Raw genomic sequence first — 144179 nt, forward strand, 5'->3', positions numbered from 1 at the left:
GGTAGGATTATAATTTCCACCCCATAGCAACAGAACTAGCTGGTAACCAAGGGTGGAGCAACAGCTGCCACAGAATAGTTTAAAACCAGGCAGTTATTTGTATTGCAGAACACATGTAGGAAAACTGGTAGTTCCCCACATGAAATACAAATTTGTATTTCACCATTGTGAAGTAGCAAGAAAAAGAATATAAGGGTTATTGGAGTCTTTCAAAGTTTCTCTGGTTTTTTGTGAAATTTAACATTAAGAAACATTACTCCCTTGGGTTCCTTTCTTGCACAATAGAGTTCTCGGAAATGCTTTGATAAGATGGCTGAACCAAGGCAGCGTGCTTTATCTACATCCGGAGAAGCACTCTATGAACTTCTGGGTCTTGAGAAGGGGTCGTCCCATGATGAAATCAAGAAATGCTACAGGTATTTGTGAAACTTCTAGTCTAACACATTTTCTAAGCATATCACTACCACATTCTGTCATTCACACATGCCATTGTATTCAGTCGCCATCCATAATTTTACATATATATCTTTTTAAAAATCTCTTTCACTAACAGACACTTCCAAAGTTTCCAAACTATGCCATTCTGTGGTTCTTCAGATGTTTCTGGATGTCAGCTCCCATAATTTATCAAGATTCATTTTGCAGGGGTCTTTTCTCACTACACGACTATATGAAAACCAAGGTGACTTTGGACAAGTCATACACTCCCAATTTCAGAAAACTCTTCAATAGGTCCTATAAGTCAGGAAAGTCTTGAAAGCACACAACAGCAGCAACAGCAACAATAAGGTTTACCTTAAGGTTGCTATAAGTCAGAAATGACTTGAAGGCACCCAACAACAAAATAATATAAATAATTATTATCACAGTATTAATGCTGATTTAGTAACATTTAGAAAATCAGTAACATTAGAAATCGTATTGCTTATGTTTTAGGAAGAAAATAATATAAATAATGATAATCATAGCAACAATGCTAATTATATCTTCCCATATCCTTCTACATAATTTATTTCTATTTGTTTCCCAGCAAGGAGATTTACAAGAAGGAAACAGAATGCACTTGTGGGTGCACATGCACACCATGTGTGTTGTAATCTGTTCAACCCATAAAAACCCTTGTACCAATTTACGCCAATTATATGCTGTAAAGCATCCCATAACTTGCTGAAAACTGGTCTCTTACAGCATATTTGGAAGTTACCCCCTCATGTTTTTTACCTTATAGATTAGTACAGCTGTCTTGTTGACGGAAAAAGCTTTCTAAAAATGGGGCATGTGTGTTGTGTGTCTTCAAGTCATTTCTGATTTATGGTGACCCTAAGGCAAATCTGTCGTGGGTTTTCTTAGCAGGACATGTTCAGTGGAGGTTTGCCATTGTTTCCTCCTGAAGCTAAGAGAGTATGACTTGCCCAGTGGGTTTTCATGGCCAAGCTGGGAATCGAACCTTGATCTCCAAAGTTGTAGTCCAATGCTCAAACCACTATGGCACACTGGTACTGCCAGTTAAATTTATAGTTGACATTGGTGACCATGGTTATATTATCTTTCTATTGTTTTTCACACTGGGTGGGAGGAAAAAACACACTAAAATTTCTCCAGTCTCTGGAGCGGAGAGTCATTATGAAAGAACGAAAAGTGAGCTGAGTTTTATTTTGCATTGTACATGAATAGTGATGAGTTATATAGCAGTCTATGGTAAAACTGACAGTGGTGTTTTATCCATCTTTATTAGCAATTACAGATTAAAAACAGAGGCTGCTTCTAAATAAAGTGGAAATATCAGAGGGATTTACACTTAATAGAATAGTTGTAAATACTTGCAAGACAAAATGATGAGTCAGACCCTTGAATTTCATTTAATTGATCCTGTAACTTATGCTAATTTGCTTGTGGCTGAACTAACCAGTTGGCAATGTGCTATAATAATCCTTCAGTACCTGACTTCAAATTTCCTATTGTTATTAGTTAGCACGATACTTGCCAAAACACCAGCACCTATGTTATTTAAATGTCATAAACACAGCACTGCTACAGGTTTCCAATTAAACACCAATTTATTAGTGAAAAAAAGAATTAGCATCAGAGCTTAGAAAAGTTACTTTTTGAACCACACTTTGGGGAATCCAAAAATGTAACGCTCCAAGTTTGTAATAGTATTATTTCAATTAACAATGTTGTTACCCTTGGGTTACATTAGATCACTAGGGCACATTCATGTATGTGGGTACACGTCTGTTTATTTACATATCCCATTGACACAATTAGGGTTTGGTAAGGAGAAATGGTTGTTGAATTGCCAAATATTGAGCTGAAATCTCTGCCACAATTAAACACATCTGATAGCTGCTGTGAAAGCTATAGGGATGCTGTTTCACTCCCTGATTTTGCCTGTTAAAGTGAGTAACATAACTGCTACATTCCCAGTTCTAGCTTCCTGCGAATGAGCAGTGTGTTGTTATACAGACTGTTCTTCCCACACTTGCCTTCTCCTCTTGATAATGTGAGCCACTAAACTAATGAGGAATCAAATGCTCACCATGTTGTCTGATACGGATCATGGCTTATTGGTCCCATAGAAAATAGGATTTGGAAACTGGGAACAAACTTTGTTTTGAGGTGACTGATAGAAACAGATATAAACCAAGTTACTCAATACAGAAGATATTGTAAACCAAGACAATGTAAACCAAGAGTGGGAAATCTGCTGCCATCCATTATCTTTTGCACTAAAACTCCCATCTTAGTAGCAATATCAAGTACATTTATATACAGTCTGTCAGTGCACTTAAGTATTCCCTAAACAGTTTACAGTGTGTAAGCTAATTGCCCCCAGCAAGCTGGGTACTAACCTATAGAAGGATGCAAGACTGAGTTGACCCTGGAGTCCTGGGATCGAACTCACAACCATGTGGCTGTGTATGGCTGCAATATTGGCATTTAACCACTGCACCACCAGGGCTCCCTATCCAACATGGCCTGAGACGTAATGAAAGCTTCAGTCCAACAGCATTGGGCAGACACATATTCCATATCCTTGATGTTAGTTCTAGTTTAGTGGTTCACATTAGCTGAAGGAGTTAAGTGGCAGGAAGCAGGCTGATATTAGTCAAAGGCACTTCCAAATATTTCTATTTGGGATTGCGGGCTAAACCCCCTTTTGCCCCCTTCTTCATGATAGAGCTGCACCATACACATCACCTGAAACATGGGACTACATATTTATTAAAACATGTTGTCTGTAGAGGTGAAGAAAATGTCCTGTTCTGTTGATACAGGCTGTATCTGCACTGCAGAAATAATGCAGTTTGACACCACTTTAATTGCCAAGGCTCAATGCTACAGAATTCTGGGATTTGTAGTTTGTTGTGGCACCAGAGCTCTCTGACAGAGAAGGATAAATAGCTTGCAAAACTACAAATCCCAGAATTCTGTAACATTGGGCCATGGCAGTTAAAACAGTATCAAACTGCAGGTACAGCCACTGTTTCTCTGATATCCATATTGCAAAGATGATGGCTATCCACCCATTTTAAAGTTCTGGTTATTCTAACAATCCCACTAAATATTGTTTGTGGTGCAAAGTAAACAGAGAATAGAGTTGTGGGAACCTCTTTCCATCTCCTTTGGGACTAAATGTTTGTAAGGGTCAGGTGAGACAAGCAATCTTTTGATTCCTTAAAACATGAAAAGAGAAGAATGGCAAGTTTGGTTGGTGCCAGGTAATCACAGCTCACTGAATTGTGTGAAGGGGGGGGGTGCATGGAAGAGGAAGAATACAAAACAGACGTTTGTCTCTAATAGAAGGCAGATAGGAGAAAGATGGTATATAGAGATAAGACAGAAGTGAGATGGAGAAAGATTAGAGATAAAGAAATGCTGTAATAGTGATAGGACAGTCAGCCAGAGATAAGAATAGAGTAGGGTTTGGGGGAGCTGCTCATGATTAAATAGTTCAGGGGTTTACAAGTGATCTAAATGTTTTTAATAAACTTCTACTTGTTTATTCTTTTTTATAACTGTGCCTGGCTGTTCCTATTAATTTTTGATTGCCTGCTTGTACTTACCACAGTGAACCCACAGAACAACACATTCACTGGTGCACATAGCCTAAATAACAAATCCAGGAAGGGGCAAGGGGGCAAGGTGAGTGACAGGAGCCCAAAGAAGTTACTCATGGGCCTGTCTGGAGAGGGGATCCATCACAGGAATCCAGTGCAGTACTAATAGTTTGGTTTAATATTAATATCTAGATAACAGATGAATCCATTGCTTAATTAAGCAGTCTAAATTTTCCCATAGGTTTCAGTGAGTATTGCTAGGTAATTTGCCCAGCTTGTCTATGGGCGTATTGGCATAGTATTTATTAAAATTATTATTCTAAAATGTTCTTCTAGAATGGGAGTGGGGAAGTGCAGCCCTAATGTCACTGGATTGCATCTCCTATCAGGCCTAGTCAACACTGTCAGTGATGAAGAAAGCTGGAAGTTGCAGTTGCAGCAATATCTGGAAGGCTACACTTTGCCCACCCCATTAGGACAAGAGCCTGTTTCATAAAAACAGTCTTGAGAGTACAGTACTCTGTCAAGCATTGGTATTGCCACTGGAGGGCATTGTTCAATTATCTTTTAGAAGTTACATGGTCAAATGTAGAATAGCCTTCTAAATTACTTTCTTTAAGTAACAATAGTACAACAAATGTTATCACTTAAGCCTTTTTAAAAAACAGTCCTTTGTTTTCCTTGTGGGTTCCAATTATCTGTAAATATATGTACCCTTTGCATACAGGTTAGACAACCATATTTCTTTATTTGATTAGGGAAAGGTCCAAAGAAGCATGACCTTGGGACTGTCAGCTTCATGCATGCATTCCAACAATAGCAGTACTTTTCTTCTTTTACAATACATTTTCTGACCAATTCCTTATACCAGATTTTTACTGTCGTTTCTCCCCAAGTATCTTCTATCTTTCAACTCCCTTTACTCACAATCCACCCAAATCTGTTCATATATTTAGAGTTGTAACACTTTTTGGGGAGGAAAAAGTGCTATTAGAACACAATGGCTGGAATCCTTTTGGTGACATGCACAAGTCTCTGTATGTCTTTTTAACTTTGTTGCATGGTATCCTATACTATGAAGGAGGTACAGGATACCCTTACACATGTGCAGACTATCTCTCAGTTGCTAGAGTATGTTCCCATGTCCATTTATTGCCTTTGGTCTCACCTCTGAGAAAGAGAGAAACAGCCAGGCACAGCTCCATCCATGCCTTGTTCCCAGTGACTGGCAAGAGCCCTACTTTTTCCATGTTCGCACTTCCTTTGCTGTAGCCTCAGAGGAATAGAAGAGCAGAAAGCACCTGTTAGGTTTAATCTCCTCCCCTGATGCCATTCCATTTTCCTTGTGTGTTCTGTCTTATTTAGATTGCAAGGCGAAGAGCAGAGGGCTGTCATATTAACATCTGTAAATAATTCTAAGAGCTTTTTTGTGGGCTTTTTGGGCTACGTTGCCATGTTCTAGAAGAGTTTATTCCTAACGTTTCACCAGCATCTGTGATTTCTGGGAACTTTTTTTGGCTAAGGATGGTTAATAAATGCACGAAATAAATAAGTAAATGGGGGGGGGGGGGTCCCAACAGGCACAGTAAAGACATCATCCTCCCTGACCTCTCAAGGAAACCCTTCCCTCCCCATTTGCTAAAGGGATGTGTAGGTGAGCTCCAGGAGATGACAAGTAGGCTGAATGTGGGAGGTGGGAAAGAGATTGGCTCTGTCAAGCTGATGTATGATCTTGTTTCAGCCTATTGGGTTTCATTTTATTCTAACATTTATCTATTCCAAGAAAGGGCAGCTAAACCAGAGGAAGTTGTATCTGGTCAGATTCAGGAAGTCTTCCATATGAATGTTTACATGGGCCTTCAGAATGAATATGTTACACAGAACAGCAAAACCAAAAAGCAAAATAAACTCATGGTGTCTCATCCCTTTTCCAGTGTTAACTACTAATATTTTGTTAAAAGATGGCAAGAAGTCTGATTTTTGTCAAAAGCAGGCAGATGGTTTTTTGTTCCAGTTTAAACCCCCCCCCCCACACACACACATTTCTTTCTGCAAGACAATGAGATTTTATTTTGTCTATCTCTGAGAGATTGTGGTGCATTTTGAGAGGGTTTTGCACATTTTAATGCAAATTTTTCAAAAATGAAAAATGTGATAACTTCTCTTGTTGTATGGACAATGTGCAGCTTTGACTTTTGCAGACTTGATTATTTGCAGATTTGATTAATATGCTCTGTCTCTAGGAATCTCTAGGTCCCTCAGAGAAATTCTGCTGGAAGTTGACCATAGAGTTGAGAAAACAATTCTCAAGGCATTTGTAGGTCCTGCAACATGATTCTTTGGTCTTGTGCTCCTAACCCCAGCGAATGTGAAAGAAGTGTAGTATCATTGGATGGGTTTTGGGGGTTTCTGAGTGTGTGCGCACAGCTTTCAAAATTATATCTTACATAAAATGTAAGAAATGTAATGAAAGCCCTGGTTGATCTCTTGGTCTCAAGCTAGAGATGAGATGTCTTATGGGAGTTGGTAAATGTTTGACAATTTTTTGTTTTGTTTTCTATGATGACAATGATATAGTCTCTGCCAACTCAAATCGAAGCAAAAACAAACTTTTAAATAATCCCTAATTGTGTATTTTTTATGCTGGTAAAAACTAAGGTGGTTCTTTCTTTACTACTACAAGTAACAATGTAACATTTAACACATTCCTTTGGTAAGGTAAGGAAAGCATAGTAATGTTACTTATGCAAATAATCATAATGATCAGTATCATTTTGGGATTTTCCATTGCCTTTACCCATTATTTTATCTCATTACTTTGGAGAAGCTATGTCCTCTGCCATGTATTTATATGTTTATTTTATACCCGTCTTTTAATCAAAGGAAAGGAGAACAATTTCTGGCTGATTCAGAAGCTACAAAAGCTAGGTTTTCATAGTTTTAAAAAAGTATGTTGTCAGTATACATGGTTGGAGAAAATGTAAAACAAATCAATATAAAGTATTCTCTTTAAAAAGGAACATATACTGCTAGCATCACGTGAACATGGTCAGAAATCAAAATCTGTGATAGACTTTGTAATTAAACACTGAGCTTTTCTTTTTAAACAAGCAAGTACTGAAAATAATTTCAGGTTTTAACCAAACAAAATTGCCTTCTACTGCCTCACACAATATCTGTCTTGCCAAGCAGAATTTTGCATTAAAAGAAATGGTGTGAGATTTGGTGAGAACTTAAAATACACATGCCAGTAAAGCATCAAAGTAGCACCATTTATTGTTTGATCATGGAATCATAACTAAACAGACCTTTATACGCATAGTCTTCAAACATAATGTAATTATTCATGCAAAATCTACATCAGCTCGACTTCTTTTTTGTTTTTGTTTTCTCCATTAGTCCAAAACTAAGTTATGCAGTCTTCACACACTGCTCAGGAAATAAATAGCTCTATTGTTATCTAATCACTGTGTTCCTTATCTTTTGTTGCCCGTTTAAGAAAGTTGGCTTTGAAATATCATCCTGACAAGAACCCCGATAACCCAGAGGCTGCAGAAAAATTTAAAGAAATCAATAATGCTCATGCAATACTAACTGATGTTTCCAAAAGAAACATTTATGACCAGTATGGATCACTAGGATTGTATATCGCTGAACAATTTGGTGAAGAAAACGTCAATACATACTTTATGCTTTCTAGCTGGTGGGCAAAGGTAAGTACTTAAATAAGTGGACTATCCTCTTTCACTTTTTGACTGAGAGAAACAGCCATTGGTTTGCAATCTTGTTCTGTCTTGCTATTGCATCTTTCACAGAACCTGCAGAGTTCTAGGTAACTCAGTGTTGAACCGGTTTCAGTATCTAGAAGAGCTTTGCTCAACTCGCCAACTTATCTCAACTGCTTCAACAAATACAGCACAATAATAATGATGCACGCCTTCAGGAAAGTGCTTATTAACGGATGTTTCTTTGTCCCTTTCATTTACTAATTAAGTATGCTGTATGCCACTTTTATCGCCTCAAGTCATTAATTATATCTGAAGCTAGAGCTCCAGGTTAATTTTGACTTTCTTTTCAGTAATGACTAAATGAAAATGACTCATTGCTCAAAGTGAAACGTCCTCTTGGTGTGACAACCAGCTAATCAGTTATTGCAGTACAAACTTAGCCCTCTTCTGGGCTATATATGGCATAGCGTATGCGTAAGCAATAGTAATGCATAACACCATGTACCTTTATGGCACACCTTGGGTGCCTTGTGAAGGAGCTGGGAAGAGAAAATGGAAGATAGTAGGAGGAGGACACTGAAGGAGGAGCAGAATAGTTCAGGCTGAACTGGGAGAATGGTTCTTGCAATTCTGATGGCATTAGATGTCTTACTCATTTGTTTTGTTATGTAATCATAAAGGTTTGGCATTTGTCAGTGCACATATCACAAATGTTAACATTTCAATCAGCGTGACCAAATGTATTAGGCCTCAGGCATAAAAAAAAAATGTGCCAGATCTCACACCTAATGTGCTATTCTCACTGCTATTTCTAGTTACTAAATCTTTGGACCAGAATAAATTGTTAGTTTAAATAGAACACAAACACACAAGACTTGCCATTTTTACACAGGAATTATATTTTGAGATGAAAATTGTGTAGTAATGTGTTTATATTATTATTATTATTATTATTATTATTATTATTAACCTTTATTTATAAAGTGCTGTCAATCCCATGAGTTATTCTCACAGTTTGGCTTTACCAGATGAATCTCAAGGTATCATTAGGAATTGTCTCTTTGTTTTTCATGATGGATATATGTATCTCTTTGTTTTTAATATCTAACAAATTCATATTTCTCCAACATAGAGATGAAGTGATGAGAAAGCTGTATTTGTTGAATTCTGCCTCCCATTTAGCTATTAAAGGGATAAAGCCTTTAGAAAAGAAACAGCTGTAAATATAATCATTTGTCATTGGAAACAGTTTTCTGTTTTTTACTGATTCCAGTAAAAATGCCATTGTAGTTGTTTTCTCCACAGTTCCATCATTTATTTTAGTATCAGAAGAGTACTTGTTTTCCATAGTGACCAACCACATGTTCCAGAAAGCAGGACACAGAAGCAGTAATTCTCCCCCTTCATCCAGGCAGGGACTCTGGAACTATTTTTAAGATGAGAGAGAACCTCAACATTAGCATGGAAGTTGGTATTAGTTTTGCTTACTTGCAGGGGAAGAGCAGATTACTTTCCCTATCCATTATCACTGAGACATCCTTAAATATGAACACTCTTACAAACACAATGGTTAATTAGAAGTGTCCTCTATGTGTTCAATGTATGGTAGCTTACTCTTAAGCAAGTCTTCATAGGATAGATTGCAGAATGCCTTTATTATTCCTGATCATTTAGTGTATGTCTCATTGATAAATCCCAAGGAGGTTTGAGTAGATAGGAGTCTGGGTGACCCAATTTTGCCAGATCATTTCAAGAAGGCTCAGCTACCCTTGCCTAGTCTCAATAGGTAACAATTCCTCACTGTCCTCCCTGTTCCAGGGTCCATGTCCTTGGTAATGGATATTAAAAGTGAATTATGCAATGAGTGAAGAAGTGCTAATCTACTACAGTGGACCCTTGTTATACGCTGGGGTTTGGCTCCAAGATCCCCCGTGTATAACAAAATCCGTGTATGCTCAAGTCCCATTAAATATAATGACATAGCAAAATTGTGTCCCTTATAAAAAATGGGAAATCAAGGTAAATTTATACTTTTTTGGAACATTTTCAAACCGTGTATGCTTGAATCTGTGTATAAAAAATCTGTGTATAAGAAGGGCCGACTGTACTAATCAGTTTTATTGGTTTAGATTCTCAATAATCAGTAATTTTAAGCCAAGATTCCTTATTAGTTATACAACTTTGGGCACAGTTCAAATTTAGCAAAGAACTTACAAGTGTTTTTTCCTTAAAATTATTTGCTTGACCATGTTGTCTACTACCATTTGCACAAGACTGGTTGTATAAAGTAACGTCTGGGTGCTAGGCTCCAGTGCACTGGCTTGTTCAACCAGACTTATTTTTGGGTAATTGCCTCTTACCAAAAGGCCTCTTATTTCTTGGTAATTCTCAAAACTTGCAAATGATTGCTTAAATATTTTGTTAACTAATTCTAGGAAGATTAACTGCAACTAACTTCTCAATATAGACACAATTTACTTTAGCCACCCTTTCCTCAATGAGCAAATTGGGTATGGAAATGAAGTAACAAGTCCAGTTTTAATGATGGATGGTCATTTGTGGACAAAGACATAGCTATTGGATATGGAAATGAGGTGGCAAGATCAGTTTGGCCTTGGAAACTAGCCTGTAGGTAGGAAGAATAAATGAGTGTAGGACACCCCCATGAAGATGGCGTCAGTGTTGAAATGTGTGTAGTAAGGCAGGAAGCCATTGTCCCTATTAGTCCATTGCTGAGGGACTGTAGTTCATGGATTCTAATTCTGCTGTTTCTCTTTCCAATCTACCTTTGTAGTTCTTTTCGTCAAGCCACTGTTCTGAGGTCTGAGACAGAATGCCCAGGGAGATTGAAATGTTCTGCCACCAGTTTTTGTGTACTCCCATTCCTAATGTCTGATTTATGTCCCTTTTCCCTCTGGCACAAGGACTGGACTATTTGCCCTATGTAGAGTTCTGATGGGCATTGATGACATAGTAAGGCATAAATCGCATTGGAGAATGAGCCCATGGGTGATGCCATTAGGTCTTGTGATGACGTATCCTGGATAAATGTGTGGGCAGTCCCACAGAAGTGGATTCCCAGATGTAGATCCACAGATGTGGATTCTAAGAGTTGCGATCTAAAAAGAGTAACATTTCCACACACTGATTGTCTTAGTCCCAGTCAGAATTCATTAATTCAGTAAGTCAGATTCATCTTTCTTTAAAAAACCAAGTAAGTTTGATTTTACCATGTGAAAGGGGGCTGTGGGCACTGGCTATCCTTTAACGTGACTCTGAATATTTCCTTGCTTCTTTTCTCCTTCCTTCTAGGCCCTGTTTGTTCTTTGTGGCCTTTTGACTGGCTGCTACTTTTGCTGCTGCCTGTGTTGCTGTTTCAACTGTTGCTGTGGAAAATGCAAGCCTAAAACACCAGAAGAAGAGCAAGAATTCTGCATGTCTCCTGAAGATCTGGAAGAGCAAATTAAGAGTGACATGGAAAGAGGTGTTTATTATTGTAGGGTAGCAGATGTACGGTTTAAGAAGGAGGGGGAAAAACTTGAAAAAGACTATTATTTTCTTAAATACATACCCTGGGGGTTCTACTCCAGCTCTTCAGCTCTGGTGTTGTTAATTTGAGAAAGGATACTAAATTGAAATAAGTGTTAATTGAATCCGTACCTGCTGCACAGGTTACTTAAGAGCTCAGCAGGTGGATGCTTGTTAATGTCACTATTAATCTGTGTGCCTTACCCTTTGCCCTATTTTCAAACTTAATTTTTAAGCAGAACTTGGAAAGTTACTTTTAAGACAAATGAATATAAAGACATGTTGAAGCCATCCTTAACCCAGCAGGTTTAGAGTAGCACCCCACCATATCTCACAGTTATGAATGGTTTCAGCACATCATATTATCTATTCATCTTAAAAATAATTATCCAAAGGCTGGCATTATGATGAGTTAATTCCAACAGGCCACTAGTTTTGTGAGTTTGACAATTTCACTACAGCCTGTAGTTCTCCTTTTTGTCTCTAGATAGGATCTCTGTGGAGTTTATCACATGGAAGGAATTTCTCTTAATTTCGAATGAAAAGAAAGTGGGGCCAGAATGCATTCATATGAAGTTGCTAGTTTAGCGAAATTACATGAATGCTCATTGCATTCAAACTGGCTCCCCATTGCCCAAAAATAGCATGCCATTGCCCGAATTTGCGTGTGGCAGTCTATCATGCAATAACGTGAAACCGCACGATTGCGCTCAGACTGACTTCCCATTACCCGAATGTGTGTGTAGTGGGTTATCACACAATAACGTTAAACCCCATGATTGCGTTCAGATTGCCATTGGATTATACTTCCAATTCCCCTTGTCTGATAAACTCCTATAATAGAAACTAGCAGATATTCAGCAACAGATGCTGCAACTCCTATCACTACTTTTTTTGTGCTTGAAAAGCTACACACCTGAGCCAATCAGCTTATCTGGCTGCTTCAGGTGAAGGACAAGATAATGCCTCCTCCCCTGCCCATATACAAAAGCTATCTGCAGTGGGATCTGAATTTCAATTGAACACTGGCAGTGGGATAGTGGCTACTACACCCTTGAGGCAGCAAGGAAATACAGAAGCCATGGGAAGTCTTGTGGCATGCACATGGCCATTTTCCAAAATGGAGAAAGCAACTGGAAAATTCAGGTTGTGTAGCCAGTAAGTTGCCCCGCTCCTGTATCCTGGCATCTGCTCATATTGCAGGCTGATGTTAGGAAGACCAAGGCCATCTCTTTATTTACCATCAAACATTGTTTTTATTCTGAGTTTCCTTGCCTACATACAAATCTGGATATTTCTTTCTGTCTGTGCACAAAGGCTATTCCATTTCTTATGGCAGGGATTGTTTGGAAGTAAAATAGAAGCCTTGGTAAAATATTTGCTTTTATTACTGAAATTCTCCTCATTTGTGCCTTTAACAAATGGATATCACAAAAATTTATCTGGGGCAGTGTATTGCAACTGCAGAAGTTCTGTGCTGGGGAAAAGCTATACCTGTGGAACTGGTGTATGTTCAGTGGCAGTCAAAGGTACATAGCCTTTATTCAGATAGAAACATTTAATAGGTAGCAGGACTAGGTCGCCATCAGATTTTCAGTAGCAATGATTCTGACATAGTAAATTTGGATCAGGGGACCCCATGCAGCTCTATTCAAATTCCAGGCTATTTGTACAAACATGATGGAAATTAGATTGTTTCATATTCTAGAAAATCAGATGTGTCAACCTCTTCTGCATCTGAACATGTAATAGCAAATGACCGCTCTGAGAAGGGAGGTGTCATTATAACTAAAACAGCAGTTGAAAGAAAATGAATTTTAACCACGACAAGCTGATGGTGGCTGAAACAATATACTTGATTGAAAGTTGTGAACCCTTTGCAACATGGAAAGAGAGCTGTCTCTTTACCATAGGATTGTTTCCTGGGAGTAGGGACTGGCCATCGCCTATTTGCATCCATGTTTAATGCATTTATGCAGAATTTAAATTGCCCAAAGATGAGACCAAACAAAAGCAGTCCAGGTGTCAATTTTATTTTCTAAGAAATTCAAACTTGAATGTCCTAGCAGACATTCAAGTTCATAACTTTCTGCAATCCCAGGAAGCACTTTCTCAGAATATGTTGGTATGTTCTCTGCTATGTGATGCTTCAACCTTCTTGTTCTGGATAGTTAAGGGAGTCAGAGCAGGAGTGACCAAAATGGCAGAGAGATCCCCAAAAAAGGGATCTGTGTTGTTTGATCTGAAAACAGCAGTTCTTAATCTTCTGCCAAAAAGCCCTCTCTAGCTATCACTATGAGCCAGTGTGGTATAGTGGTTTGAACTCATACTATGGACCTTATCGCACGGGAAAAACGTGCAATGTACCTCTGTCGGGATACAGTTGCTTACAGGATGCAGTCGGGAATTATTGCATTAAAAATGCTACCCATGCTGCTGGGCAACTGCATCCTGGGTCCCAACCATGTTCACCCAGCCAATTTGCAAACACATTGGCATCGGCAGCATTTTTAATGTGATAATTCCTGACTGCATCCCATAAGAGACTGTATCCTAGCAGGGGTAAGTCATGCCTTATTTGCCATGCAATAATCTCCTATGATTCTAGAGACCAAGTCCAAATTCCTGCTCAGTCATGGAAACCTACTGGATGACCTTGGAAAAGTCACTCAGTCTCAGAGGAAGGCAAAGACAAACCCCTCTGAGTCTGAACCAATCTTGTCAAGAAAGATTGGTTAACCTTAGGTTCACTAAAAGTCAGAAATGACTTGAAGGCACACAGCAACAACTACAAGAGGCATCACTATATAGGATGTCAAGATCCACTATTCCATTTTAAGGTGCTTGTCCATGTAGTAGTGACTCAACTATACTTCGTGGACCAGATTGATTAGCTCGACCCATTTCAACATGATTTCTTTCCTGTTTGTGGGATGGAAATGTCTTTGGCCACTCTGGAAAATGGTCTGTGTCAGGTAGTCTGCCTGCTGGACCCTGTTGGTTCTTAGTAGTTTTTCCCTAGCATCTACCACAGTATCTTTCTAGATCAGTGGTTCCATACTTGAAACTCCATATATCATTTAATTTAAATTCCCAAAAGCCACAGCCAGAATAACCAATGGTCAGGAATTTGAGAAGTTATAACCTGACAACATCTAGGTGGCTGTGTCTGGGAACTACTGTTCAAGATCATCTCACTATCATGGTATTTTGGAGCAGCATGTTATAGTAACTGTAGTACTTACTGAATGATAGATTACAGTCAATAAATACCTGCTTGGTCTTACAATGTTCAACAGGGATTTATCATATATATTGAACTGGTGTGGAAGGTCATTTAGAGCTTGGAAGCAGGCTGTAACCATGTGGTGAAGTATACGCAACTTTAAAACTCCTTGCCATTTTGTTTCAGGAAAGCGGTGGAGGTTCTGAACAGTTGCCTGAAGTCAGTAGTAGATTAAATGCAGTCTGGATGAAACAGAAGTACTCAATAGGATATCAGCCCATTATAGATGGTATTGTGTGTGCCTTGACAGATCAGGTCCAAAATTATAACCAAGAGAAGCTGATGGTAGCTGAAATGATATAGTACTTGACTGAAAATTGTGAACCCTTTGCAGGAGAGCTGTTTCTTTACTGTAGGATCATTTCCTGGAAGTAAGGACTGACCATTGCTAATTTGCTTCTCAAGTTTTATCTGGACAGATTCTAGAGCCCACACAGTGGCTAAGTGCACACATTTGCGCTCTGTACAGCATTTTTGGTAAGATCTTAGCACTGAACACTTGAATTGCTGATGGTATATACTGGCCTTCCTTAGCATTAAAAAAACGAGATAAGTGAGTTAAAACTCCATTGCACATTTGCTATAGCATAAGACACCAGGAACTAGTAGAATGGAAAATTGCTCCCAAATATTTATAAAATTTGACCTGTTCAATTGGCTGTCCATTGATTTGCCAGCAATGTTTACATTATTTAAGAGTGAAAACTAAAATTATTTAATTGCCAGCTGTTCAGTATTGCAACAGACATCCCGGGCTCTTAATGGACATCTCAAACCTACACAGAACAATGACAGAAGTACGTCATCATCTGCATAAAGTAGAATATATATATATATATATATATATATATATATATATATATCCTGTTCTTTTCTTTGTTTTAGATGGAGAAGCTCCCATTCTGCTTCAGCCAACAAATGCATCTGAGAAGACCCAGCTTATTGGAGATAGTCGTCGCAGCTATCACACAGATTCATAAACCAGTTATCGACAGATTCTTACAGAATGTCACCAAAAGAGTTTGGCGTTGTAAAGCACGATTAAAACATTTTCACACATGACACTAGGAAGAATCCTGTACTATATACATGCATGGGATTAAGTCCTATTGATCTCAGCTGACAGTGGGCCTACTTCTGAGAAAGCATGCATAGCATCACATTGTAAGAGCACATTTGAGATCTTCAGTCTATCTCTTTACTTGTATGTATGAATGTTGCTGAATATGAAGTGGGAAAGAGCCTTTTCAAAGAGACGGTGCTTTCTACCCAATATTGGTTTGATATTCATGTCAGAAATATCAAACATGGAAAAAACTTTTCTTGTGTCATCTGTGAAAATGTCTCTAGTTTTAATCCATAATTGCACTTCATTTACAGTTTAGGCAGTGATTATTTAGATGTAGTTCTTTCTTTAATACTAGGAATGTTATATATTAATAGACTCACTGACTTCATTTTCCATCACAGTATTGCAATCATATGGATCATAGTGTACATTTTCTTCCCCAGTTTATACTTTTACAGCAACCTCCTGAGATTCTTTTCATAATTATGAAAAATGACTCTTAGTCTTCCATTTGAGGAATATATATGTAAACCAAAATACAAGGATAAAGGGATATTTTGCCCAAAGAAAATATTTGCAAGATTCTGTCAGCTCCTTGGAAAAAGGACTAGACAGTTAATCAACAAATAAACAGATTTGCTTTCATGTCTGTTGGTACTATGATCAAAGCAGTGATTGATTATTCTTTGTAAGCTGAGATAGTTCCCAAAGAACAGTAAATGAAAGATAATTGTATCTGTCTTTATCAGTTGAAATTCCTGCTTCTGTACCCTAGTTTGGTGCATTTGTGTTATATTAATGCAGCAACACATTAATCTTTGGTGTACACAATGTTTCTTCACTACAAAATCAAGTGAAATTAGCAATTACAGATGAATAATAAGCCATTCCAGACACTTGAGGGATACATGGCAAACGGAAAGTGATAAAATTTGTACTTCCACACCTACACACATCTGTGCTCACAACAGCAGCTGTTTAGGTTGTTTACTTAAATATTTATAAGTTGAGTTATATGTACAAATAATATATCAGTATCTATTAATTTATGGATGACAACAATCCTATTACAATGGATAATGATAATGCTTCTCATTGGTTAGGAATTTCTTCCTTGACTCTGATAGCTATGGAAAGTGCATAGAAACAGCTTGTTGCAACCTGAATTTGTACAAAGATTATGAGAAACTCAGTACAGAGGTCTTCCCTGGAACATTCTTTTGTTCCAGAAAGCGAATTGAGCCATGTTCCTTCTTTATACAACATACATGAAGTATCTACACATCTGTATAACTGAGGACTGCTAGCTAATAATTATTTTACAGTAATAGATTATGCACATCCAAGGACAGTTTGCTGATGTGTCTTTGGAGTTGAACTGTGCATGCACAAAACAAAAAGCAGAGAAGGAAATTACCTCAGTTTATTAAGACAGGTGGAATCATGGCTATAGTCCTGTACACATATATCTAGGAATAAAGCCCAGTGAAGTTTGTGGGACTGACATCCAAATAAGCATGCACAACAATAAGCTGGAAATGTAATCATTTTGAGTACAAAAAATATAGTAATTTGTTTTTTCACAATATCACATTGAGAATAAATCTAGTAATAATGATGATAGAAGCACTCAGTTTTAATGAAAGTACTCATGTGTAAGACCTCAAGAACAGGGCACATTTTAAATATCCTAAATTCAATATTTAAATTGCAAGCCATTTGACAACATGTCAGTTATTTTTCATGTAGCTTGTGTGGAGCTGTTCATTGTGTGTGCAGAGTTATAAGACATATCAGGCAATTAGCAACAAACAAACTCTGCATCATTACAAATTTTAAATATGTTCACTACTTGGGAAAATTACTTTTTCAATTACAGCGTCCAAAATGCCCCCAGCCAGGATAACCATGCTATTTAGAAGATTCTAGGAACTGTACTCCATAAAGTTACCTTTCCCAAGTTATCTGTATTACATTGAATGCTTCTCATTTTACATATCACATTATATCCATAAGCTGTCTGTATTGCATTTGCAAGTATTTAGCATTTCTCTTCTGAATTTATTGCCCTACTAATTTCATAATGTACCATGTACACTGAATTTTTTTGCTGTCCAGCATATTACTTGAATAATAAAGATTCTCTATATTGTAAGAAATCGTTACGTTTTCTCTGCTGTGATATATATGTTTACATGTATCTCTAATTTTTATTCCCTTGTTCAGATAATTATCATTTTGCTTAACTTTCTGCTTTCTGTGGCTTCTTGACTTTTCAAGCATTTCAAGGTCTTCCTTCCTTCCATGGAAGGAATTAAGTTTGTGCTCTCATTCTCCTTTTCCACTTATTATCTCATAAACTGTTAATTCCATTGCATGTTTTGTGTTTGCACTTTCTCATATTTCAGTGTACTGGTATGCTTCTATTTCATGTCCTATGTACCTCTTCTCCCCAGCCTTCTTTGTTTCTGTTCTCATGCTGTTCCTAGCCCCCAAGTTTCTCTTTTCATTGAGAATAAATCCACGGTTTCTTACTATCATTTTTTAAAATGTTCCCATCAATCTTCTTGTTGTTGATATCTGCCACTTTCAGTTCTCTTCCTTAACATCCTTCTTTATCTATTTCTTTATCCATTTTCAATAGATTTTCCCAGTATTTTGTTGATAAAGTTTATTTCATCCATTCAGAATACTCTTCTTTTTTTATTTCATTCCCTGGCATATATTTATATTCCTCTTTGTTACTTTTCCCTCACTCTCCAGTTTCTGCTTCTGTGACATCTTTTTCTTTACTTAAATCTGTTCCATGTCCTCTTGACCCATTCAGTCTTTCTTCTTAATAATAATTCCTTACTCCATTCTTTCTTACCCACGTCATTAAACTCCTTCCCATGTTGCTTATTCAAAGCTGTCATTGGTTTCCAGTTTGTTTGCTTGCTGGCTGGCTGGCTTGACAAATTCTGTTCTACCTAGCTTTCTCTTCCTTCTTTTATTTCCAATTACTTGGATAGTTTTGTCCTTTAAATGGCTCAGTTTTCTTTATTCTAGTTCATCTGGGCTTCTTTCAGTCTGGCTTTTGACCACAGTCTTTTACTGAAATTTCTCAATGTAACAGCTACATGTTAAATTAGAAGGACTTTTTATTTTTATTCTCCTCAGTTTTCATCAGCTTAAATGACAGTTTATTCTTTAGTACTTGCTAGTTTCCTTCATTGTCTGGAATTTGGGGTACTATACTATTTTAGCTTCACTTTTATCTCACAAATCTTTCTTTTAAATTATCTGTTAATTGCTTTTTCTTAATTTCCTCTTTCAATCAGAGTCCCTCAGGGTTCAGTTTTTGGTCACTTTGTAAAATTCATCATATATTTCCTCATGGTAATCTGATTTCTTCTTTTGGCTTGCAGTATCACATGCATGATTTCCAGCTCTATTTTTGTTCCTTCTCTCCTGTATGTTATTACCAATATTTCCACTTGTCTTACAGCTATACCTTTCTGAATATCAGACAACAATTCACCGTGCTGTTTCTTCACCCAAACTTTCATTTTCATCTTCTGACATCACCATTTGGTCTTAACAACGGGTTATAAAATTGATCCATATTCTATTAATACTTCTATTCTTGTTTATTCTTTCTAAGATTTTCACAGTTAGTTTCCCTACTAATCCTTTCAAAATTTATATGGAAAACTTATACCATTCACTACCATGTCACGTTTTGTTCATTCAACAGTCAGGTTTAAATATTTGAAACCTTTACTTCATGTCCCTGCCCCTTCTATGTGTATTCATTTCTTAATTTCTTTTCCCTCCTTTCTCCTGCCTAAAAATGATGGAGATTTAAGAAGAGGATGTATGCCTGCCATTCATCAGGCATATATCCTCTTCTTAAAACTCCACCATGTTTACATGTTTTCATCTCAACACTGTATCTTCTGTGGCTCCTATTTTATTTCTTTAACTATTTTTGCTGGCTTCTATCTCCCTGTTTACTTGAATTATTAGTAACACATATTATATTTCTTTCAGCTGCTATTCAGGAGCAAAATACTTCCTATATTGTTGAGGTATTTGTGTAAATGAATGAATGAGTGTGTGCGCGCGCATTTATCTGTATGGTGTATATATGAAACAATTGGGTGGACCACAAATTCTGTACTCTGGTCAAACCACCTGCATGCATAACACCCCTGTACGCACCAACAACAGTTTACCAAGGCAGCAATCAGGTCCTTATTCCAAAAGAAACCTAATACTGTACTGTCATTTGGACTATTTACATTAGTCTATCAAAACCAGTTACCCTAGTTAACATAAGCCAACTACCTTTCCATGGTGGTGGGATGATGTACTCTATGAGGCAAGAGGCTATGCTGATGCGAACACCCAAAACAATCCAGGTTGACACCACTTTAACTGCCATGGCTCAATGCTATGGAATTCTGGGAAGTGTAGTTATGTTAGACGTAAAGCTGTCTCTGTCAGAGAGCTCTAGTGCCATAACACTTGAGGGCTGATGAAGTGGGTGGCAGAAGGGGAATTACAGGAAACCCACTGGGTGACTTTAAGCAAGTCACACACTTTCAGCCTCAGAAACCCCTGTGATAGGTTCACCTTAGCAAAACCATATGAAGGCCCACAACAACAACAAAGGGGTTGTCCACACTGGCCAAATAAAGTGGCTTCTAACTGCTTTGAAGGCTGGCTGTTTAGACAATGCATGAGGCAAAACTGGGTGGAAAGTGAAAGGAAACTTTTATCTTGGTATTTTTTAAATTGTTTTTTATTTGTTTGTCACTTTGGGAGCCCTTGTGGGTTGGGAGGAAATACAGAAATACTTTGAATAAATGATAAAAATCATTTTGTGGAAATGTATAAGTAAAAATAACCCACATAACATATTGGTATAGCATTGCATCTTAGTTTTTATGCATCATTCTGAAAGCACCCAATGCCACCATCGCTGCTTCCTGCTAGCCCCTTTTACAAGCAATAAGTTGACTTACAGACCCATATCCAGCATACTGCCATAAAATGTTTCTAACACACAATAGGCGGGTAGCAGCCTTATTGAGGCAAGAGGTCAAGGCAGTCATAAAAAGCAGAAAGTGTCCTTTTCTTTGAAAGGGAGTCTTGAATGAGAAATGCCTCTAGAGCACAACATCCCCCAAACTTGTAAAGTTTCTCTTTATTATTATTATTATTATTATTATTATTATTATTATTATTAACCTTTATTTATGAAGCACTGTAAATTTACACAGCGCTGTACATACAATCTTTTTAGTTAGACGGTTCCCTGCCCTCGGGCTTACAATCTAAAAAGACATGACACAGAAGGAGAAGGGAGTGGTGGAGGGAAAGGGTAAGAGGTCCAGCAGTTCCTCTCTACCTCCGAGGCCTGGACCAAGGCAGATGGACTGGAGGGAGGGCTTGGCTTCATAATGGATGGTTAATCATTTTCCAGGGAAAATACATACTCTCAAGTAGGATAATGCATATACAATACATAGCAATACAGGAAATGGTTTGATAAAAAGGCACCAAAAGAACATCAAATAGTAAGCGACAATTATGCAATGTCTGGGAAGGCTTCTCTGAACAGGATGGTTTTCAACTCCGTTTTGAAGCTGGTTAAAGAAGTGATGGCTCTTGCTTGTGGGGGAAGAAGGTTCCAGGAGTGAGGGGCAGCAAGTGAAAAGGGGCAAATCCGGGATGGGGCAGAGGAAATCCTGGGCTGGGACAGCAGACCTTGACTACCAGAACGGAGGGCCCTGGTGGGAAGGTGAGGAGAAAGAAGGTCTGATAAGTATCCACTTGATATGGAGATAATGAATTGTTAAGCTGTGATACTCCAACTCAAGGCAAAAAATGCACATCATTGTACCACTTATAAATACCCTGGCATCAGTTCGGGACTGTGGCAATGCAAAAATGTGATTAACTAACAATGCAATAGATGTAATTATAACATACACAAACCAGACAATCCAGCAGGGGGGCATGGGATGAAGGAGGCATGTAGGGGGGGGGGCTTCCATGATTGCACTTTGCCAGTGTATCACTGGGGACATGATGCACCAATATACTGTACAGGTGGTGCATCACACATTCTACGGTGTGACTAGTCATATGGGCAGGTGTCCAACAGAATGGCATCTGGGTGGTGTGTTTGTGTGATGCTGCAAATGCATGGTGAAGGGGCAACAACAACAACAAACAACAGCACACAGCATGGTTTGACAATGCATGGTGCGGACAGCCCATGGGTATTCGGCCCACTTTGGGAGAAACCCAGAATCCAGCCCCCTTTTTCCTGCCTGTCTGCTCTGCCCCAAAGACTTGTAAATGGCGAAGTGTTTCAAATTTAATGCTCTTATATCAAGGCATGGTTTGACTGGGGGGTGGGGTGCATAGGACTCTGTGTGTGTTTGTGTGTATGTTTTTAATTATATCAAGTCATATCACCTAGTCTAATCAGTTTTCTCTCATTGCTGAACAGGAGCCCTTGGAAATTAAGATGATGAGGGAAAACTGAACTTTAATAAGACTTCAGAATTGCTCCATATATTTCAGACCCGACTACCTCAAATTAAGTTCCATTGACTAGTGAAATAATAAAATTAGTTGCAATGCATTGTGTTGAATAATTAAAATTACTTAATGTACCTCACAGTTCTGTCATTGTCTAGAAGCTTGAACCCAGCCTAACAAATGTATACTGTATATAGTATAATAATGTATACAGTAACTGTATAGATTTTGTGATATATTGAAATAACATATTGCAGTAATGGATACAGTAACTGTGTACAGATACACTGTTGTAATATTGTAACAGTAATAATGAACCCAGTCTAATAATTTAAATAAAACATATATACTTTACATATTTCAATAATGTATACAGTAGCTATATACTTATTGTAATATTGTAATAATGTATACTGTAACTGTATACAGTTACAACTGTAATAATGAACCCAGTCTAGTCATTTAAATAACAAATATTATATATATATATATATATATATATATATATATTGTTATAATATATACAGTAATGGTATACATTTTGTAATGTAATAATGTATATGGTAACTGCATAAAGTTACAAAATAGTAATATTGTAACCGTAATAATGAACTCAGTCTAATACTTCAAATAACAAATATATAGTGGATATATTATAATAATGTACACAGTAACTGTATACATTTTGTAGCATATTGTAATAAGATATTGTAATAATGCATTATTACAGTAACTATAATGCAGTGATATTGTAACTGTAATAATTTAAATAACAGTCTAATTATTTAAATAACAAATATATAATAAAATATATAAACAAATATATAATAATAATAAAAACAGGGACTTTTGGTGGTCTCTCATTAATAGGAAGAAGATGGAGGGGGGAAAAGAAAAGAAATGTGTTTTTATATATATATATATATATATATATATATATATAAAATCTCTGCTTCTTTTTCCCCCTCTTTCAATATATATATATATATATATATATATACTTATTATTATTATTATTATTATTATTATTATTAGCAGTAATTGTTTATTCCTTGGGGATGGGAGAGAAGTATCTCTTGCATCTGATGGGAAGATACTTTTGCCTTTGACTCATTTAAAAAAAAAGCATTGCATTTAAACTCAAAGGAACAACAACAAAAGAAAAGAAAATAAAGAAGAAAATGCTGCCCACATTTCCATTTCTTTTCCTTTCCTTCGCTTTTTATGCTGCAGGAGGAGACTAAAACCATCTCATTCAAACAAAGGGGAGCCATAAATGGAAGTCAGTTTAGGGATTTAAAAATCTTGTCTCCTTCGAGCCGGAATCGAACCAGCGACCTAAGGATTCCCATCAGCGTTAGCTTCCTACAGTCCTCCGCTCTACCAGCTGAGCTATCGAAGGGACTTGGCAGTGGCTCCTGGCAGAAAAAGGGAAGAACATAAGCTGCAGAGGCTGGGAAGGTTCAATTCAGATTGCGACCGCAAGGCGGCGCTGGAGATCGCACACGTGGAAGATAGGATTTTATTTTGCAAACAGCGCTGTACCTTTGAGCTGCAGGAACAGGAGCCAAACTGAGCACTGTCCTCCTGGAGGACGCTCCAGGGCCAATAATAATAATAATAATAATAATAATAATAATAATAATAATAATAATAATAAAATGGAGGACCTGGCCCAATAAAATGCTCCAAACAACACCCCACCTTAGTCCTGCTCAAAGTGGAGGGCATGTTGTGATTCCTCCTCCTCCTGGACAGGAATGGAGTGGGAATGGAGGACAGGTCCTGGAAAAGGAGGACCCTGAGCTTTGGAAAGTGGGGAGGGGGAGGGGGAGGGTTTCTGGGCTGGGGATGGAAAGAGGGCCTCTTTGAATCCTTAGAGCTCAGTGCATTGGAAGGCAAACTGGATCCAAGCATGGATCACTCTGTCTTTGTATGACATACTGATCCATATATGACATATAAATCTAAGACATATATATGTGTATTTTATTTATATATCTTTATATATAGATATACTATATTATATTTATATTATATGTATATGTTTTTATTTATACATCTCTACATGTCTTTATATATGTCTCTCTCTCTCTATATATATATATATATACATATGTTTATATACTATATAATATTTATGTCTTTATATGTTTTATTTATATGTATATATATATATATATGTCTTTATATACTATATATGTGTGTGTGTCTTACTTTATATGTCTTTATGTTTACATACATGTCTTTATATATCTTTTATTTAATGTCTTTATATTTATATACTACATTATATTTATATATGTCTATATATATACACACATATGTATTTATATGTTTTTATTTAAATTTCTTTATATATGTGTATGTGTGTGGGTCTTTATATGTCTTATTTATATGTCTCTCTCTCTCTCTCTCTCTCTCTATATATATATATATATATACACACACACATATGTATTTATATATTTTATTTAAATGTCTTTATATATATATATATATATATATATATATACATGTCTTTATATGTATATACTATATTTTATTTATATGTCTTTATATGTTTTATATGTGTGTGTGTGTGTGTGTGTCTTTCTATGTCTTTTTTGGTACATCCATCTGTCTATCTATCTAGGAGACAGTGGGTGAAAATAATGTGCAAGAAGGAGGCAAAGGGATGCCTTTGGGTCTATGTTTGGATGCATTCCTAAAGCAGGGCTGCTTAAGGCTGGGCCAGTGGCGCAATGGATAACGCGTCTGACTACGGATCAGAAGATTGTAGGTTCGACTCCTGCCTGGCTCGCAAGTGCTACTTTTATCAAATTCAGTTCAGTCACATCAGAACATCAGGGTTTTACAGGACAGGGAAATGGCAAGTTGGTATTAAGGGTGCCAAACATCTTCATCCCCTGCAGAAAAGCCCCTCCTGCATAAACCCAAAGTCAGTCTGGAAGCTCAGTCTGCAAAGGGATCTTGCAACATCTTTGAGACTTAAGGTCCAAATACACACTTCAGAATTAAATCCAGTTTGAGACTGCTTTAACCTGCCCTGGCTCAATGCTAGGGAATTCTGGGAAGTGTAGTTTTGTGAGACCTTGAGCCTTCTCTGTGAGAGAGATCTGGGGCCACAATAAACTACAGTTCCCAGGATTCCCTAGGCAGTTAAAGGGGTCTCAAAGTGGAATATTTCTGCAGGGTGTTTTGGGCCTAACTAAAAGACAGAGGTTGAGAACATAATGAGATTTTGTAGACTTGCGCCTACTTCCTCAGATGCATTTGAGAAGGCTTTACAGACACTCGACAGATATGTGGGAACAGGCAGTTTGAGCAGTTACTCATACAGGGAAGACTTTAGTATCCGAAGGGATCTTGCTGCACCTTTGAGACTAACTGCAAGACTCTCAATGTTGGTAGCATGAGCTTTTGTAGGTTTGAGCCTACTTCCTCAGATGCATTTTGGAAAGACTTCAGAATATCTACACAGATATTTGGAAGCAGTCAGTCATACAGGGAAGACTTTGGTGTGCAGAAGGATCATGCAACACCTTTGAGTCTAAAAGTGAAAGGCAGAAGCTTTTGTAGACTTGGGCCTGCTTCCTCAGATGCAGTTTTCACATGTATGTTTTATCTGAGGAAGTAGGCTCAAGTCTATAAAAGCTCATGCTACCAACTTCTTTCTTTCGGTTACTCTCAAAGGTGCTGCAAGATCCCTTGGCATCCTGTCTCCCATTCTGGAGATAACTAAAACAGATCATAATGGTACAGTACTTGGCCTTCTTCTACAGGATAAAGTCACATACATTGCAACCAGAGCAAACCGCATTTATTTTACAACTCCTTGCAAGTGTGAGAGTAACTTGTGCTTCTTCCATGCAGCCCTTGGTGGCAAAAATGGAAGGGAGATGCAAAATTATATCCTTATAATTTCTTCAAGAGGCCAAGGCAAAGTTGATTTAAAAAAATAGGCGGTCTTGAGACCTCTTCAGAATGGAGTACATGACAAGAAGCAGCAAGGAGTGAATGCTGTGTTCCTGGGACAGGCATTTCCAGCATTGTCCTTTCTAATAGTAGGAAAAGGGAGAAGCGAGCCAGGCAGGAGTCGAACCTACAATCTTCTGATCCGTAGTCAGACGCGTTATCCATTGCGCCACTGGCCCCTTCCTCCCAACCTTTGGTTTCCAATAAAAGGAACAGGAATAGACCCCATTTTGAAAAGGAGGCATGGCTCCACTTGCAAAGGAAATGCTCTTTGTTTTTTGTTTTGCAATTGCTCTGGGCAACTTCAGTGGAAGATGCTCTCCAACACACAGGACATAAGTTGGGAGAAGCTGTGCATTTAGACACTCTTTGCAGCAGTCAGGCTACACGGTTGAGCACTTTCCCCTAGGAAGTATATATATATATTTAAAACAATCTATAAAGAAAGCTGACTTTGCCTGGGTATGCAATCTCCTACCAATGGGGAATGCAGGAAGATGGCTGATCCTCCTTTTGGAAATGCTGGGTTACATTTTTGCTCTTTCACACACACAGAGAAAGCATGCACATTTCCTTCTTTTTTATTTGGGTGTGCAGCTTTTCAACTTTGTCCAGGCCCCCTCTACTATAGTTGTTGCTGCTGTGTGCCTTGGAGTCGTTTCTGACCCTAATGCAAATCTATCGTGGGGGTTTTTCTTGGCTGTTCAGAGGAGGTTTGCCCACACTTGGTAAAAAACCAACCCAAGTTTCATTCCCTTGGCTTGTATATCTCTGGGGAGGCTCTTCAATGCATCCCTTCGATAGCTCAGCTGGTAGAGCGGAGGACTGTAGAGGACACATTCCTTGGAGACATCCTTAGGTCGCTGGTTCGATTCCGGCTCGAAGGAGACAGCTTTTTTTACTCGCTTGCACTTTCAGTTTCCCATTGAAAAGAGCTGTCCCAGTGCTCTCTGTAAAATACTATACTCTATAGGGTTGCCATAATTGTCCACTAAAACCCAGGACAAAATGTAGGACAAAATCTAGACCAAACTGTAGGACAACTGCAGGACAAAACTCAGCCCAAAATGCAGGATATTTAAGAAAAATGGAGGACCTGAAATGTCCTACATTTTGGGCTGAGTCTTGTCCTGCAGTTGTCCTACAGTTTGGTCTAGATTTTGTTCTACATTTTGTCCCAGGTTTTAGTGGACAATTATGGCAACCCTATAGAGATCTAGTAGTCCCTTTGAGACTAAAGGAAAGAAAGACGTTGGCAGCCTGAGCTTTCCAAGAGCTGAGTCTACTTCCTTTGCTTCCAAATGCATCTGAGGAAGTACACTTAGGTTTACAAAAGCTCGTGCTTACAACTACTTTCTTTCATTTACTCTAAGTCTGTGCAGAACCAGTATGGAGAGAGATCTAGCAGCCTCTCTAAGACTCAGTGAAAGAAAGAAGTTGGCAGCCTGAGCTTCTCAAGACTTGAGTCTACTTCCTCTGCTTCCAAATGCATCTGAAGATGTAGACTTAAGTTTACAAAAGCTCATGCTGCCAACTACTTTCTTTCATTTACTCTAAGGAGTATATCACAGGAGGTTTTGGGGGTTTTTTGCGGCTCAGATCCGACATGACTGCGGGTCCAACGATGTGGATTCATGTCATAACATGAATGTGTTATCAGATGCAATTCCTTTCTATGGGCGCTCCTTCCGTGGCACTTCTGCAGTGATTCCAAACTGACCCCTCATTTTGGTGAAATCGGGAAAAAAGTGAATTCACAGAATTCGCTTTCAAGCTCACTACGATTTCACTTCGAATTGGTCTGGTGTGGAAGATCACTCCGATGTCACCCCCTCCCCTTGGCCCCCTGCGTCCTGCTCCTTCATCCCCCTCCTCTTCCTTTATGCCATCTCATCTCATCTCTATCCCATCATCCCCTGACTGCTCCTACATCCGAATCTTGGCCCCAGTGACCCTCTGCAACTTATCCCATCATCCCCTGACTGCTCCTGAATCCTGGCTCCAGTGATCCCCTGTGACTTATCCCATCATCCCCTGACTGCTCCTTCAGCCCAATGAAGGAGGACAGCTAAGGAGGGGGTAGGGAAGGAGGACAGCGTCCAGATCCCCACTGAGCATGTGCAAGGGTCCCAATTCGAATAGCTGAATCCGCATGGTATGCACCAGTGTGGTAATACAATTTGCACTCACTCTACTGTGCGTGAATCCGCATCACGTGACTTGCCTTGGATTCGATTCCCTCTCGATTCAGAAGGGCAACGGAAGGGCTAGGTGTAATAAAACATTCACGTTACGACATGAATTCACATAGCTGAACCAAGAGTCACCCCGGATCTGAGTTGCATAAACCTCAGTGTGATATACTCCTACGTCTGTGCAGAACCAGTATGGAGAGAGACCTAGCATCCCCTTTGAGACTCAGTGAAAGAAAGAAGTTGGCAGCAGAGTTTCCCAAGACTTGGGTCTACTTCCTCTACTTCCAAATGCATCTGAAGTTGTAGACTTAAGTTTACAAAAGCTCATGCTGCCAACTACTTTCTTTCATTTAGTCTATGTCTGTGCAGAATTGGGGCTTTAAACAGTAATTATCTCATGAAAACTGCACAATTGCAATTAAGATTGTCAAACACATTGCAATTAAAGAGCCATTATCCCAGGAATAAACAAGCAATAAACAGCGACAAATCATTCATGGGATTTCCCCATGAATTCCTGGGATAATGGCTCTTTAATTGCGATGTCATGTGAATATCTTAACTACGATCACACGATTTTCATGGGATAATCACTGGTTAAAGCTCCAATTTTCCCCGTGTGATAAAGTCATATGTTATTGTGCTTTGTTACCTTTATAGTTCAATGGTATGCTACATTCTAAGGCCCCATTTCCACTGGGTAAAAAAAGCGGCTTATATTGCTGCGATTCTGACTCGGATTTTTTCCCCGAGTCGCATTAGAATTTGGTCGCTCGTTCCCATTACAAAAGGGGGCAAACGGACTCGGGGTTTTTTGATCCATTCTCGTTCCCATTGAAATTTTCTCAGTAGTAATTTGAAACAGACTTTTTTGCTCCCCGTTCCCATTGCCCTTCCGGAACCTCTTTTTTTAAAGCAGCTGTTAATCAAGCGCCTAAGCGCTTGATGTCACAGCCAACTAATTGCTTAATCACTTAGGCGCTTTTCCCCTCTGGGAAAGGGAGAAGGAGCCTCTATTCGCCCAAGTCCCTTTGCCTCCCAGGCTCTCCTGTGTCTTCCCAGACTCCCTCTGGGAAAGGAAAAAGGGAGCCTCCATCCCCCCAAGTCCCTTTGCCTCCCCCATTGCTCCCTGGGCGGTTTGGGGGGCAATAGAGCAGGCATGTAAAAAAAAGAAAAAATAATAGTTAAAAATGGTGTTCAATGGGTCTCCTCACACGTCGATCTATGCATGTGGAACAGGGGGGAGGTTGCAGGGGGCGTAATGTGTTTACTGTATTTGGAGGTCAATGTAGCAATTTGCTATGTTTGGACACCAGACAGAGCGCCTAAGTAATCGAAAACTTAATTTTTTAAAAAAATAAATTTGTCTACACATGCAATCGCCTTACCCTGCTTCCCACCCTACCGAGGGAAAGGCTATGCGAATGGGATAAAATGGTGCCGGTAATGCAGGAAAGAGAACGAGTGGGTGACACCCCCAGGCCAGCCCCTTGAGCATTGCTCCTCCCATCCCCAAGTTCCGGAATCAGACACCCTTGTCCTTCCCATTCATTTGCCCCGAATCAGACTCTGGGAAGTGCAGGAAAAACCTCTAAAAATGTACACCCTTTTAAAACCGGTTTAGCCACCACTGATTTGGGTTTTCCTAGGAAAAATTACATGGGGATCAGATCCGAATTCCAATGGGAACGAAATCGGCGCAATGAGGATCGAATGTGCACTCAAATGAGAATGATGCCCCCATAATGTGTGTCTAGATCCGCTTTATAAGCCAATGGGAATGGAGCCTAAGAAGGTACTCGAAAAATCCAGGTGCAAAAATGCCTGCAATGCTGTCTGCCATTTCAAGGTTGCCATTCTGTACATAAAGTACTGGGGGTCAAGAGACCCATCGTATTTGTTGTTGTTATGGTTGCTTTTCTTAACTGTCCTCAGGTTGAACTCAACTCATGGCAACCCTGTGAATAAGGCTTCCCCAAGACCCCCTGTCCTTCTCTGCTCTCATCAGGCCCTGCGGGCTCAGGTCTGTGACCTCTTTCTCCATTCATCTGGCATGTGGTCTTCCTCTCTTTCTGCTGCTTTCTACTTTACTCTACCTTCAGTTAGCATTATTGTCTTTTCGAATGATTCATGCCTTCTCATGATGTGTGCAAAATACAACAGCCTCAGTTTATCCATCCTGGCTTCCACATTAGGCAGGCCAATAGGACACCCATTGAGACAGCCACCACAGCATGGGTAAATGGGGGCCTCCATGTCTTCCCAGAAAATCCAGAACAACAGGTAAGTAATTTTCATTTGTTTTAACAATGTTATGCACTGCTTCTGTAGCAGGATATGCCAGACATTGTCCAGACTGCCCACACCAGAACTGGGGGTTGGGCCATATATTGTCCAAACAGGATGATGACAAAATGGGAACAGGGGAAGGAATGGGCCTTTTGACCTATGCAGACAAGGCCTTGGACTTCGCAGCAGCAAACTGGGGAACTCACATGACATTACTCCGGTTTTGAGGTCCCTCCACTGGCTGCCTATCAGCTTCTGGGCCCAGTACAAGGTGTTGGTTATCACCTTTAAAGCCCTAAATGGCTTGGGTCCAAACTATCTCAGGGACCGCCTCCTCCCGTACAATCCTCCCCGCGCACTCCAGTCCTCTGGGAGGAACTTACTGCAGCCTCTAAAATCTAGGCTTGCGGTGACCTCCCAGAGGGCGTTCTCTGCTGTCGTCCCCAAACTCTGGAACGACCTGCCGGATGAGATCCGTCAGATAACATCATTAGACAGCTTTAAAAAAGCGGTCAAGACGGATCTCTTCCGGCAGGCCTTTCCAGATTAACCATCCCGGCCCAGGTTCCCTGATTCCCTCATTCCTCCCGTGGCCCCATCTTAGTGATGGTTGAGGATCAACAGAGGGATATCAGGGTTTTTAGTTTTTAATTGTTGTTTTTATGCTTTGATATTGTGTTTTAATATGTTATACTGTTTAATACTGTCTTAAGGGGGGAGGGATAAAGTGTTTTTAATTGTTATATTTTATATTTTACTGTTGTCAACCGCCCGGATTGGTTTGCCATAGGGCGGTATACAAATAAATATTATTATTATTATTATTATTATTATTATTATTATTATTATTGTGACAACCATCTTGAGCCGTGCTTTTACTCCTCTTCTACTCATCTTATTCGCATGTCAGATGCCTCTGTTAATGTGTTCAATGTATGTGGCAATGTGGTCAGAGCTTCACAAATTTTACTTTTTAAAAATTATTATTTCCAGAATTGGCTATGCTAGATGGGGAATTCTGGGAGTTGTACTCCAAAAAAGTAACCATTTCAATCTGAAACTACCTGCCTACCTGGCTAAACTGGTTACCAGCATTTGTGTACCTAGTGGTGAATGTGGGGCTTCACAATTAGAAAGAAAGAACAAAGGCAATATTTTGTTGGAAAGGAAAAGGCCTTAATTTTATTGGTTATGGCTGAGCAGGCTTGGTGCTCAACATAGGTTTGATTTCTGGCATTGGTCCACCTGCCTGATAGTTGATGGCAGCCCATTCACCAGTCAACTCACTTCCTATGCAGTGGAAACCCATTTACCTGTTCCTCCTGCTGGGTAACACTGGAACTGCAGACACAAGAATCTACTCAGCTGAAAGCTAATATGTGGTTCCCCTGCTATCTGGGTGTGAGACAGAGACATTTGTCCATGAAGTGGGGTGACCTGACTGCCCATAGAACATGAAGGTCCTGTAAGGGGAACCCTCATACCAGCTATAATGAGCATACAGGCCCTATCTATGCACAGAATGGATATGCTCCCCATGTTAAAACCACCCAGGGTCCTGACAATCAACATTAGCAGTGTGGTACACCACTAACAAAGCAGTCCTTTATACAAATGTCCAAACACTGAGAGTGGGTGAGAAAGGAGAACAACTGACACAGTGAGTGGGGTCAGAGAAGCAGTCTATATAGACTGGGGCTGCATCTGCACTGCAGAAATAATGCAGCTTGACACCACTTTAACTGACATGACTCAATGGCCCTTATCATATGAGCAAAATTTGAAGTTATCCCAGGGTCAATGTAAAGGTAATGTGAAGGCAATGCAGGGGCAATCATGGGGTTTCAAGTTTATCACACGATGCCAAATACAATCAAGAGCCATCTTAAACATAATCAGGAGTCATTCCAACGTCATCCCAGGGTTAGGTAAAGTTTCAAGTTTGTTTATCACACGACGCCAAATGCAATCAGAAGCCAATCGGGGGTCATTCCAGGGTCACTGCAGGGTTAGGTAAATTCGGGAGAAGAGGATTTACCTAACCCTGGAATGACCTTGGAATGACCCCAGATTGTGTTTAAGATGGCTCCTGATTGAAACCCCATGATTGCCCCTGCATTGCCTTCACATTGACCCTGGGATAACTTCAAATTTTGTTCGTGTGATAAGGGCCAATGCTGTGGAATCTTTGAATTTGTAGTTGTGGCACCAGAGTTCTCTGACAGATAAGGCTAAATATCTCACAAAACTATTTCCATAGCATTGAGTCATAGCGGTTAAAGCAGTGTTAAACTGTATTACTGCCACATTGCAGACGCAGCCTGGAAGTGGACCTGTATTGTCTTTTCTTACTCTCAAGACCCATCAGCCAGCAAAGATGTCTCTAACTGATTGGCTTTCCCACTCCATAATAGAGCCCAAGAAAAAAAAATGTGGAAGCTTCTGGGAAAGTAAGAGAGCCCCATCACTTGATATGCATTTATATTTCACTCACTGCCACAACCCACAAATTGGTACTCCTAGTGAACCAGGAAACACACTACCAGTACAGCAGGCCCTCGGTATCCATGGGGGATCCATTCGAGATCCATACCAAAATCTTCCAATGTCCAAATTCCATTGTCCAGTTTATTTTGTAAGCATGGTTTCTTTCCATTAACAGTTTAGATCCCTATTCAGAAATTCACTTCATTTAGTCAAAAGGAGCTTACTTTCTCAGTGTGATTAGGGTTGAAACAAGTTTTCTTTGTTTCTTGAAACCCAGATAGTAATACAGTATTTTATATCAGTATGATTTATTGGTATACAGTAGGATATACTGAGAAAGTAAGCCTTTTCACCTTGTTGTGTAAATTCAGAGCGCTGCATAATCAGGGAATTCTTACAAAATACATTTTTTCTAAAATATGCTTAATTAGGATTCCTGGCTAGTTTATTAACAGATTAATGAAGCTAATTTATTAGAGGTATGCACAGAATGAATGCAGTCACAACCGCCTGCTACAGTAAGTGGATGTTTTACTTAAACTCATAGACATGATACATACTGCGCGTACAGTTGTCTGATAAAGTATTGGCAAGTAACAGCACAGATGGCTTTGCCCTAAGATTAGGCCTCACATGCCAGACGTGATTTGGGAAATTGTCATTTTAAAAATAACTTAGCAACAAGTGCCAGGTTCTAAGGGATGTATGCATCTAATAAACAGAAACATAGCAATGTCCCAGTGCTGGAACCTAGTCATTGGGATTATGCTATGGCCATGTAACCCAGGCAGAATTATCACCTCAGCTCAGCCAATAAAAATGGCACATCCTTGCTATTTCCCCAAGTACTTTAGCTAGGAAAAAATTGGGGGTGTAATTTTTTAAAAAATGTATTTGAACTGTTCCTTTAAAAGTCACAGAGAAAACTTATTTATGCAGAATATTACTGAAGAGCTATGTTTTCCCCATAGCAACATTTAGCACTACTAGCTTTAGGTGAGACAATGTGACAGGTAAGAAGACACCACCTACCAAGGGAGGAAAGAGACAAACATTTATCAGTGGGGGTGGTGAGGCAGGGGCAGAATAAGGGGGAAGCTAGCTTGGCATTATCTAGGCATGGTCAGCCATGTGCTAGCATGTAGGGTGACTAGTCATCCATCTGTCTTGGATGAATTCCAAAATGTCCTCCATTTAAGCATGACTAAGAAGAATGAATTTATATTAGTGTTTTTAGCTTTGTTTTGTAATGTTCTACAAGTTGCTTGAATGTCCTGCAATTTATGATGCCTTGTCCTTCTTTGAGGTTACGGCATCTGGTTGCTCTGTCTAGTATGGTGCTGAGTAAACCACCTTCTCTGCTATCTTACCACATTCTTCACTGGCAGGAATATGGGGGCCCTACCATCTCAGTGCTATTCTGCAAAGGCAGCCTTTTCCCATCTGCCACATCACACACCATCTGCTGCTGCTTAAGGCTGGTTCACATAAGCAATTGTGGAACTTGTTTTCACATCTTCCTCCTTTTTTTTCTCTCCTTCTACTTTTCCAAATATGGTTCAAAATGCTTTGTGGTAAGGATCAGATACAAAAATGTGCAGGCATACCTCAATTAATGATGGCCTGATTCAGACCGGCGCTTTGTGCCATCCTGGACACATAGTAGGGTTGCCTGGGGGTGGAGCGACCACACGCCCCGCAACCCTACTACATGGCGGCAGCATAACAATGGTGGCGCCCCATGTACACGGGCGGCACCATTGTGATGTAAGCACCCCACGGGGCCGTGCGGCACTTACATCACCAGTGCACCAATGGCACATCCTTGCTGCAGTATCACACAAAGAACCCAGAAATTTCGGGTTCTTTCTGCTCCGCAGTGGCAGCACGCCATTTGGGGCCTGCACTGTCCCTGAGGAGCAAAAACAGGCACCAGCAGACCACAGTTTTTTGGTGGTCTGTCCCGCGCCAAAGCTACTGAGAAAGAAGCTCCTTTTCATGAGGTCTTTTTAAATCCTCCAGCCCCCCTTTTCTTCCTTGCCCTCTGTCTAGTTGGAAGCATTTTAGCAGCATCTTCATTGGGACGGGGCTGATGAAGCATAAGAGTTTTTGGTCATGGAGCAGTAGTTTGTTTGCAGTAAACAATGCAATAAAGCTTGAGCTGGGAAAAATTGGTTTCTGCTCTAGGTGAACCTACTGTGGTTCTATGTGGTTGCCTACAATAAGCAAAGTAGGCATCAGTTGCCTCCAGAATCCCTTACTGGACACGTGTGAAGAGAAAAACAGAGAGTAAGAGAAAGTAGATTAGACCACCTTGCCAGCTATCCCCAACATGTTAGAAAATGGAAATCATAAGAAAAGTGGAGGTTGGTGAAAGAAATGGGTGCTTTTTGGAAGAAGCTTTCAAGTGGTCCCTAGAAGATTCAAAACATTTTTGTTTACTTTATGCAAGGCTTACCTGACCTGGTTGTTTTATTTACATGCCTTTGGTTTAATGACTTGATGACACACTACTGAGCTTATCACTTGGTTTATTAATTCTGCTTACCTCTCCCGGTTTAAATTGCAATTCATGCTGCATCCTGATCTTATTAGAAGGTTTTTGCTGCTGAATTTGCTGCCCAAATACAACCCAGATGCATCCCTTCTTCCAGGATTTCTCTGTGTGGCTCTTTTTGCATTTGAGAGTTTTCTAGCATAAGAAAATGGCCACCGGAGCACTCCTGGAAGTGGGGATGCACCCAGGCTGTATTTGGGCGGCAAATTTGGTGGCAAAAATCCTGAATTGAAATTTAAACCAGGAGAGGTAAGCCAAATGAATAAGCCAAGCAATAAGCTCTGTACAACAAAGGTCCAGTTTTAAATGAAATATTTGCTGAAATATCTTGAAGTGCTATTTTTTCGTGGTATAGGAACCTATACCTATTCTTTCTCTTGTACCAGATTTCCTGCTGAAGAAGTGATGCCCAGGAACATGTACCTATATGAGAATATGTAATATGAAAGAGAGAAAAAAAAATTAAAATATCATATACCATTTCAGACAAGTTGTTCTGAACCTTAGAAAGATACAATTAATTGGTTAATTACAGGAGTGGACAGAGCACAGCCCTGGGGCCACATAGATTCACATAGAAACCACATAGAATCCCTGCCATGCAGGAATATATAACTAAATGACTCCTGAGAGATAGCTTTGCATATGATATTGTAATTTAAAAGTGTAATTTTAAATTTGCCTGTTGTTTATATCATAAGTATTACCATTACATTCAGTAATATACAGAAATTATGATTGAGTAACAAGCGTATGGTGAGGCATGGGAGGTGGTCAACAGAGGAGTGACACCATGAATTACTGCACTGGGTGACACTAAACCTAGTGACTCTAAACAACTGGGAAATTTAAAATTATACCTTTCAATTACAATATCATATACACAGCCTCAATGCATTTACATATACACAGCTTCGTATGGTTGAAATGAAAATTTGATCAAATGTGATACCTTTAAAGAATTTTTTAAATTAATTTTTAAAAAATTTAATTTTAATTTTAAAAAATTTGGGTGTTTTTGTTTTGTTCTTTGGTTGTTCCAGAGGGTCCAAAGGGACAGAAAATTGGCTCCTAGATCCACCTAAGTTGGCTACCCTGACTTAGAATACATATTTAATGCATTGCTCTTTGCATTTTTTTTCTGTCACAGTAAAATGTAAAGATATGAAGAATCAGGCTGCATTCTCTGGCCAATGTAACACTTCAACTTTTCCGAAAGAGTGAGTGGTGCATGTGTCAGTGGCAACTGTCAAATGCCCCCCTTCCCTTTGCTCCCCCCTTCCTTCTTGAACTCAAGAATGTTGATCTCTCACCCCACTGAGCTATCACCTGTCTAAATCTGTCCTTGTGTCAGAGGCATATATGGAAAAAGTGAGTGTGGCAGCCAATGACGTTCAGTTTCTAAAACAGGCTCAACTCCCTTTCCTCCCTTCCCTCCATTAAAACAATGTCCTCCAGGGAAAGATCCTCAAAGGACATTTGATCTCACAAGCTTTGGAATTCTTTCGAGGGACCTAACCCGGAAACCAGCCGGCAGCACTCTGATTCTGAGCCTATATTCCTTGGATTCGCTAGGAGATGAGCACTTCTCTTAATTACAAGTCTTTCTCCAAAGAGCAACAAACTATGGACAACTTAGAGAAACAGCTTATTTGTCCAATATGTTTAGAGATGTTTTCTAAGCCAGTGGTTATCCTCCCCTGTCAGCACAACCTGTGCAGAAAATGTGCCAGTGATATCTTCCAGGTAAGTTTATTTAACCCTTTAGATTTCCAGTGGAACATTTTAGAATAAACTCATATTACAAAATCAGGAGGGTACAGTTGTGCTGGCTTAATAAACAGGATGTTGTCAAAATGAAAAGAAAATGAATTAGAAAAAGAAGCTTGTTTGTTATTTGTTTTGTGTATGATTCTGGATTCCTTGCGCATGGAAATGTCCCCGTTATTGATCTAGACTAAATTGTTATTTCATGTATTTAGAGTTACAGTATGGATATAAACTCTTTCCTGTTACTGTCAGATTTTAGTTATAAACTCATTCCTATTCTTCCCCAAAACTTCTAAGACTAAGTTGTTACTATATTATTAACTTCCAATCCTTAAACAAAATGGAAACAATATATTCTTTACACTTATTAGGTAGTATTTTGGACAGTGCTTTTGGTATTAATGGTAAGTTTAGTTTTGATTACTAATCCAATGGTCATTAAAGTGATAATAGTAACATAAGGCATTAGATCATGTCTTAAGCAGATACTATGATATGAGTCTTATGCTACAGAAGTGAAAGTAATTGCTGGAAATAATTGAATTAATGCATGCTTGGCTCTACAACCTTTTATTTTTTAATTCCTTGGCAAAAACAGGCCTCGAACCCATATCTGCCAACCAGAGGAGGCACCACTGTGGCTTCAGGGGGTCGATTCCGCTGTCCCTCTTGCAGACATGAAGTAGTTTTGGACAGGCATGGAGTCTATGGTCTTCAGAGGAATCTGCTGGTAGAAAATATAATTGATATATACAAGCAGGAATCTACCAGGTAATGGATTAATTTCTGAAAGATTGTCTGTGGATGAAGTTTCTGAGCTGGTTGTGTTTCCCATGGACACACATGGAATATTATCATATACTTCAAGGCCTCAAACAGAGAATTCTGGGATATCCAAAGAGTATTTATTGTAGAGCTGAACTAATGCAGTGTGTGGCCTCTTTTTCTTCCTATCCCAACTCTCCTCTTCTTCCTCCTCCTCATCTTTCAGTCACCTGGAAGGTTATAGCTCCAGGAAAAGGCTACAGTAATCATTGTCAAAATTGAGCAGCATTAGAGCTTTCTGTTTTCTGTATAATTAGTTAGGGCCTACACAAAAGAACCCAGTGGATAAATCTGGATTGTTGAACTTCTGATACTTGTTCTGCTTTGTTTTGTAAGACGTAGTTGGTTTGCTTTATTTTTTTCATGAAGAGTTTTATTCTCCAATATCACACAGGACTCTATATTTATTGTAGATATTTACCGTAGAATGTCAGCTCTGTGTGCTTTGGGGAATTAATGATCATCAAACAATATTCAGATTTATGCGAGTGTTTAATATTCACATCTGATGAATATTTTGGATTTGTTTTTATTTGTACCTCACCTGTCTAACAAATTGGTGAAACCGGCCAGAGATATACAGGAACAAGTACAATTATAAGAAACTGAAAACTTCCCTTTAGATTCAACCTACTTGTTCTTCTCCAGAATCTTTATACCCACAACTGTCCTAAACTGGCTGGGACAGGAAGACTTGCTTTAAGCTAACCTGCCAAATTCTGTCCCCTGAATTGGATGCTGTATTCTTTATTTTTGTATTAAATAACTCTTTAATTCCCCTGCCCATGCTACAACTAAGTTTGTGATGAAGCCTAAGCATGTGTATACCCTCCAGCTTTTCACAGATGAAACCTGGGACACATATGGACAAGCAACATCCAGGTGTGGTCAAGATGGCAAAATTATTAAGGAGGAAGACCACACAAGCTAGGAATAGTTATAGCAGTTTGCTTTTGTCTGAGACTCCTGGGAAGGCAAGATTCTACCCCCACCTTCCTCTCCTCTCTGCTGAGTAAACTGAGTGTAAATTACTTTTGTACCCTGAACCTAATTTGCAACCACTGAAGCAAGCTTAGGACAAAAGTGGGAAATGGGAGGGGGAGAGAGAAACTGGGATATTTTTAAAGTGGGACAACAGAAAATCAATCAGGAATTTCCCTGCCAAAATGGGACAGTTGGAGGGTAGGCATGTGTGATTCATAGTTCATAGCTTCTTCTTGTTGTTGTTGCATGCCATTTCAACTTATGGTGATCCTAAGATGAACCTATCACAGTGTCTTCTGGGGCCAAGAGTGTGTGACTTATCCAAAGTCACCCAGTGGGTTTCCATGGCTGAACAGGGTTTTGTACTCTGGTCTTCAGAGTGGTACTCCAATAGTCAAACCACTATACCACACCAATCTGGGTCCTATAGTCCACACCAAGGGTGTTTAACTGATATGGTCTAGGTTAACTGAAGGACTGTAAGACCTGCAGTCCAAAAAGTAACATTTCTCCGCTCTGGACTCCAGGCACAGATTGATCATTTGCCTGATTGACTGATCATTAGGAAGGCGGAGCTTTGAGGGCTTAGCACCACCACCACCATCATCACTCAGAGAGTAGGAGGAAATTAGAACATCAGCACAGAAACTTGGCATGAGCACCTGGGGCTGCACTAGGCATGCTCAGCCTGCCAGTACTGATGCCAATTATTACAACATTCTTCTTTTTCTTGTTTTGCTTTTAAAGACATTTTATAGTCAGTATGTAGAGAGATCTTGTAATACCTTTAAGACTAACTGAAAGAAAGAAGTTGGCAGCATGAGCTTTCGTAGACTTTCATAGACTCCAAAAGTATCTGAAGAGGTAAACTTAAGTCTATGTTGCCATGTTCTTTCTTTCAGTTAGTCTCAAAGGTGCTACAGGATCTCTTTACATACTGATTGCTATAGAGTTAATTGACCAGGCTGATTAACTCAACCATTTCTTCCTTTGTATTTTAAATAAAGAGCATAATTATTTGTCAACAAAGTATGCTGTGATTTGGTAATCATGTTTCTCTCTATTTTTACTATCATCATTTCTTGATGTGTTTTTCATAGGATAGAGTAGAAATGAGGTCATGTGCTTTTATTTTGAACATACCCATTCATAAACAGAGTGCCAGCTCTTATGGCAGAAAACTCTCCTATGCTTTTTTTGATAGTCATGTTGCAAGGAGGACTGTCTTACATGCCTTCATATTGCTACAAAATCTAGGAGGAATCTATGCCAGCTGAACTTCACCCTGACATGTAGACATTCAGAGCATGAGAGCACAGCTAATATAACAATCTCATTAATATATAACAGATCAAAAGGGATCAGATTGTATTTTTCCTTGACAGGATAAAAGAGAAGGGAATTAACAGGAGAACAAAAAATATTCAGCTGGATAGATTTAGTAATTGTTCTGAGGCGTGGGAGGATTTGGTAGAAGGGTTGTTTTAACCTTCATTTGTGTCCCTTAACTGAACTAATTGTCAAAGGAATTGGCACTAGTACTGCAACTTTATCTATGCCATTTGACACCTTCTAGGTTCCAGTTGCTTGCAGTCTTTCTTCCTGTCTTTTGTCTATATTGCTGTGAATAGCAATTTCTGAGAATGGGGCTGCTTCCACAGGATTCTTAAAAGATGAATTCATGGATGCCTCTCTCTTGTGAAGCACTAGAATAACATCTGCAGCAGCATAAAGAAGGGAAATGAGATAGTTGGAGAAACAAAAGGAGGCAGCTGGTATGAAGTGAGCAGGACTGGCCCTAAGACAAAGAGTGCCATACATAAGGCACATCTTCATTGCTCCCACTATTACCACACTCAAGTTATTCCTTTTTTAACCTTCTTTTGTTCTATATCCCCCTGTGTTGGTCTATGACCATAATCAAGATGATGATGATGTTGTTGTTGTTGTTCCATTTATTAAAAATATTTATAATGCTTATACAAAGATAGCAACTATCTATTCAAAATCAATTAAGTTATTAACCAAATTGAAAATATTCTGATGAAAAGGGGCAGCTTAATTAAACTTCTTTTTCAACTAAAGTAACTGACAAGTTTAAATTTCAGCATTAACTCTAGACTTAAGTGATAAGTTAACTTATTAATCAATTAAATGAGAGACAGTACTAAAGCGCCAGCAAATGTTATGATAGATGAATTAATTCTGAGGTTACAAGATTTCAAATCAAATCAAAAGGTAGCCAGAGCAGCTCAGAACAGAGTTCTTCTTTGCTTCCAGTGATTTTTGCACTCTAGATCAGACATTATATAATGGTACTTCTTCTGTTCCAGGAAGCTAAATTATGACAGTTGTATGAATTAAATGAGTGAACACAAAACACTGACTGATTGTGTTTTCGACACTTGTAATTCTAGAACTTTTGCTAGGGTGCTTGTGAGAATCAGTAATAAAGTAATTCCCCTAACAAGTTGTGGCCCCTGTATGCAGGAACCTGGTAGGTGGGCTAGGAAGGTGTTGGTGTGATGGCTTTCTAGAGATTTTCCCAGGTTGGAAATATCACCTGGTCTATGGGGCTTGGCGTTCAGAAAAGACCTGTGGGTATTATGAAGTGCTTTAGAAGCTATATGGGTTAGTTGGAGATGTTTTGTAGCTGTAGATAAACGGATGCAGTTCAGCATTTCAAAGAAGAGGCAGCTAAGCAATAGCAGGCAGTTAGCACTGGAGTGCAGTTCTGCCTATGGCTACAGGTCCAGTCCAGCACCATCTGGCACAAGGAGGTACTGGATACTTCCACAAACAATGCCACAGCAATACACTGGCATAACCTCAGTTAATGTGCTTGCTGTGCTCTTTCCTTAGGAAATTTTATTATTATTTTATTTAATTCATGCATTAATCACTTTCTAGTTAGACTATGGTAATACACTCTGTGTGTGGCTGCCCTTGAAAAGTGTTTAGAAGCTGCAGCTAGTGCAAATGCTGACAAACTGTTATCAGGTGTTCATTTTAGAGGTCATGTAACACAATTTTTACAAGAATTCATCTTTCTAATTCCAAGCCCAACCCAAGATGTTGGTCTTGACCTGTAAAGCCCTCAACAGTTCAGGGTTAGCATAAGTGAAAGATATCTCCTTCCTATTTGGGCCTGCCAAAAATCTAAGACCAACACCACAGGCCATGTTACATATACGACCCTGTGAGGCACTTGTGACAGGCTGTCTCTATAACAGCACCCTGACTGTGGGATTCCCTCACAAGGGAGGTTATGGTGGCTCCATCCCTTCTGAATTTCTGGTGGGCAGTGAGGACAGTGCAGTTCTGTATGTCTTTTTGGCTTTTAAAATTGGGAGTGCCTGCTCTGGCTGTTTTTTAAACTGCTTCTTTGGTTTTTGCAGAGAAATTTAGACTTTTATAATCGGCTTTTGGTTAGTTGTTTAATGTTCTAATAGTGTTTTTATCAATTGTGCATTGCCTGGGAGGCCTTGGCAGGTCAAGAGGCAACAAATAAATGCCTTCAATAAGTGGATAGATAAATAGCATGAGTTATATACCAGTGTAAGCCATCAAGAGTATTTGGGCCAGAGTCAGATAGTCTCTAATGCAGGGGTAAGCAACTGTCAGGTCATACTGGATCCCCTGGGGATCAAATAAAACTGCACCCCTGCTGTATCCCTGAAAGAAATTGATTTTTTAAAAACTCTTAAAGGCCCAAGAGAGGCCTTTTTTATTTTTCGGTAGTAGCTGACTCAGATGCCAGCTTCCAGGTCATGTACTGCTTAAAAATAAAGCTCTCCTGGGCTTCAAATGGCCAGTGGGGGCATGGAGGAATTTCCCCTCATCCCCTAGTATTTGGGGGTACTCTAGGAGCCAAACATGGCCCTGGGGAAGTCATAATTTCCCTACTACTGGATATAAGTTTTAGTTCATTGTACTGCATTTTGTCCTTGGCACAGTCTGGAAATATGCCATGTTTTATCATCACATTTATTTGTGCTGCTTTTACAATTGGGGGTGAACTATGGATGGAATATTAATTAGAGGAAGTGAAATAAATCAATTAAATTCAAAAGTCTGAGGAAAGGAAAAAAGTGATTTGCGGTGATCTCCAAACAAGGTATTAATTTGATTAAGAGAGAGAAAATGGGATGGGAGAAAATGAACGGTTGGGAAACAGAGAGAGAAACACAAATGTGTGTGTATGTGTGTCTCTATGTGTGTCAGTCTGTGTGCATCCAGACCCGTCCATTTAAGATTTTGATGCCACTACCAGTTCCCAAACCATTCCCCCACATGGAAATATCATCTTCAACCAGTAAAAAAACAGTTGCTAACTCCTCTTCTACCCACTTGAGTGAGATGATGTACCACTGAACTAGGCAGAATATACTTGCAAGTAAAAAAAACCACAGTATTGGCCTGATAGTCTAGCAGACATAGCATTCCGTAACAGGTTGGTCATGTTGGTCATGTCCACTTGTCATACTTCTTCCCCTCACTTCCCAACCATATATCATGGCCTGAATGTTGGACTATGACTCTGGAAACCAGGATTTGAGTCAGCCATGGAAACCCACTCAGTGACCTTGGGAAAAATCATACTCTTTCAGCCTCAGAGGAAGGCAAGAGCAAACCCCTTGAAACAAATCTTGCCAGGTCACCTTAGGGTTGCCGTAAGTCAGAAAAGGCTTGAAGGCACAAGACAACAATAGTCATTCCAGTCTTTTTCCCTTCATGTCATTCCAAATGCCACTCTCTGTCTCTCTGTGCATGTGAGGCCATCTTCCCATGTTTCATTGTAGTATTGGAATAATATTGTTGTGCAGATAGGTAGAAAATCAATAGAGGGTAACACCAGGTATACTATAGTCAAAGGAGACAAGCATACAGAGATAAACTAGGGTTTACTGAAATTGGTTTGGGCAGCAGCAAGCTTCAGGTGTACATATTTCCCCTCCCCTGTTCTGCTCCATGCATTAGGAAGAAGGAGGTTGAAAACTTTTGCTTTCCTCTTAGTTTAACAGTTTGCCATGTTAACATTAATTATATTTAATTGCAAAGAAGCCAGCCTCAAACCCTAGTTTGAGCCCGTCAAAGAAGACAGGTGGCTAGATGGGCAAATAAGCTGATCTAGTAAGGCAACTTCTTATGTTCCATCTTATTTTATTATCATTCTTTAGGTTATACTAATTAGAAGTTAATTTCTTCTTTTTCATCTTTATTAACTGCATTTGCAGGCCTGAAAGAAAAACTGAGCAGCCAATGTGTGAAGAGCATGAAGATGAGAAAATCAATATTTATTGCCTGAATTGTGAAGTGCCCACATGCTCAATGTGCAAGGTTTTTGGTGCACATAAAGACTGCCAGGTTGCACCCCTCACAAATGTTTACGAAACACATAAGGTAAAAGAAAAACAACCAACTTCCATTCCTCTTAATGGATTTCCAGCAGCCAGAATCTATCCATTTTTAATATAAGGACCCATAATACAGTACACTACTCTCTCCTGACATCCTCTATAAGTATTATGCAATTGCAGTTTCATTTATCCTGTTTACAGGACAAATGGTCAGAAGCACAAGGAAGTGATAATGTGGAAAACAAAAAACTGGAAAGGCCCCATCAAGGTCATCTTGTCCAGGTCCTGTGCCCTGGCAAGATATTTTTGGCTTCTCTACATCCTTCCAGCCTGTTGGCACACCCTGCTGTCTATGTAGATTAGCCCTTTGCATGAAGAATCTCCATACCAATAAAGATTGCCAGCACAACCAGAAATTGGCATGGAGTGTCATTGGCATGGAGATGCTCCATGCAATAGCACAAAATCAAATGACTAAGCATCTTTCATACACCATGGCCCTCCAAATGCAGCTGCTGTCACATGGAAGTATTTCCAGTGTTTCCCATGTACCTTTTATAGTGTATGAAGTGTCCTTTCTCATGTAACCAGTCACCAGAAATACAGGCTTATCTGGTGGCTGGAGAAGGCAGACAGCACCACTCTGGTGGAACTGCTATTTTAATTTTCCACAATAGTTCCAAGCATTGTAGGAAGTGTGAGTGGTGGTTTTCAGGGTCCCACCACTCCAACTGGAGGATGGTTTCATTTTAATGTCACAAATTTCCCTGTGGGAAATAAAACAATTGGCTTTCCAGCCACTGACCATTTAACAAACTGTTGCCTATGTTGTTTACTGACCCAACCCAGTTTATATCTTATTATTTTTGTTTTCTTCTGAAACTTTCCTCCATCAGTAGGTAGTGACCTACTAGCATCAGATGCTGACCCTACCATTTGACATTAAAGAGAGAACATAGCACTGTTTGTAAATCAGTACTTTGATAACTGTACTTCAATTGATAAAGGAGAGTTTTATTTTGCCTTTAATTTCTTGGGCATAGATTAGAAAGGCTCAGCTGTGCTCCCAGAATCCTTTCCTACCATCTGTAAAAGTTCTGTTTATTTTTAACCCAGCATTCACTAAACAGCTGTTTATTTGGAATATCCTCATGAGAAATGCAACTCCATTTCTTGGAAGCATAGTGGGGCTGTCACCAGACAGAGCCAGTTTACAAGTACAGCCTTTGGATGGAATCCATAATTATATGTGAACACTAAAGCTGTTGGGAAAGATGCTTTCAGGGATGGGGGAATCATCCTATTAATCTGAATTGGATTATAGATACCAGCCATGACTTCATCTTATCTTCTCCAGGGACGTAGCCAGGATTTTAGGAAGGGGGGGGGGTCCAGACTAAGTGCCACCATTATAATGGGGCTTGGGCGCGGCAGCGCAGCAGCACACACCATTCATTTTTTTAATGGAGGGGGGTGTCTGAGCCCCAAGAACCCCCCCCCCCCCCATTGGCTACGTCCCTGTCTCCTCTCTAATTCATAAGAAATTGTTTTTTGTGGGTTTTTTGGGCTATCTTTAAAGTAAACAAAGTTTGGCTACCAGTTCTGAAAAACAGCAAAATCAAGACCCAGCAAATGAAAATATAAACCACCCAGAGTGAAGGGGATTCCCAGCAGACAATGGATCATTAAGTAAATGGACACCCTGTAGGCCTTGCCATTCAACAACAGAGCAATATACAGATTTACATTCTAAGCATCTCCTCTCAACCAACAGTACATTGACCCCATTCTCTTCCATGCCACCATTCTTTGAAGGTGCCAGCTACAGCTGCTGGTGAAACATCCAGAAAAAAACTCTTCTAAAACATGACCTCTTAGCCCAAAATACCCATAAAAAACTCTTAATGCTAGCCATGAACACCTTCGATGTCTCATAAGAAATTGTACATAATAAAAATATCTGTGGAAAACATCATGAACACACCTATCAGAAATAAGACTTTCACTAAAGGAATATAAAAATATCTATATATACTCCTTCTTTACAAAATTTAAGAATCAGTTCAAATACATGTATTCAAAGCAAAAACACCAGCAAAAATTGTGAACATTAATTCAGAGGCTGGACTAAACAGTTTAGAATAATCTCAGCATGATAATGAAATTCTCCAAATTCACAACTAACTAGTCCAATTGAACTCAAGAAGTTAATATATGCATATACAACTACAGGACTTCACTATCAATGCAACAAGTTATCTTGTGGCATCTTCTGTTTTGCATAAAACAAGTTGTGTTACTTTTACCTTCATGAAAACATATTTTATTGGGTGGATTTTATTTATCTAGAATTTTCAAAAGAAGGATGTTTTTTGGTCTTCTAGTACTAAAGTATGCACATTTTTTCCAATAATCATGCAGAGTATTGAGGTGGGAGGAAGTTATTTTAAAGTATAAAATAAGGCTGCAGTGTTTTAATTCTCCCAAAGTACAAACATATGTTTATTTTGCATTGCAGTCTGAACTCAGTGATGGCATTGCAGTATTGGTGGGAAGTAATGACAGAGTACAAGGAATAGTAACTCAGCTGGAAGAAACCTGTAGAGCAGTTGAGGTAAGGAATACTGAGCTATTTTATAATTATTAGCATACTAATAATTGCACATTTATTTTTGGTACAAAGACAAACAGAGCCTATGATTATGCAGTCTGAAAAGGATCATCGGAAACTTTTGATTTAGTGCTATCTGAGGTAAATGTATGAATCATGACAGATTTTTAGGTTGCACTGAGTCTTTCTTTCTGACTGAAGAAGAGTCTTGTGCTGCTCAAAGGCTTTCCCTTCTTTGCATCCTACACAATCTACATGATGAAAGCTCTCATCTTAATCATTTTCAGACCTATCATGGCTGCTACTGGAACCAATTTGGTTAAATGAATCATGCTGTTTATAGTTTGCAACAAACAGAAGCTGTGAATAACAAAGGTGTCCCATGATAGAAGAGCCTTTAAGGCAAGATATGTGTTTAGTAAACAAACCAAGATGACTCAGACAAGGGTACAGAGCCATAGCCACTGTGGCAAGAGATGGTGGAAAGAAGAGGGAAGAGAAGTTAGCAATATAAATACAGTATGATCTGAGTCCAGAAAGATTATGCCTACTTTTAGAGGATCAGCTTGGAAAAGAGATTCTTGTTTTGGATATCAGGCATTACAAATTATTTTGAAACTGACACAGTGAACGTGAATTCTACAACATGATGTAAATAATTTATCAGTACTTAATTTTGAAGGATAGAGATCCTGAAAGACATCCACATAACCACTCTTGACTCTCCTCTAACTTATCCAAATCATATGCACATACTCTTTATAGTCTTTAAAAGAAGCAGCTAATAAGGCCACAACATAGGTTTAGGTAGACAGTCCCCTATGTCCACCTTGTTGACAGTCAATGGGAGGATATGTGCTGATTGGGTAGGGGAAAAATCTTTTTTCTTTTCAAAAAAATCATATTTTTATTCACTTGTTACAATTACATTACTTAATTACTTCACATACATATTCTTATTCACAATTCAGGTTTCCATATTTCCTTTCCCCCCTTTTCTTTGTTCTTCTTACTTCTTCTTTCTTCCGCCTTTTATATTTTCCCCTTTAATTAAAAAATCCTGCCTTTTTATTCTTATACCTTACTTATATCCTACTTCTACCCTACTTTCTCTTTCTTCTTTCCCTTATCTCTTCCTTATCTTTTTCTTACTTTTCTTCTTATCCCTCATTTCAGTTACTCTGTCTCTTCACTTTTCCTTAGGCGCGTTACAGACCACCAAAAAGTACGCACTCCACGCGTACTAGGGTTAGGAAGGGGAGTGCTAGGGTTAGGAAGGGTCTTACCTTCCTAATGGCCCCCGACCCTAGCACGCGCGGAGTGCGTACTAAATGGCAGCGCCTGTCCACACGGGGACCACCATTTTGACGTTTTGGACGCACAGCGTCCGGATGTCGCGCAGCGGAAGTGACACCGCGAGTGCACGACTAGCCCCTCGTGGTGCCACTTCCGGGTGGCAAGAAGAAGCGCCATTTAGGCGCTTCTTCTTAGCTGCGCTGGGAAGCCTCGCGTTCTGGCCGCTGGGGCTTCTCAGTGCAGCTAATGACGGCGGCGGCAGACCACCCGCTTTTGGGCGGTTTGTAACGCGCCTTAGTTTCTATATATTCTCTATATTTATCTATTCTTTCCCTATTTACATACACCTTCTTTCCACACATCCCTTACTTTCTAGACACTGTCTTATACTTTCTTATCTTATTCTGTCTTCTCAACATCCACACAGGTGGAACAAATATCAGTGGTCATACACATCTATATGGTCATGTTATTCCATAACTTGCAAAAACGGTTTTTTTTAGTATTGTTGTCCCAAAAGGGTATTTTTTCCTAAGCTATGCGTTATTTGTGAGAATTTTTTCCACATGGTTTTCATGCTGTTTGAGTGTCTGAAGAAGCCACATTTGGATCAGAATTTGGGCCCTATCACTGTGTGTGTGTGTTGTGTGCCTTCAAGTCATTTCCTACCTATGGCAACCCTAAGGGAAACCTATCATGGGATTTTCTTGGCAAGATTTGTTCAGCAGAGGTTTACCATTGCCTTCCCCTGAGGCTGAGAACATTTGATTTCTTCAAGGTCACCCAATAGGTTTTATGGCCAAGTGGGAATTGAACCCTGGTCTCTTGAGTCGTACTTCAATGGTCAAACCACTACACCACACTGGCTCTCTGCCACCGTATGACTACTCCAAGCCAATGATAAAAGGTTTGGGTCTATAAAATCAGAGTTTCACGTCTGAGCAACTGCATTATTTTTAAAGAGAAAACTCAAGAATCACACAATGATTTCTCTCAAGGACAGTGGACTTTGATAGGCTTGCCTGGGCTCCATGATGGGAGTAGTGGTCACCAGCAACTCGGAGGTCTGTACTTAGTGGCTCAGATCTATATTTTCCTCCACAATGCCCTGACATGGTGTCACTCCAAGGTGTTGTGCAAAATTAAAATGGTGGTCTCAACTGAAATGTGGCTCCAGATTTGCAGGGAAAAAAACACAGTTGCCCTGGTGGCCTCTTTTGCAGTCCTGAAGTCCCAGATCTTGTCCAAGGATGGTGTTGGTTAAAATAAATGAACAGCAAGAAAAGCAAATCCTGAGGTTTCTTGGTATGTATTGATTTTAAATGGAAAGATATAGACATTTATATCACTGTCCTTACCTGTCCTTTCCTCGTGAGCTAGGCATGGGATGGAAACTTTAAACTTGGATTTTATTGCACAACCTCCATGCCCAGGCAGCTGGCATCCTGTACCCGATCATGGCATCCCATACTCAATCCAGAATTCTCCCTCATTTTTTGATAGAATGGGATTTTCCCATTCTTTGCAAGGTGAGGAAAAAGTCTATACCCAATGCCTTGATGTCTCCTGCCTGGCCATGGATGTGTGCAATAAAATCTGTGTTTAAAAGTTTTCATCCCATGCCTAGCTCGGGAGGAAAGGATGGGAAAGGGCAGTGCAATAAACTCATAGTTAAAACAACTACTGATAGACATAGCAGAATAAAGCTTTCCATAACAGTGAATTTCCTGCTGTTGCCAGGCCTACATGACCTTGGCTAATGACCCATCACTTGCTACCATTTTACATCAGGAGTCACAACTCCCATGGGGGTCAATTAGAGAGTGTCATTGCTTAATTGGAACACCACCTGGTTTGCTGACTCTGCACACATATTCAGGATAGGTCAGTAAGGGCATCTGAAACCTGCCACTCCTCCCATGACATTTTTCAGATACAAGAAATGGCATTTCTCTTTCAAGATAAAATTTCAAGCTTAACATTGTGTTACTCATATGTAGCTTCCCTCCTCCCCCTGTTTTCTTTCCTTTCCTTTTTTTTTTTAAAGCTAAAGCGGGTGTTCAGACTTCAGTCTCCAAGAAGAGACTGGTTCTGGATATGGGAAAGAGGATTGTCTTAACTCTTTCTTCTCTGCTGGCTTTACATGTTTAAATCAGTCTACTTGCTGCTTATGGCTGCATGACAGAAACACCAAAAGCTCCTTTGGGAAGAAGGAATTTGAAGATGGAAAAGCAGCATTGGGCCCATTGGGTCACTTTGGAGGTATGCTGTTTAAATGATGCATGCATCCTAAGAGGCCAGAAGCTGCGCCAAAGCTACACTGCAGTCCTTAGGACTGGAGCATGGCTTTGGCATGGCTTCTGCCCTCTTAGGACATATGCAGCATTTTTAAATAGCATACCTCCAAAATGTCCTGAAGTACCTTTTTTTTTGTCCTGTCTGTATGAGCCCATTATAAAGATACCTCTTCTGCCCCTGTGTCGGTTTGCATCTGCAATTTGAAGCTCAGGACCTTCCAAAACAAAACAAGCTTCATTTATATACCGCTTCATACTGCCTAAGCAGTGTCTAAGCGGTTTACAACTGTAAGCTAATTTGCCCCCAACAGTCTCGGTACTCATTTTAGCGACCTCAGAAGGATGCAATCCTGAGTCAAGCTTGAGCCCTTTTTGCTAGTCTTGAACTAGCAACCATATGATTTTGAGTGAGTGGCTGCAGTACAGGCATTTAACCACTGCGCCACCAGGGCTCCTAAAACTCCTGCAGGATGAAACAGCCAATGCTGCTCAATTAATAATAATAATAATTTATTTATATTCTGCCTCTTCCTAAGGATCAAGGCAGGTTACAATGCACTTCGATAAAATACAGAAATATACAAATATACAGTATACAAATTATAAAAAAACAAAACCAACCCTACATAATCCCCTATCCCTCCCCCATAAACAAAGACAATAACAATAAAAATACAGATTAAAAATAGTTAAAACCAGCGGGCAGAAGTGAGGCAATTTGGGGCAGACAGGGATCATCCATATTAGTGTAATAGAGGTCAGTCTGGGAGAGCCTGATGAAAGAGATCAGTCTTGACCACCTTCTTGAAGAGTGGTGATGTGATGGATCTTCTCTGGCAGCTCATTCTACATTTTAAGAGCTGTGGATGAGAAGGCTCCCTGGGAAACTGCAGCCAATCTGCTCTAACTAGGCTGCAGTAATTTCTGCCCAGAGGACCTGAGTGCATGGGGTGGATTATATAAAAGAAGGTGCTCCCGCAAGTAATCTGAATCCAAAACATGTAGGGCTTTAAAGGTTATGATAAACACCTTGTACCATGCCCAGAAAATAATTGGCAGCCAGTGGAGAGATTTTAAGATTGGTGTTATATGGTCAACTCTGGATTTTCTGGCAACCAGTCTGGCTGCCATATTTTGCACCAGTTGGAGTTTCTGAACTTGGCACAAGGGTAGCCCCATGTAGAGTGCAGAAGTTGAACTGAGAGGTTAACAGTGCATGTACCACCATTTCTAGGTCCCCCGGCTCCAGGAAGGGTCGCAGCTGGCGTATCAGCCGAAGCTGATAACAGGCGCTTCTGTGCTGACAACTGGAAGGAGAAGTCCAGGAGCACCCCAAAGCTGCAAACACAGTCCTTTAGGGGAACTCCCTCTGAAGGAAGTTAGTCAGGCCGGCTCCTTTCTTGTTGAGATTCTGATAGATGGTTGAAACTTTATTATTTCACATGCCTTTTGATTTATAAAACTGCTTTTTAAATCAACTTAATTCACTCACTATCTTTTGACAGATGATTTTAAGTATATTCTATTATTTATCACTGTGGGAATCCTGCTGGGCTGAAAAGCAATTAACAAATATTATCAATCAAACAGTAAAAATCATGTCAGAAAGGAAAAAAGCTTAAAGCTTAAAGCACTGTGGTCCTGATCCAGTTTGGAGGATATGGTATCTGATGCGTGCTTGTGTGTATTTTAAACAGCAAAAGATCCTGATCACATTATCTCCTCTGTCACATTTATTTGTTTGTTTGTTTGTTTCAAGGATTTATATTCTGCCTTTCTCCCACAATGGAATTTAAGGCATTGATTCTGCTTTCAGTTGTTTAAAGTCTGACAAAATGTCAAATGAAACCCGTGCATACCTTTGTTTATATATGCTATTAAAATTAAATGTATTTATTTGCCAGAGTAAGAAATGAACTCAAAATTGTTGAATTTCCATCCCAAGTAAAAGGTTACAAAGAAAAGCTGAGGTAAAGCAGGCTTCAGTTTCAACATCTTGTGGCTCTAATTAGCAGGGGGGAAATCCATCATAATCTCTTATGTTACCAAAGCAAAGGAGAGGAAATAATATACCAAGGGTGGTTCAAAGTCTCTAAAACCCGTAGGAATAAAAAAAAATATTAGCAGTTAAAAACTTTGTTGTCAGAAAGCCTTTGCAATGCAAGGATGAAATTCGTTGCTATCAGGAGTTTGCAGGCTGAAAAAAGCCTTTCAAGTAAGTTAACTGTAGAAATTAGAATCACACCAAAACAGATACTCTTCAGCATTGAAGCTTTAACAAACTTAAAACTGGGACCTCAAAGGTTTAAAGGCAATGATACATTAACAAGTAGAAGCAATCTCCAAGACCAATGTCGTGTCTTTCCAACAATGACTCACTTACATTCAGTATTCACTTTTCTGAACTCCCTACTTTCCAAATTTAAGTTGAAAAATTGAGATATAAGTTCTTTCACCTTTATACCATTTAATAGGCTTTGCATCCATAAATAATCCCAGAGATTCTGGAAAAAATGCCTTCAAGACATTTTCTATTTTTAGTTTTATGTATTTACTTTTAAACATATATCCCTTCTTTCTAGTGCTTTTGCACTACTCAGAGTGATTTATAATAACACTAGTGAAAACATAAAACAAGCCAGTATAAAAATGAGAATAGATGTAGCAGATAAACCTCCTAATGTATAAAATGTCATCTGACCAACAAACCAAAACCTTGGTGGAAAAGAAAGTTTATACCTATCAACAGAAATGGATGGCGCTCAAATAGCATCACAAGCCATCGTATTTTCTCTTCTATGCAACAAGACATTGGAGGTAGTTTGGTTAATATCTTTTCCCAGTAATAAAAATATAATGCTGCTAGATCCTTTTGTGGGGACCCACTTAATGGTGGAGGAGGAATATCACATGGTTCAAGTACTATGCCTTGTATTCTTTTGTAGTTGTTCAAGTGACAATAAGGCAGACAAGAAGAGAGGAGCATGTGGCAGTGTAGCAGCTACTTCTGTTTCTTAAAATGAAAAATAGCTAAAAGTGGACCATATCAATTACCTTGAGAAATGGTTGGGTAAACAATTACTTTAAAGAGGTTGTAACTGTAAAGGTAATTGGACACCTTGCAACTATAACAGTTACTAATAGCTTTTCAAAAGGAACTTTCCAAGCTCTCCAACCTCTCATTTCCAACTCAGTGTACTTCTATCATACCAGTAAGACATAAATCAGGGCCTTAGGAAGTAGGTACAAGAGGCAATATCAACCCAGTGATTCTTCTTCATTTCACATTACTTTCTACCATATTGGATATCATCTTGCTGAACTTTGAAATTCATCAAGCTGAGAAAATTGTCTAGAATTGCGGGACAAAATGTTGTTAGTTGAAGATATAAGTTTCATATTTTTCTACAGCTTGGGATGGAGTGATTTAAAGAGAGATTTAAGCAGCTGGTGCATTATAGATGTTATTTATAACATTTTCTGACCTTCCCTGGGTTTGCTTGCTGAAAAGTTTGAACAAGACAAGCTACTAAAATAGAATATCCGATTCTTTACTTTAATTATATTTATGTTTAGTTTCAAATACAAAGGCAGAACCTTCAAAGCTACATTTAGCTTCCATAATTCTACACAGAATTTTTTCAGTACAGTTCATGTGTGCAGTTCATGTTGGAGAAAGATATATTTAGGTATGAAACCCTTCATAGAAGGAATACTTTGAAAACATAATATGATACATAATTAGGTATAAATTTCCAGTACCATATCATTGGTTTTTTCTAACTGTTACAGTGAACCTGATAATAGTATAGTTTTGATATGTTAGGTATCCTCCAGTCAGTAGTCCTGGCCATTGCTGGGCTATTCTATTTCTCCTCATAGGAGTTGTTCTTGCTTTTTCTTTTTTTCCTCTTCCCTCCCCCCTTCCTTCCTTCCTTCCTTCCTTCCTTCCTTCCTTCCTCTCTTTCTTTTTTGCTTCAAATGTAGTGTGGGTTTAGTTTACTCCCAGAAACTGTTAATAAAGGCATCAAATGTGGGACCTTCTAGATGCTTTTGTGGTTTGTGTGCAAGACGTTATGCAATCTATGGTCTCGCCCCTCTCAACAGACCTTTGCCTTAGCTATCCTATATATGACATCCATAATCTTACCTTAATTTTACCAGAAAATACACAACATTAAAAAATTAATATTTAATCACATGGCTGGGTGCTTCATTGTGACCTTAAGCAGGACTGACCTACTACAGCACCAGAGAATGACATCGCAGGATGCTGTATAAACAGTCACCCAGCATCACTGTGAAATGTTCCAGAAAGATCTGGAGCAGAATGCAGGTTTTTAAAAAGTGGAATAATGAAGGAATGGCCAGGATTCACTGTGGGACTGCACTTCCCACATGTAGACAATCTGCAGTTGAATTGGGCTTTTGGCCCTACCCCATGTGGACAGGGCAATGCAACGGCAGCGGGAAACCACTGCAAATGCTCCTTGCAGACATGCTCCAAGATAAGTGTTGTCAATAGTATCAGAGCCTCTAGTCATGGTGGGGACATGGGGTGCTCTGGGAACATAAGCCAAAAATTACCTTTTCCAGGCTCTGATTATTACATATTATGGTGCCTTTCCAACCCCAAATTATTATTTTGGAATATTCAAGATGATGACTAACATCTGTGAAACATTCTTGCTCAAACAATTTTCATGTGGAGAATCTCAGAAACCTCTTGCTCTTTAAAAGCACCTTTCAGTATAAATGGGGAAAATACTCTGTTCAGGAAAAAAAAATGATGAAAGCAATTCCTGGTGTATATAGAAATAAAAACTATTGGAGAAAATATAGCACTTTTTAACATGAAGCCAATGATTCATTCACAGGACTGTTGCAAAAGACAGAAGGAGCATCTATGTGAAAAATTTGATTGTTTGTACTCAATTTTGGAAGAAAGAAAAAGTGAAATGACACAAGTCATCACTAGGACCCAGAAGGAGAAACTGGAACATGTCCAGTCTCTGATGAAAAAATACACAGACCATTTGGAGATGGTGTCAAAACTGGTGGAATCAGGCATCCAGTTTATGGAAGAGCCAGAAATGGCTGTGTTTTTACAGGTTGGTTAAAGAAGGGTCAGAAGAAGCAAGAGAATATAATCTCTTATGTGTTAATTAAATTTTCTCATGCCTCTATTTCTGCAGTGTCCTGTGACTGTCAATGCAAGGAGGGAACCCTTCTTACCATTGACCTTCATGAATAATTTCAATTATCTGTTGCAACATATCCAGCAATGCTTTTTGGGAATATCTGATTAAATTGGGTCACAAAAACATTTTCTACATGGGCAAAATAAACCAGCCTTCCCTATCCTTTCAGTGGGGAGACCAGACAAGATAAAGGGCCCAGTCCCCAAGACTGGCACAATAGTCCAGATGTTGCCTGGACTGTTCAGTGCCAAGCCCAAGGTATACCCCTCTAATCACAGATTTTTAAAAGTCCCCAGTTGCTTCGTATCTTCCCAGAAGATCTGGAGCCCTCCATTTTGAAGCTGGTTGGTGGTTTGCGTGGGTGTTCCACTGTGCTGCCCAGCATGGCTACCACTTCTGCCACAGGTCTCTTTGCTCTGAGCTCAGAATGAGATGCCCAGCCATGTGATGAAGGCTAGATGCCTCATTCTGAACCCTGCCACTGCCACACAAGGCAGCACAGCAGAACAGCTGCCTGGTGTCACAACAGAGGGCTAAGGTAATGGGGCAGGGTTGTGGCAGCTCTGAGGCCAGGATACTCTGGGCTGCCTCCCAAATATCCCGGCCAGTGGAGAAAGGACCAAAGTCTCATGCTGTAATAAATTCTTAATTAGAACTCTTTGCCTCTTTGTTGCAACAAACACATGCAGCTGCCCTTTTGAAATAGTTAGCATGTAGTATTTATAGACTTGAGATTTTTCTCTCAGTTAATTCAGGAAGCATCCTAATATTTTTTATTTCATAATAAACCTAAAATAATTACCTAACATAAATATAAAAACATTAAATTAATAACTTATTTACTTTAATTCTTTCAAAATCTTCTTTAGAATTAAGCATGAAACATCTCTAAGTTACTAGGGATATCCAAGGGAAAGGCTGAAGAAAGAGGACCATTTATGAAATAGGTGCAGTGCATGTAAATCACTGAATAGAAAACAGGCAGTTATAGTTGTGTTTTTGCCATCATGACACTACTTCCTTGTGATTCATTTGTTTTGCATACATTTAACTCCAATTTCAGTTGGAGTCTTCACATGCTATAAAATTTGCACTATTCTTTTTTTAAAAAAGAAACATCTTTTTATATCCTCACATTTATATCGTCAAGGGGAAGGACCTAAAGCTTGTGGTGAGATCAGATTTCTCTCATTTAAATGGACATTTCCCCCACACACATTTCAGAAAATCACTGCTCTTACATCAGAAGATAATAAATCTCAGTCATTTCAGAACATGACAGCTCTGCAAAGAGATGCCAGTGCACAGCAGTGTTTCATATGTTTGCAGTTTTGCTCTGGGATCTCCACCTACACCATTCTATTCATAGATCTCATAGATGGAGTCAGGGCTGGGTTAGCCATTATATTAACTATACTAAAGCTTACAGGTAAACTGAGTACAATATAATTTTCTTGGCATTCCCCAATGTAAAAAAAAAAAAAGTATCAGTCCTATTTCCCCCCCACAAAATTCCTTTATCTCATACATTACATGATAGCAGAGCAGTATTCGTGGTTACAGCTCAAGGGTCATTGGCATATTGGTAGTCTGCCACTGCATTTTAGTCTAAGAAATTGCTCTGATTACTGTATTGGGGGAAATGTTCAAGATGGCATGTTGCAGTAAGTACAGGAGGAATAACTGTGGTCTCCATATATGTTCAGCCTTATGAACCTAAAGTGAGGTTTCTAAATCTTTTCTAAACCTTGTGTATAGTCTCTTATCATGGTGAAAACAGCATCCACAGTATTGGTTGAACATGTTTGCAACCACAGTATTGGTTGTGTTTCAAAAATCTGTGTAATAATGAATTCGTAATCTATATGCCTTTTTAAAAAAAAAATAAAGACATAATTTATTTCATTGGTTATATTTTGTTTTTCACAGAATTCCAAAGCATTGCTTCAAAAGTAAGTTCTTTCATTTAAGAAAAGGTGTTTTATCACATCAGTTTTTAAAATTCTGATTTGGAAGTGCTAATGCAAATAACACAGTATTGTTTCTGTTTTAGAATTACTGAAGCCTCTAAAGCATTTCAGATGGAAAAAATCGAGAATGGTTATGAAAGTATGAGCCACTTCACAGTCAATCTCAACAGAGAAGAAAAGATAATAAGGGAAATTGACTTTTCCAGAGGTAAGTGTTTTTGTTCTCATTTTTCTAAACCAAATAGCTTCTTCTTCTTTTTCTTCTTTTTTAACTGTGGAAGTGCACATGTTTTGCGAAGACATCCTGTCAGAAATATGATTAATAGAACCTTTTTGACATTTCACAAATATAACAAGGCCATTTCACATGCCTCATAATCAAAAGTAAACTCTCATGAAGACTGACATAGCATGCTGATTTTTTTTTCTTTAATAGAATCTGAGGCCTTGGCACTCACACTATACATCACCATTTTTCAAGAGTCAAATATCCAGTACACAACAGTTATTAACCCCTGTCTGGCCTGTTTGTATGACTAGGCAGAACCACCACAAGTATTACCTAAGTGATGCATAGAGAACATTTTCTTGCATAAAATCATTCATCATATATGATGAAAGGGTGGGGATTTGTGGTTTCTATTTCTCTGGGCAGAAAGACTTACTTGGCATCAGTGTTATTCTATGAGTAATATTAACTCATTTAGGATATTCATGCCTACCTGTCAATGTGAAAATAATAATATGAATTTTACATTATCAGTATAAAGAAACAAATCCAAGTATAAGCAGAAGTGTGGGAAAACTTTGACCTAGATTTTTGGATCTCAGCTCCTATCACCTCATATAGCATGACCAATATTCAGCAATCATGGGAGCTAAAAAGGTCCTATCATGTGGAATTCATCTTCCACCATTTCACCTAGTATAGCCAATGGTCAGTTATTGTGAAAATAACACTAAATCAGTGGTGGTCCTGGTCCATGAACTGGTGCTAGTTCACAAACTATTGCCTGCCACTCTGAGGTGAGTTTCCAAGGAGAAAAAAGAAACAATTGCAGACAACAGAGATGTAGTGCTGGGTTCTGACACATTGCAGGCCAGAGTGAGGGTGATCTGCCCAGTCCAGCACATTAGATAGCTTAAGAAGCACTGATCTAAAACATCCAAAGTACCCCCACCCCGATATGATATTTAGGTGTACATCTAAGGAAATGTTTTGGATATCTCTTGCCACTTTTGATGTTTTCAGTAGCATTGTTCTAGAAGTATTAACTCTTTACCATGTGTTTTTTTCTCTCTCTGTATATGTAAGTATATCTTATGTTTAGTGAGACTTTGGCTGCATTCACACTGTGAAATAACCCAATGTGGAACCCAGGTTATTTTCATGGTATTCACAGTGCAGTTTGGGAGGGGGAGCATTTGCACCAGGTCCCTTAACTGCATCTTTTTTTTTTTTTTTTTTTTTTTTTGGAACAATCCAGCACTAATGTGACTGTCAAGCAGTGTTTAAATGGTTGGAGAGATTCAATCACAGTAAACTAGTGTGAACAGCAACCTGGTAGCTACCCAGTATTGCGTCACATAGGAGATCTGGATCTCCTCGGGACAAAAAGATGAGTGTGGATGCACCCTAAGAGCCAAGGCTCTTTTCCACTATATTTGAGAGGCATAAGAACATCATACCAGCTATATTCAGAGAAGGACGGCAGCTTAATCCGTCTCCACAAATTGAAGTAGGAATGTTAAGCACTGAAATACCATAAATTGCAGCTGTTTAGAGGAAAGCAATATATGGTAATTGATCTGGGAGTAGTTAATAACTCTTCTTTAATCCATTGGCTTTCTGAAGTCTTTCTGGTATCATATATCTCCTTAACTAGTCCCCTATACATTGCAGTTTTGAAATAAGCATTCAGTATTTTTCCTGGAATGGTTAGCATTAGAACAATAAAGTCAGGCACAATATGTACAATAAACAGGAATATTTATAAACACATTCCAGAATAAGTTGTCAGGAAGCCAAATTTGAAACCACTTATTCTAGATCTGTGGTCCCCAAACTTTTTCCTGCTACTTTCTCCTTTCCTCTTGGGCAACAAGCACCCCTGCACATGCTTATTTCTTAATAATAGGTCTACCATTCTACTTCAGATTCAAAACAACAAATCTCTTTGCACCCAGTCAACCTGGGAACAGCAACTGAGCAGATGGCTGAGCAGCAACTGAAAAGTGTCTCACCTGTGCAGCAAAGGCCAGCGCAGGCAAGAGGCCTCTTGGTCCTTGGTCAGTCAGCTGCTTGGTTGCTGCTCCCTGTCTTCCCCACCTAGCATCAAGTGCCCCCCCCCCCCCCGCAACACAAGCACATACACACATTAACATTGTTTCTACTGCTGCCTTTTCTCTTGACTTGTCCAACAAAAGAAGGCAGGAGCAGCAGTGCAGTTCCAATTTGTCAGCCACGTCCCAGCAAAGCTCACAAAGCTTAAGCAGGGTCCTAAATATGAAAGCTCCTTTTTTGTTGCCTCTTTTCCCCTGCTGCCATGTGCTCTAACACCTTGCTTCAGTCAATTGGTCTGTTCCAAATTGGAGCTACGCTGAGCTACAAAAGCAATGTATCCAATGCACCCAAGCCTCACAAGTTTCCTCACTACCACCACCACTATTAGGGAAAGATGGCTAATGGTATGAGCTTACACAGACAAGTGAAGAGTGGGAGATGAAGTGAGGTGGTACAGGGGGTTTAAGCAACCCTGAAAAGAAGTTTCATGCAACCCTCATCCCCACTATGGTCCTAAAGGCTGATGGTTCCCCTTGTCTTTCTTCTGCACCAATACTTTGACTGAAACCCCCCTTACTGCCCCCTTTTCTGCTCACCACCTCCCTGGATCTTTCCAAAAACCCTGGGAGGGCATACTACTCACTTTGGGAATCACTGCTTTAGGTGGGTAGGACAATAGTCATCTTGGCTATATGTTTGTTCCATTCTTATAGTAAATGCATATCTAGGGCAGGGTACAGACCACCAGAAAGAGGAGGCCGGCAGCTGCCTCTTTTTTTCTCATAGCTGCACCACAGCAAACAAATTGCATGGTGGGGTTGCGCGAAAAAAAGGAGCGCTGAAAAGCGGCTCCTTTTTGCGCTGTTGCAAACTGCTGGCAGCCACGCAATCACATTGCTGCTGCGCAGCTCCATCTGGACAGCGCACAGCAGTGATATCATAGCTGTGCGCACCGTCTGGACAGCTGTCGCCATGATGCCGCAAAGGGCCTGTCTGTACAGGGCCTAGTTGTTGCATAAAAAGGGAACGGGAATGAAAGCCGCGCCCTTCCCAACTTACATTACTACACTTCAAAGTAGGTTTCCCCCAACCCAGTTCCAATACTGGAAGAGAACTGGTCACTGAGAATACCACTGAAACTGACAGCACACAGAATTTCAGCAGGGAAAGGTTTGGTTTCACTCCCCCCCTGTATGCACTTTCTTTCTTTCTTTCTTTCTTTCTTTCTTTCTTTCTTTCTGTAAGTAGACTCGTCTCACCAGTTCTATACATGAATGAGGAAAGCAGGTGTTCATAATACATGATACCCAAACCTTGGAAAAGTTACTTTTTAAAACTAAGCCACCAGAATCCTCCAGCCAGTAGTCTCACTTCAGGCTGGCTGTGGGACTCTGGAAATTGTAGCCTGAAAACTTTTCTGAGTTCTGATGCATCCCTCCCCACCTAAGTTTGGTCTGTCTTTGCCTTATGTTAAAACTATGGGATCTTTTTAAAGAAAAAATTCAAATAATGTATCATTTCAGTAGTACCCAAAAATGAAATCTATCCACAGTTATCCATGACTTCTCCTGATCACGCTCCATGTCCTGACTGGTACTGCTATTTGTAACTTCCTGGAGATAAATAACATTAAAAAAAAATCCCTTTTGCTTCCTATTATAATCTGTGTAATTCTGTGACAAGATAAATAATCTATTCTATTAAGATTATCAGGCAAACAATTTATCAGAATATGAGAGGAACAATTTACTGGTAACATAGTTATCTGTCATTTGTTTTCAAAGTAACATAGGAGATTATCACACCAGGGAAAGTGACAGGAGCATACCATAGTCACCTGTAACTTGTTATTGTCAGGGTAATGAGTGCAACAAAGTTACATTTCAAAAAAAAGTATAACAAGTAGAATCACAAGTAACACTTTCTAATTACTTTCAAAGTTACTTTTGATGGACTTTTAAAAGTATTTTAGAGGATTTTTTTATCTTTTATGCCATTATTTTTTCAACTCTAAGGGTTTTTCCCCTCAAAAAAGAAAAAAAATGCAAAGGAATGCAGCAACTAACAAACAAGTTAGTGTCCAGCATTCCAATAGGTAATGACAGTGTTGCTCTCCAATGCTGAGAACTATAATGGAAAATGAGTTGTTTTTGAAAAGTAACTTCTATGTTGTGCCTCAAGAAACATATGCCATTTATTTTTGACATATGTTTCAGTGATCTCTAGGAATCCTAGTTTATGTGGAGAGCAGTTCTTGTGAAAAGCTCAACAGAAAATAACACTTTGTAGATTGCTTAAAATGTTAAAAAGTTATATTGCCAGTGAGTATAAGATAAGAGGAGAGGGAATCTATGAATAACTGTTGGAACCTACTATCCTGCTAATGGGGCTATCCCAAAACTCAACTTAAGATTTTGAATTCTTGATATGGCATCATTTGTTTAAAAAGTCCATGCTATCCTACAGAGAAAAAGAAAAAACAGAATTGGTCATGTGTTTATAAAGAATGCACACATCTTATTTTAAGGGAAACAAGTGTTATACTTCCTCTTTATGTTATATTAGAGGAGGAGGAGGAAGAGGAGGATGTGGCTGAAGGAGAAGCAGTCCACACAGAATCATCTGGTGAGGAAGAGGGAGTATCTGAGCAAGCATCTCAACAACTACAGCAGAATGCTGTGCCAGAAGAAATGCCAGCTGTTTCTCAGACTATCCTACCATCAACATTGCCACCGCCACCTTCCATGAATGCTGCCTCTTCCGATAATCAGGTAAGTTTTTGGAGAAATTCTTGTTCCAGCTCATGTTTTCTTCCTATTCCCTTCCTCCTGATGGTCAAAATTGTGGAGAAGTCATTTTCCAATAGACTCGTCATACTGTCACTTTATACTACAAAGCTTGGCTCTGTGTTATCCAAAGGACCATATTCTCCCATACAAGTTTAGTTGGGTTTTGAGGTTGTTAGGTGAGGTCCTTCTCTCAATTCTGCTGTGTTATGAGTTACATCTAGTGTGAATGTGGAAAAGGATTCTCTTGGTGGTCACTCCCAGGCTCTGTAAAATCCTACCAAGGGTGGTTAGGCTATCACCCTCAGCATTGTCTTCTTTCCAACAGGCTAACACCTTTTTTACTCTAGCAGGTATTTCATAACTGATCTCACTTGGTACAGAAGAAGTTTTAACAGGATGTCTGTTGTATTTTTAAAAAGTGTTTTTAAAATTTTATGATTTCATTAATTTTATGCTTTTAACTGCATTTTTATGTCAAATTGTAACCTGTTTTAAATCTCATTCATGATAGAAAGATGGGATATAGATTGAAATAAACAAATAATAAATAAATACTGAGATGAAATCTGAGGGTGTGATTTTTCTGCAACTGTTAAGTCTGGTTTTTAACCTTAAATAGGAAAAAAAGTCAAATTATTCAGTTTAATGTCAGGGGAACTGTTAGTTAGGAACTGCACTTTTTTCAGTAAGAGGGAGATGGTGGGCTATTGAAAGTATACAGTAATTCACACTGTATTCTTTGTTTTTAATTTTCTGTCCTATTAAGGGTGAAACTGTGCTGACTACAACCCAACAATCTGCAGGACTAGTAGACACTGAACTGGCATCAAGAGGAGAGCTGATTGATCCTTTGTTTTATCCTAGCTGGTATAAATCTCAGCAACAACAAACAAGCAATTCAAACACAACTTCAGTGACCGAAAATAGGCAGGTAGGGCCTTGCATTCCTGCAGAGGTGAATGGAAAGAAGGCAGAAACTCCAGGAATAGCTACTACTACAAATGTGAGTTCTGCCATGAATGGTAAGGAAGCCAATACACCCACAGATACTTCACAGGTTAGTATTTAGTCTCCAATTATGTTGTATTTAGTTAGGATCCTACATAAAATGTAATAGTTAGATGGAGAATGTCTGGTAAATTCTTTTTTCCAACATTTGTCAGTACAGCCAAAGTTTCAATGAAATCTCTCCCCTGCCCATGCACCATCCCCAAAATAACAAAAGAGTTTTAAGATATCTTAAAAACTGACAATTTGTTTGGCATATGCTTTTCATACCCTTCATTCCATTTGATGAAGGGAAATGTGATGGGATGGGCTGCAATCTACAAACATTTATGCTAAATAAAACTTGTTAAAGTGCCACAAGTCTCTACTGATTTTGATGAAACAAGCAAGCAAAGGTAGTTTACCCCATAACAGAAATCACTCCAATTTAAAGGAGTTCTTAAAATTAAAATTAAAGAATTCAAATTAATCAGCTGTGATTACTTTTACAAGACATTCAAAATACTTTGATTTTGGTCCACAGACTTTGAGATGCAGTCAGTCACTTTGGATTGTTTTAATATAAGTTAGTTTCACTCCCCCAGATGTTCTTTGAGCAAACAAATTGTAATGTTCTTTAGAACACCTGTCTTGGAATTAGGCATGGGCAGGATGTCCAGAGGAAAGGTATAGTCCAGTGATGGTGAACCTTTTAGAAGCCGAGTGCCCAAACTGCAACCCAAAACCCACTTATTAATTGCAAAGCGCCATGTCCCTCTGGCTTTCTAGTAACAAACTCTGGCAGACTCTGTGCTGGGGTGACAGCACATGTGCCCACGGAGAGGGCTCTGAGTGCCACCTCTGGCACACGTGCCATAGGCTCGCCATCACTGGTATAGTCCATAAGACATTCATCTCCTTGCACATGGCACTCTTCCCTGTTCACTTTCCTTCTTCCTTTGGACTCCATCTGCACCAGTGTTCAAAGAAAGAGGGCATGTCAAGTTCACCCATCACCTTGCTCTTGTCACTGGTTTAAGAGGCCAGGTGAACCAGCAGCAACATTAAGGCAGAGAAGCAACAACGGGGCTCTAGAGCTGAGCAGTGGGCTCTCTGTTTGGATGTGCATCACATCAGCAGCCCAACAATGCCAGCTCCTGATGCCAGAATTACTTGGAATCAATAATAAATAGATGACCAGACAAGTCTAAAGTGACCTTTGCAAAAAGGTAACATATTAATATTAAGTCATATGGCTTTGATAAAACCAGTTGATCTCTACTCAATAGGACTTTAAACTTGGATTTCTCAGGCATCAGATTCTTGTGAAGCCCTCCTCCAGTTTAAAACACACAGAGGGAACAATTTCTGAAATGCAGGAGAATTTCAGAAGCCATTTGTGATATGGCATGGAAGTCCTTGCCCTACATCAATAAAAAGTAGCTTTGGAAAAAGTCCTGAGTTGCTTATACACAAGGTCAATAAGGAGCTGGGAATTTCTGGTTTAATGCATGTAAATGCCAAAATAGTAACAGAAGATTCCATTTGTCTTTGTCCCTCTCTCTTTAAGTCAGACAGATCATGTAATTCTGCAACTGCTAATGAATATAGAGTGTGTTTGCTTCTAATTCACTGAGTGGGTTGTACAAACGTATCAGAGCGACACCTCTGGACTATACAATTGTCCTTGTTTAACCTGTGTGCAAATTGTTGAATTTTCAACCTTCTTAGGTTTCACTTTTCTTTTTTAAAAAACTGATACTATCTCAAAGAAAGCATGTTGTGTTTTTAATTAATTTTGCATTTCCAATAACTGCATTTTTCCAACAGTGTTTGTACTGTGGTCCTAAAATAGTATAATACAATAAGATAGATCCAGATTTTCATTCGAGTTCCACTCAGAGGACTGGAAAAGAGAACAGACTTTTTCTCATTTCTCCTTACTCTTACACATATACCTCTTTTCCCTTTGCAGAAATTCTAGATGGCTTAAAGACCCCCCCCCCCCGAATATCTGGGGCTGCAGAGGACAGGAAGAAATCACATCTTCCCTTCTTCCTCCAATGGAGAGCTTTCCCTAGATCCAGTTTCTTTCACAGAAAAACAATTCTAGATCCAAGCCAATAAACTCACTAACTGCAATAGATACTAGGCCTACAGTAAGACTACAGTCCTATGTACACTTACCCAGCAGTAGTCATACTCAGCTCAATGGGGCTTACTTCTGAATAGACATGTATAAGATGATGGCCATGTAAATTGCTGTTATTGTGATTTCTAAACTGTGGTCTGATCATGATTTCAAAACAGACAATACCAGTCCTTGCTTATTAAAATCGACACAGCTTGGAAAAGTTAGGTTTTTGGACAGCACCTCCCAGGATCTACAGCTATCATGGCCACTAACTTTCCAAAGCTCTGACAATCTATGGCAGATATATTGCCAAAAGCCACTCGTTCTCACTAGTTCCTTTCAAAACTATATGTGAATTCCCTTAGACTGAAGATTCTAGAAGGAGGAGTGATTGCCACATGTGAACAGTATACTGAACATACATGAATTCATCCTTACATGCATGATGCTCTTGAGACCTATGGACTAAAAGATGCACTAACAGTTCAGAAGGTTTTTATTATTGTTATTATATCAGTTTACATTTCTGTTATCAATACACTACATGGAAGTATGTCCTATTAATAACTAGGAAACTTCCATCCACATGTGCTTTTGAGTTTTGACTGTATCATGGCTGAGCTACAGGTGGCTACCAGAGACAAGAGCTGGAAACCAGGACTGAATCATGCAGTCAGAGCTGGGATCCTCACAGAAGCTGACAAAAAAAAACCTTGTTACAAGGTTCCAGACCAACAGGGCCTCCAGTGATCAGCTCAGTGGTCAATCTATGTGGATTTATTCAGTTTAGAGAAGGAGTGGAGAGCACCTGGGCCATAGGATCAATCCAGGCCTCCTAGCATCTCAAGGTCCATAATGTTTAGTTACTGACAGTAAGAATTTTAAGCTAAAATATGCTGGTATGTTTGGTCCCATGCTTTTCCCTATGGCCCCATCCACCACTAAAATGTACCCCTCCAGATCTGAAACTGAGTTCAGCCCTTGATTTGAAAGAGGTTTCCCACCTTTGGTATAGAGACTTCCTGCCAGGGAACAGATAGATAAACAAAGAGCCTAACTACATGTAACACTGATGACATGATTAGAGAGCACATTTTTACCTTTAAAAATAAAACAACGAAATGTGCTAAAGAGAGAGTGATAGTGACCAGCATAACAGACAGGGAAGGGAGAGTTAACCGTTCCTCTTGGATGTTTTTGTGCCTTGAGGTTGCCTGTTTACTTATGGCAATCCCGTGAATTTCATGGGGTTTTCTTGGCTATTGTCTCCTGCTGCAATTTAGCCTACAGCAGTGATGGCGAACCTATGGCACGCATGCCAGAGGTGGCACTCAGAGCCCTCTCTGTGGGCACATGTGCCATCGCCCCAGCACACAGTTTGCCAGAGTTTGTTACTAGAAAGCCAGAGGGACATGGCACTTTGCAATAAATAAGTGGGTTTTGGGTTGCAGTTTGGGCACTCGGCCTCGAAAAGGTTCACCATAAACAGCATCTGGGGTACTTTGAAGTCCCTTCCAAGTATTAGCAAGGCTCGACCAGGCTTAGCTTCCAAGATAACGTCAGACCTGATTCCTTTAGGGTATACAGATTTTCCTCTTCAACCTCAATCCCAATAAAAATTGCCTCCTTACATCCATTTTACACATGGCAGTTAGCATTAGGATACAATCAAATTAGAAAAAATGTCCACGTTGGCTGGGAGATTCTGGGAATTACTTTTTTGCTGTGTGACTTCAAGTCATTTCCAACTTAGGGGACCCTGAGATGAACCTATCTAGCTGCATATGCCACTACATACCCCACTACATATCCTCCAAAATTTCACAGATGATAGCCAGGACATGGCCAAGATGAAAGCCAGAATATGGCCAAGCAATATCAAAGTGTGGCGATATTAAAAGTTAATGAGGATGAACACACAAGCTGGGAGGCTTCAGCAGTTTGCGTTTGCCTGAGCCTATAGGGAAATGGAGGACCCCCCCCCTTTTTCCCTCTCTCCCCTGCTGAGTTAAAAGAGTGCAAACTAATTTTGCACTTTGCTATCGGTTTGAAGTAATTGAAGTAAACTGAGGACCAAGGGGGAAGGGAGAAGAGATAAACTGGGACATTTCAAAGCAGCTGAAAAAGTGAGATGACAGAAGGTTAGTTGGGATTGTCCCTGCCAAATTTGGACAGTTGGGTGGTATGGAATAGTAGTAAAAACAAAAAAGTAGCATTCCTAAGCTCTGCAGAAAATCTTATTTCTTTAGTACTGATTGCTAAGTGGAGAGGCGTGTGTGTGTGTGTGTGTAAGAGAGCGGGCGAGAGAGAGATTGAGGAGGGAAGGCTTAGCACTCCTCTCCCCATGTGGTACTGTACAGATGGCCATCCCTCTCCCCTTGCTTGCCACATCACACCTGGTATTTAATTTTTAAAAAACAACAGGCTTGCTAATAGCAGTGTTAGCGTCACATGTAGTTAGGCCCAAAGAACGAAAGACTCCTGGTTCTAGCCCTGACAGCTCCTGGCAGATTGCTTTTGGAAGAGACTTGCATGAGCAATAGAAGCAGTGATATGTAAAGGGATAAAGGATGCAAACAGAATAGGCACCAGCTGTTTAACAGTCATGAGCAACTCAGTAGTGCTGGGCTCTAAAGCTGAAAGGGAGAAAAGTACAGCATGAGAGAGAAGGAGAAAGAAGACCCAAGCTCAGGGCCTGGAAAAGCTAGGAACTGTTACTTTTTTGGACAACAACTCCAAGGATCCCCCAGCAAGTATGCTGGGAATTGTAGTCCAAAAAACCAGCTTTCCAGGCTCTTCCATATGACTAGTTGAGGGCAGGAAATGATTTGGCCAAAGTGTCACTGGTTTAGCAAAGGACATAGCAAAGCAGATAAACTGATAGAAAGACAGATGGAAATTGATGGAACAGTTTTTCCTTTTCTCCAGTGAACCTTTTGAGACAGGACTCATTCCAAGCTTAAGGGTCTATGAGCAGATTCCTATCTGGTGGCCCTGTTCCCTCCTTTAACAGTGAACCCATGATGATCAACACCAAACACCTGTGTCCGAGATGCCATTTTAGTTTCCCACAGTACCCAGAAGTAAATTGCTCATGGCACCTCAGGTCCAATCAACACAAGGGACCCAGGGCAAGTATTAGCACATGGCCATTTCTTTCTTGAGAGCTTGAGTTTAATGGGCTGGGGTGAGGTGCAGTGGAGAAGCTTCTTAGTACCTTCACCAAACTATAAGTCTCAGGATTCTTTGTGGAAAGCTGCAACAATTCAGTTGGGATCAAAATGATACTAAGTACTTATCATATAAGTATAGTTCTGTAGTGCAGTGAGAGGTGCACACATGGCATGCTTAAACAGTGTGGCTTCTAATAAAAGGAGTTAATGGTATTAAAGCTGGGGAAAGTGTTTTAGACTACGGTTCAAAAAAAAAAAAAAGCAGTAATGTTTCCAAGCTCCAATTGATACTTACACCTGCCTAATACTTTTATTAGTGCATGTACTTCTCACAAGTACTAATCTGGCACAACGTTCTGTTTATTTCTGTTTCAGATCTACCCTGGGTATATTTGTAATAACCAATGATTTTTTTTAAATGGCCTAAGAACCCAGCAATAAAGGGGGAAAGTCTTCTGAAAACTGAATGTCTTCTTTACCAAGCTCAACAGTAATGAGCAACCATATACTGATGACATTAGTGAAATACTCTTCTTATTATTTCCTCACAGGGGCTAGCATTCTGCCTCTCAGTTTTGGCTTTTCTTATCTTACTGCACCATCTCTGGAGTCAGATTCAATACATGATTTGTACTTTAAGGGGTAGGAACTGTTTTGTTTTATCCTTAACTAACAGCACAAGTTATTTCTCTGGTCATGTCTGCAGATGGTATAGAAATACGTGTCCCATTCTCTTCTCATCTAAACAGACCATGCTGTCATGTAACAATACATGCTGCCTAGTATCTAAAACCTTCCCTCCTTATGTCCTCTCCCTCTGTAATGTTATCCTGGAGTGTAATCCTGCATGGTTAAAAATGAAATATTGTTTTAGAGAGAAAGGTGGGGAAACTCAGCTCAGTCATGTGGACTATATTTAATATATTTGACATTTCTGGAGTTATTTAAAACTGTAAATTCCCACTGTAGGTATAATAAGGAGTACAAGATTTTTTTTTAATTGATGGATTTAAGCATTCATGGCTTGAATATATATATATACACGCACACACACACATATTCGAAAAAGCAAATGTATATATACATATATATATACATTCCAAAAAGCAAACCTTGATTTTGCTATTTTCTACAAGGGACACCATTTTACTATACCATTTTAATGGGACTTGAGCATCCACAGATTTTGGTATCCATTAGGGGGGGAGGTGCCCTGAAACCAAACCCCAGCAGATACCAAGGCCCCGCTGTAATTATTTTTGTTGTCCACACAGCTAGCCTTGGGAATGGGGGAAAGATATAGCTGTCATTTTCCCTGGAAAAGGCTGCGGTTAATAGGTCCTGTTTGTGCATCTGAAACAAGCATGTGATCCAACTTCCCATGTGCAAGTGCCACTTCAGAATGCAAGTGGAGGGCTGTGTGACTAAATCTCCCCTGTGTAAAAAGAAAAGTGCCTGTGGATATCAGTCTAGCTTTCTATTTGACATGTGAATGTACTGTGCAGAAAGAGTTTTATATCAACGGCAGCATTCAGACATAAAGTCTCCTGCTTGTATTCTTTGTATTCTTCAGTCACGGGTACCATCTGATTTTTTCCCAATTTCTAGATTAGAGTTTGTTGTTTCACAAAGGTTTTACAATATATTTACACTTTGTATAACTTGCTCTTCCACTGAAAAGCTCAGAGCAAGTTAGATGGTTTTATCAGAGTTTCCTACTGTAATATTCACCCAACTGCATTTTGCTTACTATTAGCAAAATGCCAATATCAAGTGCCTGAAACCTGTTATGGATTATTTCCTGTTTATAAGAACAATAACTATCTTCTATAAGAAAGAAGATGGGGTAAACTGTAAAGTTCGTTCCCTTTTTAGCCATTTTTTTAAATGCTTGAGTTTTTAAAGATCAAATAATCCTATAGAGCAAAAAGTTTGTTTATTGCCAGCAGTTGGCCCTCTAGGAGTGAGAAGAAGACTTGAATAACATATGTAGCGCTTTGTCTGGAAATTCACAGTCTTCATATTGATATTTGCTTTCCTTAACAGTGAAAAATTGCTTCCCTCAGATACATATGTTTGGTGCTGGGCTGGATCCTGGTTTCTTTTTGCTCCAGTTTTTAATGTTGAAGCGCTGCTTTGTTTTGGTTTCCACCCGCTTTGGAGATGTGCATCATATAAACATCCTGCCTTCAAAGCTGCTAGAAGCCACATTATTTTGCTTGTCTGTTTCACCCCCAAGGCTAATAGTAATAATAATAATAATAATAATAATTATTATTATTATTATTATTATTATTTTAGCCTGTCTCTCCCTACGGATTGAGGCAGGTTACAATAAAAAGGATAAAATACATAGTACAAAGTAATAATAAATTAAACAATACCATAGTAGTTTATGTCCTCATCCCTTTCCCCACGACCACTCCCTTCTCCTTTTGTGTCGTGTCTTTTTAGATTGTAAGCCTTAGGGCAGGGAACTGTCCAATTAAAAAGATTGTATGTACAGCACTGTGTAAATTTACAGCGCTTTATAAATAAAGGATAATAATAATAATAATAATAATAATAATAATAATAATAATGTCTGCCACATACAAATAAATAGATATAGTATTCAGCATTAACATGAAAAATGTGTCTCTAAGAGAGAGAGAATATATCAAGCATCCAGGAACTCTGCATTATGTTAAATCTCAGACAATTGCTACTTATGTAGATGTACTTTAAGTGCACAGTAGCTAATAAGATCATTAAGGAGATGAGACTGAAAGATCAGACTGTGAATTAATGCCATGCTACATCAGAGTCTCAAGTGATAAACTGTGATTATATTATTTTAGTTCCTCCTCTAAATTGCAGTATTTTAGTTCTTGGGATCATCTGGAGTTAGTTCAGTGCTTAATGGAAATTTCAGCATCTAGTTTTGAAAACTGGTTTTCAAGACTTCCAACCTTTTCAATACTGAATCCAGCAGAAAAGGTAAAAGTGTGTGCTTTATTTTTTGGCAGATGAATACTCTATGTGTCAGATGAGATTACTCATATACAGAATTGGAAATGTACTGAAGTCAAAACTAGATTATAAAATCAAAGATGGATTTAAAAATCATACTGAATTATGTTCAGGGAATGACCAAATTCCTGATGGGCAAATTATACTTTCTCTTTTGCCAGCATTCATACATAAACACATGCACTCACATTGCTGCTCACCTCATGTGATACTGATCTTGAAATCGCGTGTGGGTATCGGTGTGTGCCATCAAGTCTTCTGTTAAGTTATGGTGACCCCATGAATTTCATAAGGTTTTCTTAGGCAAGGAATACTCAGATGTGGTTTTGTCAGTTCCTTCCTCTGAAATACAGCCTATAGCTCCTGGTATTCATTGGCAGTCCAATTCTAATCAGGGCTGCTCCTTTTTAGCATTCAAGATCAGATGGAATCTGGTGCCCTCAGGGTATTTAGAACATAATTTTGAACGTTATGTTGCCCAGTTGGAAACTGTTTTGTATACATAGTTGTATACTACACTACATAGTTTGATAATTGGATACCACTGATCTTGAATATTATGATAAGAATGTAGTGTTGAATACAAGAACTTTGGCAAATTAAAAATCCATGTTCAAGCAATATCTTTTTTGAAACATGTAATATGCACGGAATTGGTGGTAACATTTCAGGATCTTCAGATCCTTTTTGGAGACATTTATTACAAAAAGTAAGGAGGAAAGAAAATGTAATTGGAAAGTGACAAGGGTTCAGTCTGTAGAGTACAGCAGAGTTCTATTTACCTACTTTTCTTGTTTGTAATTTGTCTCAGATGTTGACTAATTCAGCATGTGTGAAATGTTTTACCTACTAGGTACAGGGATTTAAAAAAAGATAGATCAAAGCATTTCTTTCTGTTCAAATTAGAATCTGTCTCCCCCCAACACACACACACACACACACACACACACACACACACACACATGCTCAGAGTGCATTTGATGGGCTTGTGCCAGCTAGAGGGATCCTTAGTGCATTTTGATAGTAGTTGTAAGGGCAGAATAGGAAGAAGTTCACAACCAACCAGACTTCCTTCCTCCACACTTTACTTTACAATATTCAGCTTATTTTTGAAACAATATTCTAGGTAGTCTGGAGAAACAGGAAACCATTTTGCACACTGTCTTACTTCATGTTTGTACCACATTATGAACAAATGTCACATTACATGCAAACTGGTTTAATGCCTGATGGCCCTTGTAAAGCTTTACAAAGCCATATAGGAGGCGGTGATGGCGAAGTCTTCCAGATTAGGTTGTTTTTAGTGATCTCTGCAGCATCACTGTACCTGTTACTGCATGTGGACATATGCAGGAAGGTGGAGGCACTTCACATTTTCCCTGCTTGCTGTTTGCTCCTCAAAAATGTTCCCAATTTCTTAAAGAAATACAAAAGTGGACTTGCCCTTAAATACACACATGAACATTGGATCTTTCAAGAAGGGGGAACTAATAAATAGGTGGGCAGAAGACCAATCTGAACAAAGAAAATTAAGATGGAGAAAATGTTACATGTTTTCAAAGGGACTGCTGTATTTGTCTATGTCACAATAAATAAATAATACAAAGCCTGTAGCACCTTTGAGACTGAGAAAAATACATTTCTAACGTAAGCTTTTGCAGTTCTAGAAATTTTCTCTCTTGGTAGCAATTGAGAGTCCACAGTAATAATGCAAACTATTTATCGGAATAAAACACATAAACTCTTATTGGTTACAACCTAACAAGTTTGGCCCCAGCTTGGGTCCAAATCCAGATATCAGTTGACCTGCATGCCAACTGATGGAAACCAATCTTCCAGCCATTTTTCTGGATATAGATACAAATTTATTCAGTCTACATACTGGGTATACCTCCAGAATGACAGATGAAGGATTCCACTTGTCACCTGTCAATGGGCAAAGACATATTCTCCACGAAGACATATTCTCCTGAGTAGAACATGGTCCCAGTTGCCCACTCTCCCAACAGGCCAATGGACTCCCAACTGGCTCTGACAGCTGCCCAGACTGCATCTCCCCCCCAACTGCATCCAGCCCCCTTGATAAAACTGACCAAGACTGTAACAAAATAATTCACATATGTCACAGAACAAAGCCACAAAACTCTGAACAAGAACAGAGGGAGGGAGGCAATGGAGGTTGCCATCTAGTTAGGGTGCAGGCAAGAGTAAATCTAATCCTCTGATTTTGGCTTCCCCGATCCCACCTTCTAGCCAACTATAATAATAATAATAATAATAATAATTTGTTTTATTTATATACCGCTATTCCAAAGATCATAGCGGTGAACAGCAAGTAAGCTAATTAGCAAGTAAGCTAATTTGCCCCCAACAGTCTGGGTACTCATTTTAGCGACCTCGGAAGGATGCAAGCCTGAGTCGAGCTTGGGCCCTTTTGCTGGTCTTGAACTCGCAACCTTGTGGTTTTGAGTTAATGGCTGCAGTACAGGCATTTAACCACTGCGCCACCAGGGTTCCTGGTGTTGGGCCTGATGGGCTAGTTTTCCTATGATTCCTCAGAATCCATGGAAACTTTGCAGGCTCCTGGGAAGGGGAAAGCATATAGGGTTTGAAAAGGGTTGGGCTGCCTCAACATGAACCATAAATGGAGTTCTACTTTTTTCTCAGTCTCAAAGTTGCCATAGGATTTCTTTACATCTTTGTATAAGTTTTTATAAGTTGCATGTGTGTGTTTGTACCTAACAATATTTTTGTTTGTTTGTTTGTTTGTTTGTTTATAAAATTATTTATTTATAAATATTTATACCTCATCCTATATGAAGAGATTAATGTAATTCAGCATATATTTAAAATACAAAAGTCTACCTCTAGGGTATTTCTTGTTAATTTAGCTTTCTATTCTAATTTCTGGAAGCTGCCTATGTGATTCAGTAACACCAGTGATGAGCTGTTGTAATGACAAAACATTCTGTAAGATTCCCTGGCAATGCTATTGCTGTAATTAATTTTGCCAGTTATTTCCTTCCCCTAGCATTTAATAGTCATACATACAGACTATATTCTGAGTCATGGGGTACCTTCTGGAAGGCTTTTTCTAGCAATCATGTCTCAGAATAATACAAGACAGTGATTTCCTGTATTCAAATGAAAGCACAGCCAAGTTGACCTTGCTTTTATATTTTACTCCACTGAAAATTGGAAAATGCTTAAATCCTGGTCTCTGTTTAATTGCCTCCTTAAAATAGATTGTCATCCTCTAAGTCAAGAATCATTCTTCACAAATTGCTAGGTTGGCTGGGGAGATGGGAATTGTGATCTAACAACATAGCAATAGCAAGTACATTTCTATACCGCTTACCAATGTACTAAGTGGTTTACAATGTGTAAGCTAACTGCCACCAACAAGCTGGGTACTCATTTTAGCGACCTACAGAAGGATGCCAAACTGAGTCAACCCAGAGCCCCCAGCTGGTATTGAACTCGCAACCTTGTGGTTTTGTGAGTGAGTGGCTGCAGTACAGGCATTTAACCACTTCACCACCAGGGCTCATCTGAAAAGCCTCATAATTCCCACCCTTGCTCTAAGCAATTTTTAAACCTAAGGAAACTCTCATGTCTTCCTGTTCAAAACCTCTTGCTACACGATCAGTAATTCTTTTGCAGCAGTGTGCAATGTGCAGTTAATGGACATTGCAATTATTGGACATTTTATTTTCCATTTTCTAGCTTCCACAATCATGTTATCCCTCCAAAAAAGGTGCATTGTTTCGAGGGCCATTGCATGTTCAAATATTCAAAGCACTTTTTAAAAATTAGTGACACTGGAGCACTCAGTGGTGACACAGATGGTCTCTTGAAATTGTTTGCACAAATGTCGAGAGTGTTGGTTAGATATGACACTTCTACTGATAAACATTCCTACCCCTCTCTCCTCCCCAGGTTGCACCATTTCATAAACATTTATTTTAGTTACTTTTTTCTTTGGAGGTTGGATCTTTTCCCTGCACAACTCCAGTATGGAAACACACATCTAATTTGACTTAGATTTGACTAATTTTTTAAATGGGGTAATTAATCATTTTTTGTACTTTGTATTTTTATATTTACTGTGTGCAAATAGGTGTAATGAACCATGATTAACTGAAACGTCAATTGTAGACATATTGCAGAATGGCTAGTATGCACTTGTAGCATACTTCCTGTGCACAACAGTCCCAGAGCTAGAGGAAAAGTGACAAATATAGGATGTACTTCCCAAAATGAATCTATCCTCAATTTTTCCGCCTTTGAGCTACAGAGTAAAAGTATCAAGGAAATAAAATCAAATTAAGGTCATTGCTTTTTCTGGCACTGTATAAAAAGAAATCCTGCTTATTTTCACTTTTCATTTCCTTTATTATGTAACCATCCACAAAAATCCAGACAGATTTGTCCATGGCATTGTGTTTTTGACAGAACAATTCAACTTTTGTTGAAGCAGGGTATAAATGTAAGGGTAGGCAGAAATCCAAGCCTTGAGACCCACACACACATACAGTTTGAGTCTCCCTTATCTGGAATTAAGAAACCCCAATACATCAAAATCCAATATTGTCCACATGGGTAACTGAGATAGTGACATTTTTTTATTTTTAATGGTTTAATGTATACAAACTTTGTTTCATGCACAAAATTATTAAGAATTACCTTCAAGCTATGTATATAAGGCATATACAAAATATAAATGAATTTCATGTTTAGACCTCGGTCTCATCTCCAAGATCTCATTATATATATGCAAATATTTAAAAAGAAAAAAACCCAAACCCAAAAATCTGAAATCCAAAACACTTCTGGTCTAAGGCATTTTGGATCTCAGCGACTCAACGCAATTTAGAAACAGCTAGAAAGGAAGGTAAATAAAGATGTTGACATTGTGCAATGAACTCTTTCCAAGTACTACTGAATGACTTTGAGGAATCAGAATGTGCTGATGGGACTGATGTTTCAATACGATGTTCTATTTATGGAGCTCTTACAGAAAGGAGCTGGCTTCCATAGCAAGTGCAGTGTGTCCATAGTTGTTATGCGCTCTGTGTTGCATATTTATAATAACTCAGCTAAGTCATCCATTCATGATCAAGTGACACATGTATACAAAGCCCACAAATTATGTAGGCCTTGTTACCTGATCCAATGAGTCTATGGTTCAAACTCTGCCATGAGTCATAATCTTAAATGGTAATGGGTCTCATTCATCAGATCCTTTCAAAGAACAATCTATACTTTAAAGCGATGTCTGTTTCTTAAGTGGTACACTTAGATTTTGCTCTGTGTCACAGCAAGAATCTACCCTTCTCTGCCAGGAGGAGAGAAAGTTTGTCTAGTAACTCTTTGAAATCACACAGCTTAGAGATCTTTCCTTTCCTTACTACTTTTTTAATGTTTGTTAAACAAAATGGGAATGAGTGAGTATAAAGTAAGCTTTTCCACACTCAGCAGTTGCTCTGTATTATTTTTAACACAAAAGTTTATGCTTGCAGTGCATCTGTATCTCTAGGAAAGCAGCTAAATAGCAATAGGTATATCTGAGTTTTAAAACGAATGGGTGGTTTGGTTTGATTGATTACATAAATTCAGTGCTAGTAAATATTTTTACATGAAAAATCTAGAGAGACCCAATTACAGTACTTTTAAGAGAATGTGATAGATTTGCATCATTTCAATCCACGAAAATGATTTCCTATCAGTATATTTCATAAGGCTACATTCAGCTACTATGATGTAATCCAATTCTGATTGAAAATGTCTTGGAGTAGCATCACATCTCATGCAGTCTCAGGTGTTCACTTAGTGCAAGAGATGTGGAGAACTAAAGCCAAGCTAGAGCCCTGTTTCAGTCTTGCTGTCCAGCATTATAAAGAAACATTTTAATTTTGCGGGAGGGCTCCTGTTAGAACAGCGGTGCACAACTTGTGATTTGTTTCAGCATGTGTATGCATATATAGCTCCCAGCCAGCACTGTATGTGGCCCTGGGGTCTGAAAAGCTTTTGCATCTCTTCTTTAGAAGAGCCATTGAATTGTAGGAATAAAGAATGCACATTAACTGACTGAAAATATTTGTATGGATCACCAGGGTTTCCCAGTGCAATTCTCCAAATGCTCTCTCTCCCAAAACCTCACATAAAAAAATTATGTTCTCTCTCTGCTCTGCTACATTCACATAAAGGATCCACAAGTAGATGTTTTTGTTTAGTTCTACTTGGTTTGAGTGATTCTGAGTTCTCTGCTTGTCCTGTGAGAAACTAATCGGAGTATCAAAGCTTGGAACTGATTTTTGTTTTGTTTTTAAGTGCCAGAATTCCCCAGGCAGCATAATCATATAATCCATACTTTTTGTACTATGTAGAGATATAGCAGACAAGCGCTGTTGATCAAGTCTTGCCTCCCTGTTTACCCTTGAACTCACAAAACCTCCTACAGTTGATCTGGCATGATATGTTGATCTGGCATGATATGCATAGTGAGTCATGGGATACTTGTTATGCCCCTTGCTGATTGTTGCTCAGGTGTTTCCCTCAGTTGAAAGTCATCCCTGTGCAACAAGATGTTTTTAGGAGGCTTTATCATATTCTTGTACATCATTCTAAGAATAATGCACTGGTAATGAAAGGATCTAGAGGAAACATTTCACTTGGGTTTTGCTGGTAATTTTCTGTAAAGCCACTGAGAAAGATTAGAAATGTAATGATTTTTTTCCCCAGGTGAGCCCCAAGGAACTTCCACACTATGCAAAAAAGAGAGAGAGGCTTTCTTAAGGTTCTCCTTCTGTTTTTTTTTTTTTTTTAAAAAAACGGGTTTATCCGTTAGTATAACCTTTCTAAAGTAAACTTGGCATTATATCCTTCAGGGAACTTACCCAGCCTACACATAAAGAGAACGCTGAATTCATTTGCTCAAGATTATTTTTGGAATCGTTAACATTGTGTGAAATAAACAGAATTACATTATCTTTTGCCACATAGCTCTAATTGTAACAGAATGAAAATCTATTTTGGTGAGACATTCAATCCCCACGGGCGCGAAAAGTTCACGGAAGACCACCTTTCTGAGAAGTGAACAGCTAATGTTATGATGGATGGAGTTTGCTGCTGCATATTTTACTGCCTACAGTTATGTAGTTAAACAATTCATTTCAGAAGAAAAGAATTTCACTTGGCTCCTAGAGAATTAAAAATAGGCATACGAAAAGGAAACTTTGAGCTGGTAGCTATATTGTTATGATAAAAGTTGACAGCTGTAGGAAGTTTTGGTGAAGGAATGATACCATATTACAAAGTAAACATACAGCTTTAGAGAAAGTTGAAATTATTTTAAAATAACACATCCTTAAGTTTTCACTTCCTTCTAAATGTTAAGAACATCCTATAACTTTAAGGATACATAATTAACAGATACTGCATTCTTTAAAGGAGAAGAGATAAAATTGGCACATTTGATTTCAAAACAATGAGCCCTAGATCTGAAAGTTTGCAAATACTGAGTTTTAAAAATCTGTGCTTTAAAAACTTAAATACAGATTGTGAGTGTGAATTTTAGATGCAGGAAACCAAAAGTGGTAGGTGAGACTCAAATTTCAGTAGCAAAATGTGATTGTTTTTAAATCCATAAACTGTTTTTAAATTCAACAATTTCCGAAGACCTAATTTTATTTTAAATAAGGAAAATATAATTTTCAGATAAGCAAAATATTTTTAAGAGTAGGCTTTCCTTTTCTCCTTAAGTATTAATACAAAACAGAGCAACCTTTCTGCTTCAGTGATGCTACGTATCTTTATTGTGAAAATGTTGATTTCAGGTGTTCTAAAATAATTTCTTCCATTATTGTGTCATGTTTGGTTTGTCTTCAGTAAATGGAGCACATGCATTTCCTCTTTCCCCACCCCCCTTCTGATCTTCTGATCTCCCTACCTAATTAACATTGTGTCATCGTTGGTATTCTTCTTCTCCCCCCACGATTTACCCCCTATCACTCACTCACTCACTCACTCACTCACTCACTCACTCAGTATGTGGAGATCTCATGCACTCCTTCCTCCCTCAATCCCCCTGATCATTCACTCACTCATGTGGAGATCTGCAATGAATATATGGGGAGAATCAAGGGGAGAGGGTGCATGAGATCTCTACATGAGCGAGTGAATGATGGGGAGGATCAGCGAAGGGAAGAGTAAAACCAAAGATGTGTAATGCTGATGGGGGGCAGTGTTGTGGGAGGATCGGGGGGGGGGGAACCAGGGGAAGAGTAAAAACAGTAAAAGCAAACAACACTAGGGCAGGAGGGGAGAAAGAGGGAGGCATTTGCTTTTACTGTTTTTACTCTTCCCTTGGTCATCCCCCCCCCCCCCAATCTAATAGCCTCATCTAATCCCTCACCACTGATCTTATAGCTGAACATTTTCATAAATAAAAGATAACTAAAATACAATTTTATTTTTTCTTTCTCTGTCATGTGTGTATATTTAAAATTCTGTCACTCACTCACTCACTGGGGTGACAAAAGGGGAAAGGGGATTGGATGCGGTGGCATCCAGTTAGTGGAAGGTGGCCTAGATTGACAGGCAAACAATAACAGCTGTTGGCTGATAAGTGATGCATACTGGGTAGGAAAAACATAGTGGAGCAGACATGGCCATGTGGCCAAAAATAATGCAAAAGAGAGGACCCTACACTGAAGTGAGTTCACCAGGGGAGAAAATGTGTGGCCAGTTAGGCTGTGTTTGTTAGTATGTGTTGTGAATGGGGTCACTGCAGGCTCATTGTGAACCAGGAAAATGCAAGGTGAGGCTGATTTTAACCCCTTTGGTTAGTGTAGACAAACTCTTAGTCTGAACCCAACAGTATTTTTTGTAATGAATAGTATAATGAATCATCTAAATAAATAATGTGAACTAGTTGTCCCTCAGTTTTTATTTTGTTTTTCAAAGAAGAGAATAACACAGCCAGTTGATAACTTGAGTGTTTTAAAGGTTTAATGAATATTGTTTATGCTTTGCAGCCGTCTCATATTCAGAGGTGTGGAATAGCTTCAGCATGGAAATCAACACATCTCTTTGTAGTCAGGTTCTACATTTGGGGCGCCTATTCTGTTTTATAGCCTAGGAGCCAGTGATAGAGTTTGTGCAATGTTACATTTTGCACTACAAGTCCCAGAATCTCCCACGTATGGGTCTGGGGCAACTTGGCTGGGGGTTTTGAGAGCTGTGGTGCAAAAAGGTACTTTTCCAAGCTCCAGGCAAGTAGAGTTTGGGGCACATTCCTGCAGCCTCTTGTGCTGATAGATCCCACTTCATGTGATCAGTCAATTAAGTAAACTTATTATGTGATCCTCTTGACTGTATTCTACCTAAGGGTCAGCCCTACCAATAGATACATTGAGATATCAGATACTTTGAGGCAGCAGATTTGGGGTATCAAGGAAGGGCAATAAGCTGTTATTTAATTTATTATTATTTTCTTTAACTTCCAAAGAGAGGTTGCTGAGGATACCAAAGTGCTTCAGGTACCAAAGTACCTTGACTACCCTTGGGTACTATGTAACTTGGATTGTAGGGGTTAAGACTACCATTTACTGCTGCTCTGCTTAAGGCAGCGAGATTCATACGGTGATTTGTAACAGGAGTATGGTCTGAAGGCACATGATACAACTTTGATGAAGCTGAGCATGCCCCTATGTTGGGAAGACTGCCTGGGAATCTATGTGTGCTGTCTTGAGTTCTATTGAAGAAAGAGGGAGGATACATTAATACGGTCAAAATTCTGTTTGCCAGTGTATCAACACTGGAAGAGGAAGAGAAGGGAGAGTAATGTTAGAAGAAAAGGGGGTCCGCAAATGGTGCAATTGTAAGCCTGAGGGCAGGGAACCGTCTAATTAAAAATAATATTTGTAAGCCAGTCGTGGAACTCTTGTGCTGCAACAAACTACAGTTCCCAGAATTCCATAGCACTGAGCCATGAAAGTTGAAGTGGTGTCAAACCAGACTATTTATGCAGTACAGATGAAGCCAGAGACACCTTTCACTGCCATCCCCCTGTTACTCTCATTCTTTGGTGTTTTGTTTGTTTTTTTTAAAAAAAGACATGCCAACATAGGTCAGACTTCTGCTAGTGTAAGCTATCAACAGGATTCCAGCCTATATTAGTAATTCACATATTAAATTAAGGGGAATTTTCTGTGGTGAATGGAACATCTAGATTTGCTTACACAGTTTTTTACTAATTGAGATCAAAAGTTGGCTCAGTGAAAATAGAGTTTTGTTGGCTGAGACTCTCAGCTGTTGTGGCTATAAGGAAGTTCTGAGTTCTTCAATCCCTACATTTTCAAGGGCTGAGAACTGCAGAAGTGATACTGTGGGGATGCTTTCTTCTGCAGGACATGGTACTGAGCAGTCCATAATATCAATTAATTACAGATATATAGACAGAGCAGAGTAGAAGCAAAGAGGCTTTTAAAAGAGCAACTGACCCATGCAATAACAGATTTAACCCCATCCAACTGAAAATATCACCTTTCTCAGTATCAGATTTAAGTTTCATGAAGGCTAAAACAGAGTCTTCACTGAGAACTTTGGGTCAGTATTTGGAGAAAGGAGACAGGAGAGCTCACTCCTTTTTACTTCTTTCTGTTTCTGGCAGTACTTCTGACAGCTAACAGCTACCATTCTCCTTTCAGAGGTTGTGTCAGAAGCAGAGCAGTTGTATCAGTAAAGCAGTGTCCACACACATTGTTGTATGCCTTCAGATCTTTTCTGATTTATGACTCTAAGGTGAACTTATCACCAAGCTTTCTTGACAAAATTTGTTCACTTGCCTTCTTCTGAGACTGAGAGGGTGTGACTTGCCCTAGGTCACCCAGTGAGTTTCCATGACAGAGTAAGGACTTGAACCTGGTCTCCTGGAGCCAGTATGGTGTGGTGCTTTGAGTGTTGGACCAGGTTTGATATTCAGCTCGGCTGTGAAACTCACTGGGTGACCTTGGTCATGTCACATGCTCTCAGCCTCAGGGGAAGGCAATGGCAAACCTCCTCTGAACAAACCTTGCCTAGAAAACCCCATGATAAGTTTGCTTTAGGATTGCCATAAATCGGAAATGACTTAAAGGCACACAACAATTCCTAGTCCCAGTCCAATATTCTAACCAGTATACCAAACTGGCTCGCATCTTCACATAGTGGGCCAATTTGGAGAAAGCTATAGGTCAGACATCTTCAGAAATATGGTTTATCAGTTATGAACAACATGCTGGTGCACGCTGCCTGATCACATCTGCTTGCAGCAGGAGCTGGTGAACAAACTGTCGAGTGAAACTCTGTGCTTTGTTTATTATTTTATTCAAATACAGCTGCTTTCTCTTCTCTGGTTTTCTTCTTTCCAGACAAATTGTATCTTATGTTTTAGGTTTGTTTCTCTGGTTCATTGGCAGAGGGGACAAATCATAGAGGGATACATGCCTATATTTGGACTACGTGTTAAATTGTGGAGCCCTCTGTGCTTTTTACCACCAGTTTATTCCACAGGATTTATTTTCCCAGTCTTGAAAATGAACAAAATGACTTTGATAATAAACAGTGAAATCATATTTCCCAAATTTAGCGATCACCAGAGATTACAGCTCACAAAGGGACTAGGGATTATGGGAGTAGTTCTATAAATCTGGATGCCTTCAAGATGGGGAAGGCCAAGCTAAACAATATCATCTTCATAGGGGATGTAGCTTGTTTTTTCCTCTAAGGTCTTGATTCCCCCATTAATAGCTTATCCCTTTCTCAGTAATCAAAATTGCCCAACTCATAACAGCTGCCAGTTTCAGGTACACATATTCTAGGTTCAGCCTTAGCACTGACAAACAATGTGGGGCTCAGCATTATATGCTTAAGTGTATAATTAAGTCCCACCATTTGAAAATCAGTGCTTCTAAATATACAGATTTGTACTTTACATATTGTATCATCACTTCAAAAGCATAATCAATATTAGGATAATACTTGCTTTTTAGAGATGGTTTCCCCCAATCCCAAAATTAAGTTGCATAGTGCAAAAAATCAATTTATGGCTTGACTTATTTACAGCAAAGAATCTGGCCCTTGGAAGATGACCAAAAACTCTGGTTAGATAGAAGCAAATGAACTACATTTTTCACATCTACTAGGCAACTGGATTTGTCATGCAATTGTGTGATTTTGTCCAAACAGCATGCTTCTAAGTCAACTAATATCTAACAAATCATCATTCCTCACTAATTCAAGTTGGACATTTAATATTATGTATTTAAAGAAGATGGTTAGAACATGCCCAACAAGCCTCTAGCCCATACCCTCTAGCAATTCATTATAAGCCATCTATAATGAAAGCTGTATATGTTTATGTTTTGTGAAGGTGTTATAAATGCTTGAGGTAGTAAAATAATGAAAGCACAGTTTATCCTCTGTGATAAAGTGCAACATGCTTTTGTATGAGCATGAAGGATGCAACCTTGTATACTGCAAATCTTTCTGGCCCCAGTCCTGTTGGCTCCACAAGTAACATAAAAACATTAGCATAAGAAAAAGGCTGTGGGTGCACAAGCAATAAAGAATGGGAGAATTCAGTAGAAATGGTGACAGGAAAATGTTGCTGGCTTCATACTGCCCAATTCCCAAATGGCCAGTTACTAGAAGGAGTTATTGGAGACAAGGCATTCGGGAAGGAATGGCTTAGTTGATCACCTGTCCTGTGGTCTCCCTCTATGAACACAGAGAATATTCAACTGCATGTGCAAAGATCATGGTGCAGTATAGACCAACAGGATTCAGTTTTTAGTATGCCTTGAGTTTAGAGGAAATTAGAGAAATACTTCTGTTATGTGCATCCTAAAGGTGCATCTACATTGTAGAAATAATGCATTTGACACCACTTTATGTGCTCTAACTCCATCCTATAGAATCTTAGGATCTGTAGTTTTACAAGGTCTTTCACCTTTTCTGCCAAAGTGATGGTGCTGGTGCCTAAACAAACTACAACTCCCAGGATTCTCTAAGATGGAGCCATGGCAGCTAAAATGGTTTCAAACTGCATTACTTTTACAGTGTATATGCACCATGGGTTAAGATAGAAAGGATGCGTGGTTGGCTATTGCTGTATAAACACCAGAACAAAGGTGGTATATCAACTTAAGCAGTACAAAAACATAAGGACCTGATTAGTATTAGTATTTCTGACTAGTGTAGACTTATTGAACCAATTGGACTTACCAATACACTGACTCAGCATTCAACAATTGATTCACTGAGTTTGCTCTAGTTGTGACTACCCAGCAGGATTCTGGGCCAGATCTAGGAAAATTTAGCTTTCCTTCCAGGTGTTCAAAGAGAATGGCAAAAATTTGCATTGTTCTGTCTGAATGTCCAAATAACAGGGTTCTTAATAGGCTCTTACACAGAAAAACTGGGGCAATTTGTGCTTTGAAAGGAACAGAGCCATGTGTCTAAACCCATATGTATAGATCTTGTCCTTCCAAAGCATTATCTGACACAGTTCTCCTAATGACCCCCTAAATGGAAATTGTGTCAAACCCCACAGTATCACAATCTCATGTATCTCAGTGGGGCTTGTGCTATCCAATGTTCTGATGGAAAGTGTTTAAAGACTTCATATTGTTTGTATACTCTGCTTTCACAGCAATCAAATTATTTTTGATGGAACTAAAATAGTCAGTAGAGATAGCTACAGTTTCAAAAGGTGAGTTTTTGGTTGTCTTTGTGAATATTTATTTTCCCCCCACCAGACTGGGTCTGAAGCATCCCCTCCAGGGCAAGTGGAAGGACAGCCTAGGAGCAATGAAAGAACTGATGAGCCAGCTCGCCATGTCTTCTCTTTCTCCTGGTTGAACTCTCTGAATGAATGATGACTCCAGCAGCAGGCCTCTGGAGGGACTCATAGGCAGCAAAGCAATGTGTCTCAAAGTGATAACAAGCAGGACGTTTGAAGAAAATGGTGGATCAGATTTTGTCCCTTCGCATTAGATCTGACTCCTCTGAGATTTTCAGAAGCAGCTCCACAATTTGAGAAAGGGGATGGGGCCAAAAAAAAACAATAAGGATCAATTGCTAATAAAATGAACTGAAGACCAAGTTCATATCAGCTTTTGAGGTAATGACAGATAACATCTGATAATCTTATTAACTGTCTAGCTGACATCCACATATGAGTACTCTGTTTGATGGGGCTTTATGTGACAGATAATCTATGATGCAAACAAGCATGATAATTTCAATTGATCCTGAGTCTGCTTAAGCAAAATTAATGTCAAAAAGGAATGTGTTTAAAAGAAAACAGGACAATACTGTTGTAACAAGTAACATGTTAAAATCACTATATTCACCCATTTGTAAATGTCTTGGGCATTTTCTTAGTTTTATGGAAGTGATTTATCAGCATTCTTGTATAAAATACCTGCCATGTCTTTATTAAAGCCATTATTACTGTTAATAAACTTCTCAATACTCAGGAAGTCTCTTCACCCAACCAATTGTGGCAGACCTTCAGTTAGAATTCCTAACTGTAACTTTTCAGTAGGTCATGGCTGCTTCTGATGCACAACGTTTGGCAAGACAGCCAGTCATGCAGCATGATAGATGTGATCCTACTACTGAACATATGAAGTGACACACACCTGGCCCCCTCACCACCAACCAGCAATAAATTCATTCACTAATCCACAGCAGTTTTCCAGACATTTTTTTTTAATTTAGGTATTTATATCCCGCCCTTCAGCCCTAAAAAGATGCATGCTACCTTCTTTCTGCGTTCCTGTTGTTCCCTTCCTCTTTGTAAATTATTGTTGCTATTAATAAAGATTTTTCTGGGGAAGAAGAAAGTGAAAGAATGTCTTAGAAGGGAATATTGTGTCTCCCATATATGGACCTATATTAGCTCCTCCCAGGTCCAGAATAGCTGGAAATGCATCAGTTGAACCTCTACCCAGCAGTCAATCCCAACATCTTGGCCTACGTCGACTTTGGTTGGGGAGATTTATCTATGCTTACATTTATATTTACATCTATACTTGTATAAGATTTCATTGTTATTCCTGTTATGTGCCTTCAAGTTGCTTCTGGTGTATGGACACCCTAAGGCGAACTAGCATGGCGTAGTGGTTTGAGATTGGACCACAATTCAACCGACTAAGTTTTTATTTAGCTTAGTCGGTTTTAATATGTAGTTTTTAATCTTACATTGTTTAATCTTGTTTTAAGGGGGGTATTATGTATATATGGATGTATTTTAACCTGTTGTACGCTGCTTTGATTGCCTGGCAAAAAGCAGGATAGAAATAAAAAAATTATTTTATTATTATTATTATTTACAATTCCCCACTCAGCCATGGAAACCCACTGGGTGACCTCAGGGGAAGGAAACCTCCTCTGAACACATCTAGCCAAGAAAACCCCATAATAGGTCCACACTAGGGTTGCCATAAGTGAGAAACAACTTGAAGACACACAAAACACAACACACACACACACACACAATGTGAACCTAGCACAGGGTTTTCTTCGTAAGTTTCTTCATAGATGAGGTTGCCATTGCCATCCTCTGAAGTTGAGAGAGTGTGACTTGCCCAGGGTCACCCAGTGGGTTCCCATGGCTGAGTGGGATTCAAATCCTGGTCTTCAGAGTCATAGTCCAACATTCAAACCACTCCACGGTGCTCTGGCTATAAAGGAGGTGACGTGTCCATGTCTATGTGCCCCCAAGGAAGGCCAAACGCAGGGGACAGTAGAATTTCAGTAACATTTTTTTACTGGGGATCATCTTCTTTGGTCTTTTGAAAAGGCATTTTTGGCAGCTTACAGGCAGATTTAGGATCCCCACACAGGTAAGCAAGAGGGATGACAAGCAGGGGCTGTGTTCTTTCTCATACCTACGTGGCAGAAGAAAGTCATTCAAATGTTGGGGATTACTTCCAAATAAGTATGGGCCTGAATAGAATCATAGGATCATAGTGTTGGAAGACACCTCAAGGGGCATTCAGTCCAACACCCTGTCATGCAGGAACTCACAATCAAAACATCTGTAACAGATGGCCATCTAGCCTCTGTTTAAAGACCAGCAAAGAAGGAGGAATATGGAGTTTATCACACGTGAGGAATTTCTCTTAATTTCGAATGAAAAGAAAATGGGACCAAAACGCATTCACGTGAATTCGCTAGTTCAGCGAATTTACGTGAATTCGAATTGTGTTTGAACTGACTTCCCATTTCTTGAAAATAGCTTGCCATTGCCTGAAATTGCATGTGGTAGTCTATCACGCAATAACATGAAAGCCCATGATTGCGTTCGGACTGACTTCCCATTGCCCAAAATTGCCTGTGGTAGTCTATCATGCAATAACGTTAAAACCCGTGATTGCGTTCTGATTGCCATTGGATTATACTTCCAATTTCCCTTGTCTGATAAACTCCTTCTCATCTTGGGGGCTGTCAAGCGTCCTTCCCAAGTAGCCCTTGACAATTGAGGACTGCTGAGACACTTCACCTGTAATTGTTTTTAGCACCCCTTGAGGCAATCCCTGTGTATGAGATAACTCCAAGTATTTTCCCCTGCTCTGCCCAAGCCCATAACCTGCCCCCTTTGAGTCCATTCATCTGGTCTGCAGCCTTCCTCTCCTTCTTCTCCCCTCTACCTTTCCTTTCCTAGTACGATTGTTTTCTCTAGTGATCCATGCCTTCTCATGATGTGGTCAAAGTACGATAGTCTCAACTTGACCATCTTGGCTTCCAAGGAGAGCTCTGGTCTGATCTGTTCCAGGACCTACTTGTTTGTCTCCATGGGATCCTCAGCACTCTTCTCCAGCACCACATCTCAGATGAATTGATTTTCTTTCTGTCTGCTGCCTTCACTGTCCAGCTCTCAGATCCCTGCATGGTAATAGGGAATACAATGGCCTGGATGATTCTGACTTTAGTGCTCAGTTTTATATCTTTACTCTTCATCATCTTGTCTAGTTCTTTCATAGTTGTCCTTCCCATTCTTAGTCTTCTTCTTATTTCTTTACTGCAGTCACCATTCTGGTCAATGTTTGATCCTAGGTTGTGGAATTCTTTAATATTTCGATGTTCTCATTATCTACATGAGCAAAGTCTTAATCTTGATTCCCTTCCCAAAACCAGAGGGGCCACAAGGTCTCTCCCTTGACTTGGAGGTTCCTATCCCAAAGCTGACACTTCAGATGCATTACCACACTATACTCTTCTAGTGCTGCTATTCCACTTTAACTGCTCTGGCTGTCTCCTGTTGGATTCTGGGATTTGCAGTTTAAGGAGGGGCATTTAGAATTCTCAGCCAGAGAGTTCTTAGGCCTCACTGAACTACAAGCCCCAGAATGCAACAGGAGGCAGCCAGAGCATGAAAAGTGAAACAGCAGCACTATAAGAGTTTAGTGCAATAATGTGGATAGTCTTGGAAAACAGCATGCAAAGGGATCTTGTAGCACCACTCCACTTCATGCATCTGAGGAGGTAGGCTCAAGTCTGCCAAAGCTCATGATACCAACTTATTTCTTCCAGTTCAACTCAAAGATACTACAAGATCTCCTTGGAAAGCTGAAACTTGAATCCCTGGCTGTGAGAGTGATGAAACACATTAATATTGACTGAGGAATGTCTCTCTTCACAGGCATTGTCTTCCTATCATTATACCTCGGAGAGCTGATTTGGAGCTTGTCTCCTGGGGTGCATCTGCATTGTAGAAATAATGCAATTTGACACCACTTTTAACTGCCATGGCTCCATCCTACATAACCTTGGGATTTTTAGTTTAGTGAGGCACCAGCACTCTTTGGCCGTGAAGGCTAAAGTCAAACTACAGATCCCTGGATTTTCATAGGATGTTGCTGCAGCACTTAAAGTATTGTCAAGTTGCATTGTTTCTACAGGGTAGATGCACCCTAGAGGCAAACTGTGACTCAGATAGATGTTTCTCTGAGACCTACAGCCTTGCCTCAACTGGTTGCATCCAAAGGATGCTGGACAGCAGTCCTCCTCATCCCAGGGGATGCTGCAATGGCCCTGTTGGGTGGGGGTTATGGGGGTTATAGTCCAACACACCCAAGTTTGGGGAAAACGCATCTTGTTTGGTCAGCATCTCACCCCTCTAGGTAGCCTAAACGTCCAACTGACCTATAGCCTGAGCAGGTTATCCTTTCTCTTGTGGTGGTGGTAGTGGTGGTGGTGGTGTGGTGTGTATCCAAGACATTTTTGTCTTATAGCGACCCTAAGGTGAATCTATCCTGGGATTTTCTTGGCAAGGTTTCTTCAGAGGAGGTTTGCCATTGACTCCCCTGAGGCTGAGAGAGTGTGACTTGCTGAAGAACCTAGAAGTCACTAGAGGAAACACTTCTCTAGACAATTGTAGGTCCTCCAACCTGATTTTATGATCAACCATGGGCAGATGTTGGCCATAGAGCTGGCCTGGAGGACGTAAGGCTACCTAGAGAGGTGTTCTCTTAGTTAAAAAGAATAGTGTTATTTTTATTTGCGGTTTTTCCACATTCATGGGGATCCTTCACCCCTAACTCCAGCGAATGTGGAGGGACCACTGTATTCTTTTTACCTAAGAGAACACCTCTCTAGGAATCTCCAAGTCCTCCATTGCAACTGTATAGTCAATATCTGCCAGAGCTGGACCATAGACTCATGCTAAAGGACCTACAAATGCCTAGAGAAGTGTTTTCTCTAGGAACTTCCAGGTCCTCCCGCACAACTCTGTGGTTAATTTCCCAGAGAATTTCTCTGGAGGACAACTTAGGGGGTCATTCACACTATGAAATAACCCGGTGTGGAAACTGGATTATTTCAGGGTCATTCACAGTGGCACTGAGTTGCCTCAGTGCAGTTTGCAGGGGGCCATGAAAAACCCCATTTAAACCAGTGCCTTTGGCATTGGATACCTGAGTGGTTCTTCTTTTTTTTTTTTTAAGAACTGCAACAATCTGCATCTCCGATTGTGTGAATGTGCTTTCAGATCAGTTCAGATCGCACAGCCACCATTCAGGAAATGGAGCTGTCTCCATTTTGATCCAGAATCATAGCAAATAGGAACTTCAAATTGGATTTAAATGCCACAGAGAGATTTGCTGCCTTAAAATGTAGTGGGAAGGGTGAATCGATTTGGAATCGATTCACAAATGTGAATCTCTCAGTGCAAAAAAAAATGTGTGACTGATCTCTTAATGTAGTGAGATCTTGTAGCACCTTTGAGACTAACTAAAGAAAGAAGCGGGAGCATGAGCTTTCGTAAACTTAAGCCTACTTCCTCAGATGCACCTGGAGGACTTAGCGATTCCTAGAGAGAACATATTAATCAAACCTGCAGATAATCAAATCCTCAAAAGTCAAAGCTGCAAACTGGAGGGCTGACTGAGTTTAAAATATGTGTTCAGGCCCTGGATGGTTGAGTCCGTGGATAAATAAAAATCCGTGGATGAAAAGGGCCGACTGTATTAACCCTTCACCCCCGCCTTTCAGGCCCCCCTTGCAACCTCCCTCCCTCCCTCTTCTCTGCAACCTAAACAGACTGGCAGGCAAGGAAGTGTCGGAGGAAGCCGTCCATCCTTTGCAGTTTTTATTGAAAAATATATAGATATATAGATATATCATATCAACTGTTAGACCTTCTCTTACACAACCAGGTTGACCGAGCGCTGAAAAGATGATTTATTGGTGGCAAGGTTTTACAAAGGAGGAGGAGGAGGGCAAGAGGAGGTGAAGGGGGCCTCGAAGGAACCCAGGAGAGAGGCAGGCCCTCCAGCCCCAAGAAAGAAAGACCCCCCTCATTCCTTCAGGGGGCCTTCCAGGGCTTCACCCGAAAAGAACGGGACTCAGGTCGGTGGAAGGAAAGGGGAAAGAGGGATGGGAAGAGAGAGGGAAGGAAAGGGAGGGGAGGGGAATGGAGTTACAAATGACACCGGGCCACAACGTCGGGCATGCTGCAGGGTGGGCATTGGGGGCAGAGAAGAAAGGAAAGGAGGAGGAGGAGGCCACACTCAGAGGGACCCTGGAAAGAGAGGGAGAAGAGGAAGGAAGGAAGGAAGGAAGGAAGGAAGGAAAGGAGGGAGGGAGGGAGGGAGGGAGGGAGGGAGGGAGGGATCCTAGCCGGGGAGGGGGCTTCATTTCCCGATGATCTCCATGAGTTTCCTGTTGCTGTGGGCCTGCTGGGCCAGCTGCTCGGCGCGGGCCATTTCCAGGACTTCCCGGAGGAGGTGGAAAGTCAGGTCCAGGGAGATGGGGGGCTCCTCGGAGCGCTTCTCCTTCCCCGCGCCGCCGGGCCCCTCGCCTTCCCAGGCGGAGGAGGAGGAGGCCCCGGCGCCCCCCGACGGCCGCCCTCGCCCTTGCCCTCGCAGGGGCTGCGCCTGGAGCAGCTGCTGGACGGCCGCCCGGAAAAAGTGGCCGCCCGAGGCGGAGGCCGCTAAATGGCTGCTGCTGGAGCTGGAGCTGGAGCTGGAGCTGGAGCTGGAGCCGGAGGAGAGGGAGGCTGCGGAGGAGGAGAAGGCGTCGTCGTCGTCGTCGTCGGGGCCCCTGCGAAGGCTTCCGAGGCGCAGGAAATACTCTTCGCCGAGGCGGAGGAAGAGCGGCCAGGGCTGGGAAGGCTGCTCCTGGGGCTCCGAGGGCCGCGAGGCAAGGCTCTCCTCCTCCGGGAGGCTCTGGCTCAGGGCTCGGCCTTCGGGGCAGCCGGGAAGCAGGGCCCCCAGCAGCAGCCCCGTCCAGAGCAGCAGCTGGAGCCTCATGGTGCAGGGGCCGGACCTGGAAGAGGAGAGAGGGAAGGGGAAGGAAGGGGAAGGGGAAGGAGAAGAGGAAGGGAATCGAGAAGAGAAAGGAAGGGGAAGGGGAAGAGGAAGGAGAAGAGGAAGAGGAAAGGGGAAGGGAAGAGGAAAGAGAAGGGGAAGGGGAAGGAAAAGGAAAGGGGAGGAGAGGAGAGGAGCAGAGCAGAGGAAGGGGAAGGGAAGAGGAAGGGGAAGGGGATTAAAGGGGAAATAAAGGGAAAGGGAAAGGGAAGGGGAAGAGAAGTAAAGGGGCAAGGGAAAGGGGAAAGGAAAGAGAAAGGGAAAGGACGGGAAAGAGACAGAAGCAAAGCAAAGGAGCTGTTCAGAGAGGCTGGTCCCGCTTTGTCCTCCTCCCTTCGCGGCGCTGTCCATGGTGCTGAACCGGGCCACCGCCTTCCCTCCTCGCTCTCGGCGGGGGACCAGGCGTCCTAACCCAGTGGTTTCCAAACTTTAGACTCCAGTTGTTTTGGACTTCGTCTCCCAGAAGTTCCTGACAGTTGGCTGGGAATGCTGGGAGCTGAAATCCAAAACACCTGAAGGACCAGAGTTTGGGACAAGGCACCACAAAAAATGGAGGACCTTCGGGGGAGGGAGTAGGGCAGGACCAAAGGAAAGCTTTTTAAAAAAGAAACACTCCTAGAAATGTAAACCCATGCTTTAAGTCCTGCTCAAAATAGAGGACATTTTGGAAAGCCTCCTGGACCAAAGGCTGCGTCTCGTTCTGCATCCACACTGCAGAAATGATCCGGCTTGACCCCACTTTAACTCCCAGGGCTCGAGGGTATGGAATTCTGGGAACTACAGTTTGTTGTGACACCAATCCCCAAATGTCCTGAAGTTGCTGAAAACGTTAGAGCAAATCACCAACCGCTCCCTCAAAAGACTGCCTCCAAGTCCCAGACCTCCTCGGAAACATTTCCTGAAACGTCAGCATCTGATGAAGGAGTTTAAATGAGAGAAGCATCCAGTTTGGCTGCATCCGCACTGCAGAGATAACCCAGTTTGGTACCACTAAGTGCCCTGGCTCAAGGCCATGGAGCTGTGGGATTTGTAGTTTGTGGGTGGCACCAGAGAAGGCTAAAGTGTCTCACAAAACTACAGTTCCCAGAATTCCATAGCCTTGAGCCAGGGCAGTTAAAGTGGAGCCACAACAAACTACAATTCCCAGAATTCCATAGCATGGAGCCAAGGCAGTTAAAGCAGTCTCAAACTGGATGATTTCTGCAGTGTGTTTTGGACCTATGTTGCTATATCTCTTTCCACCGTGATCCCAGAAGGGCTTCCTTTCTTTCCATCCCAATCAGACCCTAAAATCCCATTCACATATAATAGAGAAACACTTTGCAAACTCTCCAGAAAACTCTTCCCAAGAGGATCAGTTGTAGAGAGACCTTGTAGCACCTTCTGAGACTCACAGAAAGAAAGAAATTGGCAGCAGGAGCTTTCCTAAAGACTAAAGTCTCCTTCCTCTGATGCATTTGGCCTTAAATCTAGAGGGAAGCTCATAATGTGCCAACTTCTTCCTTTCAGCGAGTCTCGAAAATGGAAAGGGAAGCCCGCAAGGCTCCTTCCAGAGCCATATCACCCGATGGAGGAACCCATAAGCCACAGACCTGCTGTGGCTTGTTATAACAAACCACTTCTATAAGGGGGTCTCTTCCAACTCTATATGATTCTATGAGAACTGATACGTGGAGAGATCTTGCAACCCATCACAGAAAGAAGGAAGCTGGCAGCAGGAGCTTTCCTAGATGAGGAAGTAGGCTGAAGTCTAGGAAAGCTCAGGCTGTGCCAGTTTCTTCCTTTCAGGGAGCCTCAAAAGGGCTACAAAATCTCTATATATACTTCTTTCAGTGAGCCTCAAAGAGGGGCTACAAGATCTCTCTACACATTTTTTCAGCATCAAAGGGACTACAAGATGTCTCAATACACTTCCTCCTTTCAGGGAGCCTCAAAGGGGGAGCTAGAAGATCTCTCTATATACTTCTTTCAGTTAGTTTCAAAGGGGCTACAAGATCTCTCTATATATACTTCTTCCTTTCAGTGAGCCACAAAGGGGGGCTACAAGCTCTCTCTGCATACTAACAACAAACAAAATGCACCTGAGGAAGTGGGCTGAAGTCTGGGAAAGCTCACGCTGTGCCCATCCCTTCCTTTCAGTGAGTCTCAAAGGGGACTACAAGACCTCTCTGCAACTGCTTCCACAGACTAACACGGCTATGTCTTTGAATCCCCCAAGCGAAGTTTTCCCAGATCTCCTCCTACCTTCCACTGAGACGCCGATGGAGCTCAATAGAGGATGGGTGAGTGGCAGCAGCCAGTGGTCAGGATCCTACCACTTTTCCTTTCCTTTCCTTTCCTTTCCTTTTTTTTCCCTGGTCCCCTTCTTCTTCCTCCTCCTCCTCTTCCTCCTCCTCCTCTCCGGGATGACTGTCTCCTGGCCCTCCTTGGGACCCCCGGTGCCTCCCCACTCCGACCTGGGTCTTTGCCTGAGTTTTATAGCTTGGACCCAGTTCTGGGATCACGCAGCCTTCGCCTCATAAGCTGACGCTTCCTTGACAGAGGCTGAATCAATCATGGGGGGCTGGATGGATGGCAGGTTGGTTGGTTGGTTGGTTGGGGGCCACGTCCTGCGATCGTAGCCCCGGAGTCTCTCTCACCTCCAATTAGATCGACAGATATTTATCGCCTCCTCGGTGACGTCAGGCAAGTCCAGGATCAGAAAGAAGAGGGAGGGTTGGGGGGGGGTTAAAGAGAGAGGGGGGGAGAGAGAGAGATCCCACAGGACCCACTCTTCCCATTGACAAAAAGCCTTGAATGGATGGAGAGTTCCCCAACTGGGGAGGAGGGTGGTTAAGGAGGCTCCTGGCCAAAGTCAAGGGGACCCAAAACTTTCCACTCCAGATCTCAGGAGTGGAGGGAAAAGCGGGGCGGGGGGGGGGGGGGACGAGAAATTTCTCTCAACTCATCCAGGCCAAGGAGAAAGTCTGGAAAGGTTTGCTTGTTATTTCCCCTATAAATGAGAAAGACTACATCCGTACTGCAGAAAGAATCCGGTTTGGCACCGCTTTGATAGCCATGGCTCCGTGCTATGGAATTCTGGGAAGTGTAGTTGGTTGTGGCAGCAGAATCAGAGCATGGAGCCATGGCCGTTGAAGATGTGTCAAAAAGGATTCTTTCTGCAGTGTGGATGCAACCAAGAAAGCCCCGGCCCTGACTCTGCAAGACCTTGCTAAGAGGGAGACTTGAGGTCTCTCATTCATAGGCTATAAGATCTCTTTACCTATACACACACACGGGTATGTTGTATATGATTCCAGCCAAAGTTCGCGGGACAAATTGATCTACTGGGAAGTGAAATATAGTAGGCCAGTCTGTCCCACGAACTTTGGCTAGAAGCATATACAACACACCTACACACACACACACACACACACACGTATATATATATATAGAGAGAGAGAGAGAGAGGGAGGAGGGGTAAAGAGATCTTGTAGCCCCTTTGAATATCACTGAAAGAAAGTTGGCAGCATGAGCTTTCCTAGACTTAAGTCAAAATGCATCTGAGGAAGTAGACTGGAGCCTACAAAAGTTCATGCTGCCAACTTCTTCCTTTCAGTGGCTAAAAGATCTCTCTACGTACTGATTCTACAGACGAATATGGCTATATCTTTGAATTCTCTCCCTCCCTCTCTCTATAGGTATTTCTGGAGTGAAACTAGTCCCACTTTCTTGTTTGAAAGGTGCCAAGTATCAATGGACTTCCTAGTCCCGATTGCATTTGGGGAGGGTATGTGCCATGGGTGACAACATAATTGATTCTGGAATCAATTTCTTAGGGATGAAGTGTAGCAGAGGTTTTGAACAGATGTCCTAGCACTTGAGAACCCACATGGGACGAGGAGAAAGCGGGACATCTGCTAGCAGACGCACATCTCTCTTCTCTCTCAGCCCCCCTTCTTTCTTTCCATACATACATCCCGTGTGTGTGTGTGTGTGTGTGTGTGTGTGTGTGTGTGTGTGTGTGTAAAGAAAGAAGAATGTATATAGCTGGTTGCTCTGTCTTGTATATATACATATATTTAGCTGGGTTGTGTGTGTATAACTGGTTGCTTTGCCATGTGCCTAGTGTGTGTGCCACCCAGTCGGAGACGAGCTGTTCTTCCCTCTGCCGTTCTTGCCACCTGGCTCTTTTCAGTGGCCTCTGAATGGAAAACCAGGACCATCTATATCTCTGGAAGGTAAGAAGTCACAGAGCGGAGACTGATCGATGGCCTTTCTCTTTATGGCTCCAGACTACTTAATGCAGATGAATGGCTCCTTCAATAGCCAACACCCTCCTCCCCACCACACACTTTCCCTGTGGGGTGCCACAATGGGAAAAGAGCAGAGCTCGGGAAAGTTACTTTAAAACACACACACACCTACAAGAGCGAGAGTCCCAAAGTCAGCATGGCCACTGGCTGGAAGCCATTCCAACAAGTTGGATAAGTTAGAAGCCATTCCAGCCAGTTGAATAAACTGGAAGCCATTCCAGCCACTTTGATAAGCTGGAAGCCATTCCAACTAGTTGAATAAATTGGAAGTCATTGCAACCAGTTGAATAAGTTGGAAGCCATTCCAGCCAGTTGGATAAACTGGAAGCTATTCCAACTAGTTGAATAAATTGGAAGCCATTCCAGCCAGTTTGATAAGCTGGAAGTCATTCCAACCAGTTGAATAAATTGGAAGCCATTCCAACCAGTTGGATAAGTTGGAAGCCATTCCAGTTTATGAGAGATTCTAGGAGGTGTTGTCCATTAAAGGAACTTTTCCAATCTCTTTTTTAAAAGTGAGGAGTTTACATACTTGGATCCCTAGTAGGAAAGAACCTCTCAGTCTGAAATAGGCTAAAGTTGGTTCCTTATTCTTAGGTCCCAGGTGGGTTATTTGCAATCCAGTTTGGGGTCCAGCGGCATTTAAGACCCTTTTTCATCAAGATCGGTTGGTTCTGTTTCCGTGTTTTGCACAATGAGGGTTGGAGAACTAGGAGTAAGGGACCCACTTCTGCCTAGTCCAGATCCTCCCTGGCTTCAGAAGGTAAGAAAGATCGGAGTTGTTGAGTGGAAGTACCAGGGCTCTTTCATTAATGCTGGGGAATAACCCAAACTTGTAGAGTTGCTGCCAGTCAAAATTGACAGTTTTGGCCTAGATAGATCTATCTGCCTCAGTATAATGCAGCTTCTTCCTAATATGCCCTGGTGTATTGCAACCAAGGAACCAAGCTGGGGGATTCTGGGAACTGTGGGGGAGGAGAGGCTCAAAAAAGGGAAACTTTATTGAGCAACGAATTCTGGAGAGATCCGAGTAAAGTTCTTCATCCAGAAAGAAAGCTGGAATCCAGTAGCTCAACCAAGCTAGAAAGGCGATGTGTGTGTTGATGGTCAAGGGAGTTAAACAAGGAAATAAACTATTTCCATTGGGTTCAACCATCCTGGAGTGCTTGTGTGTATCCACACTGCATAGCTATAGCAGTTTGATCCCCTTTAATTATCATGGTGCCTTCCTGTGGAATCCTAAGATGTACAGTTTCGTGAAGCACTTTAGCTGGTAGAGAAGCCGGAGTTCCCTGTTACCTAAATGCAAACCCCTGGCCTTCCAAAGATGTAACCATGACAGTGAAAGTGATATCAAAGCACTACAACTCTGTAGTGAGGACTCAATCCCTGACTGGCCTGAATCCTGTATTGTGTGCCTTCAAGTCGTTTCCAACTTAGGGCGACCCATGGGGTTTTCTTGCCATGGTCGGTTAAGGGAAGGTTGGCCATTGCCTTCCCCTGAGGCTGAGAGCATGTGACCTGCCCCAGCTCACCATTGGCTTTCATGGCCAGGCTGAGATTCCAACCCTGATCTCCAGTCAGTCCAACACTCCAACTACTGAGCCAGGTTGACTCTCCTGTTTGCAGTAGATCTGTTAAATCCATGGGATTTATCATGTGCTGGAGGTGATGTTTCAGAGGAAGGAACTGGTAAAACCACCTCTGTGTCTTCCTTGCCTAAGAATGCCCTGTGACATTCATAGGGTCGCCAAGAGTTGACAGGCAACTTGAAGGCGCCTACACACACACACACACACACACATATACACAGTAGGGCAAGTTACCCATTTATGCTCCCAATGTGCACCTCTTTAAGCCAGGTAAGAACGCGTCTTCTTCAGCTGTGGTTGGGACAACAGATCCCATCATCCATGAGCTGTTGTCTCTGCTTTGTGGGAGTTGCAGTCCATCAACTTTTGGAGTTGCTTTGCTTTACCAGATCTCCTCTAGCTGGGACTAACCAACAGGATACCAGCCTCAGGATGACACATTTTCTTGAAGCTTTTGCAATGTTGGAAAAGAGAGTGGACCCTCCCTGGCAGCTGGTGGGAAGGTCCCAAGAGCCCCACCAAAGATGGATCAGCCATCCCAAAATCTCGCTCTTCCTACTGCTGCCCTTCCCTATCCTAGGCTGCATCCAGAGTGCAGATTTCATCTGGTTTGACTCCACTTTCACTGCCATGGCTCCAGGCTGTGGAATCCTGAGAATGGCAGTTTGTTGTGGCACCAGTCCTAACCCTTCCCCCGTCCGAGTGAATGCAGCCAAGTGCACTTTTGGATTCTAAAAGAGAGAGGAAGGATGCCCAGTTCTTGCCACCCATCAATGCAGAGGGTGCCTTGTCTGGCTGAGAGAGGCAAGGCTGACGATTGCTTGCTGAGCCAGCTACCTTCTCTCCTTGAGCTGCTCCTTCTGGCTGCCTTTGGAGCAGAGTCCTCCCTTCCTCTCTGGCTCCCTTTCGCCCTCCCCACTGGCACCCCACCCAGGACTCTCCCCTGCCAGCCTCGTGCCAGACAAGGAACCCAAAGGGAACCATTTGCCTAGGCTCCCCGGCAGCCCAAAATGCCCAGAGTTTGGGCAAGGTCTTGTTTGGTTTGGTTTTCCCTGTTGGATCACAGCTCCCAGAAGGGATTCTGGGGGAACTCTGACAGCTGGGACTCAGAAAGAGAGAGAGAGAGAGAGAGAGAGCAACTTGCCAAAACAATTAATTTTAGAGAGATCTGAGTGAAATCTGGGATTCTGAGGAACTCTGGAAGCTGGGACTCAGAAAGAAAGAGAGAGAGAAAAGAAAAGAAAAGAAAGTCGTCCAAATAACTAAAGAGAGATCTGAATGAAATATGAAATTCTGGGAAGCTCTGGAAGCTGGGACTCAGAAAAAAAGAAAGAGAAAAAGAGAAAAAGAAAGAAAGAAACTTGCCTAAACAACTAAATTTGCCAAACAACTTGCCAAACAACTAAATCTAGGATTCTGGGGAACTTTGGAAGCTAGACTCAGAAAGAGAGAGAGAGAGAGAGAGAGAATTGACCAAACTAATTTTAGAGAGATCTGAGTTAAATCCGACATCCAGAAAGAAAGTTGAAATCAGGGGAGAAAAGGTTAGGGTAGGTGGATTAATGTGTTCAACACAAGGGGAGAGTTTGATGGTGTCCCCCCAAGAAGTTTAGCCATCAGATGGCGACGTTTAGGATCTGAATGTAAAGAACTTCTGCTGGTGGTCTCTGAAGAAATGTTTGAGCAGCTGAAAAAGTATTGGAAAGCAAAATTAAATTGAGGGGATGCCCTCCATACTAAAGAACCCATAGTTTCTGACACTGAGTTGCCTCCTCCATACTACAGCCTTCTAAGCATAGAGTACTACAGTTCCCCTCACAGTCATGCTGTCTTCCATAAATGGCCTGCTGGGTGGGGATGATGGGAACCACGTTTAAGTATTAGTGATATGCAGCAGTTTAAGGAAAACTGGTACAGATTATGCTTCCAGCGGGGAATATAACTGTTTACTCATTTTGCCTCAAACATGAAATTCTAAAGGGTCCCATGATATTTTTTCTTGAGGCAGAAAAGAATGGGAGAGCTTCAAAATGCCTTTGGAGTGGGAGCACAAGAAGTGAGCAACTTGTGAAAGTCTTTTGCATTATCTATGTTTCCTAAGCATGATGGGAGTTGCAATCCAATAACATCTGGAGAGCTACAAGTTGGATATCCCAATTGTTTTTGTTGTGTCCCTCCAAATAATTTCTGACTCACGGTAACCTAAGGTTAACCTGTCATGAGGTTTTCTTGGCAAGATTTATTCAGAGGGGATTTGCCTTTCCCTTCCTCTGAGGCTGAGAGGTCTCAAGGTCACTCAGTGGGTTTCCATGGCTGAGCAAGAATTCAACCCCTGGTCTCCAGCAGTGTAGTCCAACACTCAAATCACAACACCATGCGCGATGGGAGATGCCATAGAATCATAGAGTTGGAAGAGGCTTCATGGTCCACTCCCCTGGCCAATGCAGGAGCTCCAGCTAAAGCATCTCCAGCGGGTAGCTGTCCAACCTTTTAAAAAAAAAGACATCAAGAGGAGACCCCACCACTTCTCTAGGCAATTCTTCCTGTCAAGAAGTTTCTTCTAAAGTTCAATCCAAAAAATCTACCCTACCATAACTTCAAACCATTAGACTTAGTCCTACCCTCTGGCACAGCAGAAATCAGGTCAGCTTGCTCCTCTGTGGGACAGCCCTTGAGGTATTTAAAGAATGTGATCATGTCACCCTTTCATCTTCTCTTCTCCAAGTTGAACATGCTCAGTTCGTTCAAGCTTTTGTTCTCCATACCTCTTATCATCCTGGTTACCCTTCTCTGAACCTACTCCAAATTAGTTTTTTGTGGGGTTTTCGGGCTATGTGGCTATGTTTTAGAAGAGTTTTTTCTTGACGTTTTGCCAGCAAATTGTCTCCAAATTGTCTACATCCTTCTTAAAATGAGGTGCCTAAAACTGAATGCAGTACTCCTGATAAGGCCTGACCAGCACAGAATATAGTGTGGCTATTACTTCTGTCAACTTGGAAACTATGCTTCTATTAATGCAGGCTGAAATAGCTGCTGTATCACACTTTTGGCTCATGGTCAACAATAATCCCAAGGTCATTTTCACATGTAAATTCCCAAAGTTACACAGTATATGAGTACAGAGGATAAAGCTTGGGTATTCAACTTGCTTGAGAACAGGAAGGAAGATTAGGGTTTCTGCTCAAGATTGTTTGATGTGTCTTGGCTCCTTCTGGCTTGGATATAGCATGTGGGACAGTATGAATCAACATGTGTTATTCCTCCTTCACCAACTAGTGAAGCCATGTGTTGTAAATATGAGTAGCTAAAAATTCCAGCATAAAAGGTGTGGATTAATCTCCTATTAAGGTGCAGTAATATTGTAACACAGATATACCTTAGTTATTGGGGGTAAAGATCAAGGACTATTGGAATTTGTAATTACTCACTTCTGAGCTTTGGCTGAAGTTGCCAACTGTCTTCCCAAGAAGAGGAGAAAGAAACTTGGAGCAAGATCTTCAGAAGAAGTAAACCTCATTGAACTAGAGCATGTATTAAACCGCCACAGAGTGGGATCCAGACTTAGTCATACCAAGAATAGATCTATTAAAATAAATGGAACATTAGTTAGTCAAGACATGGGAGGGGGGGACATCCAAGGATGATGTGGAAAACAGATTGATCCTCTAAAATTTACTGAACAAGTTTGAACCACTCCCCTTTATCCAGGGTATTTTTCCACTCCTTTAGTAAGAGATGGGTAATCTTCTGTCATAAGATAACCTGCTTCTTGAGAGTGGAAAATTCCCTTTTCCAAAGAGCAGTGACTCAAAACAAGATTGGCAAATTATAAACAAATAATACGTTTTCGTTGTTTATTGGTGCTCTCTTGTTCAGAGCTTTTGAAGCGCTCTACAGAACCACCGGTCTAAGTCCAGAATGTAATTAATGGATGGGAATAACATCATCTTGGTTCTGAGCACAGATGCTATCTTTTCAGAGGCTGGGGGATGTATCTTGGAGCTATCGTTGCCCACACTACATATGTTCATTTTTTTCCTTTCTGACTTGCCATGGCCTCTGATTCAACTGGTTTTGCAGATTTCTACAGATGTCAAGGCTTATGTGGGAAAAGCCGAAACAAGCCCCCAGCAACAGGATCGGCACTGCTGCAATAAATGTGTAGGTGGCTGTCAGCCACCTATTGGATACTGTTGATGAGTAGCACATTTCCCACCTATCTCTTCATGTCATGAGCCTTTTTTCTTAACATAGAGAAAAGCAATGTCATTTCCACTTTTTGGATGTATACAGATCCACCACTATAATCATGTAGCTCTTTTACAAGAGAAAGGAAAACAGTTCAAAGGTAGCCACTCTCACACAAAAAGACTCTCCACCATTTCACCAATGTTTTCTCATTTTAATACATTCATTGTGCATATTTCTAATTCAAATGGGTCTCAGTAGAAAGGATTTGTGTACTATATATGCTTATTTCGTCCATGGCAAGTCAAAGAACATACTAAAAGTACTTGTCTCTAGTTGGACTCTGCCCCCATTTTGTCTGTATACATTTTTGTCACTTTGGTTCACAAAATTCCCCAAAGTTGTGGGTTTGAAAGGTATACATCTAGTGATGGTCAGTGAGGCCACGCTTCTGTTCCAGGATTTAGGATGAACTAGGGCCCCATTCCCACTGGCTTATAATGCAGATCAGGACACGAATCATGGGTGCATCATTTCGATTTGAGCGCGCATTCGATCTGCATTGCTGCGATATCGTTCCCACTGGAATTTGAATCTGACTCCCATGTGATCAAATTATCCTGAAAAAACCTGAATCAGTGGTTGATAAAGCAGTTTAATTTAACAGTGCACTTTTAGCGAGTTTTCCTGTGCCTCCTGAGTCTGATTCGGGGCAAACTAATGGGAATGAAAGGGTGTCTGATTCAGGAACTTGGGGATAGGAGGAGCAGTGCTCAAGGGGCTGCCCTGGGGGTGTCACCCGCTTGTTCTCTTTCCTGTATTACCGGTGCCATTTCCCATATTCATTGCATGTCATTGCCTCCTACTGGTAGCTGTACCATCCCTGACCTGTCTCTTTTCATTGAAAGGGAAACCCATCAATGACCTAGTAAGTGCTCAAGTCCCCAGGTGCAAAAAATTGCTCCCAAGGCAGTTGCATGATTATGAGTCACCTGATACCAGTATTCTTTCCTCCCCGTTACCCCCTCTCTATTCCTGATTACCTTTCTTTCTTTCTTTCTTTCTTTCTTTCTTTCTTTCTTTCTTTCTTTCTTCTTCAATTGCAGTAGTAGAGCTCTAGAACTGTGCCAAAAAAAGTGGGGAAATGTTTTTAAAGCCCCCTCAAGGCATACTTGGTAAGGCATAAGGCAGGGATGCAATGCTAAGGAAGAGCCAGGAAGAGAGCGTGATAGAGGCAGCCACCTCAGTGAATAAGCGGAAGTGTGGTGATGGCTGCCTTGAAAGTGGTATGTTTGACTGATACAAGAATGGTTCTCATGTGGAAGACTCCCCAGTCTCAGTTTTACTTCCCTCACTGGACTTGTATGATATAGTTGGCCCACGTGGATTCCATTCTGCTCCCTTGATGAAAAAAACCATAGGACCTCAAGTCAAGTGGTTTTCAATGGCGGTGTGTGCATGCACAACCATTCTGCTTTGGCCATGTGCATGTGCGGCCATTAGGACCAATGGGGCTTGCTATCTGCAGATGTTTAAATCCACACATGGGAAACCTGCAGTTGGGGAGGGTGGGCTGTATTTGGAGTGGTAACTGTTATTAAGAACACAAGGTTCACCCACTGCAACAAAACTCTTTCCAATATGTTCCAGTATGTTTCTACAGTTGTTTCTACAGTTTTCATTGTCTGAGCATTGTAAATCCTATGGTGATAAAGTTAATTATTGCTACTGTACCGAAATTATTGCATATAGCTAACCTGTTTGCTTGTCAGTTTGCCTGTCAGCACTACATTTGATAATAGAACTACTTTAGGCAGATTTCCATCAAGTTATATATTTTAGGATGAGGCATTTAATAAAGTTTGTTGAAAGGGAAGAACTAAAAAATAACTATTCTTTCCAGAATTCTAACTAAGAGCAGCAATATATAGTAAATACAGGAAAATAATATTATCTTTCATAGCAATAATTCCATTTCTTGTGAGTAAGCACAGATGTTACTCTAGCAAGAGGCACGCATGGTTCTGGTGTCTTTATAACAGCCTCATTCATAGTGTTACTATTTTGAAGCTGATCAGTTATTCCATCAGAGATAGTTTTGATCCTCCAAGAGTTTTTCAAAACTGGAAGAAATGACACAGGTTAAGATATACACAGGCATGTTTCACATCCTCTGTTAGGCAGGAGAGATTGGTTCAAAACACAATTTAACTAATTTCAGAATAATCAACAAAACATTCACAGGAGGGAGGTTGAAATAACATATCAGCTTCCTTCTAGTCTGTTCTGTGTGCTTTGCTAGTTCTCTTCTGAGCAGGAAAAATTAAAGAACTATGTTAGAACTTAGGAGGATTTCTGTTTATTCATAAACAAGTTTTCTTGAGTGTGAAAGAAAGAAAGGTGAAAGAAAGGAGGGAGAAGATAAGAATAATAAGAGAGTTAGGTATGTAGTTGAAGATGTGTTGAAGGTAAAGGGTGAGAGGTGGAGAGTGCGAAAGAGGGAGAGTAATGGAGAAGGAGAAGAAAAGTGTAGAAAGATGGAAGGAGAAAGGAGATAGTAGTAGTAGAAAGTAAGAGGATAGGGGTTTAATTTTTAGAGAAGTTAAGGAGAATAGGGAAGAAGAGAAAAGATGGAAGATGGATGAGGAAGAAGAAGATAGTAATAATAAAAAATGAACAACTGTGTTGTATGTCTGAAATGAAATTTTATTGTTTTTATGGTTGTGTAATATGATAAATAAAAAGATTATATAGGTTCTAAAAATAAACAAGTTTTCCTCCTAATTCCAACCAGTCTTTTCCTAAATTCTTTTTTTCCTTCAATCTAGTCACACTTTAAAATACCCCTATGATTTCCCCAAAATCAATTTCTTTGTACTTCCGATTCATTCTTGCTGGTATCCAAGTCCATTCTGGGTGTCACTTCCTAAGTTCCTTCCACCTACACCTCAATTTTGACCCTATAAGCATATGGGCTTCATTTTGGTTCCTGTTCAGTGTTCATTGTTTAGGTCTCTGTGTGTCTCAATTAGCTGCCTAGCATTGCTCCTGTACTTCTAAAACAGTGCATATGTCCACAGAACTTCCTGTGAGATATTTATACACTGTCCACTTTCACACAAATCTTTTTTTATTCTCCCTGACACATAAAAATCCCCCCCCCCCCAAATAAAACCCGACAACTTTAAAGGTGTCTAGCACAATCCTCCTCAATCTATCCTTCTCAAATCCTGCAAGTTTCTTCAGTAAGTATACTGTTATGGTATAGATGTTTTTATACAAATTTCTACTCAAAACACAAGGGGCTAACAAATTCCTTTTTAAAAAGCAAACTGTAAAAAGAGTGGCCACTATGTCTGTAAATTTCATCCATTTTTGTCAAAACATGAAGAAATTAGAGCTGATTGTTGTTTCTCAATAAAGAAGCATGAAGGTTTGGATCTCCCAAAGCAATAGTTTGATTTTATGTGAGATAAATTAGGTGGTTTACCCAGCAATCTGATCTAAACTAGAATCCTTTTAGGATCACCAAACCAACTCTTGTGGTCAGTTCATAGCCCCACTGTTTACATATAGCCTTTACTCTGTTCTCATCCTTCTCGATTTGTCTGCAGCCTTCAACACTGTTGATCACTGTCTCCTGGGTTCTCAGACTCTGTTCTCGACTGGTTTAGATCTTACTTGTCTGGCAGATCTTTTGCAGTGGTTGCTGGCTGTCAGACTTCTTCTCCTGTTCCCTTATCTGTTGGAGTTCCCCAGGGCTCTGTTCTGGGTCCCCTTCTGTTTTCTCTCTACACACTGTCCTTAGGAAAACTCATCAGCTCTTTTGGCTTTTCCTACCATCTGTATGCTGATGACACCCAGCTGTATCTTTCTGCCCCTGACCTTTCTCCAAGGCTTGAACAGCAAGTCTCGTCTTGCCTTACAGCTGTCTCGCAGTGGATGCGCCATCGGCGTTTGAAGCTCAACATGTCCAAGACGGAGCTTCTTGTCTTTCCTCCTAAGCCCACCCTTCAACACTCCTTTTCTGTCTCTGTGGACAACATTTCTATTCAACCAGTCCAGCAAGCCCGCAGTCTTGGTTTTATCTTTGACTCTTCTCTGTCGTGTATCCCGCAGATCCAGACCACAGCCAAGGCTTGTAGATTCTTTTTGTACAATATTGCCAAAATCCGACCATATCTCTCCGCCTCTACTGCCAAGATCCTGGTCCATGCCCTAGTGGTCTCACGACTTGATTACTGTAACGTCCTCCTGGCTGGGCTTCCTCTTTCTCACCTCCGTCCTTTAATCTCTGTTCAGCATTCAGCTGCATGCATTATCACTTCCACCCACCGCGCTGACCACATCTCTCCTGTGTTGGCATCCCTTCAATGGCTCCCTCTCCCTTTCCGCATTCAGTATAAGCTCCTGCTGTCGACATTCAAAGCCCTCCATGCACTGGCCCCTCCTTACTTATCAGACCTTCTTTCTCCTCACCTTCCCACTAGGGCCCTCCGTTCTGGTAGTCAAAGGTTCCTGTCTCAGCCCAGGATTTCCTCTGCCCCATCCCAGTTTCGACCCTTTTCACTTGCTGCCCCTCACTCCTGGAACCTTCTTCCCCCACAAGCAAGAGCCATCACTTCTTTAACTAGCTTCAAAACGGAGTTGAAAACCATCCTGTTCAGAGAAGCCTTCCCAGGCATTGCATAATTGTCACTTACTATCTGATGTTCTTTTGTTGCCTGTTTATCGAACCATTTCCTGTATTGCTATGTATTGTATATGTATTATCCTACTTGAGAGTATGTATTTTCCCTGGATGAAGATTAACCTTCCATTTTGAAGCCAAGCCCTCCCTCCAGTCCATCTGCCTTGGTCCAGGCCTCGGAGGTAGAGAGGAACTGCTGGACCTCTTACCCTTTCCTGCCACCACTCCCTTCTCCTTCTGTGTCATGTCTTTTTAGATTGTAAGCCCAAGGGCAGGGAACCGTCTAACTAAAAAGATTGCATGTACAGCGCTTCATAAATAAAGGTTAACAACAACAACAACAACAATAATAATAATAATAATAATAATAATATAGGCTCACAAGATGGACATAATAATCATACCCATTTTCTACTTCTAACCACCTAGCGCATGATAGCTAGGGGTATATTAACTTTGAAAATCAAGGTTGTGGTTTGAGAAGTCCTAATAAAATGCCAGTGAAATCACCCAGGCATACATCATGGGAAGTACCCCAGTGGTTGTCTTAAATAATAAGGTGGATCCAGACTTAAACAGTAGTGGCTGGTAGTTGCCATATCAGTTTGACAATAAATCCACTCTGAATTTTAGCCCAAAATTGAAAGGAACTATTGAAGGTGCTGGATGTATTTTTAAGGTAGGCTTCAGCACCTTGAATAGCTCTTTTGAGATCTAATTCAGATAATGAATTATAAATCCATGAGACTGTAGCTAGTCATGAACAAATTAAAACCTGTTAGTTCAGCGTGCCTGTTCTAAATCTGAGCAAGTCTGGATCCAACAGATTGTCTATCAAATTCTAATAATTGTTATATGCCCTTAAGTAGACTTCATCTTATGGCAACTCACTTTTCTTGGCAAAATTTATTCAGAAGAGGTTTGCCTTTGCCTTCCTCTGGCAAGACCAAAAAAGGGGGGGAGGCTGAATACATTTGTGCAGGACACTGTCTTTATAGCCCCTACTCATTTTGGCAAGGCATCCTTTACCATTACTTTTTTATTTTTATCCCGCTTTTTGTAAAAAGAATCAAAGAGGCTTACAACAGTTAAAATAATACAAATATAATACAAATAATAATGATAATGATGATGATGATGATGATAATAATAATAATAATAATAATAATACAGAACCCCCCTCCTTAAAAAGGATTATGCCATTCTAAGATTAAAATTTCAAACATGAAAATCAACCCAATTATATTACAATAGTACAATAGCAGTGGGCAGAATCATCACGTCTGAGATTACACAAATACGCAAATGCACAAAGTATGGGGGATCTATGCATGGCTGGGAGCTATTCCGGGAAGACCTGTTGGAAAAGATTCATCTTGACCGCTTTTTTAAAACTATCTAGGTTGGATATTTGACGGATCTTGTCCAGCAGGCTATTCCATAGGGTGGAATGTGATTTTGGAAATAATTCAGAAAATGGATTATAAATATTTAGAAACTTTAAAGAAATTAATGGTCTTTTTTGTTGAACAAGTAATCCTACAGTATTGGTGATTGCTAAAGGATCCATCAAACTCCCATGATAGGATGGAAGCAATTTGTATTCATTGGTTGGTTTACAGCTGGTTGTATTTTATAACTAGAAAGAGCTCACAGTGAACTTCCAAATTATGCACGAAGTCACAAAGCAATTAGTCCCCCAAATGTAGCCATGTGAATTAGCCCTTTGTCTCCTTTCAGCTTTACCTGAATGTTGCTCTGCCAGATCGATGCTTCAACACCGAATAGGCAGCTAGGTGAGGCAGTATTTATTCAGAGCATGTTCAACATCTAAGAGGGAGGACAGGTGGAATAATTGGGAAACTCTAGGTCAGAAATAAACAGCTGGGTAAATCAGAAAGTGTCTCCTCTCTGAGCTATTACCACACTAAATCTATAACATGGCAAGGTCAGATTCTCCTTAATTATGTGAGTCTTTGGAGAGGTAACAGCAAGAATACCTACATCCGGCCCGGAAAATATCTACACAGTTACCTGTAATATAATTCCCATTATCTAAAACTTATCAACCTTGGGATGCTGTCATTAGATTTCTGCATTAATGCTTAAACGTTTTACATTTGAGTTCTCCATAGGAAGAAAGACAGTATATGAAATAAGTAGACAGACAGACAGACAGATAGCAACCTTATGCAAATATTTCATGGGCACCAGTGATGGATTCAAGTATTTTGCTCAAGTCAAGTCTCAAATCCTTACAAGATACTTTCATGTCAAATCTCAAGTTGAGTCTCATGTCAGAGCCAACTTTAACCGCCAACCTCCAAAAAAGAAAGAAAGGAGAAGTTAGTGGGGTGTGGAGTTTCAATAACTAGAAAATCAAGAAAACATGCAGAAAGTTAGGTAAAAAAAAATTAAATGATCACAGACAATTTATCAAGATTGCTCTTTAGAAAAATGAGGTCTATTCCACAGCCTGCCACCACTGCACTTTGGAGGAGCTATCTAAATCTTTCCCTATAAGCAGAAAGCAAGACTAACATAGTGCATGCCACATTTTTCAAAGGAAAAGAGCAAACATATTAGGCAATGGGGTTGAGATGGGGGATCTACAGGAAGCAAACGTAAAGTACCGCTTCTATAATGTGACTGCTAGGCAAAAAGCAGAGAGATGGAAGTGTTGTTCAAAGGAGGAAAACTGTTTTCCATTCCATATCATTTCTTCTTGAAGTTAGTCCAGCAAGTTGGACACTAAAAATATACAAGTTGCAAATTAAGCCAAGTCGAGTCAGTGCATCATTTATTGTGGAGTCAAGTCCAAGCTGAGTCACTGAAGCAACTTTAGTCCGACTTGAGTCCGAGTGAAACGGCTCGTCAGCATTACTGATGGAGACAGGCAATTATGCTGCACATAGAGTCCAGTATACAGAGCCATATGAACTGAAGTGTATTGTGGCCATTTTAAGCAGTAAAGATCCAGAGGGATCATACACAAAGAGAAAACGAACCCTTTAGCCAGTTATTTTTCTTCACAGGACAGCTGTTTATGCACCCACTTATACCATCGGGCTTTTTGCTCTTTTTATGTTTAATAAATGTAAGCTATCCTGCGTTATCGCATATACATTTAATAATCCATTTTCAGTATGGAATGACACAACTACTACAACAAAAACACCAGCAGAACATTCCCTTCTGATTCAGTGCTATTTCAGTTCTATTTCTGGAGGAATACTTCTAATCCATTTTTAAATATGGTGAGAAAAAGAACCAAGTGAGTGTAATTATTCTGGCTGGATTAATTCAGAAGTAAATTCAGGCAAATGCCCAGTTGAAATCATTAGGCCAAGCAAAAAACCCAGTAGAGTCAACTGGGAATAAAAACAGTTTCCTGGTTGTGTACTTCATTCTTAATATTTCCATAAACTGTGAAAAATATATTAGGCTGTCATAGAATGACAAGCTGTGTCAAATATGCACTAAACATTAGGGTGATGAATTATGATTGTGTTGTGTCACAACATTTCAGCATTTGACTTTATAGCCTAAATAATAATGATTGGCAATTTAAATAGCTCTAAAGTGAGGGATTTTAAAACTGAGCCATTTTTGTCCCTCATACCAAATACTAAACTGAAGAGCAAGTGACATTTTAAACATATTTCTAAAGGAAAATAAATGTTTGTATTCCAGGTCCACAGAATCTATACATGACCTACCAAAGGAAATGCAATTCAACACACATGTGTTGTAAGCTACCAGGTGCTTGAATACTCCTTTCCCGTACCCCAACCCAAATGAGAGCCTTTATGAACTTCCTGGCAAGACTCAATTCATGGCTAATAGACTGAAATACATAGATTTCAATTCAGTGTTAGAAACACTTGCTGTCACATATCAGTGTTCCTTAAATTGGGACTGGGCTCCTGTTGGTGGCAAATGCTGGCATAACCACCACCATTATGTCCTTCATCAGGCACTGCAGAAGGAGATAATCAGTAATTCCGTGAAATGAGCTCCCCTTCTCCTCACATACAACTTCAGCTGATGTGCCCATAGCTGCATGGGCTATCAGTGATTGGGAATCAGAAAGCTCCTGGCAACCACCCAGCTTCATATTGTGCATCCTGATAAAAATAATAATAATAACAGCTGTTAACCTCCTAGTCATACAATATATTTGGAAATCTACACCAGAGAAGCTCACCAGAGGTCCAAAAGGGCAATAACTATTCCTTTTACCAGACTATGCTACTGAAACTAGATAGTTCCCAAGAGTTCCCTATGTCCCACTCCCAGCCACCATTCAACATGAGGGAGGGCACCTTCTAACTGAAGTTGTGCAGCGAGAAAACAGAAGCTGTTTGGGGGAAGTATGCTGGAAGTAGGTTTCCATTTTGCTCATTTCAATTTCAATTTCAATTTTTATTTTATTCTATTTATATTTTTGTTTTTATTGCTGTAACCTGCCCGGATTCCTTGTGATTGGGCGGGCTATAAATAAATAATTGATTATTATTATTATTATTATTATTATTATTATTATTGCTGATAGTCAAACAAGCTCTTGCCTTTTTTCTTCCACTGCAATTATTAACTGAAATGATACAGATTATTTGTACTCCTTTGTGTGACAGTCAAGCATGAAATGCTTCTGCTTTGGCTAATTGGCTTCTTGGTATTTAAACCAGTTTGGGGTAAATCCCATTCTTGATCCTGGCTAGAGTAGACCCACAGAAATGAAAGGGATTAATTGGGACAAAAAATAGATTTATCCCTTGACAGGCAATGCTAAACATGGCAATCCTGATGTAGGTCCCAGGGAATGGCCCACAGTTTGAACTTTAACTTCTAACTCGACATCTGATATATATATATATATATATATATATATATATATATATATCCATTTGGTTTCCTCTGGTGCAGAAGGAACAAATACCACAAAAGAGTGCATAGACATGAAGCCTTATCTAGGTGATGGGTGTTGCTAAATGAGAACTATTATCCTGCACTAGAATGGATGTGCCCTTTCCTTTTAGTTTCTCCCACCCCTTCCAAGGTGTTTATCTCACTTCCCCCATTTTCATCCTGATACAGTCACCTCTATTGCTCACCATGAAGTTTCATTTATAGATGTGTTTTGTTTAAAAAAATAAAAACCTCCCTCAGGACACCTCCACTATATCTGTACCCAAAGTCAGTTCAGTGACAGTGCTTGCATTTATTTTCCTACAGTGATTAACACAAGGTGATCATCTTGGGTACCTTTAAGGCCAGAAGGAAACTCTACAAGGAACTTGGTATTGCCCTTGGAAACAATAGGCTTGTTTCAACACACACACCCCGCCCCATCTGATGGTAACATCTAGCATAATGTACCCTATTTATTAATTCCTTTATGTAGTGCCAATACCAGCAGCTAGCAGCAGCCAATGATATGGGATGTTTTGTGTTATTTATTAAAATGTATTTATTAAAATAGGTATATACAAAGTCACCCAACAACAACATCAAAAGATCTCAGGACAGCATGCAAGAAAATCAGTGCAAACATGTTAGAAAGATTTAAAGCAACAAAAATAATTTAAATAGACAAAAACATTAAATACAATTAACAAGTTAAAACGGGTTAGCTATTATGAAGGAGACATATAGACACTTGGTGGTCCTTTTCAGTGACAGCCCTGTGATTTTGTAAGATTTGTCTGTGCCCTAAAGCTAGGAAAAATATATGCTGATATTTCACTATATGTCTCTGCACCCCAATCCTCCAAGTGATGAAGAACAAGGGAGTATCCCAGGGTGGGAACCAGGTGTTAGACTTCCGTTCCCAGAAACTGCAGTCAGCATGCCTAAAGGTGAGAAATGCTGGGAGGTGCAGTCTAACAGCATCTGAAGGGCTACATGATTCTTACCCTCACAGTAGGCATTCTTTAACAAGGGCAGATTGCTTAGAAGGAAGTAAAAGGAGTCTGAAGAGGTAAAGCAGGGAAGGGCAAATGTGTATGTGAAGGTGACAATTTTCCTCCCCTGAACCCTTCCATTGGCTGTACACACACACTGTTGGTGCCCATCACTTACCATTACAATTTGCTTTCCCACTAAAACTTTGAATCTCTTTGCAAATTTGAGGAACTTGCCTTTGAAGAACTCTTGAATGGTTTCAGATGGACCCAAAATCTATAAGAACTATTTTACTTACTATTTAGATATATAAACAGTCAACTATATATAGCAAAGCCTCAATCCTACTTAAATTATGACTAATACTAAACAATTAGAAATTTAAACGTCTACATTCCTAAAGAGGCCAGTGTCTGTAATGCCCCATTTGAGTTTTGTGACCAACAGAAACTGAAAGAATTTCCATCTCCTCCCTCTGCAACATACTTCTTAGCAGGTACAGTACCACCAAATGAAAGCTGAGTCTACTGGAGTTCACCTCTCACAGAACAATGAATAAAATGGGGTCTTCTCCCTTAAAAAACTGGGCATCCACTTCTCCACTATACAAAATTCCTTCAGTGGGTCCCAAGAGCTGTGCACCCAGTTCTCTACTACACAAAGATCCTACAGCAAATGCTAGCCTTCCTCTTCCTCTCGTTCCTGCTACAGGGATTTACCAAGCACCTGCATTCAGAAGTTCTCAGTTGTTGCAATTTTTGTGATCTCTGGAGTTCACAAAGGCAGCTCTGCAATTAGAGAGGGTGAAACAGCTGAGATTCAGGTGATCCTAGCTCACATGTATGGAAAAGGAGATGCAGTTTTGATTCCCACAAATAAAAATTCCTAATCTTCAAAATGCCTTACAGTTTGCAACAGACAACTTCTGTGTGTTTATGCCTTCTAAATTAGTATGTACCACTTGATTTCAAAGGGTATGTGCTCTACAATGCATAAATATTTGTATCTTCACCAATTTTTTAGATTCCTAGAAACTGGAACAGATCAGTGTAGGATAAATTAATCAAATAACTAGTTTTTACAAAAATCATGTGGAAGACAGCACCACTGAGATAATGGAGACGGTAACTCAGAATGAAAAGCTTTGATTAAAAGAAGGCAGCACTTACAGAATTGCACACACATGGTTGTACAGGAAACCACACATACAAACTGGGGCGGGTTATAGACCGCCGCTTTGCGGCAGTCTCCCGCCGGCGCCATTTGCTCCGTGAGGGAGCCACAGCAGCCACACCGCACGGCTCCCGAGTGGAGCAAAAAAGAAGCTCCATTTTGGAGCTTCTTTTTGCGGCGCCTCTATGACGTCGCAAGGCGCCTGGGACGGATTCGCAATGTCATAGACGCCGCGTGACGTCCGGACGCACAGCGTCCGACGTCTGGACGCACAGCGTATGAACAGGGCGCCGCCATCTTGTACGTATTCTATACGTACTAGGGTTAGGGAGTGCGGAAGCACCGCCCCTTCCTAACCCTAGTACGTATAGAATACGTACTAAATGGCGGTGTGTAACCCGCCAAAGTCTCATGCACACAGCTTTTATCTGCACCAAGAACTGTATATTGAATGCCCAATGTTGGACCAGAAAATGCACAAATTGCCAGGAAGCCTTGTGGCATTGGCAGCTTTGACACACAGCCATAGTTACCAAATCAAGGATTGAAAGTGAATCACTCTCTTCGCACAAGTGATATCAGTAGTTTAAGACTGGGATAGAGAGAACTTCCAGCCCTAGAGATGTTTTGAACTACAATTTTCACAAATCTTTCCATTTGCCATGCTGATAAGTAGGTTCTGAAGGTCCAACAGTTGCTCAACTCTGGTCTAAGACAGGTAGTAGAATGGGCCGTATTGTTTGTTGGGGAAGTGCAATCAGATATATCCATCAACTGTAGTGGCAGCCCATTGCACCACAGACACATGCATTGATTATGCTCTTTTAGATTAATTTCAGTAAACTTAACACCTTATGAGTTGAGCAGTCTTCAAATGTTACATTGGGAGCATACATGTCTCACCATGATAACCCACTTCATCTGGGTTAGTTGTACCAAAACCAGGAGTCTAACCAGAGATGTGCTATTTCACCTAAATGAAAGGCTAGGGAGAGGGGAATCTGAATAACAAGTCAGTTGGTGGACCATGGTAGAGTCTGTCCAACCCCAAACTGACAGTTGTAGAGAGGGGAAGCACATGAGGTTCCAGTCCTTGTAGGCTCAATGAAACTGAGAGGCCTTTGTGAATCCCTCTTGACTACAAAACACATGAACAGAGCTTTTCTTTTTTCTATCCTCCCCACAGAAGAAGCTGCACTAGAGACAAGATCATTTCCCAATTTTTTATTTCCTTTTTTCCTCTTTGTTCATGGGAGAAGAGAGCATAGGAGAGACAGGGCACACACCCTGTTAATGGCACAGACCTGTGCTACAAATTTTCAGGTCCCATGCATTATGCTGGTATTCAAATATCAGCAATACAACAATATAAATGTATAATTGTTGTATTGCTGATATTTCAATACCAGTGTTAACTACACTGAAATTATACAGCCTATTGAACATTGTTGTTGTGTGCCTTCAAGTTGCTTGCGACATTTAGTAACCCTAAGGCAACCCTATCACGGGTTTTTCTTGGCAAGATTTATTCAAAGGGGGGTTGCCTTTGCCTTCCTCTGAGGCTGAGAAAGTGTGGCATGCTCAAGGTCACCCAGTGAGTTTCCATGGCCGAGTGGAGATTCAGACCCTGTTCTCCAGAGTCATAATACAACACTCAAGCCATAACATATGAACAAATAAAAATACAACTGGGGAGGAGGCAATCCGATGCTTGCATACTTGGGAGTAGGTCCTATTGAACTCACTGTAAGACGTGTGTTTTCAAAAGAGTCTTTGCATTTAACAGGCTTGCAGTTTAAAAATAATAAAATAGAAACAGGAATAACATCTGCAAATAATTACTGATATCAAGAAAGTGTGATTTCATCCTTTCTTGTCAAGAAGTGGTTGCCTGTAGAGAAAATCCTTTCTTGGAAGGTGCTGTTTACGTTCCGACCACTGGGAGAATTTCCCCTTTGGCATCAAGGCAAACACCAGCTTTGGAAAGTGGACTTTCCTTAAGACCACAGAAGGAAATCATGACTTGCCTCCTCCACACCTAGGAACATTAAAACATAAAAAGTCTTGCTAGAACACACTAAAGGCTCATCTAATCCATCATTATGGATTAGACCAGATACCTATTGAAAATTTCTAATACGACATGAGTGCAACAACACTTCTTGTTTATGTTCCCCAGTAACCAGGTTTTAGAGACTCTTGATATCAGAAGTAGTATAGAGCCACCATAACTAGCTGAATCATCCATGGATTTGTCTAATCCTGTTTTAAATCCATCCGTGTTGGTTGCCATCCTTACATCTTGTGTCAGGAAATTTCATAGGTCACAACTGTGTGCCGTGTGATGAATTACTTCCATTGTGAAAAAATTGTTCCTGCTCTGATCTCAGCAGTTAGCAGCCCACCCCCAGAACTTGAAAAAAATTAATTTTAAGATTGCAATTTCCAGAATCCTCCAGCCAGCATAGCCAGGTAGACATGTTGACTGAAGGATCATAGGAGGTACAATACACACACACACACACACACAGAATGTATCCACGCTCTTATCTCTTTGACAGATTATGTTATTTGCATGTTTACTTCTTTCTTTAAAATCTGCATGTTAAATGCAATGATACATATAATAGCTCATCTAGTTTCTCACATGTTGATTGAAAGGTGTATGCAATAAACTCTTTCTGCATCAATTCCCAGGCAAAATAAGGCTCTTCATTTCAATAGGTCTTTGCAACAAAAACAATTCCCTGTGGATTGTGCCCTTAGTGGATAAAACTGCTTGTTGTACTCACAGATGGCTCTTTCTATAGAGTAGAGTGTATCTAGTTTAGCATGGCCAGGCTACTTTCATGGAGCTAATTGATCATCTGGGACTCTTTATCTTCAGCAGTTCATAGTCTTGCAATTGATGTTTTACATGATGATCCTATTTACTGTAATTGGCACATCCCCAGTATTTCAAGTACAGTAGAAGCTGCCATCTGATTCCCTATTGAAGAATCTGATTTCCTTGAATTGTTAGCAAAAATTAATATTAATGTTGAATTTGATTAGTTGTTCATGTTCTTCCTTGACTTTCACTAATTCAGCTTCCATGTTGTTAAGGCAGACATTTGTTCAGGAGCCATCTCTGCCCATTAAAGGTTTCTTTTCTTTCTTTTCTTTTTTTTAAGTTCACGATTTCTCAAGTCAAACATAATAAAATATTAAGTAGTTTTAAGAAACAGATTCTACTTGGGCCTTGTACCCATGTCAATCTACCAAAGGCCACAGGTTCCTGCTATTTTTGCCCTTTCCTTTAGTCTGTAAACACTTACATTATTATTTTTCTGCCAAATAATGTATAACTCCCCTCCATTTCCTGCAGAGAAGTCCTACTCAAAATAGCTGGTTCCTGCTACCCATCTGACAGCTGATCATTTGACAGCCAATCATGGTAGTCACTCAGGGTTTCATGGACTGCACAGAGAGCAACTGCAAGTTGCCCATAAGCATTCTGTACTGCCTGCAACTTTCCAAGTTTTCAGAGAGTTCTGTCTGGAGATTTGGCATGAAACCTTTTGGTGCAACCTCCTGTTACACTAGCATAAGGGCTATTTAGGTCATCTTTCACAAGACTCACCTGCACATGTATACACAGAGAGAGAGAGAGAGAGAGAGAGAGAGATACACATGCAACCCAGTTCACCAGGCACACTCCCAGGGCTAATCATTGGCTGAGGACTGGGGAGCTGTTATCCCCACCAGCAAGGTCAGCATCTCCTTTGAATGTTGGGGAATTAATTACCTCAAAAGGAGGCATGCAAGAGGTGGATCTGTTTACACTTATTTATTGACCAGTATTAACTGCAAGGATCTACAATTCTAAGAAATAATGAGTTTTTATTTAGAAAAGAGGAAGGCAGCACTCAAACACAAAAGAACTGATTCAGGAATAAGATTCACACAAGGCTACAGAAAAGGAAGGTTGAAAAGTTGGACAAAAGAAGTTTTAGGGTTATGAAGGGGGTATACAGTCGGCCCTTCTTATACACGGGTTTTTTATACACGGATTCAAGCATACACGGTTTGAAAATCTTCCAAAAAAGTATAAATTTACCTTGATGTTCCATTTTTTATTAGGGACACCATTTTGCTATGTCATTATATTTAATGGGACTTGAGCATACACGGATTTTGTTATACACGGGGGATCTTGGAACCAAACCCCAGCGTATAACAAGGGTCCACTGTATTTACCACTCTAGGAGGGAGAGGTCCCCTGGGGTCTTGGACAGCATCCAAGAGTAAACTGGAGAAAGTGAACAATGATAACTAAGATTTGAGAGGGTTTTATACCTTTTTCTTGTCCTTGGGACATATGACATGCTCCCCCAAAAGTGTGACAAGAGCTTTGATGCTCTTCCCAAGGAATGGACAAACTGGTCTGGAAGACATAAGGATTTTAGCACCAAAATGTTAATACATTGATGTGATAGGAAACAACTATTAATGCTCAGACAGGCAGAGGAAATGTAAGGACTTCACAAAGGGAAATTAGGATATAGTCTCTGTAAGTTTGAAAAACTTCATTTGTTTCTGTGGGAATGCAAAATAAGCAGGTAGGAAGAATGTGTTATGTTTAGTATAACCCAAGGTGATTACCTTTGTCCTTATCTAGGCCGGGCACTGAAGCCTCTAAGGATCCTTGGGTCATTGTGATCCCCAGAAACATGTATCAGGTCATCATGACTTCAGGTCCTGCTCCACTCTAAATATTAATTATGAAAACCTCCATATTCAGCTGGAGGGGTGATAGAGTATGTTAACAGAGCTCCCAGGCACCATCCAGCTGCAATCACACAGTCCAGAAGAAGGAACAAGAGCCATTCACCCTGACTTCTCTGTTCTAAAGTATGACCAAAGAGTACTCAGAAATCTATACAGTGGGCCCTTTGTATCAGCTGGGGTTTTGTTCCAGGACCTCCCAGGGATACCAAAATCCATGGATGTTCAAGTCCCATTATATACAATGGTGTAGTATTATACATGCACACACCCCAAAAATCAATGTTTGTTTACTTTTTGGATTTTTTAAAAAATTATATTTTCAAGTCATGGAAAGTTGAATCCATAGACACAGAATCCATGGATACAGAAGACCATTGCATCTCTTTTTACTGGCATTGCTCTGTGAGAGTTGACACTAGTCAGTCTGGTTTGGGTGGAGGAAAACTTTGCTCTTGGGAACCGAATCCTGGTACTGGCTGCAGGCTTATCCCCAGAGACTGCTGGAGTGGCTGCAGTCCTGGCATGTTCCCTGGGCTCTCAACCTCTTCCTCAGACTCAGAGGACATGCCTGGCTCCTAGAGGCAGGGCATGACATTTTGGATCTGCTGGATTCAAAATCACCTCATTCACACCAAGCATCACTAAATGGTTCAAAAAGTAGCCTACTCCTGAAGCTGATGAATTTATTTCCCTTTCCATTAGTATTAATGGGTTAGGGATTGTAAAGGCCGAATGGAAGGAGAGCATGGAAAATTCACACATATCAGGAAGTATGGTAATCCTAAAGTCCATGGAAGAACAGCAGAGGAGCCACTGCATGCTGTGCTTGTTCATTCTCCCCTAGCCTGCATGAGCTGACAAGACTTAGGAAGTGGTTTCTCCACATCTTACCACCACCCTCACCACCCTACAACTGTTCTATTAAGTCTTTTGTTTCTTAAACTACACCTCCATTCACTGTTTTAGCCTTTCCCTGTGCATAAGGAACACAATAACTTCACAGCTGTGGTTGCAATTTTCTGTACTTTTCCAGTTCTTGAATATCTTTTTTGAGATGAAATGTGCTGGAATGCTATACAGTATTCTAAATGTAGCTGAGCTATGTTTTCCACTTCACCCGCAACCACAAGTTATGCCCATAGCTTCTTTATCCTGACAGGGACCATCTGATTTTCCGCACAAGGGAAATTGCATCTCTGCACTGAGTCAACAGTCACTGAGCTATCTGCCACGACTCAGAGTTCAGTTTCCTAATCAGTGACCAGTTCAGTCCCCAACAGTGCATAGGTGAAGTGTAGAATTTTTTTGCCCCTCTTTTCTGTTACTTTCACAGAACATATTTCACTTTTTTGTTGCCTACATGCCCCCAGTTTGAATATATCCTTGCAGAGGGCTCAATAGTTGCCCTGAGTTTTCATAATCCTGAATAATTTGCTATCACCCACAAATTTGGTCACTTCACCCTTCATTTTCTGAATTCAAATACTTTTTAAACATCACTGATCCTTGGTCCTGCAAGGTTTTGTTTGCTATCATCAATGTAACAGAAACCCATTCTGCATGTCTGGTTCAAAAGGTAGTTATTGATCCAGTGGCAGACATCCTAATGATTTCTGAGTTTGCTCCAGAGCTGAGCTTGGAAGTAATATATTGCAAGTAATTATACTTGTTATGCATTACTTTTAGGGGTAGCAAGGGTTAGTGTTTCCCCATGTGTACTAAATAGGCATTGAAGGCCACATTTGACCCTTTCTTCCCTGTTTAATTATTTTTAAAAACAAAAATAGAAATATGTTTTTTAAATAGTTTATTAGTGCACTAACACACACACACACACACACACAAATTTAACACAAATGTTAATGTTAAAAAATTAGAGTAAAATATGGTGGCATTAGTCCTTTTACATAATGATAGCAATCTTGTTTCAGGGGACTTTGGTGAAGAATTTAGTCAAGACATTTCTGGAAAAAGAATATATAATGGCTGCTACAATATTTTATGCACATGTTGGCATTTTCAGAGACCTTCAGAAGTTACTATAAGAAACTGCTCTTTGCTGCAGCCATGCTGATTCTTCCTCAGTAAGGCTTGTTCTTAATATGATTAATATTTTTACCTTCTGTAATTCTTTCTACCAATTTAGTTGAACATCATATGACCTGGCATGTAATTTTCTAGCCCCAGAACTTTGCCTCATGTTTCCTCTATATGACAGATTTTTTAGATACGTGCCCCTCCCAATAGTTCTGGTGAGGTTATCTGACCAAGTAAATACCAATGTAAAGAATTTTCCCTGTCATCTCCTTCTTCCCATTTAGCAATCCTTATCTCCTTTGCCATTCACCATCAGTTAGCTTTTTGATTCATGTTTTTAATTATACTTCTATTGCTTCTCTTTATATTTTAAGTGACATACCCTTTAAATTATTTTTTTTATTTGTCTCTTTATCAGCTTACCTTTCTTTTGCCAGTTTATGTTCCTTTTTGCTTTCTTCCTTTGGGCAAGACTTCTACTTTTTGTGTTCATGTTACCTTCTTGTAGGTACCACCTACAAAAATAACACCTGCCATCTGTGACCACCCAGTATTGTATATCTATTGGCAACCAGCAGGGACATAGCTAGGATTTTAGGAAGGGGGGGTCCAGACTAAGTGCCACCATTATAATGGGGCTTGAGTGCAGCAGCGCAGCAGCACACACCATTCATTTTTCTAATGGAAGGGGGGGTCCGGACCCCAAGAACCCCCCCCCTTGGCTACATCCCTGCAACCAGCCATATCTAACTTGTTCATTTCCTCAAGTTTTTCTTTACAACAGTTGTACTCCTATTTTATTGATCTTTTTTATTGCTTCAAGCACTTTCTCACTCTTACATTTGAGTCCTGGTCTAACTTCAATTCAAGATGAGTTCCTTTTCAAGGCTGTTCCATTTGGAAGTATGTGCCTCCTATACATCCCTCATAGTAGAATAAGGAGGCCTCTTGTGCTTAAATGGCTTATTACAAATTCATTAGAAACTATGTCACAGACTATGTCAATCTGGTCTACTCTTTTTTGCCAAGAAGTAGACTTTCAAGCTGTGAATTTCTTACAATCAACTTTCCAATCTGTTTTTGGAATCTCAATCAGTTCTTTAAGGAATGCAAATGTAACGTCTCCCTTTAGTCCCGAAACTAGCTGCTGGGAAATGCACTTGCATAATCTTTGCCTGCTCATGCATGTATTGTAGCAATAATCAGAACTAGATGGGCAACATACTGTATAGATTGATTCTCAAGGATACACAGACCAACCTGGCCTTTTAACAACCAACTCCACTTTCTCCAATCATCAGTGATATAAGCACTATAGCATTAGAGCCAGTGTATACCAGCAAGCCAGTCTTGAAGCTGCAGGTCAAGGAAGGAACTGGAAAACCCATCTTTGAGTATTCCTTGTCTAAGAAAATCCTATGAAGTTCATGGGGTTGCCATATGTTGACAGGTGACTTGAAGGCGCACACACACACACACAAGTCATAGGCTGTGTGACATCAGACCTAAGCTCACATGATCATGGTCAACAAGCCCAAAATCTTCTAGGGTGCTTTCATAGAATCATAGAATCATAGAATAATAGTGTTGGAAGAGACCACAAGAGCCATCCAGTTCAAGCCCCTGCCATGCAGGAACTCTCAGTCAAAGCATACCTGACAGATGGCCATCCAGCCTCTGCTTAAAGACCTCTAAGGAAGGAGACTCTACCACTCTCTGAGGGAGTGTGTTCCACTGTCGAACAGCCCTTACTGTCAGGAAATTCCTCCTAATGTTGAGGTGGAATCTCTTTTCCTGGAGCATGCATCCATTGCTCTGGGTCCTAGTCTCTAGAGTAGCAGAGAACAAGCTTGCTCCCTCCTCAATATGGCATCCCTTTAAGTATTTAAACCGGACTATCATATCACCTCTTAACCCTCTCTTTCCCAGACTAAACATCACCCTCCTTTGGAGACACTCCAGTTTCTCAATGTCCTTTTTTAATTGTGGTGCCCAGAACTGGACACAATATTCCAGGTGTGACCTGACCAAAGCAGAATAGAGTGGCACTATTATTTCCCTTGATCTAGACACTATACTTCTATTGATGCAGCCTAAAATCGCATTGGCCTTTTTAGATGCCACATCGCACTGTTGACCCATGTTCAACTTGTGGTCTGCTTCAACTCCTAGATCCCTTTCACACATAGATGTTTATCACACTATACCCTTATAGTGCTACTATTCCACTTTGACTGCTCTAGCTGCCTCCTGTTGCATTCTGGGATTTACAGTTTTAAGGAGGGGTATTTAGAATTCTCAGGCAGAGAATCTGCCTGAGAATTCTAAATACCCCTCCTTAAAACTGCCAATACCAGAATGCAATAGGAGGCAGCTAGAGCAGTCAAAGTGGAATAGTAGCACTATAAGAGTATAGTGTGATAAACATCATAGTCTCGTTCAGCCAGGTGTCCCCAATCCTATATCTATGCATTTTATTTTTCTGCCCTAAGTGCAGTACCTTACATTTTTCCATATTGAATTTCATTTTGTTAGCTTTGGCCCAGCTTTCTAGCCTATTCAGATCATTTTGAATTTTGATCCTGTCCTCTGGGGTATTAGCTACTCCTCCTAATTTGGTGTCGTCTGCATCTTTGGCATCTGCAAACTTGTAAGTGATCAGTTTATATGCTTCATACTTGTACATTTCCACAAGCAGAGATGTCACTATAGTGGTATGCAGGGGATGTGGACTCATTGAGTAACACTTCAAAGGGGTATGTTGATGTGAAGGGGGTACTGAAGTTCTGTGTCTGGCTGCTTTGCTAGCTGGATGGGGAAAAGAGTCTGTTCTCTCTCGCACCTGGCCAGAAGCAACTCCTTTCCAGCTTTTTCATGGTGGCAATAACCTTGTAGTACAACTGAGCAGTGCAGAGGCAGGCAGGTGGGGAAGGGAGTGTCCCTGTCTGTCTGCCTCATACAGCCCAGTCAAGCTACTGCTGCCACTAAAGAGCTGGAGGAGAAGGCAAGCATGCCTCAGCCAGAGCAGCAGAAAGTGCCACCATCACTGGAGGAAAGGAAGGGAGGAGGGAGTAAATAGGGCTGGTGGGCAGAGACAGTCACCTGCCACTCCCAAGCTCCAGAACTATAGCACAGCGTGTGTCAGAGAACCAAGGTCACTGTCACTTTTGCCTGCAGTATTTACTCTGGAGTCCTCCCAAAGCTCCCTCTCATTCACAGAGGGACCCTTGTCTCCCCCCTTCCTCCCTCCCAAATGCCCCCCCCCCCCCGGCCATGGTCTTCTGCTGGGCAGCAAACCCACCCACCCTTAGTAAATAGTGCCTGGGCTTTGGGAGGGATTTGGCAGTGGGATCACTGCTGCTGCCTTCTCCCAAAGTTACCACACTGAGTGACCCCGATCATAGTGATGCCACTAATCCATGCCATTGTCCACTAGCACCACAGCCACTGATATATTGCTATTCCCATTATGAAGTGCATGATGAAGTTGCTAGGGCATTCTGATGCTAAAGCAACTTAGCATTTCTTGTATCCTGCATTTCAGTATAGATATGATGCATTCATAAAACTCTTACTGAAGAGAGAGGGACATCACTTCTAGACATATCATTAAGGGTTTTTTGTTGTTTTTTGTTTTGTTTTGTTTTTTGCCATGCTAGGTCTTTATGTTTTTAGATGCCTGGCAAAACTATACTTCTTCCTTTAAAACTTTTCTTCTTTTATCCTGCCTTCCATACCATTTTCAGTACAAATGCTTGTGCTTAGCATGTCCTTCTAGATAGCATTTACATGAAATCAAGTTATTTTCTCATTTTCTTTAGTTAATACCTACAGAATAGGTCACTTAATAATGACATTTAGGCTAACACACATTGGATAGGACCATCAAAAGCTCTGCCTTCAACAAATAACTTTAAGTGTGTGTTTACAAATACACATATCATTTCCACCATGTAGCTTTTAGGCCATTTACACATACGTAATTCATGGAAATTAAAAAGAAATTGAATTGCTTCATTGGCTGTATTAATATATGGGAACCTCAAGCTGCCCCTTGTTAACAGGAGGCCTGCTGGTTCAGAATGATTTGTTAATTTATTTGTCATTCAGATGTGAATTAATTTTTCATGTGAGCTGTAACAACAAACACTTTCTCTTCCTGCCCCAGAGGAAACATCTAATAAGACTGTTTATAGCTTTGAGGGGGGCATGAGAGATGTGAATAAAAAGTCAAGTTTAGACAATCTCAAGATTCAACTTAAAAATCCCCTCTATTTTGAATTATTCAAATAGTTGTTTGGGATATATAAATAGCTACAAGGAGAGGTTCATGTTCATTTTCTATTACTACATCATTCTTTGTCAATTGGCTGCCCCAGTGCGCACTGATCTGAGAAAGACTTGTTAACACCACTGCAGCAGAGGGTTTTGCATCAAGAAAGGATAAAGACAGCTCAATCTGTAGTATCAAGGAAGTCCCACCATAACATATAGATTGTTCAGAAGAAAATAAGCATTCTGCGAACTGATTTGCTCACTGTTCCTAAATGCATGGAACAGTTCAGTGCCTGTATAACTCTAGCTGCACAGGGCTGCTTTAGGAGATGAACATGGAGTAACAGGGATGGTCTGATTACCAAAGAGGCATGGTCAGCAACAGAGGGTTATGCTGGTACCTTGCAAAACTACAAACCCCAGGATTCTGTAGGGTGGAGCCATGGCAGTTAAAATGGTGTCAAACTGCATTATTTCTATAGTGTAGATGCACCTGCAGACAATGGCTGCTGCCACAGTGCAGAAATAAAGCAATTTGATGTCACTTTAACTGTCAAAGCTATGGAATTCTGGGATTTGTAGTTTTGTGAGACACCAGAGCTATCTGACAGGGAAGGCTAAATATGTCATAAGATATGAAACTCCAAAGTCCAAATACTGCTTAATATCAACATTAAATTTCTTAATACTTAAGGAATTTTAACTGTCTGCAAAAGAATACAAAATATTAAGAAGCACTGAGCTCTTAGATTCCATTTGATTGCTCCTGAACTTTTACATATATACTATAAACAAGAGCATTAAGTACTTCAGTTTACACCACTTACTCCAAATATACCCAAGGAATAAGAATAATCACCAAAGAGCTTGACACCAATTAACTAACAAAAACCCACCTCACCACCTTGATATGTTCTCTGCCAGCAGCATGATTCAGCTCACTTACAGGAGAATGTGTTTGCCCAAGTCCACAGAAGTTCAGAGTTTATTCTAGATCTAATGGTCTATTTAATGCACTGTTACATTATTCTGTTGGTTTACTAAGAGATTCCACAGTTATATCATCCACAGCCAGCTTTTACAGGTATGTGGTTGTTACCCCAAAGATCACCCCCTCACACAGGATTCATCAGCTTGATATAAATTTAGGAGCTAATCGCTTGGCGTTTTAAATCAGTTCCAGCCTCTTGGGCTGCAACCAGTACATAGGATGGAGACGGGGATTATCACACACTAAATGGCTGCCAAATTGCTGGTTGCCATCAGCCTGGGTCCCAGCCGGATCCCATCCATGCTCCATCAGCACTTTTTAGAAGTCAGAAAGCTTTCTGACTTCTAAAAAGTGCTGGCAGAGTGCAGTTGGGACCTGGGCTGATGGCGGCCAGCGATTCAGCGGTGATTTACTGTGTGATAATCCCCACTTCCATCCCGCATCTCAGCTGCAACCTGAGAGGCTGAGGCCAATTTAAAACATTTATCCAAGGAGATGGCTCTGCAAGTTTGCTGAACTACACCTCCCAGGATTGGTTACACTGGCTAGGAGTGCTGAGAGGTGAAGTCTAACAACATCTATATGCAAAAAATGGTTGTTTAGAATCATTACCAAAAGTACAACCATTTGGGGTGTGGCCTACTTTGATAGTTTACAAATGTTTCCACCTTCCATCTCAAAAAAACATGCACAAGTAAATCCCCTCCTTTTTCTTCATGTTTTTTTAAACTGTCATTCACTAATGAAGAAGCATGTCTGTTTGAAAGCTTGCATGAGAAATTTTGTGTTTTTCTAATTGTCATAATAAAGCAATTGCCATAATATGGACTTTGGGATTTATCTTATGGTCAACATGGCTTCTGATGCATTTAAATGAAGAAAAAGCATTTAAGGAAATTATATGCCTGACAGGTGGAGAAGGACAGGTGCTGCTGGCAGAAGAAAATTTCCAGAAGAGGAGAAGTGGAAGAAGGAAAGTCTTACTTGAGAATACCAATAGATAAAGGAAGAACCAGCAGCTCAGAGAAAGAAGAGGAAACACAACTGGGAACTATCTGTTTCTGCCTCTATTGCCACAAAGTTAAACTCTGCTGTGCACATTCAAGCCATTTCTGACTTATGGCAACCGTAAGACGAACTTAGCATGAAGTTTTCTTGGCAAGATTTCTTCAGAGGAGGTTTGACATTGCCTTCCCCTGAGGCTGAGAGCATGTCACTCAGTGGGTTTCATGGCCAAGCTGGGAATTGAACCCTGATCTCCGGGATTGTATTCAACACTCAAACCACTACACCATGCTGGCTCTAGACTTGCCCAAATAGCCATGTGTCTACCCCTGGGTCCCAATAGACACACAACTATTTGTGCAAGTGTAGTTTAACATTTAGGGACCAGAATGGTGATGGTTTAAACACTGGACTATGATACTGGAGACCAGGGTTCAAATCCTTGCTCAACCATGGGTGATCTTAAACAAGTCTCACATTCTCAGCTTCAGAGGGAGGCACTGGCAAAACTTCTTCTAAACAAATCTTGCCAAGAAAACCCTGTGATAGGCTTGCCTTAGGGTTACCAAAGTTGGAAATGACTTGAAGGCACACAGCAGAAACAACAGCAAAGTTTAACACTGCTTCACTTTCAACAGGGTGGTGGGCTATCTGTTCTCTGCTGAGATGGCTACTTATTCTGGATTCTGCACTCTTATGTTAAACAAAAACAATCACAATTCCAGATTTCCACCCATATTATTTTAGAGCATAAGACATTAGAGAACCCCAAGAGGTTGTCCTTCAGCACAGTATACTTTCAACCTCACATGAGTATTTGAGCCAGTTTGGAATATGTTTAGACTATTTAAGATTGTGATTTTAGGCTCAATATCTAAACTCTAGTAAAGAAACTTCCATTTAAGCCATCCTGCACCCTCCTCACCTTCCTTTCATAACCTCTGTATCAGTTACATTTTCCCAGTGAAATTGTCTTGCATGGCCTACAAAATACAAGAGGTACGTTTGTAGCCTGTTCAGTGAGCTCTTTTCACAGCTGATTCCAATGGCACCATTTTGCAGATTGTACAGATGACACATATAACAATGGTGTGATTATTATAATGTCTCAGAGCACTCTGCACAAGTCCAAAGTACCAGTCAGATTCCAGATTGGGTGATTAAAATCAAAGCTTGGATCCTTAAAATTCCTCCTGCTGTTTTAATTAGTAAAATTATATTTCACTTCCTTTCTTATTAAGGATGAAAAAAGGAGTGACAGAAAAATGGATGGGGAGGATGGACTTCACTGGAATAGAATGATTGCCATGTTTGATCTCTGAAGTTGCTACATTTTGGTGAAGAATGAGTAATAACGCTGCTGTGTGTGTAATTTATATAGAACAGAGATTATTAGGAAGAGATCACTCAAGAGGAAAGGTGCTGCATAAATGTGAAAATCTAATCTATAGACAATAGAGAGATTTTATTTTTATTACCTTTATTAACGATTCACAGGGCACTTTTCCCCAAGCATGTTTACCAAAAAGTTCCACTTTGTTCAACAGGACTTAATTTCTTAAGTAAACTGCAACCTCTGTGCACAAAATGCATTGCAGGTTTGCTCCTTTATGCAACACTTTGGAAAATAATGGTTTTTCTATTCCAATTTTACAGATGGAGAAGAGGAGAACCTAAGCCCCAAATCCTAGCAAAATATGGCTTCAGTTTGCTGTCATTTTTTTCGGAATTTTAAACCTATCTTCGAATCAGCACACCAAATGTCAAGAAGTGGATACTATAAACAACGTCTGTGGCATATCGTACTGGGTGGGTTGCGCTCTGACATCACATTGCCTTATAAGAATGCATCCAATGTGGCTTCATCAACTGAGCTCTGTGAGTCACCACCATGATGCATTGGCCAGGATATTTAAGGAGTCATTTCGTCCAGGATCTATGATTAAAGAACTGGAGGTTTTTATCCAGGGGGAAGCAAAAATGTAAAAACATGCTCTTGAAAAGGCTAGTTTCCTTTTTGATTCCCTCCTTTCCTTTGGGTTTCCTGTATATTATTAGCATTTCTATCTCCTAAACCTCTTCAGGATTTAAATGAATGGGAAGGTAGAGGCAAGATGTACCTTTTCAAGATGTTTTTGCTGGTAAAACCTCATTCTCTATTCTTGCTTATTTTTTAAAAAATAAGATTTTAAAATAAGCAATCTTTATAAAAATTCACAGAAATGAATTTAGTCCTTGGAACCAGAACATATAACCTGATTCATAACCTGAAATTCATTAGCTATAGGTATTCAAAGGTTAAGGCCCTATGAGCTACAATCCACTTCTTTCAGAAGTTTGGCAGCTGCAGAGTACACAAACATTTATGTACATATTCAATATTAATTTTATACTAAAATGTATAACAATATTTAATTGATATAGTATCATTGCTAATTAGAGAAAGCGGCCTTGTGGGTCTCCATGATCACTGCATGTCCTTGAAGAAAGGTCAGGAAAGTGCCACAGCCTGAGTGTAATTCGTTCAAGATGGCCCTGGGTACCTCTCCTTTACTTGCTAACTCTCCCAGTTTGGCAAGGACAGCCCAGATTAATACTCTGCTGTCCCACTTCCATAGCTTCTTTAAATGATTTTTCTCTCCTCCTTCCACTACCCCTGTTTGACCTCAGCTGACTTCAACTACTGCAAACTACATTCAAAGTACAAAAGTAGTTTGCACAAGGCATGTGGTGTTGTGGCTTAAGACTTGAACTATGTCTGGAAAACAGGGTTCAAACCCCTACTCAGCCATGAAAACCCACTGGATGACCTGGTAAACCCACTCTGAAGAAACCTGACAAGAATCCCCTGTGATAGGGTCTCCATAAGTCAGAAATTACATGAAGGCAAACATCACACACTTGGCAGAAGGGTCAGAAAGAAGCAGAGTGCTAGTCTTCCTAAAATTTGTACATGAATTCCAGGGTTTCTCTGAATAAAAAAAGTAATTTTATGGGTTATTCCTACTTGATAAATTTCCCTTCTTGTTGTCTGGCTACATTTTTTTACTCCACTCTGATGTGGCAGTTTAACTCTATGAAATGTTGGAGGATATGCTCTCCTCTCTATGCTGTTTACACCTCTTCAGCAGCCAGTCTCCTGCTTTCCATGCTATCTAGTGGTCTATACTAGATTGAGAGTTTTTGAGATGGTGAGCGGTACTATTTGAAAAGGAAACATTTCCAAACTATGACATATAGCCCACTCCCCAAGGTTTTTCATGTAACAGCGCAGTATTCAAGCTAAAAACATGTCTCACTGCCTTTTTAAAATTTATACAGAAATGTCTGGCCTGTACAGCAAATAAAGGTTACAAATTATATGACTATAGACAGAAAGTCAGAAAGACAGGTGCATAGATAGATACACACAAACTAACTCCTGAAATGAGGTTTTGAGGAAGTTCCAAGTTGAAGCACTTGCTGCAGACTTTAACTCCACCCCCGTGACATTTGAAGAGGGATCTATTAGTCAACGGATGTCACTAACTAAACCTCGTTCTTTCTAGGGATGACACTAAAATTCTAATCAATCAGCTTTATTAAGCTAACATCCATCATCTTACAGACAAAGGCAACATTCAGGAAGAAAAATCAGCTGTACAACTCCAGGCGGCAATCCACTTCTTATGCTGCAAGAGAAGGTTTCCAACATTTCAGTTTCTTTACTCACTAAGCACTGCTCTCCATGCCATTGACTGAAGGGCACAAGTTTAAAGAATGCAAATGCTTGGTTGCAGAAGTACTGTGGCCCAGTCCAATGATATTTGAAATAATATATGCATACCTGAATGCCCAGTTCTTATATTTTTAACAGTACTGATCTCATTAGAAATAGAAGAAGAATACATTACAGCTGGATTGACTCAATTAAGGAGGCCTCTCGTTCTTTGTTGTTGTGTGTTTTCAAGTGATTTCCATCTTATGGCAACCCTATAGCAAAACTATCACAGGATTTTTTTTTTTACAAGATTGGTTCAGAGGGGGGTGCCTTTGCCTTCCTCTGAGGCTCAGAGAGTGTGACTTGCCCATGGTCATTCAGTGGATTTCCATGACCAAGCGAGGATTCAAACCCTGATCTCCAAAGTCATAATCCAATGCTCAAACCACTACACCATGGTGTGTCTCTCTTTCATTGGGTTGCCATAAGCTGAAATCACCTTTAGTCACAGTTTAGTCACTGTGCAGTCAGTAGAGAATTCCAAACTCTACAATAATCATAAAACAGTATGTAAAGGGATCTTGTGGCATACATACATTTAGGATCTTATCCCATGGGCAAATAAGCTGGTTTACCTCTTCTGGCTTCAATACTGGATCCAGGATGCTTACTTTTTTCTTGTTGCCTCTGGGCGGCGGCATCAGATCAGACCCAGATATTATCATAACTACATTGCCACCAATATAGCTATGATGCCACTGCCCAGATGCATCCAGGGTTGAAACCCCACTAAGCCGGCCATTTTGTGAAGTCAGAAGCGCCCTGACTTCAAAAAAGTGTGGGCTGGGTGAGGCTTCAATCCAGGATGCATCCGGGCAGTGGCATCGCGGCTAGATCAGTGGTGATATAGTTATGTTAACATCTGGGAGCATCCCAGATCCAGAATTGAAGCCAGAAGAGGTAAACTGGCTTATTTGCCCATGGGATGAGCTCCTTATGCTACAACTTTATTTGCATAGTTAGTCTCAAAGGTACTACAAAATCCTTTTGCATACTGATACTTCATGCTAACATGGCTATGCCTCTGAATTCTGCAATTAAAAAAAAGTAAGTTACAGAGACATAAATTGGACTTGCATATACACAACTCACTAACAGCATGTCAACCAGTCTCTTTCCTGTCAACTTGGCTGGGGAAGGTTGGGTTATAGTCAATCAACCAGGAAAGCACCCAGTTGGGGAAGACTGCTTAATTCACCAAAGAAACATGTAGTAGAAGTAATGTAGCATTCTAAAATTTCCATAAATGCTACAGGACTTAGAAAGAAGAACAGCCTACAACCAGTATGAAATGATTCAACACCTTTTTGGTTCATTCTAAGAAAAAAGTACTGCAACTCTTGACATTTTTCCAAGTGATGTAATAAAAGGTCTGAAAGGCAAATGATGGTTTTTGTAAAGTTTGTTTCTGAATGAGAAAGCATTTGTTACTCAATTAAAAAAAAATCAAATCACTGACCTTTCACTAAAATAGAACCATAATACCATTGTTAGTCTTCCTATGATCAAACGTTTTTTGTTTATTTTCATAACTAGTTACCTTGGATGTGAAGTCTTTCAATGCTGGCTGTGTACAAGCACTAAAGTTCAGCAGAGCATTTACAGATAGTGTAAATACCCTAAAGGTACCAGGTCCCATCTGATCTTGGAAGGATTAGCTCTGGTTAGTACTTGGATAGGAGACCGCCAACAAACACCAGGTGCTGTAGGCTATATTTCAAAGGAAGGAAATAGCAAAACTACCTCTGAGTATTCTTTGCTTAAGAAAACCCTATTAAATTCATGGGGTTGCTATAAATCGACAGGCGACTTGAAGGCACATATACACACACACTGCACAAGCAACCGACAGAGAATTCACCAATACTGGATGGATCAGAGCAACCACATCTCATATGGCATTCACAATGTACTTCAGAGCATATGCACGCACATCAGAACTTCTCTATTTGTAGATTTCACTTAGACAATGTCAGAGAAGCCCCCAGTATATTGATGACAACAACTCACTATTGTTTTGACATTCAAACATGATTTAAACATGCTTGGAACTTAATTTCTGTCACAGTATAAATTAAGAAAGGGAAGTTTTGAAAAGCAAAATATGGATATATTACATTTGATTTTTTGATTTTTTTATTTTGAAATGGCAATTTCAAGTGCACAGGCAGGCACATGATATATACAGTCTGAAAATGTCACCCAGGATTTCTGTTTATACATTGAAAGAATGAAATACTGCCATCCTCCAGCACAGGATTTATTTACGAGTAACTGAAGTCAATGCATTCGGTGAGCCTTCAAATCTCCCCATACTGTCTTATGAACCTTCAAATGTCCCCCACACTGTCTTACTGTGATAGAAAAAAAGATATGTGGACAAGAATTCTGCTAAATCCACATCAGCTTTGATCACTTCCTCTTATTTCAAAGCAGAGATGGGTTTTCCTTCTGTTTTCTTCTTTTGCCTTGAATAACAACACAAATTGACAATACTATCCATGATGTTATAAAATCTCTGCTGTTGACTCAAGATCTAAATGTCAATATACTTCTGGTTTTGTTGTGCTGCAGGCCCATTTTATGACAGTGAGGCTTCTGTGAATTCCTCTGTACTTGGATATATGTCAGCATGTGTAGATTTGACATTTCTCTGTCCACACTTGGTAATGAAGCCCACAGACAGAATATATCACAGTCTTCTTTTACCATGATAGCTTCATACATCTATTTGGCATTATGTGCTAGCATATGATACTTTTTTGTAAAACCAGCACAAAGGTCATGATTCACTCCTGGCATGTAAAGCATCCACACATGTGGAAGATTCTGTCTGATGCAAGTTAGTTGGGCTTAGAAGACAAGCAAGAGACAGATAGACAGATAGGTACCCACTGATGTGGACAGCCCATTGAACTGTGTCTGTATATGAGCAAAGATGGGATCTAATTGGTTGAAATCAGTTAAGTTATCAATTAAAGTTGGAAATTTTCCAAGGAAAATGAAAAAAAATATTTTCAGTATTAAGGTATTAATGAAGGTATTAATAAATTAATTAAATGAGAAAACAATACATTTCATGTTTCCCAGTTGGTTCTTTACCCAAATCTAATATTCTTGAAGTTTTGCAAAAATGTTTTGTTTCGGTTTTCCTGTTAGCCTCTCGGGTTCAGGAAATTACAATGCTTACATCATAAGGCCCAAGTCCCTTATTTTAATTCACAGTTATATCACATTTTTCTACATAATTTCAATTGGAGTAAAGAAATATTAATTTGTTTAATTTCTATATGGATATTTAATACTTTAGTATAAAGATCTGTGACTGCCCATGTTTATGCACAGTGTGATTTGTCTGGGGGTGGGATTCTGATTTTGTTATGAATTGTAGCCAAAACAATAAACTAAGCCTACATAATCTCAAGTGACTTCCTATCTCTCTTTGCAATGAGACTCATCACAGAACGCCATTTGCATAAATCATAATAATCAATGCCTGGTGATATTTACTCTCCAATTAGTTGGCATTTCTTTTGAAATGACTCTAAAATGTGCAGCAATTATGTTGATGATTTAGAAACATAAAAATCTGAGATGGAACGAGGTCTACCTCTGGACACCTCAGAAGGCAGCTTGTCACTTTTAGCAGGTGGGTGGGTTTCTGAAAAACCTAGTGGATAATTTCAGAGCTGTCATTCGAATCTTTGAAAGCATTTGGAAATATGATTTAACAACAAAGAGGGAAAACAAATGAGCTTTCTTCAAGTCTTCTGGGACACTGAGGACCGCAAACGAAGGTGGAATTATTGATTATGGCTTAATATGCCAGAAGAAAAGAAATAGGTTACAATTATTGTCCAAACATTTGTGTTGTAGCAAATCACACCATCCCATCTGTGTGTCAGAACCAATATTTGTAGATGTCTAGAACTGAAATTTCATTACTTATGTTGGGTTCCTTTGTGGAGCTGTTGTAATTTAGTAGCTTTTGTGTACACAGTGTAAAATGGAGCTCTGTTACGTACATCAAACTTTGCACAAGGTGGAATTTCCCCATCCCTCTCAGTGTCAAAGAAAGTTCTTAGGATGAAATGAGGATGCTGGCTCAGAGCTGCTTCTGACATCAAAGACCCGTGGAAAATCCCATCCTCCTAAATGAAAGCTGGAATTTAAATTTATTAGCAAAAAGCCATCTTCCGTGAAGAAAAACCTTGGTTAGAGAAGTATAGATTTGAGGAACAGAAATGTTGGGGCCTGATACTACTGGCTACATGACAGAAAGAGAGAGAAAGATGAGATGAGAGAGAGGAAGTGACATCAAGCCTAGGAGTATCACTAGATACCGCAAAGGGGGAAGTCATCAGGGAACCCTAACTAACTACATGCCTCTACCTTAGGCATGCCATATCCCGCCTGGGGGTGGGACTTTCCCGGTTTGGGGTGGGTCCACACGGTCCTGCCCCGGTTTGGCCCCGCCCCCAGGATTCCCCCCCCCCAGCAAGGCCCTGGAAGGCTTCGCCTGGGGCTTGGGAGACACTGATGTTTATCACACTATACTCTTAAAGTGCTACTATTCCACTTTGACTCCTCTAGCTGCCTCCTGTTGCATTCTGGGATTGGCGGTTTTAAGGAGGAGTACTGTAAATCCCAGAATGCAACAGGAGGCAGCTAGAGGAGTCAAAGTGGAATAGTAGCACTTTAAGAGTATAGTGTGATAAACATCACTGTCTCCCAGGCCCCAGCGAAGCCTTGAAAGCGGGCTCCGCAATCACGGAGCCCTGGAAGGCTTCGCCGGGGCTTGGGAGACACTGTCTCCCAGGCCCCAGCGAGGCCCTGGAAGCGGCTCCGCAATGGGAGACGCTGTCTCCCAGGCCCCAGCAAGGCCTTGGACAATGTTTTAAAATGTAGGACCTTTTTTTTTTTTAATTTCCTGGCCAGGAAATTTTAAAAAAAAAAGGTCCTACATTTTAAAACATTGTCCTATATTTTTCCCGGTTTGGAGGTCCTCGGGGATGGCAACCCTACTCCACCTTAATTGCCCTTACAGGAATTTATGTGACTGGAAAGTCCACACATGTATAGAAACATAATGAATCACAGTTAGGGTTGCCATAACCCGGCTGCAACCGGGTTTTTCCCAGTTTTGGTGGCACTTGCCCGGTCCCGGCATGGGTGCCGCCAAAAACCGGGAAAAGCCCGGTTGCAGCGGGGTTGCTAGGCAACCCTAGTCGGGGCCTAGCTGCCCTCCTCCTCCTCCACCGTGCATGGCTGCGCGGAGGAAGAGGAGGGCAGCGAGGCCTGGGGCGGAGGAGGATGCAGGGACGCGGCGCCTCTTGGGCGCAGCCGCGCCAACCTTCCCGCCTCCCTGCAGCCTCCTCGCCTCCTTCCTGGTCTCTGTGGGGGCCAAGAAGGAGGCGAGGCCCCGATCCTGGCCTTCGATCGCGGCGAGGCCCGGGGCCCAGGCGGGGAGGGAAAGCCTCCTTAAGTGGCCTCCGCTCCCCACCGCGATCGTGAGGGAAAATTTTGTCCTACATTTTTCCCGGTTTGGAGGTCCGGCAGTATGGCAACCCTAATCACAGTGATAGCTATTGAATACAATTGCAAGACAAACAATTCTCATCCTGCAGAAATATCCACAAAATCTCTTTAGCAGTATTCGAGATACTATCAGAACTATACTAGGAGATGAGCAAAAGATGGGCCTCATAAAGCTAGCTGTTGTTGTTTTTAATTGTACTGGAATCTGCTCATCTGTTAAGTGAAATGAATCCCTTCTTCTCCTCACCTTAGAAACAGCCTTTCTACCTTCAGTTGTTACCCATTCTTTTCAAAGGGCATTCTGTTGACAACAGTGTCTAATATATAGCTGGTTAGTGGAAGACTTTCTTTCTCCTTCCTCAGTTGTGGTCCTGACAAGTTCTGCAGTGCACCATGTCCCCCATAGCAGTGCCTTGATATCTGTGGTCTTTAAGTCAAGAGAGAGGAACCTTGGGACCTAAAGATATTTTAGCATAAGACCAGTTTTGTAGTTCCTTCCTGGAGGGGCACTCTCAGGCAATGGTGATGGGGGATTCCTATTTGACTCCTTGGCCATTGGTCTGCCGAGTCCCTCAGGGTCCAGACTTGTCCCCTATGCTATTTAACATCAACATGAAACCTCTAGGAGAGGTTATCCAGCATTTTGGGTTCAGGTGTCACCATTATGCTGATGATACCTAGCTCTATTCCTTCTGCTTAATTCCAAGGAAGCTGTTTCTGTACTAAACCAGTGCCTGGCAGCTGTAATAGACTGGATGAGGGTGAACAAACTGATGCTTAATTTAGACAAGACAGAAATGCCACTGGTCGGTTGAAAGGCAGATCTGGGGAAAGGAATTCAGCCTGTGTTAGATGAGACTATATTCCCCATCATTTAAAATATTTTAAATGTTTAAATATTTGAAAGAGTTTCATATTGGAGATGGAGCAAGCTTGTTTTCTGCTGCTCCAGAGAACAGGACCCGGAGCAATGAGTTCAAAGGAAAAGAGATTCCACCTCAATGTTAGGAAGAACTTCTTGACAGTAAGAGCAGTTTGATAGTGGAACACACTCCCTTGGAGTGTGGTGGAGCCTCCTTCTTCGGAGGTTTTTAAACGAAGGCTGGATGGCCATTTGTTGGCAGTACTTTGATTGTGCATTCCTCCTCCAATTCTATGATTCTATGATTTTCTAAAATGAAAATGCTTAACTGACTTCTCAAGTTTTTAAAGGAACAAGAATTTCTTACTGGAAATATGTACAATAACAGAAACATAAAGACCAAATTAAAAATAGTATTTAAATTTGCTATTTCCTTTTTCCAGACTTTAATCAATTGTAATTTGGAATAGGGTTTGCATTTCCTAAGCAGCATTGGAACTGAACCAGGTGTGAAAACTAGAGGAGGAAAATGTTTGTGTGTGTTCTTTTGCTGTAGAACCTATTTAGAGGGTAAAGCTTGTGTTTTACCCATGATAGCTCCTCATGGTAAAAATTGTGAAATAACTTCTTGTTTGATTTGCCTTTTTATTCTCAGAAAAAGTGTTGCAGTTTTTACAATTGTTAACAAAATGGTCAAGCAACTGCCCCCCCCCCCAGCTCCTGTAGCTCACTCCATAAGCCCATCCATAAAACTGGCCTCCATATAGAACATGTCTTTCAACCAAAACTTGGAAAAGTTACAAAATGTCTTGCTAATAATGAAATCTCTAACTGCTGCCTATAAGTTTTGCAAGTGACAGGAGCACATGATCTGAGCGTGAGCCATGCATGATCTTCCAGATGTTGTTGGACTACAATTCCTAGCATACCTCACCATTGTCTATGATGCTTAGAGCTACTGAGAGTTGTATTTCCAAAACATCTGGAGGGGTTCACTTTGTCCATTCAGAGTAAATGTAGTGAGATGGTGCCACTGCACTCATATCCCGCTTGTGAGCTTCCTGTAGACAACCGGTTGCTAATGAACAAGACAATAGACTAGAGAGGCCTTTGGTTTGATCCAGCATTACACATAGTTCTTATCAAAGACGCTCACTTGAGTTACCCATGTACTTCACACTTTCATCATTTAACATCCTTGTTGCATGAAGTTCCTAATCACTTGGAAGAAGAGCTGTTGCACATACACTGGCATCCATGTGCAAGCCCATATAACAGCTTCAGAAAATACAGGCTCAGAGCCATTGGACAAAATCTTGTTCCCATGCAGATTCTAGACCAAATCTGCATAGGCTTGGAGAGAGCTCTCTCTACCCCTTCCAAAACTCTGGGAAGAAACATGCAAAGAAAACATCCATGTACACAATTCTTCAAAGTTCCATCTTATACCTTTCTTCTGCCCTAGAGCTACCTCAGTTGGCATTGTAGCAATTTCTCTGTATTTCTTTATCCATCCACTACCTTTTTTAAAAAATTAAAGAACATTAACAAATATTTCAAAGAAAAGATAATGAGAAATGATGGTGCTAATAGCTGCTATTGAATTAATGTATGTGAATGCATTTCGGTTAAGACCAAAGAAATCCCCAAGGTTATTTTAAACTGTAGACTTGTTTATATGAATTAAAACAAAGATATGCGTAAGCAGCCACGGTGTCTCTTCAGCTGTACTGTTGCTTGTTCCATCTGAAAGGAGCAAAACAAAACAAACATCTCCTGTGTGACAACAAACTCCTTCCCTAAAATCACCCTTAACCCAGCCTATACTGCAAACAGTCCCCCATGGAGAGGGAGAAAAGTTAGATTATTGAAATGCAGGAAATACAAAAGTACGCAGGGGATGATGAAGAATGGTCTAAGTTACCTCTTTATCAATAGTGATGACACAGTGGATTTGTCTTTATAAAAAAGATCAAAAGAACATGATTTATTCATTAGTTCCATTTATCAATGTAAGTGAAGAGTGGTGAGGATTGTGAATAATATTTTATTGATTTGCCTTTTTATACTCAGAAAGAGTGTCACAGATTTGAATTCCGGCAGAAAAATCTTAAAAGTAGAAGTGCACCACTTCAGAGTGCATGTTTTATCATAGGTAGCTATTAAAACTGAAATAATTTTTAAAGTGTCGATCCTTGTTGAATTGGGATCCTTTGGATTTTTGATCTGTCTCCAGTTATTCTGCCTTTAAAAAGTCTGTAAAGTTTGGAAATCTTTTGTTTTTCAAAAAAAAGTTTTAATTATTATAATGCTTAAATTAGTTTAAATGGCTTTGAATGATGCTTGTTTGCTACGTCGAGCATTTTTTTAAAGTGGAGAGACAAGACAAACAAAAACAACAACATAGTCAGATAGGACTATTCACATTGAAAACTGAGGTAAAAGCAAGCTTGAGAAACTCAAAGAACTGCAGAGAATCTTTTAAAGAAGGGGGGAAACTGTTATTGTGATAGCACTGAAACAAGTAGGAATGAAATACAGTTGTACTTAATTCACACACAGTATGTCTGAAACTATCTTCACCCATGTATCACAGTAGAAAATAGACTACATGGGCATAAGAAGACTAATGCATAGTAACCTCTAGCTCAGACTATAAATCTCTACTTACATCATTCCCACATGAAAGAATGAACAATTGCAGCATTTTTCTATCTGTGAAAATATAAGGTTTCTGTACATTTTTCAAGCAGTTTGTACTATGAGATTCAGCTGGGGAAATTCATTAGCACAAAAACACATGGTCTCCCTGTACATAAGACACGTTTTTGGACAGAAAAACATATATTTTTCACCATATATAATCTATATATAGTATAAATAATTTTGGAGCATGGTGTAGTAGTTTGAGCGCTGGATTAGACCAGTGTTCAAATCCTGGCTCAGCCATGTCAACCCACTGGGTGACCTTGGGCAAGTCACACTCTCTCAGCCTCAGAGGATGGCAATGGCAAATGCCCTCTGAAGAACCTTTCCATGAAAACCCCATGATAGAGTCGTCATAAGTTGAAAATGACTGGAAGGCACACAACACACACACACACAGTTTTTTTAAAAAAAAAAATTATGCACAGAAAATAAATGAAAACCCACATGTGGCCTTTCTGTGCAGGAATCTATAGTGTTTACACAATTTTTATAAACTTTACTCAATTTGTACAAAAATTATACAATTTGGATTAAAAAGTGGACTCCTGAGGAGAGTTTGCCTCCCCATATCTTTGTGTATGAAACAGTATTTTTGCACAGGAATCAGTGTATTTTGCACAGAGTAAATTGCCAGCTGCTCAAAACCATCAACTGCCAGCTACTCAGTATGGTTTGCATGATATTTTAGACTGTTCCTCTATAAGAAGTCACAGATTCACTGCCAACAGATAAAAAGTCTGTTATAGCTTTGTAAGTATACTCTTATCATTGCCTAACTAGTTTGCTATACATTTGATATTGCTTTTCTTAGAAACTACAGATTACAGTGTATACTTTTGTAAAGACTTTTTTCCAAGCTGGCTTCTCATGACGTGTTGTTTAATAGTAGTTTTCTATGTATCTTGATTTTTGTTTGATAAAGTCTCCCATGAGCAGCAGCAGTTGAGGGTGTGTGTGTGTGTGTTACACATGAGAAGCATCTATGAGATACAATGGCAGTGACACTTTAGCTAACTCTGAAGGAGCTAGTACTGCATAGAAGAAGACAACACCAAACCGTTCCTGAATCCTTTTCCCTTGACAACCCTATGATGAAACAATCCAAAGTGAAACAAGACCTGAGCAGCACAGTTGGTAAGCAGGGCTTTGGATGTCTTTCATTCATGAGGTCATCATGTCGAAGTCAACTTGATGGCAAATAACAACAACACCACACAGCATGGGGTCCTTACTCAAATGGAGTGTACTGGAAAAGGCTGCTGGCTGCTTGGAATTCTGGACAAGAGACCTCCATGCCAGATTGCTGAAGGTCTCTTTTGTATGGAGATAATTGCCAATGCTACTTGTCTCCATCTTATGCTCAAAGCAGTTTCCTAGTAGACAGTATATGATGCATCAGCTCATTCATGGGGCAAACACTTTTCAACAATCACTTGTTGAAGAGGATCTCTGGAACTGTTTTTAAAGTCAGGGAGTCAACATTGGCAGGCAGGTCATTATTAATTTTTCTTAATTGCCAGTATTTTTTTTTTTTACAAAGCAGTGAAAATACATAATGCATTTTATCAAAATAATACTAACAACAAACACTGGTGTAAGAAACAATTTGCCTAGTATGAAAGCAATAGAAAAATAATAAATTTAATGTTACAAAACTGAGTAAATTTTTAAAAATATAATTATTTTATCAAACAAAGTGGGGAATATGTAAGATCCTATTAATTAAATGCAAATGTGTCTGTAAGGTCTCCTATCACATTCATCCTTCCAGTACACTATTTTAAAAGCAACAGCTGTGGAGACATAACAAGTAGGCTTACACACATAATGCGCTCAAAAGGAAAAGAAAAATCATGTATATCTCCCCGCTTGAGATGCAGAGAGTCAGGTATAGGGCACAGTAATGGAAAAGACAAATTACTTCTCCCTTCCATTATTATCATCAATCATTCTCAAATGTGAAGACTTTGAGAAGCATAATGTGTAATCAGAAGTCTCCTCCATGTGTGTGCATAGGGTAGATTCCATATAGCCTTTGTTATTCTTGGAAGGGCGCAACTAAAATAGCTATCCATGTGGCTCATTCAGTATACATCTGATTAAAAATTCCTTAAGAGAACTCAGCTACACAGAAGTTTTAGTGATCCAACTTGCCTGATCATTCAGGAGAGACTCAGCCTCCCAGCCTAGTTTTGGGGAGTTGAATCTCTTTTGCCTCCCCATTCCAGGGTCCATGCTTGGGAAGCATATATGTCAGTTTTTACACTTAGGGACCAGTTTACACAAATGACACTTCTCCAAGAATGTAGTCTCATTATAGCCTAATGTATTCCACCATGTAACGTCTGTCCTTGGTTGGCCAAATATGCATTGGCCAAGCTCATAAGCAGACTGTAAACATATTGATCACGATGTTCCGATATGACAGGTGTCAAAATGATGACATATGAAAAATCTTCATGCAAGTGACATGATTTTCAGAAGGAATATTATCTGATGAAGGAAATTTTCAGAAGAAAAACAAAAGAGTTCTGCCCATTTTTTTCAGGTCAGAATAATAAAGCAGTTTATTGTTCCATTAATACCCAACTCCCTGGTCTTGAATCCCTCCTGGGAAACTATGACCAAGTGCTGAAATGCATGATGTGAGAACATGAAGCAAAGCCACAAAGTGATACAGACAGAAAACACCCCAAAAGTTTTTGCATGAAGATGTGACCTGTAAGTAATATTTATATCCACCCACACTGCGCAACCTTAATTAAGTCTTGAAAACTAGAGACAGATTTTCATTTCACTGAATCAAAGGGATATAAATTTGGCCCCTTTTCATTAACCTGCATGGATCAATCGATATCAAGCTAAATAACAAGAATAACAAGGTAAGTCAAAACAAATGGGTTGCAAAACAATTCAATTCCAATTGCACCTTAGTAAACAAAAAACAAGGCAAAAAAGATAGAGGAGATACTAGCTTCCTTCTGGTTTTGCAACTGTACAGACAGACAGACAGACAGACAGACAGACAGACAGACTACCAAATCAAACAATAGTACAATAGAGTTGCTGTTCAAATAATGGCAAAACTGCTTCTTCCTCCTTTTGCTCAGACCTAAGG

The 144179-nt window shown here is 40.3% G+C and overlaps 3 protein-coding genes and 4 non-coding genes across 9 annotated transcripts; 4 read left to right on the forward strand and 3 right to left on the reverse strand.

Moving 5' to 3' along the window:
* The first annotated feature begins 309 nt into the window (after nt 1–309).
* Nucleotides 310–15983, forward strand: LOC149317375 (dnaJ homolog subfamily C member 5-like). Its single transcript, XM_089518892.1, has 4 exons — nt 310–416; nt 7561–7774; nt 11102–11273; nt 15489–15983. Exons 1-4 carry the CDS (start codon nt 310–312, stop codon nt 15581–15583), a joined length of 588 nt encoding a protein of 195 aa, XP_089375018.1. The 3' UTR covers nt 15584–15983.
* A 7536-nt stretch (nt 15984–23519) lies between these two features.
* TRNAY-GUA (transfer RNA tyrosine (anticodon GUA)) lies at nt 23520–23611 on the reverse strand. Its single transcript is given in 2 exon segments — nt 23520–23555; nt 23575–23611. It is a non-coding gene; the product is annotated as a tRNA-Tyr (tRNA).
* A 1328-nt stretch (nt 23612–24939) lies between these two features.
* On the forward strand, nt 24940–25012 carry TRNAR-ACG (transfer RNA arginine (anticodon ACG)). The gene has a single exon. It is a non-coding gene; the product is annotated as a tRNA-Arg (tRNA).
* Nucleotides 25013–26293: 1281 nt separating this feature from the next.
* Nucleotides 26294–26366, reverse strand: TRNAR-ACG (transfer RNA arginine (anticodon ACG)). Its single transcript has one exon. It is a non-coding gene; the product is annotated as a tRNA-Arg (tRNA).
* Nucleotides 26367–26981: 615 nt separating this feature from the next.
* TRNAY-GUA (transfer RNA tyrosine (anticodon GUA)) lies at nt 26982–27074 on the forward strand. Its single transcript has 2 exons — nt 26982–27018; nt 27039–27074. It is a non-coding gene; the product is annotated as a tRNA-Tyr (tRNA).
* A 10081-nt stretch (nt 27075–37155) lies between these two features.
* Nucleotides 37156–87157, forward strand: LOC149317380 (tripartite motif-containing 55-like). Of its 3 annotated transcripts, XM_089517383.1 has the most exons (11): nt 37156–37461; nt 38084–38256; nt 44532–44697; nt 47173–47268; nt 55736–55969; nt 57989–58011; nt 58113–58237; nt 62879–63084; nt 63869–64159; nt 69948–70038; nt 86211–86303. In XM_089517383.1, exons 1-11 carry the CDS (start codon nt 37294–37296, stop codon nt 86219–86221), a joined length of 1584 nt encoding a protein of 527 aa, XP_089373509.1. In that variant the 5' UTR covers nt 37156–37293; the 3' UTR covers nt 86222–86303. The 3 variants fall into 3 exon arrangements, with proteins under 3 accessions (XP_089373509.1, XP_089373508.1, XP_089373510.1); XM_089517382.1 differs by lacking the exon at nt 69948–70038 and having other exon boundaries at nt 86211–87157; XM_089517384.1 differs by lacking the exon at nt 69948–70038 and having other exon boundaries at nt 63869–64033; nt 86211–87157.
* A 5390-nt stretch (nt 87158–92547) lies between these two features.
* Nucleotides 92548–95918, reverse strand: LOC149317381 (corticotropin-releasing hormone-like). Its single transcript, XM_089518893.1, has 2 exons — nt 95514–95918; nt 92548–93228 (listed from the first exon to the last, which is right to left on the reverse strand). Exon 2 carries the CDS (start codon nt 93210–93212, stop codon nt 92595–92597), a length of 618 nt encoding a protein of 205 aa, XP_089375019.1. The 5' UTR covers nt 93213–93228; nt 95514–95918; the 3' UTR covers nt 92548–92594.
* Between the last annotated feature and the right edge of the window lie 48261 nt (nt 95919–144179).

Source organism: Sceloporus occidentalis, unplaced genomic scaffold (genome assembly GCF_023333645.1).
Source record: "Sceloporus occidentalis isolate IW3139 unplaced genomic scaffold, rSceOcc1.0.p SCAF_3, whole genome shotgun sequence".
Lineage (NCBI taxonomy): Eukaryota > Metazoa > Chordata > Lepidosauria > Squamata > Phrynosomatidae > Sceloporus > Sceloporus occidentalis.

What these genes read in the sequence shown, in the direction of transcription:
- LOC149317375 (XM_089518892.1), top strand. Translation starts at nt 310, where the DNA reads ATGGCTGAACCAAGGCAGCGTGCTTTATCTACATCCGGAGAAGCACTC. An exon ending in GAAATCAAGAAATGCTACAG is followed by an intron (nt 417 to 7,560) that starts GTATTTGTGAAA and finishes TGCCCGTTTAAG; the next exon opens with AAAGTTGGCTTTGAAATATC. An exon ending in TAAGAGTGACATGGAAAGAG is followed by an intron (nt 11,274 to 15,488) that starts GTGTTTATTATT and finishes TCTTTGTTTTAG; the next exon opens with ATGGAGAAGCTCCCATTCTG.
- LOC149317380 (XM_089517382.1), top strand. Translation starts at nt 37,294, where the DNA reads ATGAGCACTTCTCTTAATTACAAGTCTTTCTCCAAAGAGCAACAAACT. An exon ending in GGAAATTGACTTTTCCAGAG is followed by an intron (nt 58,238 to 62,878) that starts GTAAGTGTTTTT and finishes ATGTTATATTAG; the next exon opens with AGGAGGAGGAGGAAGAGGAG. An exon ending in CACCCACAGATACTTCACAG is followed by an intron (nt 64,160 to 86,210) that starts GTTAGTATTTAG and finishes TCCCCCCACCAG; the next exon opens with ACTGGGTCTGAAGCATCCCC.
- LOC149317381 (XM_089518893.1), bottom strand. Translation starts at nt 93,212, where the DNA reads ATGAGGCTCCAGCTGCTGCTCTGGACGGGGCTGCTGCTGGGGGCCCTG.